General features: G+C 46.5%; 1 protein-coding gene across 1 annotated transcript; it reads right to left on the reverse strand.

The window, feature by feature from the left end:
- Positions 1–11,927: 11,927 nt before the first annotated feature.
- BCR (BCR activator of RhoGEF and GTPase) lies at positions 11,928–96,118 on the reverse strand. The gene is made up of 23 exons (XM_063913047.1): positions 94,648–96,118; positions 69,892–70,058; positions 57,793–57,897; positions 57,513–57,698; positions 55,066–55,173; positions 53,246–53,306; positions 52,992–53,044; positions 52,767–52,907; positions 51,325–51,446; positions 51,074–51,242; positions 36,486–36,605; positions 36,267–36,342; positions 35,938–36,042; positions 35,723–35,797; positions 35,532–35,629; positions 18,738–18,872; positions 18,537–18,596; positions 17,503–17,612; positions 17,184–17,323; positions 16,360–16,494; positions 16,132–16,237; positions 14,378–14,540; positions 11,928–14,189 (listed from the first exon to the last, which is right to left on the reverse strand). Exons 1-23 carry the CDS (start codon positions 95,615–95,617, stop codon positions 14,100–14,102), a joined length of 3,495 nt encoding a protein of 1,164 aa, XP_063769117.1. The 5' UTR covers positions 95,618–96,118; the 3' UTR covers positions 11,928–14,099.
- Positions 96,119–144,179: the final 48,061 nt, after the last annotated feature.

Genomic DNA, 144,179 nt, shown 5'->3' on the forward strand with positions numbered 1-144,179 from the left:
ACGATTTATCTGCTCAATTAAAGAAGTTGAACCAGTCCCTGACTGCTAAAAAGTCTGACCAACGCTCGCCTAAGTCCAAGAGGTCCTCTTAGCGAGCGCTCGTCTCCTCACAATCCACTGCTGTCTCTGACACCTCGTCTGATGAAGACAGCACATACACTGACCCCACAGGTTCTGACTCAGATACGGTTGATGGGGAGGGTAGTTCACATGTGGATGTTCCTGATCTTTTGGAGGCTATTAAGTTAATTCTGCAGATTACGGATGATCCCGAGCCATCCGTTCCTCCTAAGAAACCAGATAGGTTCAAGCGTCAGAAGGTGATTAAACAAGTTTTACCTCACTCTGACCACCTAGTGGATATACGTCAGGAACCCTGGCAAAGCCCGGGTACGAAGTTTGTGCCTCAAAAGAAGATGCTGGCTCGCTATCCCCTCGCGCCAGAGCTGTCTAAGAATTGGGAAACGCCTCCTCCAGTAGACTCACATGTGGCTAGGATGGTGGTTTCCTCAGCTCTACCTGTCACTACCGTCACGTCTCTAAAAGAGCCTACGGATAAACGTGTCGAGGGTTGTCTAAAAGCGATTTACACCCTCACGGGTGCTGCACCAAGGCCCACTATTGCAGCTACATGGGCGGCAGAGGCTATTGAAGCATGGGCCTTGGAGTTAGAAGCTGAAATCTCCTCTGACCATGCTTGTCATATATTGTCACAGCTTCTCGCTATATTAAAGAGGCGGCTTCTGATGCCGGTATCCTAGCTGCCAAGGCCTCTTTTACATCATTCCTGGCTCGCAGGATATTGTGGCTGAGATCCTGGTCTGTGGATCTGGACTCTAGAAAAACCCTGGAGGTACTCCCTGTCAAGGGGGATATTCTGTTTGGGGAGGACTTAAATAAGATAGTGGCTGACTTGGCTACTGCCAAAACTGCCTGTCTGCCTAATACAGATACTTCTGTGTCGAAGGCCAAAGGCCTTTCGCCCCTTTCGTCCTTCAGGTAAAGCAAAAGGTCAGGCGTACCATAAGCAGGCCCGCACTTCCAAACCTGGTAAGCCGAAGCCCAAAAGAGCCTGGGCTGCCCATCAGCCAGCAGCCAAGACCGATAAGCCTGCCGCATGACGGGGCGGGCCTCCCCCTGGGGGATCCCAGGGTGGGGGGCCGGCTTCTAGGGTATACCCAGGAATGGTTGAAGACCACTTCAGATGCCATAGCCTTCAAAAACCGACCCCCTCATCGATTTTGCCAGACAGACGTTCCGTCGGACCAGACAAAGGCAAACACTCTGCATTCGGTGGTACAGACCCTCCTGGATACAGGAGTCGTAGTACAGGTGCCTCTTGCTCAGAGGGGCCGGGGGTACTATTCTCCGCTGTTTCTAGTCCCGAAACCGAATGGGTCCTCCCGGCCCATTCTCAACCTCAAGGCACTGAACAAGTTTGTGAAGGTTTCCAAGTTCCGTATGGAAACCCTTCGCTCTATAGTTCTGGCCTTGGAACCTGGGGACTACATGGTCTCCTTGGACATACAGGATGCTTACCTGCATATTCCTATAGCAGTGTCACATCAACAATACCTGAGGTTCGCTATTGGCAACCTCCATTACCAGTTTCGGGCATTATCTTTTGGTTTAGCAACGGCTCCGCGAGTCTTCACCAAAGTTATGGCGGTGTTGACGGTGGTACTCCGCCGTCAAGGGGTCAGGATACTGCCGTATCTGGACGACTTGTTAATCCTGGCAAATTCCCCAGATCTTCTCCTGCGTCATCTGGATATGACGGTTCGGTTTCTACAAGCCCACGGTTGGCTCATCAACTGAAAGAAATCCTCCCTGGTCCCTGCTCAGAGAATGGTGCATCTGGGAGCGCTGTTGGACACTCACAACCAGAGGTTGTTCTTGTCTCAGGAGAAAGTCCTGAAACTTCAGGACAGGATTCGTTGCTTCCTTTCTCGTCCGCAAGTGTCGATACATTCGGCAATGCAGGTGCTGGGCCTCATGGTATCAGCATTCGACATGGTGGAGTATGCTCAATTCCATTCTCGCCCCCTCCAGAAGCTGATTCTAGCCAAGTGGGACGGCCTGCCTCACCGGATCAGGTCTCAAATGATCTCTTTGACTCTGGAGGTCCGTCTGTCGCTGCTCTGGTGGCTCCAGGACCGACAATTGTGCAGAGGCCGTCCCTTCTGGATATCCAACTGGGTCCTGTTGATGACAGATGCCAGTCTAAGAGGTTGGGGCGCGGTGCTGGAGCAGCACTCCTTGCAGGGTCGGTGGACCAAGGAGGAATCTCTCCTCTCGATCAACATTCTGGAATTGCAGGCGGTCTTCAATGCGTTGAACCTAGCCGAGCATTTGATTCAGAACCGTCCTGTTCAAGTACACTCGGACAACGCCACCACAGTGGCTTACATAAATCATCAAGGCGGCACTCGAAGCCGTTTGGCAATGAAGGAAGCCTCACGGATTCTACGTTGGGCGGAACGCCATCTACCAGCAATATTCATTCTGGGAGTCCTGAATTGGGAAGCGGACTTTCTCAGTCGTCAGGACGTGCATGCCGGCGAGTGGGACCTCCATCCAGAAGTATTTCAACTCCTCGTGGAAAGGTGGGGTTTTCCAGATGTGGATCTGATGGCGTCTCGATACAATCACAAGGTTCCGGTCTTCGGAGCAAGGACAAGGGATCCTCAAGCAGCATTCGTGGATGCGCTGGCAGTGTCGTGGAGGTTTCGGCTGCCGTACGTGTTCCCTCCGGTGTCACTCCTGCCCAGGGTAATTCGGAAGTTCAAGCAAAAAAAAGGAAATCTGTTTCTCATAGCTCCGGCGTGGCCCAGACGGCACTGCTTCTCAGACCTGCAAGGCCTATCGTCAGAGGGTCCACTTCTACTTCCACAACGCCCAGACCTCCTCGTTCAGGGCCCCTGTGTCTACCAGGACCTAGCCCGGCTGTCTTTGACGGCGTGGCTCTTGAAGCTTCCGTCTTAAGAGCTAAGGGTTTTTCTGAAGAGGTCATTAAAACTATGTTGCGGGCCCGGAAACCGGCCTCTGCTCGGATTTACCATCGGGTCTGGCATTCCTACTTTGTTTGGTGCGCATCTAATCATTATGACGCTTCCAAGTTTAGTACAGCCAAACTTTTGGCTTTTCTACAGCAGGGCCTAGATTTAGGCCTGCGTCTGGCCTCCCTCAAGGTTCATATTTCTGCCTTGTCGGTGTGGTTTCAGAGAAAACTTGCGACATTACCTGATGTTCATACTTTTACTCAGTGTGTGTTGCGTATCCAACCTCCCTATGTCCCGCCTGTGGCTCCTTGGGACTTGTCGGTGGTTTTGGAGGCGTTGCAGGAGCCTCCATTTGAACCTCTTGGTTCAGCTGACCTTAAGTGGCTTTCCCTTAAGGTGGTGTTCTTGCTGGCTATTGCCTCTGCTAGAAGAATGTCGGATTTGGGTGCCTTGTCTTGTAGTTCCCCATATCTGATTTTTCACCATGACCGGGCGGTTCTTAGGACTCGTCCCAGATATTTACCTAAGGTGGTTTCTTCGTTCCACCTTAATCAGGAGATTGTGGTTCCAGCTTTTGTCTCCTGATTTGTCTCCCAAAGAGCGGTCTTTGGATGTGGTACGGGCTCTCCGTATCTATGTGAAGAGAACTGCTTCTATTCGAAAGTCTGATTCTCTCTTTGTTTTGTTTGGATTTCACAAACGTGGCTGGCCTGCTCACAAGCAGACCCTGGCCAGATGGATTAGAATGGTGATTGCGCATGCTTATGTGAAGGCTGGTCTGTCAGCTCCTGTTCACATTACGGCCCATTCTACTCGGTCTGTTGGGCCTTCTTGGGCGGCCCAACGTGGTGCGACCCTTGATCAATTGTGCAAGGCGGCTACGTGGTCCTCCGGGAACACGTTCATAAGGTTCTATGCCTTTGATACTGCCGCTTCCCAGGATGCTTCCTTTGGACACCGGGTCCTTGTGCCCACTACAGTGCGTCCCCTCCCATAAGGAACTGCTTTAGGACATCCCCATTGTCCAGACTTGTGGAGCCCAGTATACCCCGCAGCAGAAAACGAGTTTTATGGTAAGAACTTACCCTTGTTAAAACTCTTTCTGCGAGGTACACTGGGCTCCACAAGGCGCCCACCCTGACGCACTTAGCTTCTTTGGGTTGATATGGCATTAGCCGCTGACACTTCTCTTGTCATGAGAGTGTGGTGTATGTGGCTACTAACCGTTGTCGTCTCTTTTCCTGCTACTGCATTGGGCTGGTTAACTAAACTGAGCTCCTGTGCTGGGAGGTGGGGTGATATAGGAGGCGGCAGTGTGCATTCTGGGAACAGTCAAAGCTTTGAACCTGTTGGTGCCTCGGATCAAGATCCTACTCTACACCCCATTGTCCAGACTTGTGGAGCCCAGTGTACCTCGCAGAAAGAGTTTTAACAAGGGTAAGTGCTTACCATAAAACTCGTTTTCTTTTTAATTTTTTTTTTTTTTTGGGAAGGTAGGGGGGGTTTGAGCATGATGTTCCCCCTATGGTATATGGTGGTTTTGCTGATCTAGGCATGCTTGGATATGAGAAGCTATGGCTTTCTCATGGTGCCTGTCATCTGTTTCATAATTGTTTTCCATTCCCTTGGACACTTGCAATCAGTTTGGCGTTCCTTGTACGGCCTTTTATAGATACCTCCAACTCTGCCATGCCATGCATGCACAGTTTGGAAGTGACCCTATCTAGTGTCCCCTTCCCTCCTTAAACTTACACTTCTTAAATTACCACTATAAAAACTATTTCCTATCTCTATAGTGACCTTACTTCCAGACATTTGCCTAATGTCCTCCTCCCTCTTAGGAAAAAATGGGAGGCGGATATGGTATTTTTTCAAGATGACCATTAGACTCAGATTTTAGGACCTATCCGCTATACCTCACCATGTCTGAATTCAACAAATTCATTACTTTATTTTATACAGATCCTACTAAACCTCTTTTGTTCTAGCCCATATTAATGATAATACTACCACTAATTGTACTAAATGTATTGCCCTTGAATGTGTTTTTTGTTTACTCTAATCTCCCAACATTGCCACCTGCAGAGGATAAAATAAGATTTTACGTACCGGTAAATCTATTTCTCGTAGTCCGTAGTGGATGCTGGGGACTCCGTAAGGACCATGGGAATAGACGGGCTCCGCAGGAGACATGGGCACTTTAAGAATTTAGATTCTGGTGTGCTCTGGCTCCTCCCTCTATGTCCCTCCTCCAGACCTCAGTTAGAGAAATTGTGCCCGGAAGAGCTGACAGTACAAGGAAAGGATTTTGGAAATCCAGGGCAAGACTCATACCAGTCACACCAATCACACCGTATAACTTGTGATAAACTTACCCAGTCAACAGTATGAACAACAACAGAGCATCAGTTCAACCCTGATGCAACAATAACATAGCCCTTATTGCAGCAATAACTATATACAAGTATCGCAGAAAAAGTCCGCACTTCGGACGGGCGCCCAGCATCCACTACGTACTACGAGAAATAGATTTACCGGTAAGTAAAATCTTATTTTCTCTAACGTCCTAGTGGATGCTGGGGACTCCGTAAGGACCATGGGGATTATACCAAAGCTCCCAAACGGGCGGGTGAGTGCGGATGACTCTGCAGCACCGAATGAGCAAACACAAGGTCCTCCTCAGCCAGGGTATCAAACTTGTAGAACTTTGCAAAAGTGTTTGAACCTGACCAAGTAGCCGCTCGGCACAGCTGTAATGCCGAGACCCCTCGGGCAGCCGCCCAAGAAGAGCCCACCTTCCTAGTGGAATGGGCCTAAACTGATTTTGGCAGCGGCAATCCAGCTGCAGAATGAGCCTGCTGAATCGTATTACAGATCCAGCGAGCAATAGTTTGCTTTGAAGCAGGAGCACCAAGCTTGTTGGAAGCATACAGGATAAACAAAGATTCTGTTTTCCTGACCCTAGCCGTTCTGGCTACATACTGTAAACCTTCAAAGCCCTGACCACATCAAGTAACTCGGAATCCTCCAAGTCAGTAGTAGCCACAGGCACCACAATAGGTTGGTTTATGAAAGGATAAAACCACTTTTGGCAGAAATTGTGGACGGGTCCGCAATTCTGCTCTATCCGCATGGAAAACCAGATAGGGGCTTTTATGTGACAAAGCCGCTAATTCTGACACACGCCTAGCCGAAGCCAATGCTAGTAGCATGACCACCTTCCACGTGAGATATTTAAATTCCACCATTTTGAGTGGTTCAAACCAGTGGGATTTCAGGAAACTCAACACCACGTTAAGATCCCAAGGTGCCACCGGGGGCACAAAAGGGGGCTGAATACGCAGCACTCCCTTCACAAACGGCTGAACTTCAGGTAGAGAAGCCAGCTCTTTTTGAAAGAAAATGGATAGGGCCGAAATCGGGACCTTAATGGAACCCAATTTTAGGCCCAAAGTCACTCCTGACTGTAGGAAGTGAAGGAAACGGCCCAGCTGGAATTCCTCCGTAGGGGCATTCCTGGCCTCACACCAAGCAACATATTTTTGCCATATACTGTGATAATGTTGAGCCGTCACGTCCTTCCTAGTCTTTATCAGCATAGGAATTACCTCATCCGGAATGCCTTTCTCTGCTAGGTTCCGGCGTTCAACCGCCATGCCGTCAAACGCAGTCGCGGTAAGTCTTGGAACAGACAGGGCCCCTGTTGCCACAAGTCCTGTCTTAGAGGCAGAGGCCACGGGTCCTCTGTGAGCATTTCTTGCAGATCTGGATACCAAGTCCTTCTTGGCCAATCCGGAACAATGAGTATTGTTCTCACTCCTCTTTTTCTTATGATTCTCAGCACCTTGGGTATGAGAGGAAGAGGAGGAAATACATAGACCGACTGGAACACCCACGGTGTCACCAGTGCGTCCACAGCTATCGCCTGAGGGTCTCTTGACCTGGCGCAATACCTCTGTAGCTTTTTGTTGAGGCGGGATGCCATCATGTCCACCTGTGGCAGTTCCCACCAACTTGCAATCTGCGTGAAGACTTCTTGATGAAGTCCCCACTCTCCCGGGTGGAGGTCGTGCCTGCTGAGGAAGTCTGCTTCCCAGTTGTCCACTCCCGGGATGAACACTACTGACAGTGCGCTTACGTGATTCTCCGCCCAGCGAAGAATTCTGGTGGCTTCCACCATCGTCACCCTGCTCCTTGTGCCGCCTTGTCGGTTTACATGAGCCACCGCGGTGATGTTGTCTGACTGAATCAGAACCGGTTGGCCGCGAAGCAGGGTCTCCGCTTGACGTAGGGCGTTGTATATGGCCCTTAGTTCCAGGATGTTGATGTGAAGGCAAGTCTCCTGACTTGACCACAGACCTTGGAAATTTCTTCCCTGTGTGACTGCCCCCCACCCTCGGAGGCTTGCATCCGTGGTCACCAGAACCCAGTCCTGAATGCCGAATCTGCGGCCCTCGAGAAGGTGAGCACTCTGCAGCCACCACAGGAGAGACACCCTGGCCCTGGGGGATAGGGTGATTAACCGATGCATCTGAAGATGTGATCCAGACCACTTGTCCAGTAAGTCCCATTGAAAGGTCCTCGCATGGAACCTGCCGAAGGGAATGGCCTCGTATGATGCCACCATCTTTCCCAGGACTCGAGTGCAGTGATGCACCGACACCTGTTTTGGTTTTAATAGGTTTCTGACCAGTGTCATGAGTTCCTGAGCCTTCTCCATCGGGAGATAAACCCTTTTCTGGTCTGTGTCCAGAATCATGCCCAGGAAAGGCAGACGAGTCATAGGAATCAACTTCAGGTATATGTTCAGGGATTTTAAATTCAATATGGGTCTGACCGAACCGTCTGGTTTCGGGACTACAAACATGGTCGAATAATAACCCCTTCCTTGTTGAAGGAGGGGAACCTTGACCACTACCTGTCGAAGATACAATTTGTGAATTGCAGTTAACACTATTTCCCTCTCGTGGGGGGAAGCTGGCAGGGCCGACTTGAGGTATCGGTGAGGGGGCATCTCTTCGAATTCCAGCTTGTATCCCTGAGACACAATTTCTATTGCCCAGGGATCCAACTGGGAGTGAACCCACTTGGGGCTGAAATTTCGGAGACGCGCCCCCACCGGGCCTAGCTCCGCCTGTGGAGCCCCAGCGTCATGCGGTGGATTTTGTGGAAGCCGGGGAGGACTTCTGTTCCTGGGAACTAGCTGTGTTGTGCAGCTTCTTTCCTCTGCCCCTGCCCCTGGCAAGAAAGGACGCACCTCAGACTTTCTTGCTTTTCTGTGATCGAAAGGACTGCATTTGGTAATATGGTGCTTTCTTAGGCTGTGAGGAAACATATGGCAAAAAATTTGACTTTCCAGCAGTAGCTGTGGAGACCAGGTCCGAGAGACCCTCCCCAAACAATTCCTCACCCTTGTAAGGTAAAACCTCCATGTGCCTTTTTGAGTCGGCATCACCTGTCCATTGCCGAGTCCACAGGACCCTTCTGGCAGAAATCGACATAGCATTTATTCTAAAGCCCAGTAGACTAATGTCTCTTTGAGCATCTCTCATATATAGGACAGCGTCCTTTATATGCCCCAGGGTCATTAATATAGTATCCTTGTCTAAGGTATCAAGTTCCTCAGACAGGGTGTCCGTCCATGCTGCTACAGCACTACACACCCAGGCCGACGCGATCGCTGGCCTCAGTAAGGTACCTGATTGTGTATAAATGGACTTCAGGGTACCCTCTTGCTTTCTATCCGCAGCATCTTTGAGGGTAGCCGTATCCTGTGACGGCAGGGCTACCCTCTTGGATAAGCGTGTTAAAGCTTTGTTCACCCTAGGGGAGGATTCCCAGCGTAACCTGTCTGTTGGCGGGAAAGGATATGCCATAAGAATCCGTTTGGAAATCTGCAGTTTTTTATCTGGAGATTCCCAAGCCTTTTCACATAACTCATTTAGCTCGTGTGAAGGGGGAAAGGTCACCACCTGCCTCTTTTCCCCATACATATGAACCCTCTTGTTAGGGACTGGGGTTTCCTCTGTGATGTGCAACACATCCTTAATTGCTATAATCATATAACGGATGGATTTAGCCAATTTTGGCTGTAACTTTGCATCATCGTAATCGACACTGGAATCAGAATCCATGTCGGTATCTGTGTCAACAATTTGGGATAGTGGGCGCTTCTGAGACCCTGACGGCCCCTGCGACATAGGATCAGGCACGGGCTGAGACCCTGACTGTCCTAAGGCTTCAGCTTTTTCCAACCTTTTATGCAAGGAATTAACATTATCATTTAAAACCTTCCACATATCCATCCAATCAGGTGTCGGCGCCGTCGGCGGAGACACCACATTAATTTGCTCCCGCTCTGTTTCCACATAGCCTTCCTCGTCAAACATGTCGACACAAGCGTACCGACACACCACACACACAGGGAATGCTCTTTTTGAAGACAGTTCCCCCACAAGGCCCTTTGGAGAGACAGAGAGAGAGTATGCCAGCACACACCCCAGCGCTATAAACCCAGGAATAACACAGTAACTTAATGTTAACCCAGTAGCCGCTGTTTACATTGATTTTTGCGCCTAATTATGTGCCCCCCCTCTCTTTTTACCCTCTTCTACCGTGTATCTGCAGGTGAGAGCCTGGGGAGCTTCCTCTCAGCGGAGCTGTGGAGAAAAAATGGCGCTGGTGAGTGCTGAGGAAGAAGCCCCGCCCCCTCAGCGGCGGGCTTCTGTCCCGCTTAAATGTACAATTCTTGGCGGGGGCTCATACATATATACAGTGCCCAACTGTATATATGCTAAACTTTTGCCAAAGAGGTCCCAATTGCTGCCCAGGGCGCCCCCCACTGCGCCCTGCACCCTTACAGTGACCGGAGTATGTGAGGTGTGTGGGAGCAATGGCGCACAGCTGCAGTGCTGTGCGCTACCTCAGTGAAGACTGGAGTCTTCTGCCGCCGATTTCGAAGTCTTCTTGCTTCTCATGCTCACCCGGCTTCTGTCTTCCGGCTCTACGAGGGGGACGGCGGCGCGGCTCTGGGATTGGACGACGAGGGTGAGATCCTGTGTACGATCCCTCTGGAGCTAATGGTGTCCAGTAGCCTAAGAAGCAGGACCTATCTTCAGAGAGTAGGGCTGCTTCTCTCCCCTCTGTCCCACGATGCAGGGAGTCTGTTGCCAGCAGAGCTCCCTGAAAATAAAAAACCTAACAAAATACTTTCTTATAGCAAGCTCAGGAGAGCTCACTGAACAGCACCCAGCTCGTCCGGGCACAGATTCAAACTGAGGTCTGGAGGAGGGACATAGAGGGAGGAGCCAGAGCACACCAGAATCTAAATTCTTTCTTAAAGTGCCCATGTCTCCTGCGGAGCCCGTCTATTCCCATGGTCCTTACGGAGTCCCCAGCATCCACTAGGACGTTAGAGAAATTGTGTTTATTCAGCCTAGATATTTTAGAATTTTTTGAACACTGTTTACCGATATATTCTGGGAATGTCTACGCTCGCCAGTTATTATTACTCGCTCATGGTGTGCTCCCGTCCTCCGGATATTCGTAAGTGGAGGGCATTTGTTATTAATACCATTGATAATGAGCATAGTGCTTACAAGGCCGTTCCTAAATTTCATAAGCTATGGGCCAGATGGTCTCAATCTCCTCTAGGTATCTGATAGTCTACCCAGGAGCTCTCTCTATAACAGTCCATTTTCTCCACCTTTCCTTTCTCCTTCTTTTGTATGTGTTCATGCCTTCACATGCTGTACTTTTTATTATTGTTTTATGTTGTTGTCTTATAAAATGGTCGGACATATATACTCTTCGCCCTCTGCCTGTTTTAATTTACCATTGATTGTATTTACACTACAGTATATCAGTAACAATACCTTTGTATGATTCTATCTGTTGTTTTCATTTGTGTACAATTTTTGTTTTAAAACAAGAAGGTACCGAGTAACCATCTTTACCATATATTGCAGAACTTCTTTCCTGATGGGAAAGTGTCTAACAGGATGAAAATCCCCCCCATCAATAAAACACATGTGGTTACCCAAAGGTTTGCTGAGCATGACACTGGTGTCATAACATTACCTGATCTGCATACAAATGTATCGCTCATGGGTATTCTTTATTAGCACATATTCCACCGTCATCCATCAGGCACCAGCAAAACATAATCCCTGATAAATGCCGGCTTGTCAGGACTAATTGGATAGCCCCCAGGGGATCCATTAGCTGCAGTAGCTTGCCGTGGCTAATTGAATACTCCCCTTATATTAATGTTTCCATTTATTTGTCCATTACATGTCCACTGTATGTGAGAATGCAGCATTATGTGTACTGGAGCCCTGAGGTCACTGTGCCCTTGTTACGAAAATCTGTTATGTAATTGCCATCTAATAGTTTATTATTATTATTATTATTATTATTATCCTTTATTTATATGGCGCCACAAGGGATCCGCAGCGCCCATTACACAGTACATAATCAAATGTGCAAACAAGAAAACAGCACTTACAGTACAAGACAATATAGGACAGGTATAGAAAATCAGGGTTTAGGTTCCATCAAAGGGAGTATGAAGTATAAGAGTGTAAGTAAGAAAAGGAAAGGCACATGAGGGGAGAAGTCCCTGCTCTTGCGAGCTTACAATCTATAAGGTGAAGGGCTAACAGACCGGGGTGACACAGAAGGGGTAGACAGTGAGCATAGACAAATCAACCCAAATGTAAAGCCTGGCAGTCAGGATGTATGCAGTTTCCTTTTTGCAGGATAAATTTACCTTGTGTGAAGGCTGCTAAACTGAATAACAGACATGAGAAAACGATGCATTAGTCAGTGTATGAAAACCACTTCACCTTCATACATTGCTTCTGCTGTGAACTAACTTTTTGGAAAACCACTTATGTGTCTTAATGGACAATTTAGAAATCACTGTTTAATTCTAGATTTACTTTTATTGAATAGCTTGTATACAAACAGACTTAAAAATGCTTTTAAATATTTTAACAAATTCAATAAAATTCCCTTTTTTGAAATATTATTTACGCATTTTAGAAAAAGGACACAGAAAAACATCAATGTATCTGGGGCTCTCCCCTACCCCTAAAACTGGGGTGAAATAAAGCACATCTTCCACTAATCTCCGCTATAATAATATTCCATCCTGCTTAGTAGCCCCCAGAATCCTCCTCTTTCCCTGTAACGAACAGTGATGCAGCATGTGCCTTTCCTGGCAATCGCAGAGTATGCCACAGCGTTATTGCTGGTTTCATTCAAAAATAAAAAGACAATTTATACCGGAGCTCTGGAGAGGCGCAATAACTTAATATCTGAAACTTTGGATGGCAAGAAAGGGTATAAACTACCAATGATAAATAAAAGTAATTTTCCTAAGGCATTTCTTTCAGGAATGTTACTATGAATGATCCAGAAACACATTCTGAAGCATTTTTCTTGCTTGTGACTGAATGCAGAAGAAATATTGTAGACTATTTAGGAGGATTCTGGCCACACATTATAAAAGAGCACACAAAAGCCCCATATGTGCTCAGTAGCTGCCACATAAACCAAAATAACCCCACAGGGCTAGCTTACTTCATAGCACATCACGCACATGTACTACATATCTAACATTAACACTCATCATGTACAGATCATGTCTAAGGTTGGACACCAGGGTTGTGTAGTACGTGGAGGAAACACGTTTCTGGCAGTGAATTCCTGTTGCCCAAAGTATGAAGCACCTGAACATGGAGACCAGCTCGACTTTCAAATTGTGGCATTGTTCAATAAATGTCTCCGCCAGATTCCAAGAGGAGGCAATGCTTGCAATAAAGTCAGTAACTTGCTTTATGGCTTCAGATCCCAGTATGGACATTAAATTCGATGAAGTATCACATCCAGTAGCTTACAGACGCTGCTCTGAATCCAAGAAATATGCCAAGACAGTGAGATCAGTTTGCAACAGTCCCTTTCTCTGAATGCAAAGGAAGCAATGCCTCCTTATACAGAGAGAGTTGCACAGGGGGGATGTAGAATTGCAGTAGAGAATGTGTGAATGTGCACCCGTCCTCTATAATAATACGGGCTGAAGATGTTCCATTTTAAAGTGTACATTTTGCACACAAAAAAGGTATAGGGTAATTTTCAATTTTAACTTTCCTGCATAAAACCCAATTCTGACATTTTTGGCTATATATATTTTAACATAGAGGGTCAGTTATAGGAAAGAACAATGTAAAACATGCTGCAAATACACAGACAATAAACATGTTCTATAAACTATTACACATACACCTGAAATAACGGGCACAAGGAAGTCCCAGTGCATTAACATGTGGACCTCCGATATATCCAGCACTGTAAAAGTTAATCCAGTAGCAGGTCTCGCTTGAACGCCTACTCTGACATCTAGTGGCTAACACAGGTTATGAAGCTCATTATATCGAGCCCTATAGTATGTATAAACAACCAGAGCTAGAATTATATACTGTGTAACAGTGTGCAAAGAGAAGGCTAAACTCTGCCCTATAACAAGCTAATCTATAATGCAATCCAACAGATAAAAAGATAGTATTAGGCTGGGATAAGCTTATCAAAAAATCTGTTGATTCCGCACCATTGTATGCATACTGCACGACTGCACTGTAACTTTCAATTACATTTTTTTAAGAAAAAACAAAATACATGAGTATTTTCATTGTATGGCAGTCTGCAGAACATCCATATTGTATTTGGTTGGTTCCTGAAATGTATGTTTTATGTTTTGGTTAGTTAGTTTTTTGTGGTTTTTTATTTTTTTGGGCGGGAGGGGGGCGGGGGGGGGGGGGGGGGGAGTAGCGGGGGCCATTGGTCCACAGCTGCTCTACGGCTAATCTACCAGGCTAATAAATAAATAAATTAAAAATATAGAACTTTCGGTGCTGATAATTCCTAGTGCAAGCCTCCTATTAATTCTGGAGTGTTTACAAAGGAGAATGGGGGGATATCCGTCCCTTCCTTCCATCACGCTCTCACTGAGCAGGGATTAGGGCCTGATTAGATGAAACATAGAAGCGTCACATCTCCTGCATGTGTGGTACCATGAATCAGGGGTGGAGAGGTATGTCACACTTCAGTTGAGAAGAGAATGCTCTGACGTTTGCTGTCTGGGGTTGGAATGGTGTCTAGTTGTAGAAAATACAATAGAACCTGCACCTGAAAGAGAATAATAGATGGAAGATTCAGATATGGTTCAAACAGAAAAAGCTAGACTTCACTTTGAAAAGGAAGAAAAACAATCAAATACTGCTCAAAAATAAATATTAACTTGAGAATTAATCCAGACGTGCACAAGTCTTAAAGGCAATATTCTACATCTCATTCAAACCACAGTAACAGCATACCTGTGACATCACTTCCAAACTCCAGCTGTCTGCCATGCTGATTGGCTGAGTAGGGTTGGTCGGGATCTTGCTGTCCTTTTCAGATGGCCGCAGCAGTGTTGGACCAAACACTGTAGCCAGGTTATGTAGGGACATCTTATTCTGACTCTCCTTCTCTGCCACCCTGATACGGTATAAGGGGTAAGCATCAAAATGAGGGATGAAGGATATTGTTAAGAGCTGGACTAACAAACTGTGATTGGGTTTGTCATTGTGTTTCTCAGTTGCATTCATTGTTAAGAGCTGGACTAGCGAACTGTGATTGGGTTTGTCATTGTGTTTCTCAGTTGCGTTCATTGTTAAGAGCTGGACTAGCGAACTGTGATTGGGTTTGTCATTGTGTTTCTCAGTTGCTTTCATTGATAAGAACGTGACTAGCGAACTGTGATTGGGTTTGTCATTGTGTTTCTCAGTTGCATTCATTGTTAAGAGCTGGACTAGCAAACTGTGACTGGGTTTGTCATTGTGTCTCAAACCCCTATTAACTAGCTAAAAAATCACGGGTAAATGCACGGGGGCGAGCATTTACCATGTTTTTTGCAAGTGGAAATGGGTCCCCCCACAAAAACCCGGATCAAGTAACCCGTGAATCCTACCCGGGTAAATACTTTGGTAGGACATGGGAATGATCCGGGTAGGGTTGTAGTGTAAGCGGGAGCAGTATCGATGCAACACGGCTCCCGTTTACACTGTATGGAAGGGCGGCGCTGGGAGATCATGTGATCTCCCAGCGCCGCCCCTGCCGTGTCACTAGCAGCGTCACCAACCCGGCAATATGCCGGGTTGGTGACTGCTGATGGGAAAGGGGGCTGAGCACGGGCCGCAGCCGGGTAGCACCAGTGTCAGGCTCCCGGCTGCGACCCGTGCTCATAGGTGGAAAAGGGGTATTAGTTGCATTCATTGTTAAAAATTGCAGTGTTTTTCAGGGGTATATGTAGGAATAAGATTGCTATAGTAGGATGTATGCTAATATCACTTAAGACACTTTAGCATTTCATACTTTATCAGTCACTCTAATGCTTCATAGTAATAGAAGACTACAATTCAGTGTAAACAGATTATTTTTATATTATCTTACTTCAATCAACAAACTGCTCAGAAGAAAGATGGGTGCCACGTAATATGACAAAGGTTTACAATGAGGAAAAAAAATAAACTTATATTGTTATGCATAGATTTTTAGATAAGTATAAAACAGTGCATAGGAAACAGCACTGGCATCTGCCTGATCATGACAGCTGATATTACCCCTTTTCCACTAGCTCCTTAAAACACGGGTAAATGCGCGGGGGCGCGCATTTACCCTTGTTTTTCCCTAGTGGAAAAGGGTACCCCTGCAAATTCCCGGATCAAGTGATCCGGGAATCCTACCCGGGTAGCTTGCCGGGTTGAACACGTGTTCAACCCGGTAAGCTGTCTAGTGTGAACGGGAGCCATGTCGAGGCGACGCGGCTCCCGTTCACAGTGTATGGGAGGGCGGCGCTGGGAGATCATGTCACTAGCGTCACTAGCAGCGTCACCAACCCGGCATATTGCCGGGTTGGTTAGCGCTGTCTGAAAGGGGGCTGTAGCACGGGTCGCAGCCGTGTCAGGCGACACGGCTGCAACACGTGCTTCAGTGGAAAAGGGGTATAAGGACAGGTAATCAAGCACAGTTAATAGATACACTGACAATGGGCAGTCACCACCTTCTACAGAGACTAGTCCCAAGTTACCTCTTGAGGTGATCGAGTAGGAAGAGGAAAGTGAGCAGAGATGGCTCTGGCAGAGACAGCAGCAAATTCAACATACAGCTCTCTTTGGCCACGGGGTCAGACAGGGCTGAAGGAAAATAAAATACTTAGTCAATGCTGATGCATTTAATTTATTTTACAATAATGTTGCTCAGGATTTTCTAGATAGAGAATTACTGCCACTATAACAGGGGACACAGGTAAACTCACCAATCCCTTCTGCAAAGTTGGGATACAGTTCATCGGTGAAGAGTGGTGCTGGTAGTTCTCGGAAATACAATTTGAGGGTACCAGCAATGGCATTAACATCCATGTCACTCATCATGATGGACACGTCCTTGTTATCTTACAAAGAGGAACAATAACAATAGTAAGGAAGCCAGCTACAGTACATTCCTACTAGTTTTTTACTTGTTTAAACTTTTAAGTTGAGTTTACCACCATTATTTACCCCCATGATACTGTATGTACCTCTGCCTCATCATTACTAAGCAAAGCACCAGCAAATTTACAAAGCAGTATACAATTTGTCAGAGGAACAAGGGCATTATATATAAACCAATAAAACGACCAACGACCTCAGAGACATGCTTCTGAGAGCTTACATGCTATATAATATATTTGGTTGAGGTTAATATGTACATTCAAATCCACCCAATTCATTGTTTGAGGAATTGGTTGGTCGCATTGTCCCACCGGATGTGCTGCACGACCACTTGGATGATTCCTTGGGCGAGGCGGTATTGTTACATGAAGCGTCGCATGGTGTGTATGGCTGTGCGATGTATTGTTACACCACACTGTCGCCTTGCATCATCGTTGAGGTGTGTACACAGCTTAAAGCTGGCTCTAGCTTACTATATCCATAAAGTCTTGCAATTTTTATGCTCCTATTCCTTTGCTGTATCTATCATTAAGTTTCTTTATTACTAAAAGTCTTTTTTATTTGTAGGTATATTGTTCAGATCTAATATCTGTTTCCTATTACCATGCCCAGCTTCCCTGTACTTGACAGTATTTCCTTTTCTACTTACTTGCATCAAAAGCATTCTTCAGAGCTTGAATATCAGTGGCTACCCCAGACACTCGGTAGATGCCAACCTCTTCCAAGCCACGCCTCTCAATCTCCTCCACACACTGCCGCACAATATATGGCACTTTAGAGCGCTCCCGCCTGTGATCAAATAAATTGAAGCTACATAGTATCACATTTTCATCAAAGTAACATGTACTAATAATTAGTGAACTCGGATGCTCACTTGTGAACATATGATCATAGTTTTTCCATATGCTCAGCAACTGTATTGTAATGTCAATTTGTAGGTTTAGATATAATGTAGTCATTTTACTTACTTGGTTACAACCCCGATCTTAACTCCGAATACCCCGGTCTGTTTGCGTGATGGGAGGCGTTTCAGACTAAACTCTCGGCTTGTGAACTTCAGCGACAGTTTGACCTCTATCTAAAGAGAAAGTGATCAGGATCCTGGGAATTGATGGAGGGCCCAAATATCAGGGACAGGTAGGGGGTTAGATCCAAAAGAGAGATTAAGGCCTTTACTTACAAAGTGACAACATTTGTAAGCAGCGGATTACCGGCGGGTTGGAAGTGAAAATATTTAAACGCCACTTGCAGTTAGTATAAAGCACACCAGACATTGGCCCTCATTCCGAGTTGTTCGCTCGCAAGCTGCTTTTAGCAGCTTTGCACATGCTAAGCCGCCGCCTACTGGGAGTGAATCTTAGCTTATCAAAATTGCGAACGAAAGATTAGCAAAATTGCGAATAGACACTTCTTAGCAGTTTCTGAGTAGCTCCACACTTTCTCGGCATCTGCGATCAGTTCAGTCAGTTTCGTTCCTGGTTTGACGTCACAAACACTCCCAGCGTTCGGCCAGACACTCTCCAGCCACTCCCACGTTTTTCCCAGAAACGGTAGCGTTTTTTCGCACACACCCATAAAACGGACAGTTTCCGCCCAGAAACACCCACTTCCTGTCAATCACATTACGATCACCAGAACGAAGAAAAAACCTCGTAATGCCATGAGTAAAATACCTAACTGCATAGCAAATTTACTTGGCGCAGTCGCACAGCGGACATTGCGCATGCGCATTAGCGACTAATCGCTCCGTTGCGGAAAAAAAATAACGAGCGATCAACTCGGAATGACCCCCATTACACTGACTGTGAGAGCCGTTTTCACCTCCAACCTGATGGTAATCAGCAGCTCACAAAAGCCGTCACTTTGTAATAAAGCCCTAAGGCTGCAAAGAGGTATGAATAAGATGGGGTGTACAGTGCAAGGTAGGGTCAGTATGACCTGCATAGTAGAAACATGTCCACATCGGCATCTTTCCAAATAATAACCACTATCTAGTATTTACCCCATTCATAGAGACAACTGATCTCTGCCAATCCTTCCCTAGGACCATCTGAGGCTCCAACTAATGTGAGAAACAGAATACAGTGGGTTATAAGACATAACTGTATATATTGCACCTGTATACTCTCCCCACAAACTATATTTGTATCTGCTATTTCAGCCATTTATAATGTAATGTACAAACCGCTCCAACCACACTTACCTGTACTTGTCCCTTCGCCACCATCCGCTCACTACTTTCTCCTCCGTCCTCCCTCATAGGTCGATTCTTATTGTAGAATTTTTCGTAGCACAGGATGCGCAGGGTCTGGGAGCCCTCCAGTTCTATCTCAAATTCCTGTGAAGAAAATGGCAACAGGGGTTACGTGTTTATTAACATTTACTTATATTGTGCTTACAACTGGAAACACAATAATAAAACAATACAGGGTGATAGCAGACAGAGAGGTAAGCAAGCAAGATTACAATCTATAGGAAAATAGGTTAAGTTCTACATATAGAAAGAGCTAAGTAGGCTGTAAGATTCAGCTATACAGCAATGTTGGCAGCAATTAGTGGATTGTATGGAAAGAACACATGGTAAAGCCTGGTAAAAGCAAAGCATAGTGTGCTTTGGTGATGTCCCTGCTCTCTCTGGGTTATTGGTCCAACCAATAAAATATATTTGTCCAATAAAGGTACACTTAAAGAGAAGGATAAAATAGGATTTTGGTTACCTACCGGTAAATTATTTTCTCGTAGTCCGTAGAGGATGCTGGGGTCCGCATTAGTACCATGGGGTATAGACGGGTCCACCAGGAGCTATTGGCACTTTAAAAGTTTGAGAGTGTGGGCTGGCTCCTCCCTCTATGCCCCTCCTACCAGACTCAGTCACAAGACACATCAAGCTAACTAGCTTGAAAAATTCAGCAACTGCTGAAACATTACTTACCAAGTAACAATGCAGTACATAACTAAACAAAGTTGTACTGAACCAGATAACGGTTGCAGGAAAACGAAGCGCTGGGCGGGCGCCCAGCATCCTCTATGGACTACGAGAAAAGGATATACCGGTAGGTAACCAAAATCCTATTTTCTCTTACGTCCTAGAGGATGCTGGGGTCCACATTAGTACGGGTGGTCTTCAGTATGCCGGCTGTCGGGATCCCGGCGCACAGTATACCGGCGCCGGAATCCCGACAGCCGGCATACCGACACTTATTCTCCCTCGTGGGGGTCCACGACCCCCCTGGAGGGAGAATAAAATAGCGTGGCGCGGGCTCATTTGCGCTCGCCACACTGTCTGTAAGCCAGCGGTCGGGCTCCCGGCAACCAGCATACTGGCGCCGGGAGCCCGACCGCCAGCTTACTGACTTTGCAAATGTGTTCGACCCAGACCAAGTTGCCACTCGGTAAAGTTGTAACGCCGAGACACCCTGGGCAGCCGCCCAGGAAGAACCCACCTTACGAGTAGAGTGGGCCTTAACAGATTTTGGAAACGGCAATCCAGCCGTAGAATAAGCATGCTGGATAGTAAACCTGATCGAGCGAGAGATCGTCTGCTTAGAAGCAGGACACCCAATTTTCTCGGGATCATACAGGACAAACAGAGCGTCCGATATTCCGTGACGAGTAGTCCTCATCACATAGATCTTCAGAGCCCTTACAACATCCAAGGACTTTTAAGAATTTGAGGAGTCAGTAGCAACTGGCACCACGATAGGTTGGTTGATATGAAATGCCGACACAACCTTCGGAAGAAACTGCTGAGGCGTCCGAAGCTCAGCTCTATCTTCATGTAAGATCAAGTATGGGCTTTTACATGATGAAGCCCCCATCTCCGACACACGTCTAGCAGAAGCTAAGGCCAACAAAGTGACAGCCGTCCACGTAAGAAACCTGACCTCTACCTCTTGTAGAGGCTCAAACCAGTCAGATTGGAGAAACTGCAACACCACGTTAAGATCCCATGGCGCCGTAGGCGGTACAAAGGGAGGTTGGATGTGCAGGACTCCTTTCAAAAAGGTATGAACTTCAGGGAGGGCAGCCAATTGTTCCTGAAAGAAAATGGATATGGCAGAATCTGGACCTTTACGGATCCCAACCTCAGGCCCATATCCAAACCTGCTTGCAAGAAGAGGAGAAACCGTCCCAGTTGAAACTCCACCGTAGGAAACTTCTTGGACTCACACCAAGACACATATTTTTTCCAAGTACGATGGTAATGTTTAGACGTTACTCCTTTCCTAGCCTGTATCAAGGTAGGAATAACCTTGTTCGGAATGCCCTTCCGAGCTAGTATCAGGCGTTCAACCTCCATGCCGTCAAACGTAGCCGCGGTAAGTCTTGATAGGCGAACGGCCCCTGCCGCAGCAGGTCCGCTCGAAGAGGAAGAGGCTTGGCTCTTCTCGTAGTAGATCCAGAAGGTCCGTGTACCAAGCCCTTCTCGGCCAGTCTAGAGCAATGAGGATCGCTTGAACCCTTGTTCTCCTTATGAGCTTTAGGATTCTTGGGATGAGTGGGAGTGGTGGAAACACGTACACTGACTGGAACACCCACGGAGACACCAGGGCGTCCACTGCCACTGCCTGTGGGTCCCTCGACCTTGAACAATAACGCCGAAGCTTCTTGTTGAAACGAGAGGCCATCTTGTCTATTTGGGGTAATCCCCAAAAGTCTGTTATTTCCTTGAACACCTCCGGATGGAGACCCCACTCCCCTGGATGGAGATCGTGTCTGCTGAGGAAGTCTGCTTCCCAGTTGTCCACTTCCGGAATGAAGATTGCTGACAGCGCCAACGCATGTTTTTCTGCCCAGAGGAGGATTCTTGCCACCTCTAACATTGCAGCTCTGCTCTTCGTTCCGACCTGTCGGTTTATGTAAGCCACTGTTCTTACATTGTCCCACTGCACTTGAATGGCCCGATTTTTAGAAGATGGGCTGCCTGAAGAAGACAGCTGTAAACAGCTGTTAATTCCAGAATGTTGATCGGTAGGCCGACTTCCAGAATTTACCACCGTCCTTGGAAGGTCTCACCTTGAGTGACTGCGCCCCAGCCCCGGAGGCTTGCATCTGTGGTTAGAAGGATCCAGTCCTGAATCCCGAACCTGCTGCCCTCCAGAAGGTGAGTTAATCGGAGCCACCAGAGGAGAGAAATCCTGGCTTTTGGCGACAAACGAATTCTCAGGTGCATGCAGATGAGATCCTGACCACTTGTCCAGGAGATCCAGCAGGAAAAACCTAGAATGAAACCTTCCATACTGGAGGGCCTCGTAAGAGGCCACCATCTTCCCCAGAAGGCAACTGCAGTGACGAACCGACACCCGGGCAGTCTTCAGGACATCCCGGACCGATGTTTGCATCACCAACGCTGTTTCTCGTGGAAGAAACACCCTCAACACTTCCGTGTCGAGGATCAATCCCAGAAAGGACAACCTCCTGGATGGTTCCAAAGTGATTTTGGAATGTTCAGAATCCAAACGTGGACTCTGAGTAGATGGATCGTGAGAGCCATGGACCGCAACAGCTTCTCCTTGGACGATGCCTTTATCAGCAGAACGTCCAGATATGGAATCATGTTCACCCCCTTGTGTGCGGAGGAGAACCATCATCTTTGCCATCACTTTGGTGAATACCCTCGGTGCTGTGGAGAGGCCGAATGGCAGGTCCTGGAACTGGAAATGACAGTTCAACAGAGCGAATCGGAGAATTGCTTGACGCGGCGGCCCAAACGGAATGTGGGGTTATGCATCCTCGATATCCAGGGATACCAGGAAAACCCGTTCTCCCGATATTACTGCCCTTAGAGACACTATTTTGAACTTGCACTCCCTCAGAAAAGGTTTTTTTTAAGTTTAGAATGGGTCTGACCGAACCATTCGTTTTCGGTATATGAAAAAATTCGAATAGAAACCTTTATTTTGCATATGAGGTGGTACTGGCACAAGAACCTGTGCCTCCACCAACGTCTGGACGGCGTCCTGCCGGACAGTCCTGTCTGCTAGCAGAGCTGGCAGGCCTGAATTAAAATAAGATTTTACTCACCGGTAAATCTATTTCTCGTAGTCCGTAGTGGATGCTGGGGACTCCGTAAGGACCATGGGGAATAGACGGCTCCGCAGGAGACTGGGCACACTAAAAGAAAGATTTGGTACTACCTGGTGTGCACTGGCTCCTCTCTCTATGCCCCTCCTCCAGACCTCAGTTAGGATACTGTGCCCGGAAGAGCTGACACAATAAGGAAGGATTTTGAATCCCGGGTAAGACTCATACCAGCCACACCAATCACACCGTATAACTCGTGATATTTAACCCAGTTAACAGTATGAAATACAACTGAGCCTCTCAACAGATGGCTCAACAATAACCCTTTAGTTAGGCAATAACTATATACAAGTATTGCAGACAATCCGCACTTGGGATGGGCGCCCAGCATCCACTACGGACTACGAGAAATAGATTTACCGGTGAGTAAAATCTTATTTTCTCTGACGTCCTAGTGGATGCTGGGGACTCCGTAAGGACCATGGGGATTATACCAAAGCTCCCAAACGGGCGGGAGAGTGCGGATGACTCTGCAGCACCGAATGAGAGAACTCAAGGTCCTCCTCAGCCAGGGTATCAAATTTGTAGAATTTAGCAAACGTGTTTGCCCCTGACCAAGTAGCAGCTCGGCAAAGTTGTAAAGCCGAGACCCCTCGGGCAGCCGCCCAAGATGAGCCCACCTTCCTCGTGGAATGGGCTTTCACTGATTTAGGATGCGGCAATCCAGCCGCAGAATGCGCCAGCTGAATTGTGCTACAAATCCAGCGAGCAATAGTCTGCTTAGAAGCAGGAGCACCTATTTTGTTGGGTGCATACAGGATAAAAAGCGAGTCAGTTTTCCTGACTCCAGCCGTCCTGGAAACATAAATTTTCAAGGCCCTGACTACGTCCAGTAACTTGGAATCCTCCAAGTCCTTAGTAGCCGCAGGCACTACAATAGGTTGGTTCAAGTGAAAAGCTGATACCACCTTAGGGAGAAACTGGGGACGAGTCCTCAATTCTGCCCTATCCATATGGAAAATCAGATAAGGGCTTTTACATGACAAAGCCGCCAATTCTGACACGCGCCTGGCCGAAGCCAAGGCCAATAACATGACCACTTTCCACGTGAGATATTTGAGATCCACGGTTTTAAGTGGTTCAAACCAATGTGATTTTAGGAAACTCAACACCACATTGAGATCCCAAGGTGCCACAGGAGGCACAAAAGGGGGCTGAATATGAAGCACTTCCTTTACAAAAGTCTGAACTTCAGGCAGTGAAGCCAGTTCTTTCTGGAAGAAAATCGACAGAGCCGAAATCTGGACCTTAATGGAACCCAATTTTAGGCCCATAGTCACTCCTGACTGTAGGAAGTGCAGAAAACGACCCAGCTGAAATTCCTCTGTAGGGGCCTTCCTGGCCTCACACCACGCAACATATTTTCGCCAAATGCGGTGATAATGGTTTGCGGTTACTTCTTTCCTGGCTTTTATCAGCGTAGGAATGACTTCCTCCGGAATGCCCTTTTCCTTTAGGATCCGGAATTCAACCGCCATGCCGTCAAACGCAGCCGCGGGAAGTCTTGGAACAGACAGGGCCCCTGCTGTAGCAGATCCTGTCTGAGCGGTAGAGGCCATGGGTCCTCTGATATCATTTCTTGAAGCTCTGGGTACCAAGCTCTTCTTGGCCAATCCGGAACCACGAGTATCGTTCTTACTCCTCGCCTTCTTATTATTCTCAGTACCTTTGGTATGAGAGGCAGAGAAGGGAACACGTAAACCGACTGGTACACCCACGGTGTCACTAGAGCGTCCCCAGCTATCGCCTGAGGGTCCCTTGACCTGGCGCAATATCTCTTTAGCTTTTTGTTGAGGCGGGACGCCATCATGTCCACCTGTGGCCTTTCCCAACGGTTTACCAACAGTTTGAAGACTTCTGGATGAAGTCCCCACTCTCCCGGGTGTAGGTCGTGTCTGCTGAGGAAGTCTGCTTCCCAGTTGTCCACTCCCGGAATGAACACTGCTGACAGTGCTAAGACGTGATTTTCCGCCCATCGGAGAATCCCTGTGGCTTCTGCCACGCCATCCTGCTTCTTGTGCCGCCCTGTCGGTTTACATGGGCGACTGCCGTGATGTTGTCTGATTGGATCAGTACCGGCTGGTTTTGAAGCAGGGGTCTTGCCTGACTTAGGGCATTGTAAATGGCCCTCAGTTCCAGAATATTTATGTGTAGGGACGACTCCTGACTTGACCAAAGTCCTTGGAAATTTCTTCCCTGTGTGACTGCCCCCCAGCCTCGAAGGCTGGCATCCGTGGTCACCAGGACCCAGTCCTGTATGCCGAATCTGCGGCCCTCTAGAAGATGAGCACTCTGCAGCCACCACAGCAGAGACACCCTGGTCCTTGGAGACAGGGTTATCAGCCGATGCATCTGAAGATGCGATCCCGTCCAAGAGGTCCCACTGAAACGTTCTTGCATGGAACCTGCCGAATGGAATTGCTTCGTAGGAAGCTACCAATTTTCCCAGGACTCGCGTGCAGTGATGCACCGACACCTGTTTTGGTTTCAGGAGGCCTCTGACTAGAGATGACAGCTCCTTGGCTTTCTCCTGCGGGAGAAACACTTTTTTCTGTTCTGTGTCCAGAACCATCCCCAGGAACAGTAGATGCGTCGTAGGAACCAGCTGCGACTTTGGAATATTCAGAATCCAGCCGTGCTGTTGTAGCACTTCCCGAGATAGTGCTACTCTGACAACAACTGCTCCCTGGACCTCGCCTTTATAAGGAGATTGTCCAAGTACTGGATAATTCATTCGGCCATTACCTTGGTAAATACCCTCGGTGCCGGGGACAGACCAACGGCAACGTATGGAATTGGTAATGACAAACCTGTACCACAATTTTGAGGTACACCTGGTGACGAGGGTAAATAGGGACATGCAGGTAAGCATCCTTGATGTCCAGTGATACCCTGAAATTCTCCAGGCTTGCAATAATCGCCCTGAGCGATTCCATTTTGAACTTGAACCTTCGTATATAAGTGTTCAAGGATTTCAATTTTAGAATGGGTCTCACCGAACCGTCTGGTTTCGGTACCACAACATTTTTGGAATAGTAACCCCGGCCTTGTTGAAGGAGGGGTACCTTGATTTCACCTGCCGGAAGTACAGCTTGTGAATTGCCGCCAGTACTAACTCCCTATATCCGAGGGCAGCCGGCAAGGCTGATGTGAGGTAACGGCGAGGGGGAGTCGCCTCGAACTCCAGCTTGTATCCCTGTGATACTACTTGCAGAACCCAGTGATTCACCTGTGGGCAAGCCCACTGGTCCCTGAAGTTCCCGAGACGCGCCCCCACCGCACCTGTCTGTGGAGCCCCAGCGTCATGCTGTGGACTCAGAGGAAGCGGGGGAAGATTTTTGATCCTGGGAACTGGCTGTCTGTGCAGCTTTTTCCTTCTTCCCTTGTGCAGAAAGGAAGCGCCTTTGGCCCCCTTGCTTTTTTGAAGCCGAAAGGACTGTACCCGATAATACAGTGCTTCCTTAGGGTGTGAGGAAACCTGAGGTAGAAATTTTTCTTCCCAGCTGTTGCTGTGGATACGAGGTCCCAGAGACCATCCCCAAACAATTCCTCACCCTTATAAGGCAGAATCTCCATGTGCCTTTTAAAGTCAGCATCACCTGTCCACTGCCGGGTCTCTAATACCCTCCTGGCAGAATGGACCTTGCATTTATTCTGGACGCCAGCCGGCAAATATCCCTCTGTGCATCCCTCATATATAAGACTACGTCTTTAATATGCTCTATGTTAGCACCATATTCTCCCTGTCTAGGGTATTAATATTATCTGACAGGGTATCAGACCCTGCTGCAGCAGCACTATTCATGCTGAGGCAATTGCAGGTCTCAGTATAATACCTGAGTGTGTATATACAGACTTCAGGATAGCCTCCTGCTTTTTATCAGCAGGCTCCTTCAAAGTGGCCGTATCCTAAGACGGCAGTGCCACCTTTTATGACAAACGTGTGAGCGCCTTATCCACCCTAGGGGATATCTCCCAACGTGACCTATCCTCTGGCGGGAAAGGGTACGCCAGCAGTAATTTTTTTTTATCGGGGGAACCCACGCTTCTTCACACACTTCATTCACTCATCTGATGGGGGAACAAAACACCGGCTGCTTTTTCTCCCCAAACATAAAACCCCTTTTATGTGGTACTTGGGTTAATGTCAGAATGTGTAACACAATTTTTATTGCCGAGATCATGCAATGGATGTTCCTAGTGGATTGTGTATATGTCTCAACCTCGTCGACACTGGAGTCAGACTCCGTGTCGACATCTGTGTCTGCCATCTGAGGTAACGGGCGTTTTTTGAGCCCCTGATGGCCTTTGAGACGCCTGGGCAGGCGCGGGCTGAGAAGCCGGCTGTCCCACAGCTGTTACGTCATCCAGCCTTTTATGTAAGGAGTTGACACTGTCGGTTAATACCTTCCACCTATCCATCCACTCTGGTGTCGGCCCCACAGGGGGCGACATCACATTTATCGGCATCTGCTCCGCCTCCACATAAGTCTCCTCATCAAACATGTCGACACAGCCTTACCGACACACCGCACACACACAGGGAATGCTCTGACTGAGGACAGGACCCCACACAGCCCTTTGGGGAGACAGAGAGAGTATGCCAGCACACACCAGAGCGCTATATAATGTAGGGATTAACACTATCACTGAGTGAATTTTCCCCAATAGCTGCTTGTATAAACAATATTGCGCCTAAATTTAGTGCCCCCCCTCTCTTTTTAACCCTTTGAGCCTGAAAACTACAGGGGAGAGCCTGGGGAGCTGTCTTCCAGCTGCACTGTGAAGAGAAAATGGCGCCCAGTGTGCTGAGGGAGATAGCTCCGCCCCTTTTTCGCGGACTTTTCTCCCGCTTTTTTATGGATTCTGGCAGGGGTAATTATCACATATATAGCCTCTGGGGCTATATATTGTGATTATTTTGCCAGCCAAGGTGTTTTTATTGCTGCTCAGGGCGCCCCCCCCCCCCAGCGCCCTGCACCCTCAGTGACCGGAGTGTGAAGTGTGTATGAGGAGCAATGGCGCACAGCTGCAGTGCTGTGCGCTACCTTGGTGAAGACTGAAGTCTTCTGCCGCCGATTTTCCGGACCATCTTCATGCTTCTGGCTCTGTAAGGGGGACGGCGGCGCGGCTCCGGGAACGAACACCAAGGACGGGTCCTGCGGTCGATCCCTCTGGAGCTAATGGTGTCCAGTAGCCTAAGAAGCCCAAGCTAGCTGCAAGCAGGTAGGTTCGCTTCTTCTCCCCTTAGTCCCTCGTTGCAGTGAGCCTGTTGCCAGCAGGTCTCACTGTAAAATAAAAAACCTAACATATACTTTCTTTCTAGGAGCTCAGGAGAGCCCCTAGTGTGCATCCAGCTCGGCCGGGCACAGAAATCTAACTGAGGTCTGGAGGAGGGGCATAGAGGGAGGAGCCAGTGCACACCAGGTAGTACCAAATCTTTCTTTTAGTGTGCCCAGTCTCCCGCGGAGCCGTCTATTCCCCATGGTCCTTACGGAGTCCCCAGCATCCACTAGGACGTCAGAGAAAAATCGGTGAGGAGAGAAATGAAATACCAGCCTGTATCCCTGGGACACAGTTTATTGCACCCAGGGATCCAGGCCGGACGACACCCAGACATGACTGAAACGTCTGAGCTGCGTTCCCACCGGCCCCACCACCGGGGCGTGCAGTCCACCGTCATGCGGAGGACTTTAGTGCACCTGAAGTAGGCTTCTGTTCCTGGGAACCTGCAGCAGCAGGTTTTCTGGACTTGGGCCTACCTCCCCGAAAGGAGGCGTTGGATTGCCTGGCTTCTCTGTTTGGCAGCCCCACAGGGCTGTGATGCAGTTGAAGAAAAGGGTTTCTTCGGAGCAGGCATAGCTGAGGGAAGAAAAGGTGACTTACCCGCTGTAGCCGTGGAGATCCACGCATCTAGCGCTTCCCCAAAGAGAGCCTGACCTGTGTAGGGTAGGGTCTCCACACTTCTCCTGGATTCTGCGTCGGCCACAGTCCACGACGAGCTGAGACAGACATGGAAGAAATTCCTGCAGACATGGAACCCAGGTCCTTCATGGATTCAGCCAGAAAACTTGCCGAACCCTGAATGTTACGCAAAAACAATTTAACACCATTTTTGTCCATTTTATCCAAATCCTCAAGTAACGTGCCTCACCACTTTACTAAGGACTTGGCAATGCATGTACTGGCAATAGTGGGACTTGACATTGCCCCTGAAGCCGTGTACACTGATCTGAGCGTATTATCAATCTTACGGTCAGCCGGCTGCAATACTGGTCGGGTTTCCCACTCAGTCTTATCCTCCACAGGGAAAGGAAAAACCACCTGGATCCTCTCAGGGATCTGGAATTTTCCGCAGTATTAACCCATGCTTTTTCAAACATAGCATATAAAGCCTTTGACGCAGGGAAGGTTAGAGAGGTTCCCTTATCAGTGAAGGAAGCATCCTCAACCTGCTCAGGCATTGTATCAGGAATATTAAACATATCTCTAAAGGGCCTCTATCATTAACTGCACTTGTGTAAGATATGCAGTCCCCCTAAACATATCCCCATCACCGTCCGCAGTGTCAGAAACGGTACCCGTGTCAACCTGCCTAATATGTGCATGAACACATGTTTGGGAACATACAGAGGAGGGCCCTGAGGCGACAGAACTGGGCCAGACTGCCATAGAGTCCTGTAAAGCCGGAGGTGCAAATTCAGATTGTGCAGCTCTATTAGAAGTCTGAGAAATCACAGATTCGATAGAGGAAAAACACTCAGGTTCCCTTGCTGGTATCTGTGCTAAACCAGTGTTATCCTGGACATTGCTTAATGGAGACCACAGACACTCCACACACACACAGGGGAGGGCAGACAGAGTTTTCCCCCCAAGAATGACAAGAGAGACACAGAGATTGGAGCCAACCCACACACAGCGCTTTTAACACAAAGGGAGACCCCTTATCAGCGCTGACTGTGCACCTTCATAGGTTACACAGTCGTTTTGGAGCCCCCCCCCCCCCCCTTCCTTCTACAACCCCCTGGTACCGTGAGAGATAGCTGGAGTTGTTGTGGAAGGACTTGCTTCTTCCTGGACAGCGCTGTGCAGGCAGGAAGATGGCGCTGAACGCTGCTGGGTCCGCTCTGAGGAGAAGCTCCGCCCCCATAATGGTGCTGTCTCTCCGCTCTTCATAAGATTATACTGGCCTGAGGTTTGATGCTGGCTGAGATCCTGGGACCCCGACAGGCTGTGTGACCAGTGTAGGGTGTAGGCGCTGGCTCAGGGCGCCCCTCACAGCGCCGCACAGTGTACCGCTGAGCCTCCTGGAGCGCAGTTAATACTGCGCTCCTACCCTGATGCAGCCATCTTCACACCGGCCCTCCGCTTGCTAGGGGGGTCGGTGGCTCACTCGCCACAATCTTTAGCTCTGCAAGGGGGTGGCGGCATGCTGCTGGGGTGAGTGATCCCCTGTGGCGAGGAACGATCTATCCCCTCTGTAGCTCAGTGTCCAGTCAGCGGAGACAGTGGCTCAGACTCCGCAGGGCGGACACTGCTCCCCCCCTAAGTCGCTCGCTGCAGGGAGGCTGTTGCCAGCAGCCTCCCTGTAAAATAATAAACTCTAAAAAATAGCTTTTACTAAGGAAACTCTGGAGAGCTCCGCTAGCTGTGACCGGCTCCTCCGGGCACATTTTCTAAACTGAGTCTGGTTGGAGGGGCATAGAGGGAGGAGCCAGCCCACACTCTCAAACTCTTAAAGTGCCAATGGCTCCTGGTGGACCCGTCTATACCCCATGGTACTAATGTGGACCCCAGCATCCTCTAGGACGTAAGATAAAAGAGGATCACGTGATTAAGCTCTGGAGAAACATTACTTATAACCTTTGTGGCATATAACTGCAAAGCTATACTGTTTGTCACAAAGACATCAAACAATGCTCTACGTCAGTGGAAGCACCAACCAACTCAGCGGTTACACACACAGGGCTGACAGTGGCCATTTTACAAGGGTACCCAGCAGATGCTGCTATGAATCTGGAGCATAGCCATACTAAGGCCCCACGTGGCCCTAGGTAATATGCTGGTTTCAGTCCCCTGCCCTCCTTTGTAAAATAAATAAATGAAAACAAATTATTCTGTGCCCCTAAGTGCTCAAGGGGGCTTAGGCAGGAGCCCAGGTTGCTTAACGGATGATTTGGCTATAAGCCATATTTGGCAAAAACAATCCTGAATCCATAATGCAGGAAATCATAGCAACGACAACTAAATACCATGTATCACTCACTGATATGACCATCTCTCAAGGAATGACTCAAATTCTATTAAATAAGACATGAGCTTCCCACAGGAACCACATGGCTGACCCACTGAATGTACCCCAATGTAGAAAATCACTATCCATCAAAGAACCAGTTGAAGGGCAGCAATAGTTGGGGTATATACATGGGTGTTCGTTACAACCAACTGCAAAGATGTTACATGACAGTTCTACCTCAGTACCATATAGCCAATCTTAGGGTTGTATTATATGAGCTTTGGCCTTCATTAGGTCAGCCTACAATCAATATCATGAATGTACTCTACCTCCTAATGAGCAGTCTGCTATTAGGTTGGTGGTATTTTCTGATCACCGGGACAGTATCATTTCCCTACTGTGCTGCACTAATCACTGGCTTGCTGCCTATCTTTCTGAGCTTGTGGACATTGGTCCTAATGGTAACTTCTATTTACTTTTTTCTGGGTTGTAAATCTGCCTAGTTGGGGGAGGGGGCAGGGAGCTGATATGATGCATAATTATGGCAAAGGCTACAATTTGTATCAGGCAATATGTTCAAACTGTATGTTTCTTTATTTTAGTGTTTACTTTTACTGTATTTGCAAATAGATAAAGGCTTTTACCTATATCCCGAGTGCACAAGAAGAGGCCGAATTCTGATTATTGTACGTGCATACTGTACCTCTGTAGCAATCTCTCAGGCTTAGTATATAGGGCCTAATTCTGAGTTGATCGCAGCAGCAAATTTGTTAGCAGCTGGGCAAAACCATGTGCACTGCAGGGAGGGGGGGGCAGATATAACCAGGGCCGACAACAGAAATTCTGGGGCCCGGTACACACACATTTTTGGGGGCCCCTATCCTCCGATGTAGGTACAGGCTTGTCGGCCATTTGCTCATTATAACCCCTGTCTCGCTCCAGCCTCATCTCCCCCCCCCCCCCACCCCGTATCTCTCAGGCTCCCCCTGTGCCCCTCAGCCTGTCCATTCCCAGTGTCTCTCAGCCTCCCATGTTTCTCAGCTTCCCCATTCCCCTGTCTCTCAGCTTCTTCTTCCTCTTGCAGCTCAGCCTTCTCATGTCTTCCAGAATCCCCCTGTGTCTCCGCCACTAGACCCATGTCTCATCAGCCAACATTTGCCTCGTCTGCATTCACTGCTGAATCTGCTGTTCCATCTTCAGAGGCAGCTCGGCTCATATGCTTACTGTCCAGCAGCATGTCGTCATGCTGCACCGCACTTGGCACAAAACAAATTTTATTGTGCCAGCTACCCGCGGCCGGCCAGACGAGCTCTCATTCTTAGGCAAGATTTTTTGTTGGTGCCCGCTAGCTAATAATCCCACCACCTTCATTGCAGCAGGTCCCGGTGCAATGCATCGGCTGCACCACCGCTAGTTCGGCCTCTGACCGAGTACCCTATCCGTTAGCCCCATACAACAACCCCAACACCCCATATCCCATACATCCCCATAATCTCCCACAGTCCACATATGCCCCTTATCTCCCCATAGCCAAACTCTATCTCCATATCCCTATACACACTCTACTCCCCCTGCCCTCCTACATACACCGCATATCCCTCTATCCCTGCACAACCTACTCCCCATGTCTTACCACATACACTGCATACCCCTCTACTCCCCCTGTCCCCCCACATACAATAAATATCCCTCTGCTCCAATATACCCAGCACTCCATCCCCCCACATACACCTCATATCCCTCTACCACTCACACACCCTAATCCCTTTGTCTCCTCACATAAAACCCATAAACCTCTACCACCACCTCACAAACCCTTGTCTTCCCACATATAACCCTCTACCCCAACACATAAGCTAGTCCCCCTGTTCCCTCACATACACCCAATAATCCTCTACTCCCACCACACACACCTTACTCCCACTGTCCCCCCACATGCACACCCCATACCCCCCCCCCCCCCCCCCTTCCTTGTGCAGCCCGCACCTGGCTAGTGATCTCCTGACCTCATCGCTCATCCATCTGCCAGTCGGCCGGAGCTCCAGCATCAGTGCATGGCCCCTTCAACTCAGTGTCTGCTAGAGTGTAATCACTCTCTAGCTCAGCGTCAGCCCCACCCAGAGTCAGGGTACGACAGGGTAGCCGGGTGGAACGAGTGCGGCGGAGGACCTGAGACAGCCGCGAGCAAGGAGCAGAGCAGTACCCAGCTAGAGGAGTATACGGTGGAGGACCAGGTGCAGGTGTGTACAGGTGCCGGGTGGAAGAGCGGGTGAGGAGGTCGGCTTTGGCACAGGGCCCTCCCCCTGGTTCAGCTACCAGGTTGTGCTCCACCCACGGTTGCAGCAAGGACGCTGCACAGCAACCAAAATAAATCGCTACAGCGCAGGGCAGCAAAGGGGACACAGGAACCGGACTCCCGAGTTTCCTGAGAGTCCGGGGCCCCTTGGAATCTCAGGGCCCGTCACAAGTGTCCCCTTTGTCCCCCCCTGTCGTCGGGCCTGTATATAACATTTGCAGAGAGAGTCAGATTTGGGTGGGGTGTGTTGAAACTGAAATCTAAATTGCAGTGTAAATATAAAGCAGCCAGTATTTACCCTGCACAGAAACAAAATAACCCACCCAAATCCAACTCTCTCTGCACATGTTATATCTGCCCCCCACCCCTTCCCCTGCAGTGCACATGGGCCCTCATTCCGAGTTGATCGCTCGCAAGGCGATTTTAGCAGAGTTACACACGCTAAGCCGCCGCCTACTGGGAGTGAATCTTAGCTTCTTAAAATTGCGACCGATGTATTCGCAATATTGCGATTACAAACTACTTAGCAGTTTCAGAGTAGCTTCAACCTTACTCGGCATCTGCGATCAGTTCAGTGCTTGTCGTTCCTGGTTTGACGTCATAAACACACCCAGCGTTCGCCCAGACACTCCTCCGTTTCTCCGGCCACTCCTGCGTTTTTTCCGGAAACGGTAGCGTTTTTAACCACACGCCCCTGAAACGCCGTGTTTCCGCCCAGTAACACCCATTTCCTGTCAATCACATTACGATCGCCGGAGCGAAGAAAAAGCCGTGAGTAAAAATACTATCTTCATTGTTAAATTACTTGGCGCAGTCGCAGTGCGAATATTGCGCATGCGTACTAAGCGGAATTTTACTGCGATGCGATGAAATATACCGAGCGAACGACTCGGAATGAGGGCCATGGTTTTGCCCAACTGCTAACAAAGTTGCTGCTGCGATCAACTCTGAATGACCCCCATAGACCCAACATTCACTGCTGATACAATGATACTGGAACCTATGCTGTAACAGATGCACATGTTCATATTGTTTGTAGTAGTCTATAGTCTTTTTCGTTAAACCTTTGTGTCCCTGGACACTGAAAAAAAACATAATTTTTCTACATTTAAGAAAAAGAACATGATATAATTGGGATATATCTCCATACCATGACTAAAATAACAGTGTCATCTGACATAAAAGTAGCATCCGGGAGGGGTGGTCTTCAGTATGCCGACTGACGGGATCCCGGCGCACAGTATACCGGCGCCGGAATCCCGACAGCCGGCATACCGACACTTATTCTCCCTCGTGGGGGTCCATGACCCCCCTGGAGGGAGAATAAAATAGCTTGGCGCGCGTAGCGCGCCACCGTGCCCGTAGCGAGCGCAGCGAGTCCGCAAGGGGCTCATTTGCGCTCGCCACACTGTCGGTAAGCCGGCGGTCGGGCTCCCGGCGCCGGTATGCTGGTCGCCGGGAGCCCGACCGCCGGCATACCATACTGAACCCTCCAGTGGGGGATATGATGTGTGACATGTCAGGTACTTTTCTGTGTGTGTTTACATTCCTCATTTTCACATGGCTGTTCACAGCTGCTGGGTGGTTCCACAAATATTTACTGCTGTGACTGTATAGTCACTCTGTGCTGTCAATGCCCAGAACAGGGGACTCTATAGCTAGAGCTATATACAGTAGATGTGCATGGATTTTCCTCCTGCAGTGAGCTTCAGCAGCCAATAAAGTTATTTGCAATAGGAACAACAGGAAGTCTATCATACCCCTTTTCCACTAACGAGCACGGGTCGCAGCCGGGAGCCTGACACGGGAGCTGCCCCCTGCTGCGACCCGTGCTCGGTCCCTTTCCCATTAGCAGTCACAACCCGGCAAATGCCGGGTTGGTGACGCTTCTAGTGACACGGCAGGGGCGGCGCAGGGAGATCACATGATCTCCCAGCGCCGCCTTCCCTATGCACTGTGAACGGGAGCCGTGTCACCTCGACACGGCTCCCGTTCACACTAGACAGCTAGCCGGGTTGAACACGTGTTCAACCCGGCTAGCTACCAGGGTAGGATTCCCGGATCACTTGATCCGGGTTTACCCTTTTCCACTTGCAAAAAACACGGGTAAATGCGCGCCCCCGTGCATTTACCCGTGTTTTTTGAGCTAGTGGAAAAGGGGTATAAGCCCTTCTTTTAGTGACAGATCACTGGCAATAGAGAGGAGCACCAGGGGATAGCTGTCCAGCAGGACTGGTAATATATGGGATGCAGACTGGTATTGTCTGAAAACACATCCCACCAGGAATGGGTGGAGTCTAGTGTCTCCTTTCTGCGGTAGAGAAGATCTACCTTGTACACTACCAGGGGCTTGAGTAAATATAGATGCAAAATATCCTCACCTCATTCCAGCTGGGATCAGTTGTGTTCCGATAAACACGAGTTTTTGCCTTGTTAACAAAATAGCCGAAGGAATCCACTTCCAGCGTGCAGAACAAATCTGGTGTAATTAATAAAGAAAGCACAGTCATGAACAAGCCAGCTACAAAGAAGCCCTGTAACAGTAGGGGGAGTCACTTGCACTCTCACTCACTTGAGCTCTGTTGGAATCCAGTAGCCGAGTGGACAATAACATTTAAGAACCCATAAAGACCAGAAGACTCGTCATCTGGGGAGAGACAAGATACAACATGAACTGTGAATAGCAAACATCACACTGTCCTGTACGGTCATTTCTATCAGAAAAGGTACAATTACAAGTATTCCATCTTGTTCACCCTATTCACCATCTGCTCAAAATCTTCTCACCTTCTTTACTGATGGTCAGAGGAACCCTGTGCACAGTCTGCAACTTCACACAGGAGTTTGTTAACATCTGAATTTCCAGTGAGGTAAGAGAGAAACTTTTCACACCTAGATAAAAGCAGCAAGACGTTAGTAATGCTGATACATTTATAAATAAAAAATGAATGAGGTAGAGAAGGGGAATTCATCATGCGGTTTTCCAGATGCTGTGGAACGACAGATCCCAGCAAACCCCACCACAGTTTTGCTAATAGGGCATGCTGGGTTGTATAGTTCCACAGCTGGAGGGCCGCATGTTGAATACCCCTGCAGTAGAGCTGGTGTACACTCACACTTCTTCTGCTGCTCTCGTATGTGCTCTCCCCATTCAGCTCGCTCATAGTCTGACCACGTCAGGAATGTGTAGCCCTGAGATGGAGGAATTGTCAGAGGTAAGACAAGAGACCAGGCAGGTCAAAATTGTTTTTAGATAGGGAAAAGACATGAGAGAAGACAGAATTTCAAATAGATAGGGGAAAAGGTGACCATAAAGTGTGGCTAGAAGAAATCACCTTGCCATTGCGGTTATGCACCCGGAAGGCCATACTTGGGGACAACAATAGTAATATTGACTCTTGTTCAGAAAGTTTTTTGCGCAGACGCTCCAGACCCTTTCCTCCCTTGTTTGCCTTCTGAAAACAAGAAGATATGTAGAAGATATACTGCCCACTTACAGGGGCATTTGTAAAATGGCCAAAAAATCTACTTTGTTTACAATTGCAGTCACATGTAACTTATTTTCTCTTACCTCCTAGAGGATGCTGGGGACTCCAAAAGGACCATGGGGTATAGACGGGATCCGCAGGAGACATGGGCACACTATAAGACTTTTACTGGGTGTGAACTGGCTCCTCCCTCTATGCCCCTCCTCCAGAACTCAGTTCGATTCTATGCCCAGAGAGACTGGACACACACTAGGGGAGCTCTCCTGAGTTTCTCAGAAAATACTTTAAGTTAGGTTTTTTATTTTCAGGGAGACCTGCTGGCTACAGGCTCCCTGCTTCGTGGGAGTGAGGGGAGAGAAGTCAGACCTACTTCTTCTGAGTTAAAGGCCCTGCTTCTTAGGCTACTGGACACCATTAGCTCCAGAGGGTTCGATCACTTGGTGCGCCTAGCTGCTTGTTCCCGGAGCCGCGCCGTCAACCCCTCACAGAAGCCAGAAGAAAGAAGCCGGGTGAGTATATAGAAGCAAGAAGACTTCAGTGACGGCAGAAGACTTCGGTAACGAGGTACAGAGCAGCGGTCGCTTACAGGGTGCAGGGCGCAGGGGGGGCGCCCTGGGCAGCATGTTACTGAGGCAAAAAACTGGCTAAAGAGACATATTATAAGTGCCTAGGCACTAAATATAGGCCCCCGCCAGTATAAATATTTAAAAATTGAGCGGGACTACAGTGCGCCAAGGTGGGGGCGTGGCTTAGCACTCACAGCTTACCAGCGCCATTTTCTCTCTTCACAGACTTGCAGAGACGCTGGCCCGGACCTCCACTCTCCTGATCAAGTACAGGGAGATATCATAACAGCGCACACATCATATATTATTTTTCAGTAGTATATGGGCGCTGGGGTGTGAGCTGGTATACTCCCTCTGTGTTTCTCTAACAGGCTTTCCTGTGGGTCTGTCCCCTATAGCCAGTGTGAGTAGGTGTGTGTCGGTACGGTGTGTCGACATGTCTGAGGCTGGGTGCTCCTCCCCGGAGGAAGTTCCTGGGGGCGCAGAGAAGGATTTGGGAGTGACTGTCGGCACCGCCGACTGCTGATTGGGTGAATATGTTGAGTACATTGAATGCAAATGTGGCGTTATTGTCTACGAGGCTGGATAAATCTGATTCTCAGACACAAACGTGGAGAAAATCCATGGAGGACGCCTTGTCCCAGGTACAGGTCCCCTCAGGGTCACAAAAGCGTTCATTTACCCAAATAGCTGATACGAATACCGACACAGACTCTGACTCCAGTGTCGACTATAGTGAAGCCAGTTTACATCCAAAATTGGTTAAGAGTATTCAGTACATGATTGTGGCTATTAAAGATGTTTTACATATTTCTGAAGTGCCTGCTGTTCCTGATACAAGGGTTTGTTTGTTTGTTTGTTTGTTTGTTTGTTTGTTTAAGGGAAAGAAGCCTGAGGTGACGTTTCCCCCCTCTCATGATATGAACGCTCTTTGTGAAAAAGCTTGGGAATCGCCTGATAAAAGGTGGCAGATTCCCAAGAGAATTTTTATGGCATATCCTTTCCCCTCTGAGGACAGGGAAAAGTGGGAGTCATCTCCCAATGTGGACAAAGCTCTGTCACGGCTGTCCAAGAAGGTGGCGCTTCTGTCTCCCGACACTGCTGCCCTCAAGGATCCTGCGGATCTTAAGCAGGAAACGACATTAAAATCCATTTATGTCACTACGGGTGCACTCCTCTGACCGGCCGTGGTGTCGGCATGGGTGAGTAGTGCTATTGCTATGTGGGCTGATAATTTGGCATCTGACATGGATACCATGGATAGGGATAACATTCTGCTGACTCTCGGTTATATCAGGGACGCTGCAGCTTACCTAAAAAGGATGCGGCGAGAGATATTGGCCTCTTGGGATCAAGGGCCAATGCCATGGCAGTCTCGGCCAGGAGAGCGCTGTGGATTCATCAATGGAATGCTGTTGCCGACTCCAAGAAAGCTATGGAGGCTCTCCCATATAAAGGTAGTGTCTTGTTTGGTGACGGCCTCGCTGACCTGGTGTCTACCGCTACAGCGGGTAAGTCATCTTTTCTTCCTTATGTTCCAGCGCAACAGAAAAAGGCGCCCCATTATCAGATGCAGTCCTTTCAGCCTAATAAATACAAAAAAGTAAGAGGCTCGTCCTTCCTTGCTTCAAAAGGTAGAGGAAGGGGAAAATGGTTGCCTGCTGTGTCAGGCTCCCAGGTCCTCCCCGGCCTCTGCCAAGTCCACCGCATGACGCTGGGGCTCCCCTACGGGAGTCCGCGCAGGTGGCGGCGCTTCTCAGACTCCTCAGTCAGTTCTGGTTTCACTCGGGCCTAGATCCTTGGATATTAGACATAGTGGGGGTCATTCCGAGTTCGCTCGTTGCCGATTTTCGCAACGGGGCGATTAAGGCGAAAATGCGCATACGCATGGTACGCAGTACGCATGCGCTAAGTATTTTAGCTCAAAACTTAAATTTACTCATGTCTGAACGAAGAATTTCCATCGTTGAAGTGATCGGAGTGTGATTGACAGGAAGTGGGTGTTTCTGGGCAGAAACTGTCCGTTTTCTGGGAGTGTGCGGAAAAACGCAGGCGTGCCAGGATAAAACGTGGGAGTGTCTGGAGAAACGGGGGAGTGGCTGGCCGAACGCCGGGCGTATTTGTGACATCAAACCAGGAACGAAACGGGCTGAGCTGATCGCAGTGTAGGAGTAAGTCTCGAGCTACTCAGAAACTGCTAAGAATTTTCTATGCGCAATTCTGCTAATCTTTCGTTCGCAATTGTGCTATGCTAAGATACACTCCCAGAGGGCGGCGGCCTAGCGTGTGCAATGCTGCTAAAATCTGCTAGCGAGCGAACAACTCGGAATGACCCCCAGTGTCCCAAGAGTACAAACTGGAGTTTCAGGAGGTGCCCCCCCCCACCGATTTTTCAAATCAGCCTTGCCAGTTTCTCTCCCAGAAAGGGAAGTAGCGAGTGCTGCGATACAAAAGCTGTGTCAACAGAGTGTCATTGTCCCGGTACCCCCGTCCCAACGGGGAGAAGGGTTTTATTCGAGCCTCTTTATCGTACCAAAGCCGGATGGCTAGGTCAGACCGATCCTGAACCTAAAATCCCTCAATCTGTATTTGAAAACTTTCAAGTTCAAGATGGAATCTCTTCGAGCAGTGATCTCCAGTCGACATAAAAGATGCCTACTGACACGTCGGTATATCTCCACATCAAGCTTTCCTGAGATTTGCGGTGCAGGATTATCATTACCAATTTCAGACGTTGCCGTTTGGCCTTTCCACGGCCCCGAGGGTCTTCACCAAAGTGATGCGGAAATGATGGTACTCCTATGCAAGCGAGGTGTCACAATTATCCCGTACTTGGACGATCTCCTGATAAAGGCGAGATCGAAGGAGCTAAGAAATGTGGAACTCTCCCTGACGGTTCTGCAACATCATGGTTGGATTCTAAATTTGCAAAAGTCTCAGTTGATTCCGACAACTTAGCTGCCTTTCTTGGGCATGATTCTGGACACGGAACTGCAAAGAGTGTTTCTTCCAGCGGAAAAAGCTCTGGAAATCCAATGCATGGTCAAGGAGATTCTGAAACCGGCAAGAGTGTCAATTCATCAATGCACTCAAGTGATAGGGAAGATGGTTGCGGCTTACGAAGCCATTCCGTTTGGCAGGTTTCATGCCCGGGTGTTTCAGTGGGACCTGCTGGACAAATGGTCCGGGTCTCACCTGCACATGCACCGGAAAATAAGTCTATCTTCCAGGACCAGAATTTCTCTCCTGTGGTGGCTGCAAAGTTCTCACCTTCTAGAGGGACGCAGGTTCGGAATCCAGGAATGGGTCCTGCTGACTACGGATGCAAGTCTCCGAGGCTGGGGAGCAGTCACACGGGGAAGAAGTTTCCAGGGAAAGTGGTCAAGCCAGGAAACTTGTCTCCACATAAACGTTCTGGAGTTAAGAGCCATGTACAACGGCCTTCTGCAAGCGGAATACCTGCTTCGAGGTCTACCTGTCCTGATTCAGTCAGACAACGTAACAGCGGTAGCGTACGTAAACCACCAGGGCGGAACAAAGAGCAGAGCGGCGATGGCGGAGGCCACAAGAGTTCTCCGCTGGGCGGAAAAGCACGTAGCGCTCTGTCAGCAGTCTTCCTTCCGGGTGTGGACAACTGGGAAGCAGACTTCCTCAGCAGACACGATCTCCATCCAGGAGAGTGGGCTCTTCATCAAGAGGTATTTGTAGAAGTGACAAGGCGTTGGGGAATTCCTCAAATAGACATGATGGCGTCTCGCCTCAACAAGAAGCTTCCGAGGTATTGTTCCAGGTCAAGGGACCCCCAAGCCAGTGCTGTGGACGCCCTGGTAACTCCGTGGGTGTTTCAGTCGGTATATGTGTTCCCTCCACTTCCTCTCATTCCAAAAGTGTTGAGGATCATAAGACAAAAACAAGGGTTCCGGCAGTACTCGTCGTTCCAGATTGGCCACGAAGGGCCTGGTATCCGGATCTTCAGGAAATGCTCATAGAAGATCCTTGGCCGCTTTCTCTCAGAGAGGACCTGTTACTGCAGGGGCCATGCGTATTTCAAGACTTACCGCGGCTGCGTTTGACGGCGTGGGGGTTGAACGCCAAATCCTAGCTCGGAAGGGTATTCCTGGGGAAGTCATCCCCACTCTCCTTAAGGCTAGAAAGGAGGTCACGGCGAAGCATTTTCACCGTATTTGGAGAAAATATGTGTCGTGGTGTGAAGCCAAGAAAGCTCCTACGGAGGAGTTTCCTCCATTTTTTGCAGGCAGGCGTGGATGCAGGCCTGAAATTGGGTTCCATAAAAGTGCAGATTTCGGCTTTATCTATTTTCTTTCAAAAAGAATGGGCCGTCCTTCCTGAAGTTCAGACTTTCGTGAAGGGAGTGCTGCATATCCATCCTCCGTTTGTGCCACCCGTGGCACCGTGGGATCTTGACGTGGTGTTACAATTTCTTATGTCTCACTGGTTTGAACCTTTGCGAAAGGTTGAGTTGAAATTTCTCACTTGGAAAGTGGTCATGCTTTTAGCCTTGGCGTCCGCCAGACGGGTGTCGAAATTGGCGGCTTTGTCTCACATATTTGATTTTCCATGTGGATAGAGCGGAATTGAGGACTCGTCAACACTTTCTGCTGAAGGTGGTTTCTTCGTTTCACATAAATTAACCTATTGTGGTGCCTGTGGCTACGGATGCCGTGGCGGTGCCAAAATCTCTCGATGTCGTGAGGGCTTTGAAAATTTATGTAGCCAGAACGGCTCTTGTTAGGAAAACGGAGGCTCTGTTTGTCCTGTATGCTTCCAACAAGATTGGAAATCCTGTTTACAAGCAGACTATTGCACGCTGGATTTGTAATACGATCCAGCAGACTCATTCTACGGCTGGATTGCCGTTGCCGAAGTCAGTGAAGGCCCATTCTACCAGGAAGGTGGGCTCATCTTGGGCGGCTGCCCGAGGGGTCTCGGCACTTCAACTTTGCCGAGCAGCTACGTGGTCGGGTTCAAACACTTTTGCTAAGTTCTACAAGTTTGATACCCTGGCTGATGAGGACCTCATGTTTGCTCAGTCGGTGCTGCAGAGTCGTCCGCACTCTCCCGCCCGGTCTGGAGCTTTGGTATAGACCCCATGGTCCTTTTGGAGTCCCCAGCATCCTCCAGGACGTAAGAGAAAATAGGATTTTAATACCTACCAGTAAATCCTTTTCTCCTAGTCCGTAGAGGATGCTGGGCGCCCATCCCAGTGCGGACTGTTACTTGCAGTTGTATTGTTAGTTGTTGTTTTCGGTTACACGAAGGTTGTGTATCGGTTATGTTTCAGCTTGTTGCTGTTTTTCGTTCATACTGTTCTCTGGTTTTCCTGGTAATCCAGTTGTACGGTGTGTTGTGGTGTGAGCTGGTATGTATCTCACCCTTAGTGTAACAAAAATCCTTTTCCTCGAAATGTCCGTCTCCCTGGGCACGGTTCCTATAACTGAGGTCTGGTGGAGGAGCATAGAGGGAGGAGCCAGTTCACACCCATTCAAAGTCTTATAGTGTGCCCATGTCTCCTGCGGATCCCGTCTATACCCCATGGTCCTTTTGGAGTCCCCAGCATCCTCTACGGACTAAGAGAAAAGGATTTACCGGTAGGTATTAAAATCCTATTTTTAATCCTGCCCATATGCAATGCTCAAGATCTGTTGTGTGGGGAACAGTAGTATATGCATATGGATTACACCCGGCACACGTCTAAGACAATAGTGTCCTACCTATGTCCATGTTGTCATCTATTTATTTTATGAATGAACGCATTTACTATTCGGCATCTATTAAACAACAAAAATCTCTATTACAGTAGAAACTACTCCCTGTTTCACATACACAAAATACACACAAAAAAAACAACTTAAACCAGCTTACAAAAATAGACATAGTCTATGTCCGAGTGATGTAGAAGCTCCAATTAATGTCAGCAGCGGATTATATTATAGCATTTACAGTACAGGACAAAGAACAGCTCACTAACAGCAGACATCGCCTTTCCTTACTACTAGGTCTACCTACAGTAAGTTACAGGCTTAATTACAATATAATACTGCACTGCACACAGCTGTAAACATTAGTACCACAGAGGTCTGCAGCGCCGCACAATAGGGAAAACAAGGTCATTTGGTTAAAAAAAAAAAAAAAAAGCAGGGTTACAGAATGAATTGCAAGTGACCTTCATACAATCTCAATCCCTCATCCAAGTCTTCTCCCGCAATGCTCCCCATTTAGAGAACTCCCTCCCCTGAGTAAACCCACCTCTCCACTACTGCCTCCCCTACTCCCCCCTAGACAACGCTGCATTCTACTTCCCACCCACTTGCATCCCATTTGTTCCTATCTCTATTTCCCCCCTCTGTCACAGCAGGGCCCTCTCACCCCTATGTCTCATGAGCCTACTTTCCTAAGTCATGCGTTCCAGTTTTTTTGTTTTTAACTACTATTTGTGTGCGTGTTTTGATGCCATTTTAACTTGTACAAATTTGTATATGCTACTTGCATTTGTACTTTTATGAGAACTGTCCATTGCTGCAGACTAGTGGCACCATACAAATAAACAATGAAGATGATTTTGGATATGAAAAAGGCACATACTGGTAATAATTGCATGTTCAGGAGAGTTTGGACAGGATATGAAGAATAAAGCAGAAGGCAAACTCCAAGTTTGACGCCAAAAGAAAGGCTTAGAAGACTGTACTGTTATTGACTGTAGATTAAAGTGTTATAAGCGGACAGGTAGGTGCACAGTGTGAAAATCAGGGAGACTCCACCAGGTGATGGGAGTGGAGCGGGTGATTTGCCAAATGTAGACACATCAGAGGGATCCAGGAGGTTGAGTATGGGAAGTGACCTACAGTATACACTTATCTGTAAGCAGATCATTGGCAACTTTTTTGAGCAGTCTCAGTGGAATGATGGCGGCAGAAAGTCTCTTGCACAAAAGGGAGTGAGCGCAAAGAAAGTGAGATAGGTGTTTCTATACAAGTTGCTCAGCTAGTTTGGAGGGGAGAGAGATTGTCAAATGGTGGATAGAGATAAATTATCAAAGCAAATCATTTATTGTAGAAAGTGGCAGCCTGGTAATAGCAGGGAAGGGCAATTAAAAAAAGAAACATTAATATAGTCAAAATGAGAAGTGGATCAGGCAAAGAGTATTGAGGTGTCGCTGTGTGTGTGTGTGTGTGTGTGTGTGTGTGTGTGTGTGTGTGTGCGTGAGTGCGTGAGTGCGTGCGTGTTTGGGAGGGATTAGATTTGAGTGTAGGAAGGGAGAATATGAGGTAAGGTGGCTGAAGGAATGGTGGTTGTTGGACAGTCAGAAGAACAGGTTGGAGAAACTAGAGATAGAGCAGAAGAGAGGACAAGGACAAGGAAGTATCCATCAGAATAGTTAAGTCTAGTGGGAAAGCACAAAAGAGGAAGTGGTGAAATAAGTTTTAGTGTGGCAATAGGAATGTTGAAATTGACAGGAAACAAAGTTATTATGAGGATGTGATTTCAGTGGGTATCTGCCTGCTGTAATTACAAATGGACAGAATAAGGCAAGCTTAAACCATACTTCTTATCTAATAAGAGTTAATATATAAACTCAATGTAACAAGTTTTTCTTCACCTATCACTCTTACTTTACAGTAAACTTTTTGCATCTCTCCACACAGTATTGGGAGTATATAAAAAAAAATTAATTTAGCATAACATATAAGCATACTCTACTATTTAGATTCAAATGACAGTATAAAGACTGTAATGATATTTTCTCATACGTCCTAGAGGATGCTGGGGTCATCATAGAACCATGGGGTATAGACGGGATCCGCAGGAGACATGGGCACTTTAAGACTTTGAAAGGGTGTGAACTGGCTCCTCCCTCTATGCCCCTCCTCCAGACTCCAGTTTTAGAATTGTGCCCAGTGAGACTGGACGCACTGCAGGGAGCTCTACTGAGTTTCTCTGAAAAAATACTTTTTGTTAGGTTTTTTATGTTCAGGGAGGCTGCTGGCAACAGTCTCCCTGCTTCGTAGGACTTAGGGGAGAGGAGTATGACCCACTTCCAGTGAGTTCAAGGGCTCTGCTTCTGGCTACAGGACACCATTAGCTCCTGAGGGTTTGATTGCTGGGTACGCTCAGATGCTCACTCCCGCAGCCTGCCGTCACCCCCTTACAGAGCTAGAAGTCAGAAGACAGGGGAGTAGATGAAGAAAAGAAGACTTCAGTGACGGCATTTATCTGAGGTACCGCAGCGTGCGGACGCTGCGTGCCAAGCTCCCACATACATGCAGCACTACAGGGTGCAGGGTGCGGGGGGGGGGGGGGGCGCGCCCTGGGCAGCTAATAAATCCTCAGTGGACATCTGGCAAGAGGGGACATTAGTGCCGAGGTCCTAAAACCCCCGCCAGTATAATCATACAAGAAGCGGGACGGAAGCGCGCCATTAAGGGGGCGGAGCTTCGTCCTCACAGCTCACTCAGCGCCATTTTCTCTCCATCAGGCTGCAGAGACGCTGGTCCTTCCTTCACACTGACAAGTATCAGGGTGCAAAACGGGGGGGGCACTGGCTAAATTTGGTGCAATATACTTTATAGAAAAAGCGCTATAGGTCTGGGGCGTTTATTGGGCGCTGGGGTGTGAGCTGGCAAATCCCCTCTGTGTCTCTCTGACAGGCTTTACTGTGGGTCTGTCCCATATATGCTCGGTGTGTCTGTGGGTGTTTGGTGCACGTGTGTCGACATGTCTGAGGCTGAAGGCTCTTCCCAGGAGGAGGCTGTATTAGGGACACAAACGGCTGCGGGCGTGACCCTGTCGGCACCGCCGCCGACGGATTGGGTAAATGTGTTGAACGCCTTGAATGCTAATGTGGCTCTTATTAGTAAGAGGCTAGATAAGTCTGAGTCTCAGACCCAGGCATGTAAGAAATCTGTAGAAGATATGTTATTGCAAAGTCAGGTCCCCTCAGGGTCACAGAAACGTACGCTGGCCCAGTTGGCAGACACTGATACTGACACGAATTCTGATTCCAGTGTCGACTATAGCGATTCCAGATTAGATCAAAATTGTCAAAAAGCATTCAGTACATGATTGTGGCGGTTAAAGAGGTACTACATATCACTGAGGACCCGGCTGTCCCTGATAAAAGGGTCTGTATGTATAAGGAAAGGAAACCTGAGGTAACGTTTCCTCCCTCTCATGAACTGAACACGCTATTTGAAAAACTCTGGGAAGCTCCTGACAAAAAGTTTCAGATTCCCAAAAGAATTACGGTAGCTTATCCGTTTCCCTCGGCGGATAGGGAAAAGTGGGAGTCACCCCCCACCGTGGACAAGGCCCTGTCACGTTTGTCTAGGTGGCTCTCCCGTCACCTGACACAGCGGCCCTTAAGGATCCTGCGGATCATAAACAGGAAACTACGTTAAAGTCCATTTATGCGACCACAGGTACGCTACTCAGACCTGTCATTGCGTCTGCGTTGGTAAGTAGTGCTATCGAAAAGTGGGCAGACAACTTGACTTCTGAAATAGATACCCTAGATAGGGATAGCGTCCTTTTGACGCTGGGTTATATCAAGGACGCTGCAGCATACCTTAAGGAAGCTGCGAGAGATATTGGTCTTTTGGGATATAAGTCCAATGCCATGGCAGTCTCAGCTAGACGAGCGTTGTGGATACACCAATGGAATGCTGATGCTGATTCCAAGTATGGAATCTCTACCATACAAAGGTAAGGCCTTATTTGGTGACGGCCTTGATGATTTGGTGTCTACAGCTACCGCGGGTAAGTCATCCTTTTTACCTTATGTTCCTCCACAACAAAAGAAAACGCATCACTATCAGATGCAGTCCTTTCGGCCCAATAAATACAGAAAAGGCCGAGGTTCTTCCTTCCTTTCTACCAGAGGAAGGGGAAGAGGTAAACGATCTCCAGCCTTGTCAGGCTCCCAGGAGCAGAAGTCCTCCCAGGCTTCTGCCAATTCCACCGCATGACGCTGGGGCTCCTATGCGGGAGTCCGCACCGGTGGGGGCTCGTCTCAAACTCTTCAGTCAGTTTTGGGTTCGTTCGAACCTAGACCCTTGGATTTTACAAATAATATCCCAAGGGTACAAGCTGGAGTTTCAAGACGTCCCCCCTCGCCGTTTTTTCAAATCGGCCTTACCAGCTTCTCTTCCCAACAGGGAGGTAGTTTGTGACGCAATACGAAAATTGTGTCAAAATCAAGTTATCGTCAAGGTTCCCCAGTCACAACAGGGAGAAGGTTTTTATTCGAGCCTGTTTGTGGTTCCGAAGCCGGACGGCTCGGTCAGACCAATCCTAAACCTGAAATCCCTGAATTTCTACCTAGGAGATTCAAATTCAAGATGGAGTCTCTCCGAGCAGTGATCTCCAGTCTGGGGGAAGGGGATTTTATGGTGTCGGTGGACATAAAAGATGCCTACTTACATGTTCCCATTTATCCTCCGCATCAGGCTTACCTGAGGTTTGCAATTCAGGATTGTCATTACCAATTTCAAACGTTGCCGTTTGGTCTGTCCACGGCTCCGAGGATTTTCACCAAAGTGATGGCGGAGATGATGGTGCTCCTTCGCAAGCAAGGAGTCATGATTATCCCATGCTTGGACGATCTCCTGATAAAGGCGAGATCCAGGTACCAGTTGGTGCAAAACGTTGCACTCTCCCTGACAGTTCTTCAGCAACATGGTTGGCTCCTAAATTTGCCAAAATCACAGTTGATTCCGATGACGCGGTTGTCATTTTTGGGAATGATATTGGATACAGAACTACAGAGAGTCTTTCTTCCAGTGGACAAGGCTCTGGAACTTCAGAGTCTGGTCAAACAAATTCTGAAACCAGCAAGAGTGTCAATCCATCAATGCATTCGGTTGCTGGGGAAGATGGTTGCGGCCTACGAGGCCATTCAGTTTGGAAGGTTCCATGCCAGAGTGTTCCAGTGGGACCTGTTGGACAAGTGGTCCGGGTCCCACCTACACATGCACCGGAGGATAATCCTATCTTCCAAGACCAGGATATCACTCCTGTGGTGGCTGCACAGCTCTCACCTCCTAGAGGGGCGCAGGTTCGGGATACAGGACTGGATCCTGGTGACCACGGATGCAAGCCTCCGAAGCTGGGGGGCAGTCACAATGGGAGAAAACTTCCAAGGAAGATGGTCAAGTCAGGAAACTTGTCTCCACATAAATGTTCTGGAGTTAAGGGCCATTTACAACGGCTTTCTGCAAGCGGAACATCTTCTTCGAGATCTGCCGGTACTGATCCAGTCGGACAATGTAACAGCAGTAGCGTACATAAACCGTCAGGGCGGAACGAAAAGCAGAGCCGCAATTGCAGAAACCACAAGGATTTTCCGCTGGGCGGAAAAGCATACAAGCGCTCTGTCAGCGATCTTCATTCCAGGAGTGGACAACTGGGAAGCAGACTTCCTCAGCAGACACGATCTCCATCCAGGAGAGTGGGGCCTCCACCAAGAAGTCTTCGCAGAGGTGACAAGTCGTTGGGGAGTTCCTCAAGTAGACATGATGGCATCTCGTCTCAACATGAAGCTTCAGAAATATTGTTCCAGGTCAAGGGACCCTCAAGCAATTGCAGTGGATGCACTGGTGACACCGTGGGTGTTTCAGTCGGTGTATGTATTCCCTCCACTTCCTCTCATTCCAAAGGTTCTAAAGATCATAAGAAGAACAAAGATCCGGGCGATCCTCATTGTCCCAGACTGGCCAAGGAGGGCTTGGTATCCAGGTCTACAGGAATTACTCATAGGAGATCCCTGGCATCTTCCTCTGCGCGAGGACCTGTTACAACAGGGACCGTGCGTGTATCAGGACTTACCGCGGCTACGTTTGACGGCATGGCGGTTGAGCGCAAAATCCTAGCCCGTAAGGGTATTCCCAGTGAAGTCATTCCCACACTTATTCAGGCCAGAAAAGGGGTTACGTCTAAACATTACCACCGTATTTGGAGAAAATATGTTTCTTGGTGTGAATCCAAGGGGGCTCCTACGGAAGAGTTTCGACTAGAACATTTTCTCCATTTTCTACAAGCAGGTGTGGATGCGGGCCTAAAATTGGGCTCAATTAAGGTACAGATTTCGGCCTTATCGGTTTTCTTTCAGAAACAATTGGCTTCCCTTCCAGAAGTTCAGACTTTCGTGAAAGGCGTGTTGCACACCCAACCTCCATTTGTGCCTCCAGTGGCACCATGGGATCTTAATGTGGAGTTGCAGTTCCTTCAATCACTTTGGTTTGAACCTTTACGGAAGGTGGAGTTGAAATTCCTCACTTGGAAAGTGGTCATCCTGTTGGCCTTGGCATCTGCAAGGCGGGTGTCTGAGTTAGCGGCCTTGTCTCACAAGAGCCCTTATTTGATCTTCCATGAAGATAGAGCTGAATTGAGGACAAGTCAACAATTTCTACCGATGGTGGTTTCCTCTTTCCACATGAACCAACCTATTGTGGTGCCTGTGGCTACTGACGCCTTCGCTGAGTCAAAATCTCTGGATGTGGTCAGAGCTTTGAAGATTTATGTCGCCAGAACGGCTCAGATTAGGAAAACAGAGGTTCTGTTTGTCCTGTATGCTCCCAACAAGGTTGGGTGTCCTGCTTCCAAGCAGACCATTGCACGCTGGATCTGTAACACGATTCAGCACGCTCATTCTACGGCTGGATTGCAGTTACCGGAATCGGTGAAAGCCCATTCTACTAGAAAGGTGGGCTCATCCTGGGCGGCTGCCCGAGGGGTCTCGGCATTGCAACTTTGCCGAGCAGCTACTTGGTCGGGGTCAAACACATTTGCAAAGTTCTACAAGTTTGACACCTTGGCCGATGAAGACCTTAAGTTTGGTCAATCGGTACTGCAGAGTCATCCGCACTCTCCCGCCCGTTCTAGATCTTTGGTATAACCCCATGGTTCTATGATGACCCCAGCATCCTCTAGGACGTATGAGAAAATAGGATTTTAATACCTACCGGTAAATCCTTTTCTCTTAGTCCGTAGAGGATGCTGGGCGCCCATCCCAGTGCGTACTGTATCTGCAGTTGTTAGTTGTGGTTGCACACATGTTGTGTTACGTTATTGTCAGCATGTTGCTGCAAGGGTTCATGCCGTTGGCTTGTGTTCTGTTGAATGCCACGTTGAGCGGCATGCTTGAGGTGTGAGCTGGTATGAATCTCACCTTAGTTTAACAATAAATCCTTCCTCGAAATGTCCGTCTCCCTGGGCACAGTTCCTATAACTGGAGTCTGGAGGAGGGGCCAGTTCACACCCTTTCAAAGTCTTAAAGTGCCTATGTCTCCTGCGGATCCCGTCTATACCCCATGGTTCTATGATGACCCCAGCATCCTCTACGGACTAAGAGAAAAGGATTTACCGGTAGGTATTAAAATCCTATTATAAATATACAAGCACACCTTGCATGGGTTCAGTATAATTGACCGGAAGACGGGATGCCGGTGGTCACAAAACAGACACCGGCATCCCGATGTTTCAAATCCCAACAGGGGCGAGGTAAGTATGTTTCCCCATCTCCCCTAACCCTCCGTTCCCACAGGGTAACCCTAACCTTCCTCCTTAGTGCCTAACCCTAACCTCCCCCTGGTGGTGCCTAACACTAACCCCCCTCCCCACAGCCTAACCCTAACACCTAACAGTCCTCCCCCCTCCCCCTGCAGCTTAACCCTAAAATCCCAGGTTGGTACCTAAACCCAACACCCATAACCCGCCCACTGTACTTACAGACGGGATGCCGGCGTCAGTTTCCTGACCCTGTCGGGATTCCAGCATCAGCATTCTGACGGTTTTCCCGACAGCCGACGTCTTATCCACATCCCACACATTATCCCTTATTTTATAGACACATACCTTTTCCCTTTGGATATCATTCTTCAGTTGTGATATTTTTACTTTGATAGCTTCCAGCTCATCATCTTGTATCAGTGGCATGTTAGCAGCAGCTTCCGACTCATCAACAGGCTGAAAGGACAGGTCCACTAGTGGTATATACCACTTACAGTCATATTGCTGACTTTTCCTGAATATTAAGAAGCATCAAAGTCAAAAAGTAATTCTAACAGTTATTAAAAAACATTTTCTACCAAATGTTAAGCGCTTACCCTCCTATCTGCTTTTTCAGCTTTGCGCAAAGTAGAAGATCGGTAAAAAGGAAGACATGGCGTAGCTTTCGGGCTCCTTCCACCAACTCCACCATGAAACTATCCTTCAAGAGCTGTCGGTGCTGGCAAGGCATGCAGGAAGAAGTCAGGGTTATATATTTATAATTACTTTTATAATATATTATATGGCCCTGAGTTCAAGAATAACCTATGCCGCGGAGTATGTTTCTTTGGTTTGTAAATTTGTGTAATTATTGCTGGAAACATTATTAGTGACCAGACTATGCTGTGCATACAACAAATCATAAATATATACCGATTATCCGGTACCTGATGGTCCGGCACCTCTTTTAGGGGGACATTCACTAAGCAGTGATAAAAGTGGAGATGTGAGCCAGTAGAGAAGTTGCCCATGGCAACCAATCAGAATTGACGTAACATTTATAATTTGCATACTATAAAAGTATACAGAGCAGCTGATTGGTGGCCATGGACAACTTCTCCACTGGCTCACTTGTCCATTTTTATCACTGCTTCATAAATGTGTCCCTTAGTCTGGACACATCAGGTGCCGGGGAAAGTTACGCTGTGGGTGAGAGTTAGGATGCGAGAGGTGCTTAGATAGGCTGTGGGAGGTCTTAGATTAGTAGCAGGAGATTTAGATAGGCTGAGGGAGGTCTTAGATTAGCAGCGGGAGTCTTAGTTAGGTGCGGGTGGGGGAGTCTGGCTGTGGGCGGGTAGTCAGGCTGCGGTGTGGATACGGGCTGCAGGTGGGAAATCAGGCTGCGTAGCCGAAATTAGGCTTTAGGGACACACTGGATACAATTAGGTTGCAGAGGGGGGGGGGGGGGTCAGAATGCTGCAGACACCACCGTTAATCCGGCAACACCGATAATCCGGCACAGTGCTGGAACCAAGGGTGCCAGATTATCGGTGGTGTACCTGTATATGAATATTAATTATAGTTATAAATCTGTATATGAGGAACAAAAAGTATGTGCATATCAAACGTCATTGCATGGCTTCAGTAAAGCTTAAATGAGATTTATTTATAATACTAAAGTATTTTTGCACATAAAGAAGACATGGGCGAAAACAAGGTGGACATCAAGCAGAAGGTAGCAGTGTGTGCTTTTATATCACTAAGATTTACACATACTTTATAAATATAAACTTATAGTTTATTACATTTCAGCACACCAGGTGCTATAATAGAAATGTTTGTTAATATTGGCTAATAACATACTTACAACTACTATGAACCATTGTGGCAGCTCTACTGTTACCTTTGCCTATTTACTTATTCATCTGTAGTTGTAGTCTACAGAACTAAGGCAATACTTCACAATTTTATTCTAGATATTTAAAACTGCATAACAATCAATCTGTTCCTACTCATTCCCTTCAGAAGGTTTCTGCCTGTCCCTTAATCTTTCACTCACCTCTCCTTTCCGTACAGTCATTGACTGACGTCGGGGAGTGATCTCCTCATTGATGCTGGACAGAAAGTTTTGGGAAATACGGAGTGCATCTTGCAGTAATGGATAGTCAGGGTGACCAGAAGGAGTGTGCTTCAGTAGATCCTGGAAATGTTAGAGTGTGAGACTTGCATGAGAAAGAAACGTGTTGAAAACGGTCATATTACAGTGGATAGAACAGTCACTCACATGTAGAACAAGGGTGCTTCGTGTCACTCGATCCACTGGCTTGTACAGTAGAGCTGGAGGCAAAGAGCAGACAGGGTGACACATTTTACCATTACAGTATAGACAGGGAGACACACCCGAAACTATCCAGCATCCCAGCTTTCTATCCCAATTTGGCCTTCAAGTGAATTGTTCTATAGAGCCAAAACATTACTAATGTCGCCAACTAATGCCAATCAACCCTTCCTTCTCCCTTTACTAGCATGTTCACTTACCCTCTAGGGAGGTTTTTGCTGCGTGTTCCTTGGACTCCCGCGTGTTTCTGGCCCTTAGATTCTAAAAACAACAAAACTTCCAATGAAGGAACTGAGGTAAAAGTAGCCTGAAATGTTATCCAGAACTACCTCAAATGTAGCTGGTGGATGAACATAATCTGAGGCCTGAGATAAAGAGAACATGTAGCCCTTTACTATCAAAAAGCTACTTCTTTAATATGTCATTACCGGTCATCACTTTAGAAATAAAACTGTCGAAAAGAGGTGTGATTGCATATGTGAACCCATGCTTTGCTGACCATACATGCTACAATAGTGCAGCTGATATTACACCGGGATCCGGTCAGAAATCCTGGCGCCGGCATCCCAATACCCGGGCCGCCATAAAGGTAAGCTTCGGGGGGTGGAGGGTTAGGGTTAGGCTGCGAGCAGGGAGGGTTCGGTTTAGGTTGCGGGAAAGGAGGGTTAGGGGGCATTGGGGGAAGGTAAGTATACTTACCTTCCCCCGTTGGGATTCTCACTGCTAGGATACCGGCATTTCGAACCCAACCCATTACACCTATGGTCTGACATCACAGTGTCAGTGGTTCCAAACTAACCACAATGACTTGGAATAACACAATCCAAAGAGACAGGCTGAATATAAATTGGAAGATGGCCAGAGAGGTCTGTCTATGTTACTGTCACTTTACTAATGAACTAACAGGGCCTCAATCCGTGGGACCAAACAAATGTTTCTCACTCCATTTGGCGACCAAGGTATGAGCAGCAGGCTCTGTCTGCCTGCAGTCAGCTATGTATAGTGGCTGGATACAATCTGCAAATAACACAGAACCTGTTTTCTCACATGCATTAAGCGGAGAGAATATATTTTTAGCCTATATATGGAATAACTGCAGATGGTTTGAAGACCTTAGAGAAGATAAAGACTATTGAGTAAGGTAACAAATTGAGGATGGTTTATATAAGAAGTTTCATCACTGCAATCATTGAGGCAGATGTATTAAGCCTGTAGAAGTGATAAAGTTGTGATAAATGGAAGGTGATAACGCACCAGTCAATCAGCTCCTAACTGTCATTTTTCAAACCAGTAATGATTGGCTGGTGCGTTATCACCTGCCACTTATCACTTCTCCAGGCTTAATACATCTGCCCCATTGTGTGTTGATTTCCAGTTCCGAATTGGAACATTGCAGGAAGCAGACACAAGCAAATACAATATTACAATATTAATTATACTTTAATAAAATTCAAATGCTGTCTAACAAAGAAGTGCACAGAACTTTAGACCAGTATTCAATTACTTGCGGTAAATTACTGTGGGTGAAAAATAGAGGTAGCCTTGGGCTTTAACGCCTGGGGCTATTCAATTGGACTCCTTATTTTCCCAATAGCCTTGTTAACACCCATTAAAGTAGAGGTTAACTGGCAGTAACACCGAAGCTGTGGAAAATTCACGGATTCGCGCGTTAACAGGGTTGCGGCACCTATTAACATGCTGGTTATCAGGGATCTTTTTCGACCCACTGAGGCTGGTGAAAAAAAGATCCCTAATATCTCCTGGCTTTGGGGCAAATTGGATAGCCCTGGGGGACCCATTAGCCTGTGGCAATCTACCTCAGCTAATTGAGTTCCATCCCTAGGGTGTAAACTTAGAAGTTGAATATGAACAGACTTTAAATAAAATTCATACTGCCAGGCCTTCACCCAAAAAGTAAGATCACAGAACAGTATACAGCAGTTGCACTATGCAAGGTATTTATTTGCTAAATCTATTTTATCGCGATTCCTTAGCATAAAGGAATAAAAGTTGTTCTCACCTCTGAAATTTCAGCAAACTGAGCGTTGGCCTGGCAGCATTTCTCTGCCGTTTCCATGGCAACCTCATAGTTGTCAACAAAGGCGCGATACACACCAAGCTGACTGGCCTGAGACATGGAAGATGAAACAAATTAAAAAATGCGCGGTGAGGGGAGGTGAAAGGAAACAGCGGATAAACTGATGTGAGCGAGAATGAGAAATGAGCACAAGGCAAGGAGAAGCGAGAGTTATACACAGTGAGAACAAAGCCTAACGCACGTAATTACAGATAGAAGGAAGAATAATGATAAAGACAAGAGGAAGGAGTGTAACACAGGAACAGATTGCATTTTCTGCTTTATATGGTAGATTATGGCCCTATGACAGAAGTCGTAAAGTGATGGGAACAATACATCAGTATAGAACACAATTAAATGTAGATGATGGAAGTAACACAAGCTAGATTAGGGGTGGGCAAAATACGGCCCGCGGGCCAGATGCGGCCCGCAAACCGATCCTGCCCGGCCCACTGCTTCCCACCAGTGTGCAATGACAAGCGGCCCGACCGACTGAGCTGCTTGTCATTGCTCTGCAGTACCTCCAAGCTGCCGGCGCCTGTCTCCCCTGCTGCTGCATGGCGCCTGACACACTCATCCTCCTCCTTCCGCCTCCACAGTCCCCAGTGACAAAGGCAGAGATCAGACGAAAAGGGGGCGGAGCTAGGTGGAGACGAAGGGGCGTGGCTACGTGGGACCTAAGGGGGCGGAGCTACACTGGACATAAGCCACTGCTACAGATCCATCCTTCCTGCCACTGCCAGCCAAACACAGATCAGTAAGTTAATGGAAAAAGTGAGGGAAAGAAAGTGTATTTGTGTGTGTGTGTGTGTGTGTGTGTGTGTGTGTGTGTGTGTGTGTGTGTGTGTATATATATATATATATATATATGAGTGTGTGTGTGTGTGTGTGTGTGTGTGTGTGTGTGTGTGTGTATATATGTTTGTGTGTGCGGGCAGTGGCGTCAGACTGTTTTTAGTTTAGGGGGGAGATCTTTAACGCTCGCTGTACCATCCCCAACCCTCCCCCCCCCCCTGGATTCTTTAACCGTGTCACCCCCCCGTGTTCTGTCACTAAGTCACCCCCCCGTGTTGTTACCGTGTCACCTCCCATGTTCTGTTACCCCCACGTTCTGTCAGTATGTCACCCCCGTGTTCTGCCACTGAGTCAGCCCCCCCGCGTTCTGTCACCATGTCACCCCCCCCGCGTTCTGTCACCGTGTTACCCCCCCACGTTCTGTCACTGTGTCACCCCCCCCGTGTTCTGTCACCGTGTCACCCCCGTGTTCTGTCACTAAGTCACCCCGCCGTGTTGTTACCGTGTCACCTCCCGTGTTCTATCACTGTGTCACCCCCCGTGTTCTGTCACCGTGTCACCCCCCCGTGTTCTGTCACTATGTCACCCACCCGTGTTCTGTCACCCCCCCCGTGTTCTGTCACCGTGTCATCCGCCCATATTCTGTCACCGTGTCACCCCCTGTGTTCCATCACCGTGTTCCACCCCCGTGTTCTGTCACTGTGTCACACCTTTCATCAGGGGCCATAAGACACTGGATAATTTGCTTGCTGTGCAATGATTATCCCAAATAAAATGTTAATGTGTAAAAGGGGACTCTACCTGCCATAATGTGTAAAAGGGGGCTCTACCTTCCGTAATGTGTAAAAGGGGGCTCTACCTGCTGTAATGTGTAAAAGAGGGGCTCTACCTGGAGTAATGTGTGTAAGTGGCGCTACTGTGTGGCGCAATTTGAATAATGGAGACTATTGTACAGCCTAATATGAATCTGTATTATTTTTTGGCCACACCCCTTCCCCATGAAGCCACGTCCCTATATTTTTGGCACGTGGGGGAGCTGCTATTTTGTGTGCGGCCCTCGAATACTGACAGGAAAGTGTCAAGTGGCCCCTCAGCTGAAATAATTGCCCACCCCTGAGCTAGATGCTAGGTGCCATCCTGTTTCATGAGACTTAATTGGGGTGTCCACTAATTTGGAAAAATAAAGTACACTCATGTGACGTAAAGCTTGATGCAGACATAAGGGACAGGATGTAATGAAGTCCGAGTTTGGCGGCTGTGTTGGACGTTTTTTTAAGGGGCAATCATGTACAAGGCTAAGACATTACTTGTACATGATTGTCCCTTTAAAAAAATGTCAGAGTTCGGCCGGCATCCCGCACGGCTGCTGAACTCACTTCATTACACAAATCCTCTTGGGTGGCAAATAAAAGTATCTATTTTAAATATTCTGTTAAACAAACAACTTAACTGATTTCTGTGATACAACTCAATAAAAGATAAAGGTTTTATAATGAAAAAAGCCAGGACTATTGTGGAAAAAACTGGAACAAGCAACGCTGTTATATTATTGAACAAAATTACAATTCAACATCAACACGAAGGGTTTCACTCACCAGTTTTTGGAAAAGGTCCCCTACTCTCTGCTGGTGGCTCCATTTCTGTACCCGCGGAAACAAAGCATCATAAAATTCTTTGTGGATCTCATACAACTCAGGAACCTTGAAGAAAATAGTTTCAATCTGCTGGATTGTCAAAACGGGCTGAGAAGTGGTTGCAGCGGCTTTAAGGGGCTTCATTGGCTGCAGAAGTAGAAAGGGTCAGTGTACTTTTGTACAGTGTAATTTTAGAACATAGATATGTAAAAATCACATAACCACATCCCTACTCTCTTACCAGAAGTAGAGCCTCCAGATGGCTCAAGTAAGTTTCCTCACTAGCCAAAATTGCAGACAGCACCCACTTCCTCATCTCCAGGCCCTTCTCCAGATCCAGCTCCGTCTGCAAGAAGGGAAAGATCATGTAAGCTAGCTGTGGGTAACAGGTGACCTGGCAAAACTTGCAGGTCTCCTGATCTAAAGTACCTTTCTATGGGGTCTGTTTAGTAAGCATTGGAGAGTGATAAAGTGGGGAGAGGTGAAGTACCAGCCAATTAGCTCCTAACTGCCATGTTACAGCACAGGGCTAGTCCGCCCCGCATGTCAGGCCGCCCCCCCGCACAAGTACAAAAGCATCGCACATTGGCGATACTTTTGTACTTGAAGAGTAACTCCCAGCCAGCGCAGCTCCTGCGGCTGGCCGGGAGTTACTCATCTCTGCCCGTGTCGCAGCGGCTGCGTGTGAGACACGGTCCGGCCACGCCTGCGTTGGCTGGACTGCGCCCACAAAATGGCGGCCAAACGCCATCGTGCCGCCCCCTCCCGCCCCGCAACCGCCTCTGCCTGTCAATCAGGCAGAGGCAATCGCTAGACAACGACAGCCGTCGGGTGTCAGCCATGTGCCGGCTCATGCGCAGTTCTGACCTGATCGCTGCACTGCGATGAACTGCAGCGAGCGATCAGGTCAGGATGACTCCCATTGTTCCTTAGCAATCACCTTTGTCAATATAAGGAACACTGACAGTTATATACAATATACCTACTGCTCAGTATAAAAAATAGGATTTTACTCACCGGTAAATCTATTTCTCATAGTCCGTAGTGGATGCTGGGAACTCCGTAAGGACCATGGGGAATAACGGGCTCCGCAGGAGACTGGGCACTCTAAAGAAAGATTTAGTACTATCTGGTGTGCACTGGCTCCTCCCTCTATGCCCCTCCTCCAGACCTCAGTTAAGGAAACTGTGCCCGGAAGAGCAGACATTATAAGGAAAGGATTTTGGAATCCCGGGTAAGACTCATACCAGCTACACCAATCACACCGTATAACTTGTGATACCATATCCAGTTAACAGTATGAACAACAACAGGGCATCAACAATGGATGCCAACATAACATAACCCATTATTAAGCAATAACTATGTACACGTATTGCAGAAAGTCCGCACTAGGGACGGGCTCCCAGCATCCACTACGGACTATGAGAAATAGATTTACCGGTGAGTAAAATTTTATTTTCTCTAACATCCTAGTGGATGCTGGGAACTCCGTAAGGACCATGGGGATTATACCAAAGCTCCCAAACGGGCGGGAGAGTGCGGATGACTTTGCAGCACCGAATGGGCAAACTCAAGGTCCTCCTCAGCCAGGGTATCAAACTTGTAGAATTTTGCAAATGTGTTTGAACCCGACCAAGTAGCAGCTCGGCAAAGCTGTAAAGCCGAGACCCCTCAGGCAGCCGCCCAAGAAGAGCCCACCTTCCTTGTGGAATGGGCTTTCACTGATTTTGGATGCGGCAATCCAGCCGCAGAATGAGCCTGCTGAATCATGTTACAGATCCAGCGGGCAACGGTTTGCTTTGAAGCAGGAGCCCCCAACTTGTTGGGGGCATATAGGATAAACAGCGAGTCAGTTTTCCTGACTCCAGCCGTTCTGGCTACATAAATCAAAGCCCTGACTACATCTAGTAACCTGGAATCCTCCAAGTCACGAGTAGCCGCAGGCACCACAATAGGTTGGTTCAAATGAAAAGATGACACCACCTTTGGCAGAAATTGGGGACGAGTCCGCAATTCTGCCCTGTCCATATGAAAAACTAGATAGGGGCTTTTACATGACAAAGCCGCCAATTCTGACACACGCCTAGCCGAAGCTAAGGCCAATAGCATGACCACCTTCCACGTGAGATACTTTAGCTCCACGGTCTTAAGTGGTTCAAACCAGTGGGATTTTAGGAAACCCAACACCACGTTGAGATCCCAAGATGCCACTGGTGGCACAAAAGGGGGCTGAATATGCAGCACTCCCTTAACAAACATCTGAACTTCAGGAAGAGACACCAGTTCCTTTTGAAAGAAAATGGATAGGGCCGAAATCTGGACCTTTATGGATCCCAACCTCAAGCCCATAGTCACTCTATACTGTAGAAAGTGCAGAAATCTGCCCAGTTGGAATTCCTCTGTAGGGACCTTCCTGGCCTCACACCAAGCAACATATTTTCGCCATATGCGGTGATAATGCTTTGCTGTCACGTCCTTCCTAGCCTTTATCAGCGTAGGAATAACTTCCTCCGGAATGCCTTTTTCCGCTAGGATCCGGCGTTCAACCGCCATGCCGTCAAACGCAGCCGCGGTAATTCTTGGAACAGGCAGGGCCCCTGTTGCAACAGGTCCTGTCTGAGAGGCAGAGGCCATGGGTCCTCTGTGAGCATTTCTTGCAGTTCCGGGTACCAAGGCCTTCTTGGCCAATCCGGAACAATGAGTATTGTTCTCACTCCTCTTCTTCTTACGATTCTCAGCACCTTGGGTATGAGAGGAAGAGGAGGAAACACATAGACCGACGGTGTTACCAGGGCGTCCACAGCTATCGCCTGAGGGTCTCTTGGCCTGGCGCAATACCGTTGTAGCTTTTTGTTGAGACGGGACGCCATCATGTCTACCTGTGGCAGTTCCCATCGATTTGTAATCTGAATGAAGACTTCTTGATGAAGTCCCCACTCTCCCGGGTGAAGGTCGTGCCTGCTGAGGAAGTCTGCTTCCCAGTTGTCCACCCCCGGAATGAACACTGCTGACAGTGCTTGCACGTGATTCTCCGCCCACCGAAGAATCCTGGTGGCTTCCGCCATCGCGACTCTGCTTCTTGTGCCGCCCTGGCGGTTTACATGAGCCACCGCGGTGATGTTGTCTGACTGAATCCGCACCGGTCGGTTGCGAAGCAGGGGCTCCGCTTGACTCAGGGCGTTGAATATGGCCCTTAGTTCCAGGATATTTATGTGTAGACAAGCCTCCTGACTTGACCACAACCCTTGGAAGTTTCTTCCCTGAGTGACTGCCCCCCACCCTCGGAGGCTCGCATCCGTGGTCACCAGGACCCAGTCCTGTATGCCGAACCTGCGGCCCTCGAGAAGGTGAGCACTCTGTAGCCACCACAGAAGAGACACCCTGGCCCTGGGGGACAGGGTGATCAGCCGCTGCATCTGAAGATGCGATCCGGACCATTTGTCCAACAGATCCCATTGAAAGATCCTCGCATGGAACCTGCCGAAGGGAATGGCTTCGTACGATGCCACCATCTTTCCCAGGACTCGCGTGCAGTGATGCACCGACACCTGTTTCGGTTTTAAGAGGTCTCTGACTAGAGTCACAAGCTCTTGAGCCTTTTCCATCGGGAGAAACACCTTCTTCTGGTCTGTGTCCAGAATCATGCCCAGAAAGGGCAGACGCGTCGTAGGAAACAGCTGCGACTTTGGGATATTCAGAATCCAGCCATGCTGTTGCAACAATTACTGAGAGTGCGCTACGCTGATCCGCAACTGCTCCCTTGACCTCGCCTTTATGAGGAGATCGTCCAAGTATGGGATAACTGTGACTCCTTGCTTTCTCAGGATCACCATCATTTCTGCCATTACCTTGGTAAATATTCTCGGTGCCGTGGAGAGCCCAAACGGCAACGTCTGGAATTGGTAATGACAGTCCTGTACCACAAATCTGAGGTACTCCTGATGAGGCGGATAAATGGGGACATGCAAGTAAGCATCCTTGATGTCCAGAGACACCATAAAATCCCCCTCTTCCAGGCTTGCAATGACCGCTCTGAGCGATTCCATTTTGAACTTGAATATTTTCAGATAAATGTTCAGGGACTTTAAATTTAATATAGGTCTGACCGAACCGTCCGGTTTCGGTACCACAAACATTGTGGAATAGTATCCCTTTCCCTGCTTAAGAAGGGGAACCTTTACCACCACCTGCTGGAGAAATAGCTTGTGAATTGCCGCTACCACTACTTCCCTTTCTATGGGGGAAGCTGGCAGGGCCGATTTTAGGTAACGTTAAGGGAGCATCACCTCGAATTCCAGCTTGTATCCCTGAGACACAATCTGTATAGCCCAGGGATCCACCTGTGAGCGAACCCACTGGTGGCTGAAATGTCGGAGACGCGCCCCCACCGCTCCTGGCTCCACCCGTGGAGCCCCAGCGTCATGCGGTGGATTTAGTGGAAGCCGGGGAGGACTTCAGTTCCTGGGAACTAGCTGTAAGGTGCAGCTTTTTTCCTCTACCCCTGCCTCTAGCAAGAAAGGAAGCACCTCTGACCTTCTTGCTTCTTTGTGCGCGAAAGGACTGCATTTGGTAATACGGTGCTTTCTTAGGTTGTGAGGGAATATATGGCAAAAAGTTTGACTTCCCAGCAGTAGCTGTGGAAACCAGGTCCGAGAGACCGTCCCCAAACAATTCCTCACCCTTGTAAGGTAACACCTCCATGTGTTTTTTGGAGTCGGCATCACCTGTCCACTGCCGAGTCCACAGGACCCTCCTGGCAGAAATTGACATTGCATTAATTCTAGAGCCCAGTAGGCAAATGTCCCTCTGGGCATCCCTCATATATAGGACAGTGTCTTTTATATGCCCCAGGGTCAGCATAATGGTATCCCTGTCCAAGGTATCCATTTCCTCAGACAGATTATCTGTCCACGCTGCTACAGCACTACACATCCACGCCGACGCAATTGCCGGCCTCAGTAGAGTCCCTGAATGTGTATAAACAGATTTCAGGATACTTTCCTGCTTTCTATCTGCAGGATCCTTTAGGGTGGCCGTATCCTGCGATGGCAGGGCCACCTTCTTAGATAAGCGTGTGAGAGCTTTATCTACCCTAGGGGAGGATTCCCAGCGCACCCTGTCCTCTGGCGGGAAAGGGTACGCCATAAGTAACCTTTTGGAAATCAGGACTTTCTTATCTGGGGAATCCCACGCTCTTTCACATAACTCATTTAACTCATGTGAAGGGGGAAAAGTCACCTCTTGCTTTTTCTCCCCATACATATAAACCCTCTTGTCAGGGACAGGGTTTACCTCTGATATGTGTAAAACATCCTTCATCGCTATAATCATGTAGCGTATAGCTTTTGTCATTTTCGGTTGCAATTTTGCATCATCGTCGTCGACACTGGAGTCAGAATCCGTGTCGACATCTGTGTCAACCATTTTGGATAGTGGGCGCTTCTGAGACCCTGCCGGCCTCTGAGCTGTAGGATCAGGCATGGGTTGAGACCCTGACTGGCCCGAGGTATCAGCTTTATCCAACCTTTTATGTAAGGAGTTTACATTATCATTTAACACCTTCCACATATCCATCCAATCAGGTGTCGGCACCGTCGGCGGCGACACGTCAGTCAACTGCACTTGCTCTGCCTCCACATAGCCCTCTTCGTCAAACATGTCGACACACGCGTACCGACACACCACACACACAGGGGAAGCTCTAAATGAGGACAGGACCCCCACAAGGCCTTTTGGAGAGACAGAGAGAGAGAGTATGCCAGCACACACCCCAGCGCTATATAACCCAGGGATTACACAGTACTTTAGTGTTTACCCAGTAGCTGCTGTATTATGATTAATGCGCCTAAATTTATGTGCCCCCCTCTCTTTTTCACCCTTCTACCGTGATTCTGCAGGGGAGAGCCTGGGGAGCTTCCTCTCAGCGGAGCTGTGGCAGGAAAATGGCGCTGGTGAGTGCTGAGGACGAAGGCCCCGCCCCCTCAGCGGCGGGCTTCTGTCCCGCGATTTTCTGTAAAATAAATGGCGGGGGCTCATACATATAACAGTGTCCCACTGTCTATATGCAGTTTTCGCCAGGAGGTATCAATTGCTGCCCAGGGCGCCCCCCCCTGTGCCCTGCACCCTACAGTGACCGGAGTGTGTGGGTTAGTGTGGGCGCAATGGCGCACAGCTGCAGTGCTGTGCGCTACCTCATGTGAAGACAGGAGTCTTCTGCCGCCGATTTCGATGTCTTCTCCGCTTCTGCCGGCTTCTGTCTTCTGGCTCTGCGAGGGGGGGCGGCGGCGCGGCTCCGGGAACGGACGACAAGGTCAGGTCCTGTGTTCGATCCCTCTGGAGCTAATGGTGTCCAGTAGCCTAAGAAGAGCAACCTAGCCGCAGTTAGTAGGTTTGCTTCTCTCCCCTCAGTCCCACGTAGCAGAGAGTCTGTTGCCAGCAAAAGCTCTCTGAAAATAAAAAAAAAACCTAACTAAAATACTTTCTTATTAGCAAGCTCAGGTGAGCTCACTAAAAGCACCCAGCTCTGTCCGGGCACAGATTCTAACTGGAGGAGGGGCATAGAGGGAGGAGCCAGTGCACACCAGATAGTACTAAATCTTTCTTTAGAGTGCCCAGTCTCCTGCGGAGCCCGTTATTCCCCATGGTCCTTACGGAGTTCCCAGCATCCACTAAGACGTTAGAGAAATAGGATTTTAATTACCTACCGGTAAATTCTTTTCTCGTAGTCCATAAGGGATATTGGGGAGACTTAGTATGATGGGATATAGACGGGGTCCAAAGGAGCCGGTGCACTTTAAATTTCTTCACTGGGTGTGCTGGCTCCTCCCCTCTATGCCCCCTCAGGCAGTTATAGGTAAAACAGTGCCCGAAGGAGAAAGGACATACATGAGAGAAGGAATATAACAACAATGAGTGGTGAGATTTATACACCAGCACACCACGAACATTAAACAACCAGCAACGGCTGGTAACCAAACAGCAACAGCTGAACAGGTAACTACAGAAAAGACAACCTGCAGAAAAGTCAACACACTGAGGCGGGCGCCCAATATCCCTTATGGACTATGAGAAAAGGATTTACCGGTAGGTAATTAAAATCCTATTTTCTCTAGCATCCATAAGGGATATTGGGGAGACTTAGGGGGTCATTCCGACCTGATCGCACGCTGCCGTTTTTCGCAGCGCAATGATCAGGTCACTACTGCGCATGCACCGCAATCGCAGGCGCTTCATACGGGTACAGAGCGGATCGTTGCTGGGCGATGGATTTAACGAAGAATCCATTCGCACAGCCGATCCCAAGAAGATAGACATGAAGAAGGCGTTTGTGGGTGTCAACTGACCGTTTTCAGGGAGTAGATGGAAAAGCGCAGGCGTGTCCAAGCGTTTGCAGGGAGGGTGTCTGACATCAATTCCGGGACCGAAAAGGCTGAAGTGATCGCAGCGGCTGAGTAAGTTCAGACCTATGCGACTATGCGTTTGCATGGCTGCAAAAAGTAGCTAGCGAGCGATCAACTCGGAATGACCCCCTTAGTACAATGGGGATGTCCCAAAGCTTCCAGAATGGGCTGGAAAGTGCGGAGACTGCTGCAGCACCGCCTGCCCAAACTGGGTATCCTCTTTGGCCAGGGTATCAAACTTGTAGAACTTAACAAACGTGTTCTTCCCCGACCAGGTAGCAGCTCGGCATAACAGCAAGGCCGAGACTCCACGGGCAGCCACCGAGGAAGACCCCACCGATCTTGTAGAGTGGGCCCTTAGAGACTTAGGAACAGGCAAGGCTGCCCACACATAGGGCTGTTGGATAGTCAGTCTAAGCTAACGAGCAATGGACTGCTTAGAAGCAGGGTAACCCTTTTTCTGCGCTTCATAGAGCACGAACAAGGAATCCGTCTTTCTGATAGAAGCCGTTCTCTTGACATAGATCTTCAAGGCTCGCACAGCATCCAATGCCTTCCGGAGGAGCAGAAGTGCCAGAACTTGCAAGAACCACAATAGGTTGATTCAGGTGGAACGCCGAGACAACCTTCGGCAGAAACTGCTGCCTAGTCCTGAGCTCCGCTCTGTCCTCATAGAAGACCAAGTAAGGGCTTTTACACGATAAGGCCCCCAATTCCAAGACACGCCTAGCAGAAGCCAGGGCTAGTAACATCACCGTCTTCCACGTGAGGTACTTGTCTTCTATCGTCATCAGAGGTTCAAACCAGGAGGACTGTAGAAATTCCAACACCACATTCAAATCCCAGGGTGCCGTGGGCAGCACAAAAGGAGGTTGAATGTGAAGTGCTCCTTGCAAGAAGGTCTGAACTTCCGGCAATACTGCCAATTTCTTCTGGAAGAAAATTAAGAGGGCTGAAATCTGGACCTTAATGGAACCCAGACATAAACCCTTATTCACACCAGTCTACAGGAAACGGAGGAAACTTCCCAAGTGGAACTCCGCAGGCAGTTCCTCGCGCCAAGACACATCTCCTCCAGATATGATGATAGTGTTTTGATGTCACAGGTTTCCTGGCCTGAACCATGGTAGCAATAACCTTTTTGAAAAGGCCCTGGTGAGTTTTGATGTTCCGCTCAACTTCCATGCCGTCAAACTAAGCCGCCGTAAGTCCAGGTAAACGAACGGTCCTTGTTGAAAAAGATCTCCTCTTAGTGGTAGTGGCCAAGGGTCTTCGACGGACATGTCCAGAAGATCCGCGTAACACGCCCTCCGAGGCCAATCCGGGGCAATTAGAATTGCCTGGACTCTTTGATTCCTGATTCGCTTGAGCACCCTTGGGAGCAATGGAATCGGAGGAAACAGATAGGCCAGCCGGTAAGGCCAAGGCGACGTCAGTGCATCCACTGCCCTCGCCTGAAGGTCCCTGGTTTGGGAGCAATACCAAAGAAGCTTCTTCTTGAGTCGAGAAGCCATCATGTCTATTTGTGGGCAGCCCCACCGGTCGATGATCTGCTGAAACACCTGATGGTGGAGCCTCCACTCTTTCGGGTGGACATCGCGACGACTCATGAATTCCGCTTCCCAGTTGTCTACTCCTGGAATGAAGATTGCTGACATTGCTCTTGCATTTCTTTCTGCCCAGAGGAGTATTTTTGACAACTCTTGCATGCAGGCCCTACTTTTTGTCCCTCCTTGCTGATTGATGTACACCACTGCTGTGGCGTTGTCCGACTGTACCTGGATCGCGTGATCCCTGAGTATTGGAGAGGCCTGAAGCAGAGCATTGTAGATCGCCCGAAGTTCCAGAATGTTGATCGGAAGGAGGGCTTCGTGGGCTGACCACCTGCCCTGGAACTGAGCCCCTTGGATGACAGCTCCCCATCCTCTCAGACTCGCATCCGTCGTGAGGAGGATCCAATCCTGAATCCCGAAACTCCGGCCTTCCAGAAGATTGGAAGACTGCAGCCATCACAGGAGGGAAATCCTGGCCTGAAGTGACAACCGTCTCATCCAGTGCATCTGAAGATGTGATCTGGATCACTTGCTCAGGAGATCCAATTGAAATGTTCTGGACTGGAACCTCCCATATTGGATCTCCTCGTCTGAGGCAACCATCTTCCCCAACAATCTTATACAAAGTTGGATGGATATTCAAGCAGGTCAGAGAACCATGTGAACCATCTCCTGAAGCCATGGCAGAAGTCCTAGCATTAATATTGCCCATCTCCTTGAGCGAGTCACACAGGACGCGTGCAGTGTCCTGAATATGCTTCAGGAGAGTCACCGTAGTGACCAGAGGCATATCCCTGGAGAGGCCCTCCTGAATTTGAGTAGCCCACGTATGAATGGCATGGGTCATCCTGCAACCCGCTACACCTACTGCTGTGTAGATAGACTTTAGTGTAGTCTCTATTTTTCTGTCCCCAGGGTCCTTATGGTAAAGGAGCCCAGGGCCTGCAGCACCGCCTTTTTAGATAGTCGAGAGACTGACACGTCAACCCCCGGGGGTTCTTCCCAGAATTTCCTACCTTCAGGAGCAAATAGGAAAGTGTGCAGAAATCTTTTTGACACTTGGTATTTTTTGTCTGGATTTTTCCAGGGTAACTTAAACAGGTCCTCTAACTCTGCAGAATCAGGGAAAGTGACATTAGGCTTGGTCTGTGGGGGAAAAAAACGACTGCTGTGACGCAGCATCTTCTAGAGGGAGTTTTAACATGTCCCGTATAGCCAGAATGAGGGGTTCAATACCCTGAGCAGAAGTGGAATACCCACTAACGGGATCCATGTCCTCCCTGTCCTCCTGTATCTCATCATCTGAATCAGAGAGTAAGGCAGGTAAACAACGCTTTTGTGGTCCTAAGTTAGAGAGGGGGGCTGTGTAACATCTGCCCTGGCAGCCAGGTCTGCAACAGCCTGTTACTGTAGCTGAGTTTTTTGAGCATTAGCAGTGAGTTGTGATGACATATCAGACATCATAGTTTTAATGGCACCTAGACAGGAAGTCTCTTGACCCTCTCCTCCAGCCCCCTCATTGAGTTGTGAAGACTGGCTGTATTGTTCACATGATACAGAATCAGATGATAAGGGAGAGAATCTGGTGTGGCATACACTGCATAGTTTGTGTTTACCCATGCTCACGGTAAAGCACAATCACATACACATACACACAGTCAGTAATAACTTAGGAAGCCTGCCCTTACTGTATGCGAGAGGGAGATAGAAAGAGGAGATCAGCACACCCCAGCTACACAGCCCCAGTGAGGCTGTAAGCTGTTATATCACAGTGAAACACCTATGATTACTATCCTTTATAGGACACAGATTATGTACAATGGCCCTCATTCCGAGTTGTTCGCTCGCAAGCTGCTTTTAGCAGCTTTGCACACGCTAAGCTGCCGCCTACTGGGAGTGAATCTTAGCTTATCAAAATTGCGAACGAAAGATTAGAAAAATTGCGAATAGACACTTCTTAGCAGTTTCTGAGTAGCTCCACACTTACTCGGCAACTGCGATCAGTTCAGTCAGTTTCGTTCCTGGTTTGACGTCACAAACACTCCCAGCGTTCGGCCAGACACTCCTCCGTTTCTCCAGCCACTCCCGCGTTTTTCCCAGAAACGGTAGCGTTTTTTCGCACATACCCATAAAACGGCCAGTTTCCGCTCAGAAACACCCACTTCCTGTCAATCACATTACGATCACCAGAACGAAGAAAAAACTTTGTAATGCCGTGAGTAAAATACCTAACTGCATAGCAAATTTACTTGGCGCAGTCGCACTGCGGACATTGCGCATGCGCATTAGCGACTAATCGCTCCGTTGCGAGAAAAATATAAAGAGCGAACAACTCGGAATGAGGGCCAATAGCGGCTCTCCCTCTTTGCTACACCCTGTACCAGTTTTCCAGCGTTTTCTGAGTGTCAGGAGGAACTGTGTGTGCCTGCTGCTGCTGTAAACAGAGGAAGGTGCCAAAATACCGCTGGTCGCGTTCTGAGGTAGCTCCACCCCCACCCCCCCAATGGCGCCGGAGCTACAGTGTTTTTTATACTGGCAATGTCTCCCAAAAAGCTTAAAAACATCACACAAGTGCTAGTTTAAGCCACCGCTAGCCAGTGTACACAGGGGGCAATAGCGGGCCCCCCCAGGAGGGTCCCGTATGCCTCCCCTGCGTGTCAGTCGCACTTTGAACCGGAGGACTCCCCTAGCGGGGCCCTTGGTTTGTACTCACCACTGTCGTCACCTTCAGGCTATTGTTATGCGTGCTGCGATTGCGACAGCTAAGGCGCAGTGCCCCGCTGAACAAACAACCTCTTAGGACGGTGGTCCTGCAGCGGGGAAGCGGCTCTGACAACTCGCAAGGCCGGTGATCACCCGCCCCCTAACTCCCACGGTGCAGGTATGCTGTTGCCCAAACAGCATACCAAAATAAACAAAAGTTTCAAATAAAATGAAGAAAAACTCTGGAGCTAGAGATGTGCATCCTCTCCTGAGGGCACTTTTTTTCTAAACTGCCTGTGGGAGGCGGCATAGAGGGGAGGAGCCAGCACACCCAGTGAAGAAATTTAAAGTGCACCGGCTCCTATACCCCATCATACTAAGTCTCCCCAATATCCCTTATGGATGCAAGAGAAATATATAATGTATAAATTATATGATGCTCATCACTGCATTAAACATAGTGACCACCACAGACATCAGCCTGTATCAATGAACATGATTTCAATCACAGGAACATATGATTTAAAGGAAAACACCAAATTTGACGTATAAGTAATTTTCGAGGCTGTGTATTGTATGTAGATCTCTGTATAAAGGCTATGTGTCTGCACAGATCATTCAGCCTGTCCCATAATGTCTTCTCCCCACTTATTATAGCATGCCTTTATTATGCCTACTCACGGATTTGCTGGATTCCAGAGACGCAGAGGATAGGGTGTCTCTGCTGCTACGGCTCTTAGCACTGAGCTGAGGGGAGGAGCTTGGCGAGTCATCAATATAGGGCATAAGGTCATGTTGTGTCCTTTGCTCTTCAGTACTTCCTGGAGGTGTCCTGCAAAGCGGTGCATCTGAAGGAGAGAAATCAGAAAAGGCACATGAATAACAACATTTTGGGATGTAAAAATAATCTGCACATCTGATGAATACCCAATAGAAGGCTTGGCCAACCGGTGGCTCACCAACTGTTCCAGCATGCCCTGCCACAGTTTTGCTATTAGGGAATGATTAAACAGTGGCAGGGCATGCAGGGATGTGTAGTTTCACATCAGCTGGAGAGCTACAAGTTGGCCAGGCCTGCCCAACAGCATAAGAATTTACTAACTTTGTTAGGGGAGAATAACAGACAGAAGCACTTGGTGTGCTGGTTGGCACAAATTGCTTTAAGGTGCATACACACAGTGCAATTTTCCGTGCGATATGGACTATATAGTCCATATCGCACGGAAACATAGTGCATATCGCACCGTGTATATAAGCTTGCGATGCCGATGCGCGGTCCCGTGGGATCGGCATTGCAAGAAAATATAGTGGGTGCAGGCAGGGCCGATACTGACTACATGCCTACGGGCACAATATAGTCAGTATCGGCCGCGACACCCCGTCGCACCGTGTGTACGCACCTTTAGATAGAAGTTTTTTTCTTCAGAACTCTGTGACTCATATATTACTTTATCTTTGCTCCCCTTTGCATTTATTGAAGTGGTTAGTATATTATCAATTACAGTTGTTTTTTGGCAAATGCAAAAGGTAAAGTAAATAACTATGCCTAAAAAAATGCCATTTAAAACAAAAACAAAAAAAAAATTCAAACACAAATATAGCCAGAAATATCAAGCAATAGAATGTAGAAACACAAATTGAAAAGCAGGTAAAAACCAATACATTAAAGCCATCTGGAAAGCTACTTTAAATGGAAACAAAAGAAGGAAAACAAAGGAAAGTCTACGCGTGAAGTTTTCAGCATCAATGAGGTAAGAAAGTGCCTTCAGCGAAAAGATTCTGGTACTGATGCAGAGACTGAATGTAACTGCATCAATTATTGCAGGTATAAAATGTGCTAAAAGAAAAAAATAAGAATTTACTCACCGGTAATTCTATTTCTCGTAGTCCGTAGTGGATGCTGGGGACTCCGTCAGGACCATGGGGAATAGCGGCTCCGCAGGAGACAGGGCACAAAATTAAAAGTTTGACCACTAGGTGGTGTGTACTGGCTCCTCCCCCTATGACCCTCCTCCAAGCCTCAGTTAGGATACTGTGCCCGGACGAGCGTACACAATAAGGAAGGATTTTGAATCCCGGGTAAGACTCATACCAGCCACACCAATCACACCGTACAACTTGTGATCTGAACCCAGTTAACAGTATGATAACCGAAAAGAGCCTCTGAAACGATGGCTCCCAACAATAATAACCCGATTTTTGTAACAATAACTATGTACAATTATTGCAGACAATCCGCACTTGGGATGGGCGCCCAGCATCCACTACGGACTACGAGAAATAGAATTACCGGTGAGTAAATTCTTATTTTCTCTGACGTCCTAAGTGGATGCTGGGGACTCCGTCAGGACCATGGGGATTATACCAAAGCTCCCAAACGGGCGGGAGAGTGCGGATGACTCTGCAGCACCGAATGAGAGAACTCCAGGTCCTCCTTAGCCAGGGTATCAAATTTGTAGAATTTTACAAACGTGTTCTCCCCTGACCACGTAGCTGCTCGGCAGAGTTGTAATGCCGAGACCCCTCGGGCAGCCGCCCAAGAGGAGCCCACCTTCCTTGTAGAGTGGGCATTGACAGATTTAGGCTGTGGCAGGCCTGCCACAGAATGCGCAAGTTGAATTGTGCTACAAATCCAACGAGCAATCGTCTGCTTAGACGCAGGAGCACCCAGCTTGTTGGGTGCATACAGTATAAACAGCGAGTCAGACTTCCTGACTCCAGCCGTCCTTGAAATATATATTTTTAATGCTCTGACAACATCCAGCAACTTGGAGTCCTCCAAATCGCTAGTAGCCGCAGGCACCACAATAGGCTGGTTCAGGTGAAACGCTGACACCACCTTAGGGAGAAACTGAGGACGCGTCCGCAGTTCTGCCCTGTCCGAATGGAAAATCAGATATGGGCTTTTGTACGATAAAGCCGCCAATTCTGACACTCTCCTGGCCGAAGCCAGGGCCAGTAGCATGGTTACTTTCCATGTAAGATATTTCAAATCCACCGATTTGAGTGGCTCAAACCAATGGGATTTGAGAAAATCCAAAACTACCTTGAGATCCCACGGTGCCACTGGAGGCACAACCGGGGGCTGTATATGTAGTACTCCTTTGACAAAAGTTTGGACTTCCGGAACTGAAGCCAATTCTTTCTGGAAGAAAATCGACAGGGCCGAAATTTGAACCTTAATGGACCCCAATTTGAGGCCCATAGACAATCCTGTTTGCAGGAAATGTAGGAATCGACCCAGTTGAAATTCCTCCGTGGGGGCCTTCCTGGTCTCACACCACGCAACATATTTTCTCCAAATGCGGTGATAATGTTGTGCAGTCACTTCCTTCCTGGCTTTAATCAGGGTAGGGATGACTTCCTCTGGAATGCCTTTTTCCTTTAGAATCCGGCGTTCAACCGCCATGCCGTCAAACGCAGCCGCGGTAAGTCTTGGAATAGACAAGGTCCCTGCTGAAGCAGGTCCCTTCTTAGAGGTAGAGGCCACGGATCTTCCGTGAGCATCTCCTGAAGTTCCGGGTACCAAGTCCTTCTTGGCCAATCCGGAGCCACGAGTATCGTTCTTACTCCCCTTTGCCGTATAATTCTCAGTACCTTGGGTATGAGAGGCAGAGGAGGGAACACATACACTGACTGGTACACCCATGGTGTTACCAGAGCGTCCACAGCTATTGCCTGAGGGTCTCTTGACCTGGCGCAATACCTGTCCAGTTTTTTGTTGAGGCGGGACGCCATCATGTCCACCATTGGTCTTTCCCAACGGACCACAATCATGTGGAAGACTTCTGGATGAAGTCCCCACTCTCCCGGGTGAAGATCGTGTCTGCTGAGGAAATCTGCTTCCCAGTTGTCCACTCCCGGGATGAACACTGCTGACAGTGCTATCACATGATTTTCCGCCCAGCGAAGAATCCTTGCAGCTTCTGCCATTGCCCTCCTGCTTCTTGTGCCGCCCTGTCTGTTTACGTGGGCGACTGCCGTGATGTTGTCCGACTGGATCAACACCGGCTGACCCTGAAGCAGAGGTTTTGCCAGGCTTAGAGCATTGTAGATTGCTCTTAGTTCCAGTATATTTATGTGAAGAGACGTCTCCAGGCTTGACCACACGCCCTGGAAGTTTCTTCCCTGTGTGACCGCTCCCCAGCCTCTCAGGCTGGCATCCGTGGTCACTAGGACCCAGTTCTGTATGCCGAATCTGCGGCCCTCTAACAGATGAGCACTCTGCAACCACCATAGCAGAGACACCCTTGTCCTTGGCGACAGGTTTATCCGCTGATGCATCTGCAGATGCGATCCGGACCACTTGTCCAGCAGATCCCACTGAAAAATTCGTGCATGGAATCTGCTGAATGGAATCGCTTCGTAAGAAGCCATGTCGTCGGGATCAGTTGGGATTTTGGAAAATTCAGAATCCACCCGTGCTGTTGGAGCACTACTTGAGTTAGTGCTACTCCGACCTCCAGCTGTTCTCTGGACCTTGCCCTTATCAGGAGATCGTCCAAGTAAGGGATAGTTAATACGCCTTTTCTTCGAAGAAGGATCATCATTTCGGCCATTACCTTGGTAAAGACCCGGGGTGCCGTGGACAATCCAAACGGCAGCGTCTGAAACTGATAATGACAGTTTTGTACCACGAACCTGAGGTACCCTTGGTGTGAAGGGCAAATTGGGACATGGAGGTAAGCATCCTTGATGTCCAAGGACACCATAAAGTCCCCTTCTTCCAGATTCGCTATCACTGCTCTGAGTGACTCCATCTTGAACTTGAATTTTTGTATGTACAGGTTCAGAGATTTCAGATTTAGAATAGGTCTTACCGAGCCGTCCGGCTTCGGTACCACAAATAGCGTGGAGTAATACCCCTTTCCCTGTTGTAAAAGGGGTACCTTGACTATCACCTGCTGAGAATACAGCTTGTGAATGGCTTCCAATACCGTCGCCCTGTCGGAGGGAGACGTTGGCAAAGCAGACTTTAGGAACCGGCGAGGGGGAGACGTCTCGAATTCCAACCTGTAACCCTGCGATACTACCTGCAGGATCCAGGGGTCCACCTGCGAGTGAGCCCACTGTGCGCTGAAATTCTTGAGGCGACCCCCCACCGCCCCTGAGTCCGCTTGTAAGGTCCCAGCGTCATGCTGAGGCCTTTGCAGAAGCCGGGGAGGGCTTCTGCTCCTGGGAGGGAGCTGCTTGCTGCAGTCTCTTACCCTTTCCTTTGCCTCGGGGCAGATATGAATGTCCTTTTGCCCGCTTGTTCTTATAGGAACGAAAGGACTGCGGCTGAAAAGACTGCGTCTTTTTCTGCTGGGAGGTGACCTGAGGTAAAAAGGTGGATTTCCCGGCTGTTGCCGTGGCCACCAAATCCGATAAACCGACCCCAAATAATTCCTCCCCTTTATACGGCAATACTTCCATATGCCGTTTGGAATCCGCATCACCTGACCACTGTCGCGTCCATAAACTTCTTCTGGCAGATATGGACATCGCACTTACTCTTGATGCCAGAGTGCAAATATCCCTCTGTGCATCACGCATATAAAGAAATGCATCCTTTAAATGCTCTATAGTCAATAAAATATTGTCCCTATCCAGGGTATCAATATTTTCAGTCAGTGATTCCGACCAAGCCACCCCAGCACTGCACATCCAGGCTGAGGCGATTGCTGGTCGCAGTATAACACCAGTATGTGTGTATATACTTTTTAGTGTATTCTCCAGCCTCCTATCAGCTGGGTCCTTGAGGGCGGCCGTTTCTGGAGACGGTAACGCCACTTGTTTTGATAAGCGTGTGAGCGCCTTATCTACCCTAGGGGGTGTTTCCCAGCGCGCCCTAACCTCTGGCGGGATAGGGTATAACGCCAATAACTTCTTTGAAATTAGCAGTTTTCTATCGGGGGTAACCCACGCTTCATCACACACTTCATTCAATTCCTCTGATTCAGGAAAAACTACAGGTAGTTTTTTCACACCCCACATAATACCCCTTTTTGTGGTACTTGCAGTATCAGAGATATGCAAAGCCTCCTTCATTGCCGTGATCATATAACGTGTGGCCCTACTGGAAAATACGTTTGTTTCTTCACCGTCGACACTAGATTCGGTGTCCGTGTCGGTGTCTGTGTCGACCGACTGAGGTAAAGGGCGTTTTACAGCCCCTGACGGTGTTTGAGACGCCTGGACAGGTACTAACTGGTTTGCCGGCTGTCTCATGTCGTCAACCGACTTTTGCAGCGTGCTGACACTATCACGTAATTCCATAAACAAAGCCATCCATTCCGGTGTCGACTCCCTAGGGGGTGACATCACCATTACAGGCAATTGCTCCGCCTCCACGCCAACATCGTCCTCATACATGTCGACACACACGTACCGACACACAGCAGACACACAAGGAATGCTCTGATAGAAGACAGGACCCCACTAGCCCTTTGGGGAGACAGAGGGAGAGTTTGCCAGCACACACCCAAGCGCTATAAATATATATAGGGACAACCTTAAATAAGTGTGTTCCCCTTATAGCAGCTTAAATATTATTAATATCGCCAAATAAGTGCCCCCCCTCTCTGTTTTTACCCTGTTTCTGTAGTGCAGTGCAGGGGAGAGCCTGGGAGCCTTCCTAGCAGCGGAGCTGTGTAGGAAAATGGCGCTGTGTGCTGAGGAGAATAGGCCCCGCCCCCTTTTCGGCGGGCTTCTTCTCCCGTTTTTCTGACAACCTGGCAGGGGTTAAATACATCCATATAGCCCCAGGGGCTATATGTGATGTATTTTTAGCCAGAATAGGTACTTTCATTGCTGCCCAGGGCGCCCCACCCCAGCGCCCTGCACCCTCAGTGACCGTTGGTGTGAAGTGTGCCGAGAGCAATGGCGCACAGCTGCAGTGCTGTGCGCTACCTCATGAAGACTGAGAAGTCTTCAGCCGCCGGTTTCTGGACCTCTTCTCTCTTCGGCATCTGCAAGGGGGTCGGCGGCGCGGCTCCGGTGACCCATCCAGGCTGTACCTGTGATCGTCCCTCTGGAGCTAGTGTCCAGTAGCCTAAGAAGCCAATCCATCCTGCACGCAGGTGAGTTCACTTCTTCTCCCCTAAGTCCCTCGTTGCAGTGAGCCTGTTGCCAGCAGGACTCACTGAAAATAAAAAACCTAACAAACTTTTTCTAAGCAGCTCTTTAGGAGAGCCACCTAGATTGCACCCTGCTCGGACCGGCACAAAAACCTAACTGAGGCTTGGAGGAGGGTCATAGGGGGAGGAGCCAGTACACACCACCTAGTGGTCAAACTTTTAATTTTGTGCCCTGTCTCCTGCGGAGCCGCTATTCCCCATGGTCCTGACGGAGTCCCCAGCATCCACTTAGGACGTCAGAGAAAGTACCGTTGCGTGTTTTAGCAACGTTGCTATAGGTATAGGAAGCGTGCAGGTGTGCACCCATAGCATATGCAACCAGTTTATGACAGGCATAATAAACAGTCACAGCTCCTTCTGCAGTCAGCCAAATAAAAGTAATTAGCGAGCGATGTCAATCGGTATCCAGATTAGAGTCGAACAGTGTATTGGTCGTCAATAGGTCAAAACCACATGCATAATGTCAACAGGTACAAAAGGTCGACACATAAATGGTCGACAAATTGGGGGAGGGGGTTCACGTTTTCTCAACATTTGCTTGATTTACTATCCACATGGACATCTATTGGGAATAGTAACCTGTGAAGAGTGGAGCGAGCCGCCTTGCCCATAGCGTGGCAAGCCCGCGAGGGTACAAGTTTGTACTGATGGTCATATAACATGAAATATACAAGATTTGGCCTAGATAACCCAAAAACCATGTGTCGACCATTTGTGTATCAACCTTCTGACCCTGCCAACCTTTTGTACCTGTCGATTTTAAGTACTGTCAACCTTTTACATGTGTCAACCTTTTGTATTTGTTGACAATTTGGTGTCAACCTAGTGACTATCGACCATAACACTGTCAATCCACTGATCCACACCCCTGTCAATCATCATCATAACTAGCGTGTATTTTCACCTGTTCCCACAAACATTCTAAGCGTATATGTGTCTCTCTGCTGGTCTGCATCTGTTCACACACCATTGCTTCACTCGCTTTAGTTAGAACATCCCTTCCCCATCCCTCCTTTCCAGTCACAACCGATGCACGCACACCCGCATGGATAAGCGTGCAGCCTGTTTCTGGGCCAACACTGAGCCAATTTGCATAGTTTAAGCTACACAAACTGGCATGAGTCCAACTGATCGTCAGCCCCACTGTGAGTCAGAATGCAGGTTACATTTTAATTAATGTATCTAATAGCAGTATTCCGTTTGCATGTGATATATTGTTACTTACTTAGAATTCATTACTTTATAAATAATTACCCACCACTAGCCAACGTATGGCTTGTGCACAAACACTGTCTCTGAGCCTAATGTACACACAGACTGCCATGGCACTAGGAGGTTGGTGATTTGGGTCAGGATCCTTGGGCTAGCTGTATGTGATGGAGTGTGAGTGAAGCTGGATGGCCTAATAAAGCTACTCTTCATGCAGGCCAATGGTAGTGGTAGCGGGAGACTGATGCTGCAGAGAATGTCAGAAGGACAGATACTAAGAGATGCAGACTAGCAGGATAGCCCATGCTGTAGCAGGTTACAGGATGTGCCAATAGCTGTAGTCACATACTGGAGTAGTATACAGAGATCTCTGGAATTATACTGGAACTGAGTGCCGTCACCCCAACTAAGCAGGCTGCAGTAATATGCTGGAACTGGGTGCTGGAGCACAACTCAGCTGAAGCAGGATGCCAATATACTGGAATGCTGTGGAGCAATACGACTGCAGCAGGTATGGGCTGCAACAGATGTGTCCTCTTACATCCTTGCTGCAGTCACGCTAAACAGCCCTTCGTGCAAGCCACCTGCAGCAGCTGCTACCAAGAGGTCAGGAAATCTCCATCCTCTGATGGAGACCCTGACCTCATCCCTCCACTGCAGCGGCGGCAACATGCCTCTGTTTCTAGAAACGGAGGTCACTGGCTCCCAATCCCCATCCCCAGATGGCATCAAGCTGTCAATCACTGAGTCTGATGCCGATCTGTGCCCATCATCGCAGGACCCATTTGCGCCTGCACAGAATGGGTCCTGCATGTGCGCAATGTCCAATAATCTTTGCAACAGACGCAGCACCTCCAACCACTGTTTACTGCAGTATTTTCTGCTAGCATAGTAGTGGGAAGAGGGTATTGGGGGTGGGGTTCAATCATTCAGCACACGTCTGTACCAGTATTTATTGATTAGTGTATGGTGTGCAGCTGGTATACAGTAGAGTTCTACAGTAGTTATTACTATCTCTTTCTACAGCTGGCATTGAGGGACGGTGATGTGACTGATCTATTCTTCTCAGGTACAGGTAAAATACCATTACACCAGGCCCATGTTATTGAGCAGTGGTTTCTTGAATATTATTTTGGGTAAACTGGCATCAATGACAAGTTGGGTACGGGTTGCCGGCAGCCGATCAGCATCCCGACGCCGGGATCCTGGCCACGGAATGCCGGCGCAGGGGGGGGGGGGGCTCGCTGCACTCACTGCGGTGCGGGCTCGGTTCCCCACAGGTTCTATTTTTACTCTATGAGTAGGAATAGTCACTGCCAGTCAGCATGCCGACTGCCGGGATTAGGGGGGGGGGGGGGGGGGGGATGACGGTGCCGGTAATGTGACCGCCGGTAACATAACTATATCCCTTAATGACAATCTGCAAACTCTAGTCTGATTTAAGGCATGGCTTTTAGGTAATGTCTAGGTAAATGGGATGCTACCCAGCAATGTTTGCTGTGGAAGTTGTTGCTGGCCTTGTAGTGGGAAGATTGTATTGGGGGCAGGGAGCAATCATTCAACGCACGTCTGTACCACTATTTATTGATAAGTGTATAGGCTGCTATGTTTTTTCTTATTCAAAGCTAGGGTTGGCTGGACCAAATGTTTTTTATTTTTTTATAAAAACAACTCTGGGTTTTTTATTATGCTGTGACTACTGGCACAGCACCATCGCTTCTTACAAAAAAGCCTATTATATTAAAAAAACTTGTTTTTATTTAAAATGTTTAATGCCAATGTCATGCCCAGTGCTAATGCCTAACTCCTCCTTTTTCATTTTCCATTTTGTATTACTATTCAGATTTATTTCATTATAAAGGGTTAATTTAATTCTGCACGGACTGAATAGCTCTGGGAATTAGCACCCGCTGCTATTCAATTCAGCACAATGTGATGCACGACAAGAGGATTAATACCCTAACCCAAACCACTACACAAAGTCTAATTCCCTATCCCAAATACCCGAACTCGAGTCCTAACCCAAACCCCTAAAGTAACCCTTTACCTTAACTCCTTACCCTAATACCCTAACTCTAGAGAGCAGATTGGATGGATCTTACCTACTGTCATATTCTACATTCTCATGTTAATACTGACGGGGTGTGGATCATTGGGCCAACCACTAAAAATAGACATGCACTAGGTCGACTCAGGAAAAGGGTAAAATGGAAATATTAACTGTGCTTAATGATATATAAATTAGCAGCTCTTATAACAGAAATAGTTTAGAAGATAATAAAAATCATATAGAGCGCTTATATGTTAAATATAATTTGTATGCGCAAACCTGTGGGGAAAAAAAGGAACGGTAATTCAATGTTTACAGCTCTTTTTTTAAAAACATGTATTTTGTATCCAATGTTATTGAAGGGTTCCAAATATTTATGCCGTGCAGTGATGCAGGCGGGTGCAGTATTAAGACATTCACCTGAATCGCTGACACAGAAGTCAAGCAGCGCTAGCCAGCGCCCACAGGTACTGCTAGATAGGGAAAGTTAGTCCAGCAGCACCTTTTATTTTCAGTATTCACCGCACGGCATAAATATTTGGAACCCTTCAATAACATTGGATACAAAATACATGTTTTTAAAAAAGAGCTGTAAAGATTGAATTACCGTTCCTTTTTTTCCCACAGGTTTGCACATACACATTATATTTTACATATAAGCGCTCTATAGAACTCAGGAAAAGGTCGACATGGAAAATAAGTCGACATGAAAAAGGTTGGCACATGAAAAGGCCGACATCGTTTTTTAAAAACTTTTTTTGTGTTGTTTACTTTGTAAAATGACCGGAAACACCAATTAGTGCACCGTGTCACCTCGCATGGCTCGAGAGCTTCGGACAAGGTACTCTGCTCGCCGCAGGTTACTATTCACAGTCGTAGTCCATGTGGATGGTAAAGTATGAAAAAGTAAAAATTTAATTTTAATTTAAAAAAACAAACAAACCTCATGTTGATCTTTTTCTGTGTCGACCATTGACATGTCAACCTTTTGTCAATGTTGACCTTTAAACCATGTTGACCAATAGTGGTCGACCTATTGGCTGTCGACCTTAGTGTGCTTAACCTAACAACTGCATACATACTGAAGCAGGTTCCCAGAAAATACTGGAACAAAGTGCTGGAAGCAATACAGAAACAGGAGCGAGGGTACAAGATCTTCTATGAGAGAAGTTGTACTGGCAATGTACTTTCTGATTTAAATAGGGTGCCCTAGGCGCTGCCAGACTGAGCAGAACATGTGAGCAGAGTTGCTGAGAGCTGGTTGACAGAGCGGAACATGTGACACTGTCCAAGATGGTGGCGCCCACAGTTCAGAATGATGGGAACTTCCTGGGAAGGAGGATGCCAGCCATACTTCAGATAAATTACTTAAAAAATTGGAGATGCCACAGGTGGCCTCCTGGGCACAAACTGACACTTAGTGGGCGATTCAAATGTTTATAGGTGTCCATTTTTCCCGTCCAGACGCAATGTTTAGACGCCCAAACATTCACAATTCAATTGTGTTTGAGCACCCATGCATATTGCACCCAAACAGACAGGGTTTGGCCATGTATACGGCTAAATCAGTCTAAAGTCCTGAGTTGGGTGTACAAACACTGCAAGGCTGCAAGAAGAAATGTCACCCCCGAGGCTAACGGGTGTCTAAACGGAGCAACACTTGAACTGCTACATTTTGTAACCCCTAGTGGCCACCACGGGGGTAAAACAATTGAATTGCTCCCTAGGTGACACCACTGGACCCAGTAACGGGAACCCGGGCTCTGGCATGTGACACTGTCTGAGCAGTATTCACCATGTTGATTTCAAAATCATTCCATCAAATAAGCAGGAAATGTAAACTTCTGAGGGACCGTGAATGTAGCACATGTTCTATTGTCTTGTGACCATGGTTAATCCAGTGTGTGTTTTGAACACTTATGTGTACTATTGAGCATTCATAACAGAATACATATGATATCCTGGCGGATGGGATGTCAGCATTCATATGTCCGACACCGGCATCCCGAAACAGAGAATCCCGACAGGGGTTGGGTAAAGGGATATGTCTGAGGCTGAAGTCGGAGGTGATTTCCCTTCCCGGGCAGCAGGATCGCATACGGTACATCGTATGCGGTCCTTGTGCATAGGATGTATCATATGCGATCCCACCCATGCCTGCGGAGTCGGACGTGATCATTAGTGCAGTACATTCAATCTAGGGGATCCGATACAAACACCTCCAAAATGTCCGATTTCACCCGATAAATCGTCCCGACTGCCCGAAATCTGATGAAAGCGGGCATTATCATTCAATTGTATGGGGCCCATAAGTATGTTTACTCTCCCCCTATCCACCCTAATCCTAAATTCTTGTGTCAATATTCCGACTGCCGGGATCCCAAACAGATCCCTTCAGAACATGCTTCGATAAACCTTCAAAGTGAATGTAAGTTTTCATGAGCGGGTCCTCTTCCTCATGTGCTTTTACGTCTCTTACTTAACCTTCTTTTCAATACTCCCTTTGAAGGCACCAAACCCCTCGGTTTTCTGCCACCCTGATACTTATTTCAGTGCTGTTTACTGATGCAGCTATGTTTATATACACTGTACTTGTCCTATATTGTATTGAATTGTAAGTCATTGTCTTCATGTTTTGCTTATTTGTTTACTCTGTAGTTGGGTGCTGCGGATCCAATGTGGCGCAATATAAATAAAGAATAATAATAATAATAATAATAGTAAATCTGAGATCATCAATTGGACAAAACTGCGCAGCAGAACACACATCAGATGCAGTAAAAAATGTCCATGTGACGTGAATGAGGACATATTCCATGTACTGACTTTTCAAGTAGCTGGCTGGCTATGATCATCCTGTTCTTCCGTAATCGCAGTGAAAATAACGGAGTACTACATACATGATACCAGTCCTGAGAAAACCGTGAAAGCACTATTCGTCCAAATTATTCACTACAATTAATGCAGAAAACCAAGCAGTAAAAAATATTACAGATTTAGAAAAAAAGCCACAAAATAATCTTTCATCATAAAGCATTCACCCTGTGTGCATTCCTCTGTGGTTTCTTTAATGTTTATACCTGTGTTCCGACTACCCGTTTCTCTACATTTTTTCCCATCTACTGCTCTGTCCTTTTTTCGCTCTCTTCCTCTTTCACTGAACACACAGGAATAGGATAAAGCTGTTTTTCCAGTTTGATTGGTGAGTTAGGAAACCATCACAGTTTCACACAGATTTAAACTCAGTGAGAGAAAACACAAGGTAGGGAGTGGAATGACCTAGTGACGATTACAGGAAGATAGGTGAATAGTTTGCACAAGTGGGAAAGGGCACAGTGTCACACGTATGTGCTACATACTTCTACTTAGACATCATAATACAGCAATATTCAACGGGATAAGTGAACATAAGCCATGTATATTTAATCAAAGTTTGTGTGTGTGAGATCACAGATCCCATGGTGGCAGGCAGGAAACATTGAGTAGAACAGAAAACAGAGCATCTCATGGAAACAAAGTCAAGAGCCAAAATTCAGAACCATTGGTGGCACAAACCCATTTTCCTGCATTAATCACAGACAGTTGCCAAAACTGCGTCTCTGGAGTGAGTGCATCCATGCACCAACAAGTAGTAAGCGCAGCCACTATAGCAAAGAGTAGGCACCTCTACAACTGTCCAGGGACGACATTCACTTCCTTATTTCCTTATCATTTGGTCTGTGGACTTGGTTTATCCTTTGTTACCTGTGAAGAGCTTTTCTGCATGTGCATACTGGATCAATGGAGCATAGCTAAAGCCATGACTCCATACTGAACATGGCAGCTAGCCGTTCCAGGGATGAGAGTAGCCTAGCCCATACCACATCCCCGCAAGGCATACAGCCGAGAGCTATATGTAATACTAATGATCAGCACAGCTATGCACATCATTAAGACACAGTGATGAGTGCACCAAGTTCCATTGTGACAGTAACAACTATATCCTAATATGGAGCATACACATTTTTATACTTTAATATTCCATGTGTTTTAGGTTATTGCTTTATAGTAACACACCTACTGAATACTAGCACCTAGTGACTACTATAACACGCCAAAATATCTGATATCTAAGATACCGTGTATACAGTGATTAAGGATAATCTTTAACCAACACTGAAACCAATGTCAGATTCCTGACACATAAGGAGAAAAAGAAGTGTCTCCTTCTGCAATGCCTACCTGGCACAGAGTGCCAATGACTGCTGTGAGAAAACACAGGAACTGATCCTGACTAATATTGCAGCTATGTCGGGCAACACCCATCTTCAGCCTTCAAAGCCACAAAAGCCAACATAAACGTGAATATTTCACACTGGTGTTGTTCATTTGTATCTACATGTCAAAACCCTGGCTGTGTGTACACACTGCAAAGGTCACCTGTGACTTATCGTTAGCCGGCCTCCACAGCCCATTTTCCGCAGCAGCTGGACAATAATTTTATCATGTTGCAACATTCTGGGTGCACCCTAGGGATCACATTGTGTCAGTAACCAAGTGGAATGCAGCATACAGGCAGCAATAACAGGTGTAACACACATGTGGTTTAATAACCCTCTGTTTTGGATACAGTACACCTGTTACCTCATTAACAAGTGGAGCAGATCCACTCATCCAGAACGGTGTGCCTACAGTCAGCGAAACACTTTTGACCATGTTTAGCAGCATTCGGGTAGAATACACAGGCAGCATATACGCAAATCCTGGAAACTACTGTTTCTCTGCAACTTCAGAAGGTTAAGTGTGTTGTTTTTAATAGGGTTATGCATCAAAGTAACTCAAAGACATAGGGGTTAATTCAGATCTGATTGCTGTGCTGCTAATTTTGCTGTCCTGCGATCAGTTAGTCGCCGCCTACAAGGGGAGTGTAAATTCGCCGTGCTAGTGTATGATCGCATGTGTAGCTAAACTGCAAAAATCCACTTTGTGCAGTCCGTGGGCAACCCAGGACTTACTCCTCCAGTGCGATGAGAACAGTCTTATCGGGGCCGGAGCTGACGTCGGACACACTCCCTGAAAACGCTTGGACATGCCTGTGTTTTCCCGAACACTCCCAGTAAACGCTCAGTTGCCATCCACAAACGGCCTTTTCCTGTCAATCACCTTGCAAATGCCCGTGCGATCGGATTTTTTGCACCATCCTGTCACTGACCGGCGATGCCCTTTGTTGCTGTCCGACGCGCGTGCGTATTGTGGTGTATACGCATGCGCAGTTTGGATCTGATCTCCTGCTGTGCGAAAAAACGCACAGCAGCGATCAAATCTGAATTACCCCCATAGTTATTATGTCACACATACCAACAGCAAAAGCTGAAACCACTTTTAGTTCTAAATATGTTCAATTCACACCACAAGAACTGAAATGCAGTGCTATTTTCTATAGCTTTATTTCCTACACCTTACTGAAATATGCCTGTTGGATTTTCAATTTAGAATTATTCATTTGTAGCCTACAGAATCCTGTGGTAAAGCTATTCACATCCAAAGCGACATCAGTGCAGATCACTCACTTCACCCAGAGACAGACGCTCTAATAAGGTCATCAGCAGTTAAGTGAACCGCACATAAAATATTTACACCACCTCTCATATAATTTCTAGGACCCACAGGATATCTTTAAAATGAAGGCAGGGGGAATATTTTGATGGTTCTTAAAAAAAAAAATAGGAGTGGGAGGGTGATGTGATGTGGGTAAAAGCTACACAAACACAAAGAAGCTTTAACTAGCTTGGCCATTAGCAGAGCTAGAGGTGCTCAAAGCCTGATAAGGTTGAGTGGACACAATGGGATTAGGCTGTAAATATCCTGCACTGGAATATCACATGACCTCCTTCTATCTGAGCTCTGCTTTCTCAATGTCACATGACCTCCCTTCTTTTTCTCTTTCCTCTTTTATGTCATACAACTCCTTCTATCCCCCACCATCTCCACTGCCTTTCACTGTGCTATTAAAAGCATGAGCCTTTCATACATGCCCCAATTAATGGTACCCAAGGCACGGCTGAAAGCATCATGATTTGGGAAGTGATGCAATGTCAGTATTTCAAGAGAAAAATGCACAAGACAAGCTTGCATATAGGAAATAAAAGAGCACACAGGGTTAGGTCTGGTGGGCGCAGATTGCTTTGGGATTAGCAGGTGCCCCAGACTACAATGCTATTGTTCTTTGCTAAGAGTACTGGCCGGCCGTTCTGTAGAGACAGATGGTCAGCACAAGATGTGCCTGATTAACATCTGTCCATCTTCTCTCCCCCGACACCATCTTCTCAATGTGTTTGCTGCTGACCATAGAAATGCAAAATAAAAAAAAGACAGAAGCAGCAACAGAGAATGACAGGGAATGATGCGGTATGATTTACATGGGGCACAAATGGCACCTTTAATCCAAAACACTGGAGTATTACATGTTATTGAGTATTTATGGCCTCCCAAACCAAGCTGTTTCATTTGTGTGCTCAGCACTGAGAATTACAATTACATATTGGAATAAACGCCCATTGTAATGTATACAGCAGCAAACAGAAGCACACTTCTCAGTCATTGCACTTAAGCTAACAAGTGGTTACATCCTTTATACCCTAATTTAACTTTAATGAAACATGTAACATTCATTTTCTTAACATGTTAGTGGATGATTGGCTAAATATTGGTTTCATCCTTTATGTGTACGTAACAGGTAATCAAGAACATAGGGACAAGTTCACACAGGGCTGCAAAATTTCTGTCTTCACAGACCAGTATTGGGCTCAGTTCATGGCATAGCCACAGTGTGTAAATAATCTGGCAATCAAAGCAATACCAAGCCAGATATATGAAAACTCCAGAGAAGCTTGAGCTTATATGATCAGTTAAATGCATGTAATAGGTTCTTGCTATGGGGGTCATTCCGAGTTGTTCGCTCGTTATATTTTTCTCGCAACGGAGCGATTAGTCGCTAATGCGCATACGCAATGTCCGCAGTACGACTGCGCCAAGTAAATTTGCTATGCAGTTAGGTATTTTACTCACGGCATTACAAGGTTTTTTCTTCGTTCTGGTGATCGTAATGTGATTGACAGGAAGTGGGTGTTTCTGGGCGGAAACTGGCCGTTTTATGGGTGTGTGCGAAAAAACGCTACCGTTTCTGGGAAAAACGCGGGAGTAGCTGGAGAAACGGAGGAGTGTCTGGGCGAACGCTGGGTGTGTTTGTGACGTCAAACCAGGAACGAAACTGACTGAACTGATCGCAGTTGCCGAGTAAGTGTGGAGCTACTCAGAAACTGCTAAGAAGTGTCTATTCGCAATTTTGCTAATCTTTCGTTCGCAATTTTGATAAGCTAAGATTCACTCCCAGTAGGCGGCGGCTTAGCGTGTGCAAAGCTGCTCAAAGCAGCTTGCGAGCGAACAACTCGGAATGAGGGCCTATGTTCATTTCCTGCTTGGTGTGCACAAATAAATTAATATAAGCACCAGGTTCTTAGGACTAAAATATTCATGTGTATACAGTAATCACATGTCACTAGCCTAAAGGCAGCAATACGAAAATAGAAATATGTAAGTAACGTTTATTTGCATGTCACTAGATTTCAATGAAGTGATTTTTTTTTTCAAGGTACAGTTTAAATATACAGTACCCATATTTGTACAGTGAGGCTTCCAACCTTTGCACCCACTTTTTCATTGGAGGTGCCAAAGAACACATTGGTTGTCCTTAAAGCAGAAACCATTATTCATCATTATACACAGCTGGTCACAACGGGATGCAGTCATGTGACCGGCACTCGGGATCTCCCAAAATGTGGTGAGGTAAGTCTAACAAGTAAAACTACTAACCTGCATTCCCTGATGGATGAATAAAAAGTTCACTGGGGAGGAGCTTTGACAGCCACAATAAAGCCCGCCTTGCAGAGAGGATTTTTGCTCAGCACGGTTAATGAAAGTAACTAAGATTTTCTTGTTTAATATATCCTAAGTCCATACATAACTACATTTTTAGCTTGTGTGATCTTTAAATAGATTTGTGATCTAATTAGTGGCATGATATACCGCACTATGCAGTGGTGGACAGACCCTGCACATTGTGCAATAGGAGGATAATTACTTCTGGGGTCCCAGAGCACAGAAGAAGGGGGTCCCACAATAGGAAAACCTTCAAAAGGGGAGGCAATCATGAGACCGCCTGTCGGGATCCGGCAGTCACAATGCAGCCACCAGAATCCCAACAGGCAGTGAAATGGCGCCGCAGGAATACCGGTGCCACGGGCTTTTCCCACTCTATGGGTGTCCACGACACCCATAGAGGGAGAATATAACCTGTGGTGAGTGCAGCGAGCCACTGTGCCCGCAGTGCGGCGAGTGCAGTAAGCCCGCAAGGGGCTTTCTTGCGCTCGCCCCGCTGCCGGCATACTGGTGGCCAGGGTCCCGCTGTCAGGATCATGAGAGCTGGAATCCCGGCCGCCGGTAAAACATACTTATTCCATTAAAAGGGGTTGGGTACTTCAGTCAGACAGCTAAAATGTCGGCAATGAGAATGTGGACACTGTGAGGTTGGACCCTGCATGCCGAAGTGTAAATAATGCAACTGAAAGCATATTAACTGTGTCGGCTTTACAACTTCAAACATGATGATAGAGCAGACACTGTTAAAATGCTTACAATCATATTATTAACATGTCGGCATGCCAGGTCTGTCCTCAGTGTCCCTGTTCTCATGTCAACATTCTGTCAAACTATGGCTACATCCCTACAAAAAGATAGTCAAAGTCAGAACACAAAAGAAATGAAAAGCAGAAGAGGAATTTACTGTAAGGGTAAGTGTGAACATTTGTTCTATATATTTGTATCTTCCACTCAATTTCTAAAAGTTGAACAGTGCTCACATAGAGATCATTGATTACTGTGGAAAGACACAGATGCATATGGTTATCCCACCAAAGCGGATGACTGAACAGATCTGCAGGAAATAGCACGCTCTACTTCCCCAAGTGTGGTAAGGTGGCCGAGTGTACTGCACCGTCGTCTCCACACAGATGAATGATCTCTATGAAAGCTTCCATCTCTCTACTCACCTACTGAAACAAATTAGGGACAGATATAAAGAATGCTCCTTTGCGTACACCCCAAGGGACATCTATCCCCCAACCCACACAATATCTGCAACCTTTTCACCCTAAGAACTGAATAGTGAATTACCCTGGCCATTTAGAGTCAGGAATTGTAATCAGAATTAATTAGAGTCAGTGGTGGGCAGAGCTGGTCGCAGCATACCTGATACTTGTCACTATATCACCCTCCATCAGCAATAGGCACTATAATTACATCTGCCACTTGTTGGCTATTGTCATTCACTGCTGAATATTCAGAGGAAGATGTTTTAAGTGTAAAACTATGAGACAGGGAAGGTTCTAGGTGAAATTTCTATAGGTCTTGCTCCCCAGCTCTATCCCTGCATTACCCAGAGTCAAGTGTAGAAGAGGGTTTAGTATGAAATACCTACAATCAATCCCAACGGTCAAAATACCAACAGCAATTGACCAACGATCAAAATACAGACAAGGTCAAAATACCGACATTTAAAATGACAATAGGTCAAAAAGTCGACCCGTTTTTCATTGTTTTTGGTGTGTATGTTGACATAGGTCGACATGGACACCATATGAGTGTACCGCGTCCTCTCGTATGGCACGCTGCGCTCACCATGCTTCGGGTACGGTGTCTCGCTGCGCTCGGCAAACTATTATATGCCCCCTCCAGGTCCACTGCGATGGTAAAGTATGAACAGGTAGGTTTCACTGAAAAAATCATGAAAAACTCATGTCGACATTTTAAATGTTGGAATTTTAAATGTCAGTATTTTGACCATGTCTGGATTTTGACCATCGGTCAATTGCTGTTGGTATTTTGACTGTCGGGATTTTGATTGTAGGTAAATTGACCGCATCCCGTAGAACAGGGACGGGGAACCTTTCGGCCCCCCAGCTGATGTTGAACAACACATACCAGCATGCCCTGCAACATTTTTACCATGGTCAAATAGCAAAACTGTAGCAAGGCGTGCTGGTATGTGTAGTTCCACAACAGCTGGAGGGCCGAAGGTTCCCCATCCCTGCCGTAGAAGATACTGTAACTCTGTATGTGACAAAGTTAGGGCAGCGCTACAGTGGTGACTTTTCCATAGCAATTAAGTCAGTAAAAATCATTGTAAATATAGTCCCGTAGACATCCATTACATGTTTCTAGAAAAGGTTACACCAATGGCTGATGAGGTAGACAGCAATTTAGTACAGAGGATAGGGTGGTCTTCTGTTTGCCGGCGGTCGGGCTCCCGGCGCTCAGTATACCGGCGCCGGGAGCCCGACCGCCGGCTTACCGACACTTATTTTCCCTCGTGGGGGTCCACGACCCCCATAGAGGGAGAATAAAATAGTGTGGCGCGCGTAGCGCGCCACCGTGCCCGTAGCGTGGCGAGCGCAGCGAGCCCGCAAGGGGCTCATTTGCGCTCGCCAAGCTGTCGGTAAGCCGGCGGTCGGGCTCCTGGCGCCGGGATGCTGGTCGCCGGGAGCCCGACCGCCGGCCACCCGTAGTGAACCCCAGAGGATACAATGCTACTGATGCTGCAGCACTATGTATCCATAGTATCTAGCAAATAGAACATATGATTTGTAGATGCTTTTTTTTTCTATGCCTTTGAAATCCCACACAAAAAAAAAAAAAAAAGAATGACACTGGAGAAGATATTTTTGGAAAATAAAAAAGTGGTGTGACTCCCCTACAGCTGGAAGAATTGCTAATTCTGAATAGATTTTTTCCCATGAGTTTGAGGTTTCACATGGAGAAAAAAACAGAAGCATCTACAAATAGCTGCTTAGGGGCAGTGAATATGCTGCATGTGCCAGGTAACTGTCAAGGGATGGTATCAGGATCAAGGCGCTTGGGATACCAGCAGTCAGAATACCGATACCGGCATCTTGACCCTTAGGATCTATACTACTACCCCTAATCCCTAACCCAACTTTCCAGCAGCCTGACCCTAACCCTCCCCATCCCCGCAGCCTAACCCTAACTGCCCGCAGCTTAAACCTAACCCTCCCTCCCCAGCAGCCTAACCATAACCCACGTCTGGGTGCCTAACTGTAACCCTCCCCGCAGCCTAACCCTTACTCCACCCCCACCCGCGCTGCTTACAAGTGTGGAATCCCGGCAGTTCTTCGTTCAGGATTCACCATTCGGGGTCCCAGAGCCAGCGTTTCAATCCATGTTGGGATCCTGGCGTCAGTATTCTGAGCACTGTAGGAATTCCAGCGTCTGTATACTGACTGACAGGATCCCAAACAGATCCCGTTGTCGTTTTATCATTAATTTTAAAAAAGCTGCATTTTCCATCAGTGTTTTATCCGCTGGGCTACATAGCTGTCAGCATCATCTGCCAGTGGATTGCTGGAGGAAAATCACTGGTGGCACAGCCTTCAGTTCCATTTAGTGGATATCCATGGGAATGAAAAGGGCCCTACACACTGGCTGAAATGACTGCACGATATGAACGATCTCGTTCATTAATGAACGAGATAACGTTCATATCGTGCAGTGTGGAGGCTCCAGCAATGAACGATGCGCGGCCCCGCGCTCGTTCATCGCTGGTCCCCCGTCGGCTGTACATGCAGGCCAATATGGACGATCTCGTCCATATTTGCCTGCACTTCAATGCAGCCGGGTGACGGGGGGAGTGAAGAAACTTCACTCCCGCCGTCACTGACCCCCCCCCCCCCCCCCCCCCCGCCGCCGGGCCGCCCGTTGGCCATATCCGCCGTTAGGCAGCTCGGCGGCGGATCGCCCAGTGTGTAGAGCCTATAAGTGCGATGAATTCAGCTATGAATTTTACTGATGTTTGCTATGGAAAATCTTGCTCCTAAATTGCGGAAAACGAGCATACAGACAAGTTGGTTAAATCTCTTTTCGGTGTTTGGGAGCAAATGGTCGACTGTCATATGCTCCCATACTGTACATTACCAGATTTTCATTACAACCAACCAACTAGTTGGATGAAAGTTGGTCTAGTGTATGGCCAGCTTTAGCAAAGGCGTGGAACAGACAGATCACGTCCAAATAATACTAGACACAGATCCTGTCATTCAGACCATGATAATTAAAAGGGTTGTGGACTTTTAGAAGAACCACTAACTTTCATTCTCATCACACTGAAAGAGTACTGATTTCATTCAGTCCACTTTAGAACTTTGACCAGGCAGACACCAGCTAGAATTCTTGATGGTCAATGGGCTACAGGTAATTGTGTATAGTGGCTGGGGGTCAGGATGAATGATGAATATAAAGAAATAACTGAAAAAAGTGCTGGGAGAGGAGGCTGTAACACTCTAGGTCAGACCTGGCCTACATGTGGCTCTCCAGCTGTTGTGAAACTACCAGTCCCAGCATGGCTTGCTGGCATAAGACTGGCAGTGCACGTTGAGATGTGTAGTTTCACAACAGCTGGAGGGCCACAAGCCTGCTTTAGGTCATCTGTTTTCCATGTAGAAATGTCATAACTTCCAAAATGACATATTTGCAAAGTACAAAACTCTTTGATCTCAGTTGTCCTCTCCATATAATTATACCATCTGCATTAATCTGTACGTAATCTGTAATTATATATACATACTCAATATACACACTCCCCCCTACCTGTACATAAGCTAAGACCCCTTTAACACTGAACTTCTGACCCAGGTTATTGTTGGGTTACGGCTCAGTGTGAAAGGGTCCCAAAAAATAACCCAGGTCCAGTGATCCAGGAATCCAACCTGGGTACCATGCAGGGCTGGTCCTGGGAAGGACCCGGGTTTACTGGGCAGTGTGAACGGGTAACCGGCTCACCAGGCCCGGGTACCGTTCACAGCATAGGGCAGTGATGGCTAACCTTGACACTCCAGCTGTTGTTGAACTACACATCCCAGCATGCCCTACATCAGTTTTAGCATGGCCAAATAACAAAACTGTAGCAGGGCATGCTGGGATATGTAGTTCAACAACAGCTGGAGTGTCAAGGTTAGCCATCACTGGCATAGGGGGAGCCGCATTCCCGGCACTTGAAGATTATGTAATTTCCAAGCACCGGCACCTGTGTGCAGTGTAAACGGCGCTAACCCGAGGATAACCTGCGTCGGAGCAGCAGTATGAAAAGGAGTCTGTCCAGGGTCTGACCCATATTGGAACCAAGTTCCAAATCCCAGATCAGACCCAGGATTTTGATGCGACAGGAGTATTACTCGTCCTTCACCCCCCAATTCATACAGGTCAGCTTCCCTGGACAATAAATTGGAAGCAGATAACAATATGGTGACAAAATAGATTGTGTTGGGACCTCTTTAGTTGTAAATGCTAAGATACTGTGATGTCAGCCGTGCTATCCACTGTCAGGATAATGAAACAGACACATTTGCCTGCTCAGGCTTTCATCCATATAAATAGTCATAATAACTCTGCATTCACATAGTGGCTTTATTGCTGGGGAAATTTTATGCATTAGGACACTGAGAACAGTTTAACTGTTTCTTGCCATCACATTAAAGTGATCATTTAGTAAAACACACAATTTTTGGGCAACGCAAACCCCTTATTTTGCCATACTAAATTGCATAATGATCTGACAACTTTGCACATGGGAAGGCTTTAATATTTCCTAAATGATGCAATCTATGCACCACATTTACTTATTATTATTATTATTATTATTATTATTATTGTTGTATTATTATAGTGGTAGTAACAGTAGTAGTAGTAGTAGTAGTAGTAGTAGTAGTAGTAGTAGTAGTAGTATGCATGCATTTCCAGGAAATATCACATGGCTATGACTACGCAGACCAATGGTAAAAAGGAACATGAAAATTAAGTAAAAATCAGTCTTTAGGCTCTTTCATGTTCCGTTGCAGCAAAACCTTTAAAAAAAAAAAAAAAGACATTCTTGTGGACACATACTGGCACATTGCTAGACAAGGAATGTTTAATTATACAATTACTTGAGAAGTTGGTGTACAGTACATGATGTTTAAAATGGAACTAAAGCTGTAAAAAGCGTGTATGTGAAAACTGGTAATTTATACAAACTTCGGTCACATATACAAATTCAATTTTTGCTGTTTGAAAGTTGCCACGATGACCTGTTTCAAAGTAGGTAAGGTTCATTTGCTTCTACACAATGTGCTGCTACAGTAACTGGGCATTTTTTTTACAGATAGTTTTGCCTTCCTTCCACACTAAAATGAATGGAAACCCCCATCCACTTTAGGATATATTAGCGTGATTGGCTAGGAGACTTAACTGTAGTATGGAGTGCCCAGCCAATGAGGAAATGATAAGAGCCAATCATTTTATGTTCAGTTTTGCACAGGTATGCCCTACTGCTACTGAGCTTGTTATAAATATTGCAACATTCCAGGGGTTTCCTGCTCCTGGCTTTATTTAGGGGTTACTGTATTTGGTGTGCTATTTTGACCAAAATAAACTTATGCATAAGAATACTACTTTGAAGTATTAAAAGTGCTTAATATATTATTAAATGTGTTATCTGAAATTTCCATATCACGTACCTTTGTCATATTTAAACGTGCCAAGTAAGCCTAAGCTTAATGTGGTTATTGGGCCATAAAATGGCTCCTTGCATACAGTATGTGAAAAGTGTAAAGTAGAATGAAAATTTAGAAATATAATATAAAAGATACAATAAAGAAATGAAAGCTGGAAGCGTTGGTCAAGACAAAAATTAGTTTAGCTGGACATACATTATACAATTATCTGGCCTGGCTGGTTGGAATGAAAATCTGGTAATGGACACTGGAAAGTAGACAAAAAATGTTGTTCATACAAATTGGTTAACTCTGTCATTTACCAATTTGTATGAACTACAGGTTTTGTCCACTTTTCAGTGTTTGGGAGCAAATGGTCGATTGTCATTTGCTCTCATCCATTACCAGATTTTTATTCCGATCTGCCAGATAATTGTATAGTGTATGCCCAGCTTTAGAGGTATTAAACTCATAATATTCTCACCTCCATCTCCTTGGTATCCTCCATCTCTGCCAGCGGGTTCTACACAGCTTGGCCATATTTGTCCACTACGTCTCACACCAACAATTGCAGCCTCAGACACTCTCAACTGGCAGTGGCGGGCAGGTGCCTGAGGGGTGGGAGGGCTGGCACTGCCAGGAGAAGGAGAAGAACGACCCCAGAGACCCCGGGGTGAGACCCTCCCAGAGGGTCCTGAAGAGAGCTCCTCTTCACTAGACGTCAGGTTCTCATTGGAGCTGCAGTCCGGCGTATACCCACCGCCAAGGTCCTCAAAGCTCTGCGGTGAGACAGACCGGCGAGGCCAAGCACCTCCCCAGTGACTTCCAGGGCATGGCAATACATTATCCCGTAGGAAACGGGAATTTAATTCAGCTTCCTCATACTCTCCATCCCAGCCACAACTGCTGTCCGAGGAGCGGCCCCGACGTGGTTCTCCAGGATGGAGGGGTTTTGGACTCTCTTCAGGATGGGATGCTGTCCTGCGGAGCCGTTCAGAGCGGGGTTCTGGTCCATCCCTCTCTGTGAAACTCAACAGGCGACGGGGGCATCGAGACACATCCCCTGGAGATAGGTCAGGGGCTCCGACAGGTGGCTCCCGGCGACCTGGTCCTCTGGTTCTGTCCTCTGGGCTCCTCTCCTCTCTTCCTGGACCCAAAGCTCTCTCTTCCCGAACAGGATCAATTGGTCTCTCTTCACCACCTCCTGGTGGATCCCTCTCTTCAAAACCCCAACGTTGTCGGTCATAGCCTCTCCTTTCCTTGGCTAAAAGGGTCTGCAAGTAGATCATACGGAACCGCTCCCTATTCAGTTCTCGCTCCAGTCTACGTACTGACACCCGGCATCTCTCCAGCTCCTGCTCCATGTCCCGCACTGTGTGCAGTTCCATGTGTGGCGGCTCTGCATCCGGAAACTGTGCCCGCCATGCCTCTACGAAACCTGCTGGCTCCAGCATCCTGTCCTTGGCCCCAATGGGACACTTCGCCTAGGAGACTCAGCATGAGGCTTGTAGCATCACCAGTTAGACTCCAGTAAAGCCAGTTTGTACCATACAGTGGATGGGGCACCCAAAGATTGCTATCTAAGCTCTCTTATTAGACTGGGGACCAGGGATGAAACACAAACCAGGTTGCATTACAATACTGTGCACATTCTGATGACATAGGTGCTTTGTCTATGGCCAGATGTGCCTGTAGCACGGGATGTCACTGTATTCCTGGCTCATTTATCAGTGGAAGCGTATCCATGTTACCAGTGTCCCGGCTAGCAAACGTTCCCTCTTACCAGGATTCCTCAGTTTGTCTCTTCTTGTGCTTGACTCGCTGCTGTCGCCCCGGTTCTATTGGTCCAGTTTCTTTGGTGCCACAGTATATTGCTGTCTCCCGAGTGTCTGATCCTGAGGTTTCTCTTGTTTTACCCTCGGCCTCTCTATTGTGTGTCAGTCCGTGTCTCTGTGTGCTGGGGGCGGGCACAGCGCCGCTCCTCCTCCTCCCGTGTCACACAGCAGCAGCAGCAGCAGCAGCAGCAGAGGCGCCGTGTGTACTGTGTAATGTTACATGCAGTGAGGGAAGTTCTCTGTGTGCTGCTCATTACATTGATTTCTCCCAGGAATCTCAGCTCTGCTACTCCATAGAATTCAGCATGACGCAAACACAGATTTTTTTATTTTGTCATTTTCATTAAAATAGTGTTTCTATAACAAAAATGACTGCCGAACATTTTCCATGGGGCATTTATATAGTTGCAGTTTTCCAGATTTGTCTAACTGTATTACCCGCTGGCATGGTCGGATCAGATGCGACCGTGCCGCCCCACCATGTCCCCCAGTTTTTGAACAGGAGAGTCGTTCTGCAGATGTGCATAATATAATATTTAAATGTTTTTAAAAGATACTTTTTAAACTATATTAAAAAAACCAACAACAACTATATGAACGGTTTTGAAGGGAAAAATCATCAGTTGGTTAAGAATTTTATTTAAAATGCGGATATACATTCCCTGCTTTATTATGAGACCACCAGGTTAGTTGTTTTTGGACTTGACAGTAATAACTACTGTACTAAGGGGGACATGTACTAAGCGGTGATAAAAGTGGAGAAGTGAGTCAGTGGAGAAATTGCCCATGGCAACCAATCAGCATTAACTTAACATTTAAAATTTGCATACTATAAATGTGTAGAGAGCAGCTGATTGGCTGCCATGGGCCACTTCTTCACTGGCTCCCTTCTCCACTTTTATCACCACTTAGTACATGTCCCCCTAAGTCTTGGAGAGTGATAAAGGGCAGAGAGCTAAATTACCAGCCAATCAGCTCTTAACTGCCATGTTACAGGCTGTGTTTGATTAATGACATGAGCTGATTGGCTGGTACTTAGCTCTCTCCACTTTATCACTATGTATAAGTAAACATACGCTGCAGTTTAAACCACTTCAGAAACATGCTGTATGTCTGGACTCTTGTGGCAACATCATACAGTACATCTGAAATGATTCAACATTTAGGACCGGATTCAGAGGCGTATACAAACCACACTCAATGCCGATATTCTATTCATGTAGTTGACTGATTATTTGCAACTGCACACGCATTACCCGGAGTATGCACAAAGGTGCTGTAGTGTCCTATTCAGACGATATCAGAAAGACGGCGGAAAAGTGATGGGAGGTGGCCTGAAGTGAAGTGATAACACTCATGGGTGTGTTATGGAAGTGCCGCAGGCATGTCAGTAAAAGAAGCTGCATTCTCAGACGCAGTAGCTTCCACAGAATCCATATTCAGATGTTGACAGTGAAACTGCACCTGCCATAGGGCTTCTATGTAGGCTAAGGCTGCCTAATTGGGTGACATTGGGTGTAATGGTAAGGAGTGTAGAAGGTATCTGTGATGTCATTACTATCATACAAAAATTGAACTAGGACACTACGATGGGGCATACAATGAACATTCACATACAACGCCAGAATCCCGACCACTGACAATGCCGATAACCAGAATCCCAGCTAAGACATACCCTCCAACATGACCCGCCCCACTAGGTACAAAATGCTCTGCTTCAGGACTTTCCTCTTAATTTATTATTGCCATCACCTGTGAAGAAACAGCTTTCTTATCATTTAACTAGTTCAACACAGGTGATGGAAATCATAAAGTAAGAGGGAAGTCCAGAAACAGAGCATTTTGTACCTAGTGGGGCGGGTCATGTTGGAGGGTCTGCTAAGAGGGGCTATTCCCACTCGTGGGCGTCCACGACACCCAAGGGCGTAGCTTCCATAGGTGCAGGGAGTGCAGCTGCTATGGGGCCAGAGCTGAGAGGGGCCCACCTTCCCTGTCAAACAGACATGTGTTATATACATTATTCTCCATTGGGTGATGCATAGAGGCACTTGGGTTTCTATAATATATCTAGTTATGTAATGTGGCATAATACGAACTGAAGATACTGTATGTCATAATATGAATTGGGGACACTGTGTTGCATAATATGTACTGGTAGCCATAAAATGTGACATAATGTATACCAAGGCACTACTATGGTTAATAAAACAAACTACGAAACTACTATGGTGCATAAAATAAACTTGGACACTTCTACATAGCTCCCAACTGTCCCAATTTTCGTGGGGTAGTCCCGTTTTTTTGGGACTGTCCCGCTGTCCCACCCGCGTGCCGCAGTGTCCCGTGGTGGTGGGGCAGTTGGGAGGCTCCTGTAGTCCAGGGACGTGCAGTCAGGGGAGGCAGTGCCTCCCCTGTCATTCCTGATCAAAATAATACAAAGAAGATACTTATGACATTTTTTATATTATGTTAATTTTTTTAGATTGTAAATGGCTGTTTAAATACATTTGTGCGGCACAGAGAACAGTGCCTCCCTCTGTGCATTGTAATCGTCCGGAAGCTGGGGGCGGGGCCAAACAAAGGGCTGTAAAAGCCTGTTGAATCAAGTAATGGAAGCGGCACCTGCCCAAGTGCCGCAGAACAGCAGGGATGTGCTTTCAGCCTATCTAAAAGCACGTCCCTTTCACTGTGATTGGTCACTGGTCAGCAGCTGCAGCACTGACAGTGACTACATCTGGCTGTCACTGACAGTGCTGTACGGGGCAAAGGACGTACATAGCAGTGGCAGCGTCTGAGTGCGGCTCTCCCCTCTCCTTCGTCTTCCGCCAACTCCATTCTCTCAGGCAGCAGCGTAACCAGGTCAGGGACACTCTCTCTCTCTGCGGCTCTCCCCTCTCATTCGTGTACCGCCAGCTCCTTCCTCCCAGGCAGCAGCATAACTCTCTGCGGCTCTCCCCTCTCCTTCATATTATGCCGGCTCCTTCCTCCCAGGCAGCAGCATAACCAGGTCGGGGACTCATAACCAGGTCTCTCTCTCTCCTTCCCCCCCCCCCCCCCCCCCCCTGTGGATTAGAACGAAATTTGTAAATATCATTTTCATTTTTACAGGTACCCCTATTGGATTCTACACGGACAAGTGGACGTGATCAGCGTGGGATGTAGGTAAGTAATCTCTCTCTCATTTCTCTAACGTCCTAGTGGATGCTGGGGACTCCGAAAGGACCATGGGGAATAGCGGCTCAGCAGGAGACTGGGCACAAAGTAAAAGCTTTAGGACTAGCTGGTGTGCACTGGCTCCTCCCCCTATGACCCTCCTCCAAGCCTCAGTTAGATTTTGTGCCCGAACGAGAAGGGTGCAATCTAGGTGGCTCTCCTGAGCTGCTTAGAGTAAAAGTTTAAATAGGTTTTTTATTTTCAGTGAGACCTGCTGGCAACAGGCTCACTGCATCGAGGGACTTAGGGGAGAGAAACGAACTCACCTGCGTGCAGAGTGGATTGGGTTTCTTAGGCTACTGGACATTAGCTCCAGAGGGACGATCACAGGCCCAGCCATGGATGGGTCCCGGAGCCGCGCCGCCGGCCCCCTTACAGATGCTGAAGCAAGAAGAGGTCCATAAATCGGCGGCAGAAGACTTTCCTGTCTTCATAAGGTAGCGCACAGCACTGCAGCTGTGCGCCATTGCTCTCAGCACACTTCACACTCCGGTCACTGAGGGTGCAGGACGCTGGGGGGGGGGGCGTCCTGGGAAGCAATGAATTTACCTTAGTTGGCGAAAAATACATCACATATAGCTCCTGGGCTATATGGATGTATTTAACCCCTGCCAGTTTTCCAGTAAAAAGCGGGAGAAGAGCCCGCCGTGAAGGGGGCGGGGCCTATCTCCTCAGCACACAGCGCCATTTTTCCCACACAGCTCCGCTGGTAGGAAGGCTCCCAGAATCTCCCCTGCATCCTGCAACTACAGAAACAGGGTAAAAAAGAGAGGGGGGCACTTATTTGGCAAAATAACAGATATAAGCAGCTATAAGGGATAGACACTTATTGTAAGGTTGTCCCTATACATATATAGCGCTCTGGTGTGTGCTGGCAAACTCTCCCTCTGTCTCCCCAAAGGGCTAAGTGGGTCCTGTCCTCTATCAGAGCATTCCCTGTGTGTGTGCTGGGTGTCGGTACGTGTGTGTCGACATGTATGAGGAGGAAAATGATGTGGAGGCGGAGCAGAGTGTCTGTAACAGTGATGTCACCCCCTAGGGGGTCGACACCTGAGTGGATGTACTGTTGAAAATTACGTGACAGTGTCAGCTCTATATAAAAAAACAGTGGTTGACATGAGACAGCCGGCTACTCAGCTTGTGCCTGTCCAGACGTCTCATAGGCCGTCAGGCAGATGGCAGATACAGACGCCGACACGGATACTGACTCCTGTGTCGACGGTGAAGAGACAACCGTGATTTCCAGTAGGGCCACACGTTACATGATTGAGACAATGGAAAATGTTTTATACATTTCTGATAATACGAGTACCACCAAAAAAGGGGTATTATGTTCGGTGAGGGAAAAACTACCTGTAGTTTTCCGGAATCTGAGAAATAAAATGTGTGATGATGCGTGGGTTTCCCCCCGATAACAATTAATAATTTCTTAAAAAGTATTGGCTGCATACCCTTTCCCGCCAGAGGTTAGGATGCATTGGGAAACACCCCCTAGGGGGGATAAGGCGCTCACACGCTTGTAAGAACAAGGGCTCTACCCTCTCATGAGATGGCCGCCCTTAAGGATCCTGCTGATAGAAAGCAGGAGGGTATCCAAAAAAAGGTATTTACACACAACTGGTGTTATACTGCGACCAGCTATCGCCTCAGCCTGGAGGTGCAGTGCTGGGTTGGCATGGTCGGATTCCCTGACTGGAAATATTGATATCCTAGATAAGGATAGTATATTATTGCCTATAGAGCATTTAAAAGATGCATTTCTATATATGCATGATGCACAGCGGAATAATTGCCGACTGGCATCAAGTATAAGTGCGTTGTCCAATTCTACCAGTAAAATGGTCAGGTGATGCGGATTCCAAACGTCATTTGGAAGTATTGCCTTTGAAAGGGGACATTTGGGGTCGGTCTTTTAGACCTGGTGGCCACGGCAACAACTGGGAAATCCACGTTTGTACCCCAGGTCGCCTCTCAAAATAAGACGCCGTATTATCAGGCGCAGTCCTTTGTTGGCAAGCGGACAAAAGGTTCCTCTTTTCTGCTCGTGACAGAGGGAGAGGAAAAAGGCTGCAGAGATCAGCCAGTTCCCAGGAACAGAAACCCTTTCCAGCCTCTGCCAAGCCCTCAGTATGACGCTAGGGCTTTACAAGCTCAGGCACGGTGGGGGCCCGTTCTCAATGAATTTCAGTGCGCAGTGGGCTCACTCGCAAGTAGACCCCTGGATCCTTCAGGTAATATCTCAGGGGTACATATTGGAATTCGAGACGTCTCCCCCTCGCCGTTTCCAAAAGTCGACTTTACCGACGTCTCCCTCTGACAGGGAGGCAGTTTTGGAAGCCATTCACAAGCTGTATTCCCAGCAGGTGATAATCAAGGTACCCCTCCTGCAACAGGGAACGGGGTATTATTCCACACTATTGTGGTACCGAAGCCAGACGGCTCGGTGAGACCGATTCTAAAATCTAAAATCTTTGAACACTTACATACAGAGGTTCAAATTCAAGATTGAGTCACTCAGAGCAGTGATTGCGAACCTGGAAGAAGGGGACTACATGATGTCTCGGGACATCAAGGATGCTTACCTTCATGTCAAAATTTACCCTTCTCACCAAGGGTACCTCAGGTTTATGGTACAGAACTGTCACTATCAGTTCAGACGCTGCCGTAGGGATGGTCCACGGCACCCCGGGTTTTTACCAAGGTAATGGCCGAAATGATGATGTTCCTTCGAAGGAAGGGAATTTTAGTTATCCCTTACTTGGACGATTCCCTGATAAGGGTAAGATCCAGGGAACAGTTGGAGGTCGGTGTAGCACTATCTCAGATAGTGTTGCGGCAGCACGATTGGATTCTCAATATTCCAAAATCGCAGCTGGTTCCGTCGACGTGTCTTCTGTTCCTAGGGATGATCCTGGACACAGTCCAGAAAAAGGTGTTTCTCCCGGAGGAGAAAGCCAGGGAGTTATCCGAGCTAGTCAGGAACCTCCTCAAACCGAGCCAAGTCTCAGTGCATCAATGCACAAGGGTTCTGGGTAAAATGGGGGCTTCCTACGAAGCAATCCCATTCGGCAGATTCCACGCAAGAACTTTCCAGTGGGACCTGCTGGACAAATGGTCCGGGTCGCATCTTCAGATGCATCAGCGGATAACCCTGTCACCAAGGACAAGGGTGTCCCTCCTGTGGTGGTTGCAGAGTGCTCATCTTCTAGAGGGCCGCAGATTCGGCATTCAGGACTGGGTCCTGGTAACCACGGATGCCAGCCTGCGAGGCTGGGGAGCAGTCACACAGGGAAGGAATATCCAGGACTTATGGTCAAGCCTGGAGACATCACTTCACATAAATATCCTGAAGCTAAGGGACATTTACAATGCTCTAAGCTTAGCAAGACCTTTGCTTCAAGGACAGCCGGTGTTGATCCAGTCGGACAACATCACGGCAGTCACCCACGTAAACAGACAGGGTGGCACAAGAAGCAGAAGGGCAATGACAGAAGCTGCAAGGATTCTTCGCTGGGCGGAAAATCATGGGATAGCACTGTCAGCAGTATTCATTCCGGGAGTGGACAACTGGGAAGCAGACTTCCTCAGCACGACCTCCACCCGGGGAGAGTGGGGACTTCACCCAGAAGTCTTCCACAGGATTATAAACCGTTGGGAAAAACCTCACAGGTATTGCGCCAGGTCCAGGGACCCTCAGGCAATAGCTGTAGACGCTCTGGTAACACCGTGGGTGTACCAGTCAGGGTATGTGTTTCCTCCTCTGCCTCTCATACCCAAGGTACTGAGATTGATAAGATGGTGAGGAGTAAGCACTATATTCGTGGCTCCGGATTGGCCAAGAAGGACTTGTTAACCGGAACTTCAAGAGATGCTCACGGAGGATCCGTGGCCTCTACCTCTAAGAAGGGACCTGCTCCAGCAAGGACCCTGTCTGTTCCAAGACTTACCGGGGCTGCGTTTGACGGCATGGCGGTTGAACGCCGGATCCTGAAGGAAAAAGGGCATTCCGGATGAAGTCATCCCTATCCTGATCAAAGCCAGGAAGGATGTAACCGCAAAAACATTATCACCGCAATTGGCGAAAATATGTTGCGTGGTGCGAGGCCAGTAAGGCCCGACGGTGGAAATTCGACTGGGTCGATTCCTACATTTCCTGCAAACAGGAGTGTCTATGGGCCTGAAATTGGGGTCCATTAAGGTTCAAATTTCGGCCCTGTCAATTTTCTTCCAAAAAGAACTAGCTTCAGTCCCTGAAGTTCAGACGTTTGTAAAAGATGTACTGCATATACAGCCTCCTTTTGTGCCTCCAGTGGCACTTGGGATCTCAATGTAGTTTTTTTTTGGATTCCAAAAGTCACATTGGTTTGAACCACTTAAATCTGTGGAGTTAAAATATCTCACATGGAAAGTGGTCATGCTGTTGGCCCTGGCCTGGGCCAGGCGCGTGTCAGAATTGGCGGCTTTATCCTGTAAAAGCCCTTATCTGATTTTCCATTCGGACAGGGCGGAATTGAGGACTCGTCCTCAATTTCTCCCTAAGGTGTTTTCAGCATTTCACTTAAACCAACCTATTGTGGTGCCTGCGGCTACTAGGGACTTGGAGGATTCCAAGTTGCTGGACGTAGTCAGGGCCCTGAAAATATATGTTTCCAGGACGGCTGGAGTCAGAAAATCTGACTCGCTGTTTATCCTGTATGCACCCAACAAGCTGGGTGCTCCTGCTTCTAAGCAGACGATTGCTCGTTGGATTTGTAGTACAATTCAGCTTGCACATTCTGTGGCAGGCCTGCCACAGCCAAAATCTGTAAAAGCCCATTCCACACGGAAAGTGGGCTCATCTTGGGCGGCTGCCCGAGGGGTCTCGGCTTTACAACTTTGCCGAGCAGCTACTTGGTCAGGGGCAAACACGTTTGCTAAATTCTACAAATTTGATACCCTGGCTGAGGAGGACCTGGAGTTCTCTCATTCGGTGCTGCAGAGTCATCCGCACTCTCCCGCCCGTTTGGGAGCTTTGGTATAATCCCCATGGTCCTTTCGGAGTCCCCAGCATCCACTAGGACGTTAGAGAAAATAAGAATTTACTTACCGATAATTCTATTTCTCATAGTCCGTAGTGGATGCTGGGCGCCCATCCCAAGTGCGGATTGTCTGCATTACTTGTACATAGTTATTGTTACAAAAATCGGGTTATTGTTGTTGTGAGCCATCTTTTCAGAGGCTCCTTCTGTTATCATGCTGTTAACTGGGTTCAGATCACAAGTTGTACGGTGTGATTGGTGTGGCTGGTAATGAGTCTTACCCGGGATTCAAAATCCTTCCTTATTGTGTACGCTCGTCCGGGCACAGTATCCTAACTGAGGCTTGGAGGAGGGTCATAGGGGGAGGAGCCAGTGCACACCAGCTAGTCCTAAAGCTTTTACTTTGTGCCCAGTCTCCTGCGGAGCCGCTATTCCCCATGGTCCTTTCGGAGTCCCCAGCATCCACTACGGACTATGAGAAATAGAATTATCGGTAAGTAAATTCTTATTTTTTACAGGTACCCCTATTGGATTCTACATGGACAAGTGGACGTGACCGGCGTGGGATGTAGATAAGTATGTGTGAATGTGTAAGTGTGTTTTAATAAATTTTTACTTTCACGGTGTGTGTGTTGTGTTTTTATTTGGGTATTTTTGTTGTTGTAGAACTACAGGTACCAGCGAGCCCGTTATTTCCCCGCATGCTGGTACTTGAGGTTCTCCAAGTACCAGCAAGTGGGGGAGGCTTGCTGGGCTTTGTAGTTCCACAACAAAAAACAATATTCATTTGTTTGACACACTTATGGCTATCAGCCCGGCACCCACCGCCCAGGGGTGCTGGGGACAGCCTTGGGCTTCAACCCTGGCCCTTGGGTGCCTCGAGGGTGACCCCTTGATCTAAGGGGTCCCCACTCCTCCTGGGAACCCCAGCCAGGGTTGACTAGTTGGGGGGGGGGGGTAATGCCATGGCCGCAGGGACCTACATAAATGTGTCTCCCGGCTGTGGCATTATCTCCCTGGCTAGTGAAGCCCGGTGCTGGTTACAGGGGACCCTTACATGTTTTGTCCCCCATATTTTTAAAACCAGGATCAGACTAAGAGCCTGGTGCTGGTTGTATAAATATGGGGAACCCCTGTCCAATATTTTTCACAGTATTTAAACAACCAGGACCGGCTCAAAGAGCCAGAGGCTGGTTATACTTAGGAAGGGGGACCTCACGCATTTTTTTTTACATTTTTTAACCCATTCAGACCCTTTTCCATTAAGTTAATGGAAGATCTGGACAGCAAAATTACATTCATGTCCTCCTCCCATCCCTTCCCAGTCCCAAACACTCATTTTTATTTTTTTCTATAAAAATGTACAATATATCACAAGTATGATGAGCAGGCAGGCAGCGGGCATTGGCAGCATCGGACTGAGATGCAAATTAGTGGCGGAGGGCTGGGTCAGTTGATGGTGGCCGAGTTTGTAAGTCATTGGCAATGGTAGCGAGCATCGGCTCAGGGGCTGTAGCGGGCATTGGCTCGGCGGCAGTAGGGGTCATCGGCAGGATTCGGCGGACATTATGGCTGTAGTGCCTCACCAGCTACTGACCTCACCACACGCCACTGCTGTAGTCACTGGTCTACTTAACAGAGCAGCGGAGAATAGACACTGTGCGCATCCGCACAGCGTCTATTCCAGGGGTGGCCAACCAGTCAGAGACAAAGAGCCAAAAAAAATGTGTTAGGTACGTCAAAGAGCCGACATTGAGCCGAAGGCGCACATGCAAAAATGGGGTGTGGCCTTGTGCCTTCTAGGCCACGCCCCTGGTATAAAATACATTGAAAAAGCCAGATCCAACATAAAATACATTGAAAAAGCCACTTCCACATAAAATAATTGTAAAAGCCAGATCCACATAAAATATATTAAAAAATCCAGATTCACATAATACACTTCAGCTCCCCCATGTGTCACTCCAACCAGCACCCTCCTGTCACTTCAGCCAGCACCCTCCTGTCACTTCAGCCAGCACCCTCCTGTCACTTCAGCCAGCACCCTCATGTGTCACTTCAGCATCCCCCAATTCATGCCATTGCAGCAGCCCCTTATATGTCCTCTGTTTGCTGGTGGGTGTCTTATTTCTAGTATCTGACTCCCTCAGTTCTAAGTCCCTGTAGTGCTGCTGCGTGTTTCTCTAGAGAGTAGTGGTTACCAGATCTGTTGTGGTCATGTGACTTTGTGTGTTAGGAGCCACATTTGAAGAATGAAAGAGCCGCATGTGACTCAAGAGCCACAGGTTGGCCACCGCTGGTCTATTCAGTCAAGACGGGGAGAGAGGGCATGCCAGCAACTCACAAAGCGCTGGGCATGCCCCCTCAGTGACGAAAACGGGGGCATGGCTCATGATCGTGGGCCCTCCCGTGAAGCCACATTCCCTTTCCCATAGGCCATGCCCCCTTTTCAGATGGGCCCACACCTAGCGCGCACAGGTGTCCCTCTCCTTAGATTGAAAATGTTGGGAGGTATGCTACTATGGGACATAAAATTTGCAACTGCAGTGTAGAGGTGTCTCTGTAGAAGTATTGGGTCAGGGCTCTTCCAAAATGTTGCTATGGGGCCCACAAAGTACTGGTTATGCCCCTGACAACACCCATGGTGGGGGAATATAACGTGCACTTACACCCCGCCGGCATTCTGGCGGCTGGGATCCCGGCGTCAGTATGCTGATCGCTAGGATCCCGGCCGCCATCATACCATACCCAACACCTCTTTAGAAGCATTTGAGCAGGGAGCCCATTCAAAGTGGTGCTATGGAGCCCACAGAGTTCTGGCTATGCCCCTAATTCAATTTATTTAATGTTTTAGAAACTATTCCTGAGCCTGAGAAAAGCAATGTATTACAAGCTGTACCTCAACTTGAGGGACGTGATGTAATTATTGAGATAAAACTGCCATATGTAAATAAATGGTTTCCACATAAACCTCCATCATGATACAAGGGCGTTAGGGATCAGGGGTGGTATGTACTAAAGCTGAAAATGCAGCCAAAACTCAGAAAACTGTCATTTTGGCCACATTCCCATATGTACCAAACTCCAGAATGCAATATATCTGGAGCTTGTACCTGACAGATAATCAAAGAGAATGGTGTTGATTCCGCATTGATCTGCTCTCAGGGTCACACAGGTATATTGTGACGTATATGTACCAACATGTATCAGAATTTTTCCAGGTATGAATGCTATGAGATAATTTCTCAGTTGGCGGTTCTCCGACGAGTCAGAATATTACAGTGGTAATAGAGGACTGGGATTCCATTTTCTCTAATTATTGTTAAATTTTTGTATTGTCTGTGAACTCAAAACGGGACACCTAAATCCCCTTTTTTAATGCATATCAATAAAATGTAATATTTTTAATAAATTATAAATAAAGAGTGTCCGTTTTTTTTATTTTGCCAAGTACGTGGATTACAAACTAAGAAGAGGACCGATCTACCCCGGATTGTTGTAGGTATAATTTTATTTACAGGTACCCCGTGGATTCTATGTGGAGAAGGGGACCGACACTTTGTGTCAACATAGGTAAGTATGTGTGTATGTCGGTCTGCATGTATGTAATAAAGTTATACTGTCACGGTGTGTGTGTGTACTGTTTTTATTTGGGTATTTTTTTTTGTAGTAGAACTATAGGTACCAGCGGGCCCATTTCCCCCTGCATGCTGGTATTTGTGGTTCTCCAAGTACCAGCTTGCGGGGGAGGCTTGATGGGACTTGTAGTTCTGCTACAAAAAACAATATTCTTTTTTTTGACACAAGGCTATCAGCATACACACAGACCGACACACAGGGAGCCCATTCAAAGTGGTGCTATGGAGCCCACAGAGTTCTGGCTATGCCCCTAATTCAATTTATTTAATGTTTTAGAAACTATTCCTGAGCCTGAGAAAAGCAATGTGTTACAAGCAATGTGTTACAAGCTGTACCTCAACTTGAGGGACGTGATGTAATTATTGAGATAAAACTGCCATATGTAAATAAATGGTTTCCACATAAACCTCCATCATGATACTTGTAGTTCTGCTACAAAAAACAATATTCTTTTTTTTGACACAAGGCTATCAGCCTCCCATCCGCAGCCCTTGGATGGGGGGGACAGCCTCGGGCTTCACCCCTGGCCCTTGGGTGGCTGGAGGGGGGGACCCCTTGATTTAAGGGGTCCCCACTCCTCCAGGGTACCCCGGCCAGGGGTGACTAGTTAGTGATTTAATGCCAGGGCCGCAGGGACCGATATAAAAGTGTCCCCCGGCTGTGGCATTATCTCTCTGACTAGTGGAGCCCAGTGCTGGTGTTAAAAATACGGGGGACCCCTACGTGTTTTGTCCCCCATATTTTTGGCACCAGGACAGGACGCAGAGCCTGGTGCTGGTTGTTAAAATACGGGGTATCCCATGTCATTTTTCCCCCCGTATTTTTAAACCAGGACCGGCTCAAAGAGCCCGAGGCTGGTTATGCTTAGGAGGGGGGACCTCCCGCATTTGTTTCTGAAATTTTAACCCATTCCCACCCCTTCCCACTGAAAAACATGCTCTGATCTCTCCATATTATTTTAGTCAGTAAAAAAAATATATATATTCTTTGAAAAAATATATTAAATAATACTTGTGGCTCCTAAATAGACAAACCAAGTAGATAGTCCCTTCTAATATAAATAGATATGCTATTAGCAATCAAAAAAAAACACATAAAATTTTTTTAAATTTTTTTTATTAGATCACGACAGCAAAATGAGGCGGAATGAAATTGACAAAATGACTGTCGAAAAGCACTGTTGTCGAATCGACATTCTTCAATTGAATATACTTTTGTCAAAAAGCCGCATTTTTACCATTGCAGACATGTCGAATTTGAGTAAATGTCGAATTGCAAAAAGTCGAATCTGAAACAGCAGGTTTTTTGTCGAAAAGTACTGTATTGCATTGTTGAATCCAATTCGACAGGTATTTTTTTGTCGAAAATGCCCCGTTTTTCGACATTTGCGGCAATTCGACCGCAATTGCATATACCCCTAGTTCTTCTTCGGTGCACATATCATATGATGCATGCACAGGAATCCCAAGTCGTAAACGTGGAAGCCATTGTATTGTAAATGAATGCTCTTATCGGGAGAGCTGTCCTTTGCGATTTTCTACGTACTGAGAAGTTCTAAAGACTTCTTGGAAAGCAGCCACTAACCCCTATTGCACACTGTAACTGAAGCCGCTGCGGCCGCTGTAATAAATCCTTTACCTTCGTACTCTATCCCCAGTTAGCGTACACAGTCCCGTACTGTGCACGCACTTTGCGTGCACACGCCGGAATAGCTGTGCAGCTTACACTCAGTGCATACACACAGACCGACACGCTGAGAGCACGAGGCAGCTCTAGGTGTGGCAATTACACTACACAAACGCTCAACAGAAACTGAATGCGACACCAGTATTTGATTGTATGTTGTGGTCCAAAACAGCAACAAGTAATAATATATTTGTAAAAGGGGATTACAATAAGTTACAATATAAATGGTACAACACAATACAATTCAATCACAGAGAGAGAGAGTCACGCCCAATGATACGTACGCTTTGTCGCTTGCGCCACCTGGATCCGGTCCCCAGTCGTCTGGCGAGACGACCTGAGTCTTTAAAAAGCCGAGAGAGAGAGTGACCGGCCCAGGTGCAAGGTTTATATACCCTTGCCCAAAATAAAATACAATGGGGTTGTATGCTCTCCACTGATTGGTTGGAGGGATGGTCGTTTACAGTACAGGAGAGGTCATTGGTCGGTTTGAAGAGATGGGCGATGCCTTGATCCAGGGGTGTGTACAGCTGGTCAGCTCTGGATTCCCACCGCATACCAAGTACATAATAAACACAAATATACCTTTAATCTGCCTTTGCGAATAACTATTCGCAACGACATGCGATCTTCTCCAAACCAACACCGGATTAATACTCATATTTATCCGAACACGTAGATACCATGCATGATGCTCTGATCAGTTACTGTCCCCACGCATACTGTAAAGGTGTATATTTCCCTTGTTGTGCCTTGTAAATAAGTAAAAGTTGCATGAGGGGAAAGGGGAGACTATGTGTAATGTGTGTACTAAGTTTGGGAAATATATAATGTGTGACAGATATTTCCATGTTCATTAGGTTACTTTGTTATTTTATCTCCAGGCAACATGATCCTACACATGAAATGACCAACCATTCTCAAGATACACACACATATATATATATATATATACGGAGAAGAAAGGCGGCACTCGGAGACTGGCAAATTTGGTGAAACAAACCGTCAAGTGTTTAATCACATCTACGTTTCAGGGGACGTACCCCCTTCCTCAGGACAAACCTGTGTTTGGTTTGTCCTGAGGAAGGGGGTACGTCCCCCGAAACGTAGATGTGATTAAACACTTGACGGTTTGTTTCACCAAATTTGCCAGTCTCCGAGTGCCGCCTTTCTTCTCCGTATATATTGAGGTAGCAACAACCTCTAAGGAGGGCACCGGAGCCAGTAACCTGTCGGGAGCGGTGAGTGCCGGACCACACAGAGGATTGTATATATATATATATATATATATTTGTAAAAAAGGGGGTGAGGTATTTGGAGCGACCAATGGTGCTTAAAAGAATTTGTAGTGGGACAGGGTTGTTTATATAAATTCCACCAATTTATTAGATTACAGCACTAGACAGAAAGGAGTATATGCAATTAAAACATTAAAAAGTTATTATTACTAGAAAAATGCACACATATAGGGAAAAAAATATTTTTCAAAAGGATACAGAACATAAAATATGCCCAAGTAAAAAGATAGAAAATAGAAATAAAAATAAAAGCAGAGGAAAAACAAAAAAGAAATATATATAAAAAGTACTTGCATATAAAAAATGTTGTTGTTTTTTTTTAAAATTTAAATTTTTTTTCTCTAAAAAATATTTTCAGAGGATCAATTGTAAAAGAGGAGTATAAATATCTTAACTTGTGGTAAGTGAGGTAGGATCAAGGCAGCACCCAACGCGTTTCCTCCTATCTGGACTTCATCACCCCTTGATGAAGTCCAGATAGGACGAAACGCGTTGGATGCTGCCTTGATCCTACCTCACTTACCACAAGTTAAGATATTTATACTCCTCTTTTACAATTGATCCTCTGAAAATATTTTTTAGAGAAATTTTTTTTTTACATTTAAAAAAAAACAAAAAACATTTTTTATATGCATGTACTTTTTATATATATTTCTTTTTTGTTTTTCCTTTGCTTTTATTTTTATTTCTATTTTCTATCTTTTTACTTGGGCATATTTTATGTTCTGTATCCTTTTGAAAAATATTTTTTCCCTATATGTGTGCATTTTTCTAGTAATAATAACTTTTTAATGTTTTAATTGCATATACTCCTTTCTGTCTAGTGCTGTAATCTAATAAATTGGTGGAATTTATATAAACAACCCTGTCCCACTACAAATTCTTTTAAGCACCATTGGTCGCTCCAAATACCTCACCCCCTTTTTTACAAACCTTATCTATAGGTGCCTATACCAGCACCTTAATTTACCTGAGGTAAACAGCTGACGCCCTGCAAACCCACAGGGAGTGCTTTTTCAGACAGGTTTTTAGTAATTATTTATAAAAACACCATCTTTTTACGACTGTCCTTGCACTATTGTTTTTCATTTTGGATACTGCATCTGTGGCGCTGCTAGCTCTCCCGGTACATATATATATATATATATATATATATATATAATATGCTCCGAGGTCTGGCACTCCCTTTAGGTCAATATAATTGTCGCTGGTGCCCTCGCAATGATGGATGCATGTAGAAACTCGGCGGCGCGGCACTCAGCTATGTCAGAAAGAAAGGCACGGAAAGCTTCTTGCTTATCAACGTTTCAATGTATTTTTCACATTTTCGTCAGGATAAATATACACCATAAAAACCACATACCTTTATACCCGTACAACACCATGTGCAAACTGGCGTGGGGGCCGGGACTACACACCCGCCCACAAGTCGCCCAATGCTGACGTCATCCAAAGAAGACTAATCAGCTGTGCTCAAACTATCACCATGGAAACTAAAAACAAAGCACGGGACAAGTCTGTGAATGCTTTTGCATAAACCCCGCACAAGCTTACATAATTATTGCTATTAACCTACAAGCACACTATCTACTAAGCAGAGGCAATTAAACGAAAGAACTTCCAATTATATTTACACATAATAAGTGAAAAGTCATAAACAAATTTGTACTTTAAACCACACTACCTTAAAAAGGCATAAGATATATTTTCATTAAGGCCTCTGGGACTCACTACATCTAACCGATGGATCCACTGCGCTTCGCGGCGCAGCAATTGAAGGCCCCTATTACCACCTCGAATATCCTCCAAAACAGTGTCTATCATCCTATAACGTAAGGTGTTTAATTGATGTTTCCTCTCTAAAAAATGTCTAGCGACCGGTTGGTCGCTTTTACCGGTAGACAGGGCTGCCCTTATAGCTGCCCTATGTTGTCCCATGCGCACCTTAAATTTACAGGTAGTCTTGCCAATATAGCAAAGGCCGCAGGGGCATAAAATTTGATAAATCACATAGGTCGAGTTGCAATTAAAGTAATGCCTAATTTTATAAACTTTTCCCGAATGTGGGTGGAGAAATGAATCACCTGTCAACATAAATTGACAGGTGACACATGAGCATCGAAAACATCCAACCCTATTATTATCCAGAAAAGAGGCTACAGTATCGTTCTTTTTAGAATTACTGTTGGTCTTGACTAATATGTCCTTTAAATTGCGTCCACGTTTGTAACAAGGCATAAGGGAACGTTGATTAATATTGAGGGAATCATCGCTTTGTACCAATGGCCAATATTTTTTGGCGGTTTTGGTAATAATGGAAGAAGATGAATGATACTGATTTACCCACGGGAATCTAGTGGAAGGGGAATTTACTTTTACCAAAGAATTAGACAACAACTGGTTACGGTCCAAGGACATCACAGTCTTTTTGGACTCCATTAAGATTTCTTTTTTATATCCTCTTGCCAAAATTTTTTCAATAAGTATATCTATTTCCCTTTCAGCTGTGGTTCTATCGCTATTGATCCGGTAAATCCGGATCATCTGCGAATAAGGTAAACCATTAATTAATGGTTTCGGGTGACAACTCTGGGCCTGTAACAAATTATTTCTATCTGTAGCCTTAGTAAATAGATTAGTAACCACTTTGCCATTAACAATGGACAAATTCACATCCAAGAAGCTTATAGTCTGCTGGCTATATGTATGAGTAAATTTGATAGGACTCTCATGAGCATTGTGTATACTTAGTACATCATTTAGAAGTGAAATGTCATCCTGCCATAAAATAAAGATATCGTCTATAAACCTTGTATATAATAACATTTTAGACGAAACTAATATATCTGTAAAGAAAATAGCATGTTCAATAGAAAACATAAAAATATTGGCATACGCCGGGGCCATGGAACTGCCCATTGCGCACCCCTTTACCTGTAAATAAAAATCGTTATTATACAAAAAGAAATTATTATATAATAATAATTAAAAAAGCATGACTATCACTTCAATGGTTTTTTGATCAAATGTGCTCTTAGCCAACAGAAAAGCTTTAACAGCGGCTATATCCATATCATGTGGGATTGACGTGTAGAGATTCACTACATCCACACATACCAACCAACTGCCCAATGGAATAACTGGTAGATTCCTTAATTTGTTCAAAAAGGAGGTAGTATCCAAAAGGAAGGTACTCTCCTTTTTAATGAGCGGCTGTAACAAAGAATCTAATAATACCGCCACTGGCTGAAATAACGAACCACGGGCCGACGCTATAGGCCTGCCTTGGGGGGGGGGGGGGGGCGATAACCCCTTATGAATCTTTGGTATTGTATAAAATACCGGGGTCAGGGGGTATGGTGGAAGTAGTATCTCCTTTATTTCTTCATTAAGAAAACCTGAATCCATCGCTTGTAAAAGAATAGAACATAACTGTTCCCGACAAGTCTTAGTAGGGTCACCAGATAATTTGCAATAAACCTGTGAGTCTGACAACTGTCTCATAATTTCTGTATGATAGTCCACAATGTCCTGGAGAACAATTGCACCTCCCTTATCAGCAGGTCTTATTATTAACTGCTTGTTAAGTGACAGAGACCTGAGTGCTTGGCGTTCTATTACAGATAAATTTAGATGACTATTATGAGAAGATTTCATCTGTTGATGTATATCTGTGTCCAAAGTTCGAATAAAAGTTTTAATGGACGGGTTATTTGACATAGGGTCAAAAGTAGATGGAGCCTGGAATTGTTTCAACCGCTGGGGGATCGTACTAGTTTCTGATGTTTTCACATCTTTAAAATGTTCACTAAGTCTAAGTTTCCTGGCTAATTCATACTTTTCTATGTTCCATTCAAGTGGACAAAAATCAGTGGTAGGAATAAACGAAAGTCCTTTACTGAGGAGACTGTACTCACCCTCTGATAATTCGTATGACGAAAGGTTAAATACTAGGTCTTTCTGTACAGAGGTGGTCGTCCTACCCTTCCTCTGCCTCTCGGTTTGTCGGCCCCGTCTCGTGTATTTACGCCTGCGGCGGTAACGGCTTTCTTGGGCTTCGTGCCGCTGCGAGTACCTAAAGGGTCGGCATTCCTTACGATTTGTTCTGAATCACTCGTAGAACTTCCCATTTCTTGTGAGGAATCAGTCTCAAATCTAGAGGGGTGGGCTTTAGAGTATTGTCGCTTATTCCGACGAAAAAACGGGCGTTTGTTGTCCTGCATTGGATTGCCACTTAGCCACCGATAAACAGCATGTCTCTCATAGTCATTTTCAACTTTTACTAGCTTTTCCCTTTTAAAGGTTAATAACTCTTTTTTATATATCGCCACTTGCTGCTGAAGACGTTCAATCCAGTCGACACTTGTATCAGTCGTCAAAGTCGGCAGATGTATCGTCTCAAAAGTGTTGATTTTTTCTTTAATGACTTGCAATTCTTTATTGGATTGTTCAATCACTAAGATCATCAGATCAAAGGAGCAATGATTTAATATGGCTATCCAACGTTTGCAGAAAGCGGGATCCTGTCTCCCTATTGTCGGGCAATTCCGCACACGGAACCCCCGTGGGATCTTCTTGATTTTATAATAGTCACTTAATGACACACAGTGGAGATGGAAATCCACTTCCCTTCTTTTAAGGCGCAACAGGTCCCGATATAAAAAGGCTGGTGTACTAGCCTCAGTCTCATCGTTGATGCCGGTGGTAGAGAGAATATTTTCAATCTCTGAATCAGTATAGGTGAATCTATCACCAATAGGATACTGAAATTGATCACAGATGTCCTCCATGTTAGTAGCTGTTTGTGCCATGCTATCGTGCTGTGAATAACTCACGTGCCTGCTCCTTACACACTCATCCGAGTAGCAATAAATAAAGTGTCCTGTGCCACAATTGTCTGTGCAAATTCAGCAATGGCATTCACCAATAAAGTGTCCAGTGCTTTGATTAAAAACAAACTGCTGCCAGCTGCTGCAGACAAAAAATCCTAAAGTGACATAGTGCTGTATCAATTAATAGTTTAGGGTGCCCAGACTTGAGTACTCACTTCCGTTGGTGTCTACTCAAATGTAATATGCTCCGAGGTCTGGCACTCCCTTTAGGTCAATATAATTGTCGCTGGTGCCCTCGCAATGATGGATGCATGTAGAAACTCGGCGGCGCGGCACTCAGCTATGTCAGAAAGAAAGGCACGGAAAGCTTCTTGCTTATCAACGTTTCAATGTATTTTTCACATTTTCGTCAGGATAAATATACACCATAAAAACCACATACCTTTATACCCGTACAACACCATGTGCAAACTGGCGTGGGGGCCGGGACTACACACCCGCCCACAAGTCGCCCAATGCTGACGTCATCCAAAGAAGACTACATCAGAAACTAGTACGATCCCCCAGCGGTTGAAACAATTCCAGGCTCCTTCTACTTTTGACCCTATGTCAAATAACCCGTCCATTAAAACTTTTATTCGAACTTTGGACACAGATATACATCAACAGATGAAATCTTCTCATAATAGTCATCTAAATTTATCTGTAATAGAACGCCAAGCACTCAGGTCTCTGTCACGTAACAAGCAGTTAATAATAAGACCTGCTGATAAGGGAGGTGCAATTGTTCTCCAGGACATTGTGGACTATCATACAGAAATTATGAGACAGTTGTCAGACTCACAGGTTTATTGCAAATTATCTGGTGACCCTACTAAGACTTGTCGGGAACAGTTATGTTCTATTCTTTTACAAGCGATGGATTCAGGTTTTCTTAATGAAGAAATAAAGGAGATACTACTTCCACCATACCCCCTGCCCCGGTATTTTATACAATACCAAAGATTCATAAGGGGTTATCGCCCGCCCCCCCCCCCCCCCCCCCCGGGCAGGCCTATAGTGTCGGCCCGTGGTTCGTTATTTCAGCCAGTGGCGGTATTATTAGATTCTTTGTTACAGCCGCTCATTAAAAAGGAGAGTACCTTCCTTTTGGATACTACCTCCTTTTTGAACAAATTAAAGAATCTACCAGTTATTCCATTGGGCAGTTGGTTGGTATGTGTGGATGTAGTGAATCTCTACACGTCAATCCCACATGATATGGGTATAGCCGCTGTTAAAGCTTTTCTGTTGGCTAAGAGCACATTTGATCAAAAAACCATTGAAGTGATAGTCATGCTTTTTGAATTATTATTATATAATAATGGAAGAAACCAGTCCCTATTTCTCTCATCTGTTCCATACAAGTTTCATGCTGGATAATATGTGCACAATATTCTTGCGGTACTTTCCCAGCCCACATGGTCTTGCTGCCACGTGTGTACCTGTATCGAAAATACCTCCCACTAGTGGCTATCTTGCGCACAAGTTCAGAATCTATAGCGATTTTATCGGCTCTGTGTGAGAAGGTCATTGTCTGATTATTCCATGTTACTTCCCAATTTCCTGGTTGTCTGAAATTGGACACGTTGAAACAGACTAGTGACTTATCTACATGGAACTGGTGGAGCCTCAAGCTAGGGGGTCTAGATATATTGAATTTCCTGTCCACCGGTCTTCCCCCCCGTAATTCAAGTAACTCATCTATCGTTAAAGGAAGTGGCACTAATCCCGATTTACTCTGTCCTTGAGGTACATGTGAGCACACCCAGCATTCTGTTTGGTTTAAGACCTTACCCACTAATGAGTGGTAATCACTCAGGGGATGTCTGTCCGTGGGGATATTATAAATGGACTGACATTTCTGGATGCACGCGTCTCTGACTATGTTGTCGCATTTCTTGCATATACAGTACTCTACAGACAATAACCCTTCACAGTGACCCCGAGCTCCGTGACTACCAGACCTTTTTCTGATGCTAGCCTTGGCGAAAGTGATACGCTGATCCTGGGGTCCTACCAACCCGTACTCTCCATCAGAACTCACTCCAGATCCTTGCTCAACGTCTCGGGGGCCCTCACAAAAACAAATTGTCCTGCACAAAAACAAAACCACCAGAAAAAGCCAGAATACAGTCTCTTGGGATGGATCCATTTAGTTAGGGACACAAATAGGAAGATGAGGGGGAAAAACAAAGAGAAAGTAGTGGGGAGGTGAAAAATGAAAAACTGGTGCGACAACCTTCCTTGATCTTTGTTAACCATCTCTGGCTGCACCAACCGTCTTTGCTCTTTCCGCTCCCTACGCTCGGGTGCCGCTCAACAGTCTTGCCTTTTTAGTTCTCCCGGAATAGTTGCTCCAGCGATACAAGGTTCTCTTCACCTTTCTCCTTATCACGAGCTGTCTCCGGGGCTGCAACTTTCTTGCAATGGGACGAGTGGACCCAAGTCTCTCTTTCGCCGACCTTTAGTGCTGTTGTACTGGTCAATAAAACTTGGTACGGTCCTTCCCACCTTTCAATGAAGCAACCTGAGCGTAGAAAATTTTGAATCATCACAAAGTCCCCAGGTTCAATGTCATGACAATTACTGTTTGGTAGGTCAGGAATCACCAGCTTTAGATTTATTTGTTGATTTCTGAGCTGCTGGCTCATCCTAACCAAATATTGCACAGTCACTTCATTATTACATTTCAAATCATCCTGGGGGTCAATCATTACGTGAGGTTGTCGCCCAAAAAGAACTTCAAAGGGTGATAGGTTAAGTGGTGACCTGGGAGTGGTTCTGATGCTGTACAACACTAGTGGCAATGCCTCTGTGTTAGGGTCTCCTGCCCTGTGCTGCCACGTCGTCATGGCAACCGGGAGACAAGTGCTAGTGGAGTAACCTGAGCGCAGCTGATACTCCGGTTCGGGTCTTTTGCTGTGCAGTGGTTATAGGCTCTGTGCACGGCAGGGGATCCGGTGCTGGTTTTTGTGCTCACAGTCTGTGAGGTCTGAGTGGGGCGTGGACAGCACCTGCTTTATAAGGCCTCTTTTCAGGGTAAGCAGATGCTGCTGAATCTTTGTTGGTTAGTCAGTTCATGAAAGTTAGCCAGTACTGTGTAGCTTTGTATTTGTTTGTTGCTTACTGCAAATAGGCCTGGGGATTTGGTATTACACTCTGCCAATCCAGACCTAGCAGTAAGACTGGAGTCAGTCGTTTAGCTTGCTGGGGTTCTGTTACTACTCTGTGAACTTAGCAAGTTTGCGGCTGTATTCTAAGACTTGCCTGTCTAATCCTGTCTCACTGTGCTAGGTGTCAGGGGTCAGTTTAGTGGCAGTAAGCTAAAACCTGTGCACCGCAAGTGAGAAATAGGATTGTGGAGACTCTCCTTGTGTCTATCATTCCATCTCTGACCAAGGAGTTTACTGCCACACCCGTTGGTAACCCTTTAGGGTTTTGCTGTTGCCCTTAGCAACAGCATTTCGGGTTCTCTATGTATTAAAACACAACATCTTGCTTTTTCCATCTTAGCAGTTCTAATACAAGGGAGATACCCAGTTCCTTAGCCTCTGGGCTTCTCTGTTCACTTTGTGTGTATTTTGTTACCCTATTACCTTCTGTGTACGTTATGTCATATTCCCCAGTTTGTCTGTGAGTCCATTTGTTTTGCATAACAGTTCAAACACCAGTACATTCCTGCAGACACTGGAGTGCATAACAGTTCTGACACCAGTACTTTCCTGCAGGCACTGGTGTGCATAACATATTCAGCAGCCTAATACTCCTGTTGAAATTTTGTGGGAATATGGAGCATACCCCTCAAAATACGTTGCAACAGGTGGTCGATCAGGTGCAGGTCCTGACTCGACAATTTAATGATTTGTCCATTAAAATGCACACCTCCCAGGCTGCTGGTGGAGCTCCCGCAGCAGCAGCACCTGCAGGGGTTAAGGAGCCGAAAGTAAATCTCCCGGATCGTTTTTCTGGAGATCGCTCGCAGTTCTTTTGTTTCAAGGCCTCAGTCTTCTGGGTCGGAGATTCAGCGGGTGGGCATAGTGATTTCCTTGCTACAAGGAGACCCACAGGTCTGGGCATATGGGTTGCAGCCTGACTGTCCGTCGCTTAAAAGTGTTGATGCTTTTTTTACGGCACTGGGCATGTTGTATGATGACCCTGACAAGACGGCCTCAGCCGAGGCTCAGATTTCGATCCTTAAGCAAGGGCGAAGGCCAGTTGAGGTTTACTGTACGGAGTTTCGGAGGTTGGCCCATGATACCCAGTGGAATGACCCAGCCCTGAGACACCAGTACCGAAGAGGTCTTTCTAACCAGATAAAAGACCAACTGGTACAATATCCCTTGCCTGATAGCTTGGATCAGCTCATGCAGTTATCCATCCGGGTGGATAGACGGCTGAGAGAGCGTAGGCTTGAAAGGGAGACTGAGATTTCCTTCCTTCCCAAGGGAACCTCAGACTCTGAGGAATTTTCTGAGGAGCCTATGCAGATTGGGGCTACCCGCCTCTCCTCGCGTGAGAAGACGCGGAGGAGACAGCAGGGGTTGTGTTTGTACTGTGGGAATAAAGGTCATGTGGTAGTATCATGCCCAGAAAAGCCGGAAAACTTCAGGGCCTGAGGGTGATGGGAAATATCCTGTCAGGCCAGAAGTCAGAATTTCCCAAGAAGACTTTTATCATTCCGGTGACCTTGAAGATCCTCGGTCAAACTGTCAAGACTGAGGCCTTTGTGGACAGTGGGGCCGACGGGGTTTTTATGGACCGCCAATTCGCCCTGAAACACTCTGTTCCCTTAGTACCCTTGGCATCGGAAATTGAGATTTGTGGGTTAAACGGGGAACCATTATCCCAAGGTAAAATTACCTCTTGCACTAGCCAGATTTCTTTGTTTATTGGAGCCACACACTCTGAAAAATTGTCCTTTTATGTGATTGTCTGTACTTTTGCCCCATTGGTGTTGGGGTTACCCTGGTTAAGGGCCCACAATCCTCAATTTGACTGGGTCTCTGGGGAGATTCTTAGTTGGGGTACTGATTGTTTCAGGAGTTGCTTGAGCCTTCCAGTCAGGCTCTCGCAGCTAAGTTTGCCAGGATTGCCAGGGTGTTATGCAGATTTTGCGGACGTGTTCTCCAAAAAAGTTGCAGAGGTACTTCCTCCCCATCGCCCCTATGACTGTGCCATTGATTTGTTGCCAAATGCTAAGCTTCCCAAGAGCAGGTTGTACTCCCTGTCACGTCCTGAGACTCAGGCTATGGCAGAGTACATTCAGGAGAACTTGGCTAAGGGATTTATCAGACCTTCACAGTCTCCAGTTGGGTCGGGGTTCTTCTTCGTGGGTAAAAAGGACGGTTCGTTGCGACCCTGCATCGACTTCAGGGAATTGAACCGTATCACGATTAAAAACTCATACCCACTGCCTCTCATTTCGGTCTTGTTTGACCAGCTTCGTACTGCCACCATTTTTTCTAAGATTGACCTACGCGGTGCGTACAATCTAATCCGAATAAGAGAGGGGGATGAATGGAAGACTGCCTTTAATACCCACTCAGGGCATTATGAATATTTGGTGATGCCTTTTGGGCTCTGTAATGCCCCGGCAGTCTTCCAGGATTTCATGAATGATGTGCTCAGGGAATATTTGGATAGATTCTTAGTTGTATACTTAGATGACATCCTAATCTTCTCCCATTCCCTGGAGGAACATCGGAAGCATGTACGCTTAGTCCTCCAGAAACTCAGAGACCACCGGCTTGGGGCGAAGCTGGAGAAGTGCGAATTTGAAGTTCAGCAAATCGCATTTCTAGGATATATTATCTCCCCAGAAGGTTTCCAAATGGAGGGTTCCAAGGTACAGGCAGTCCTGGATTGGGTGCAGCCCACTAGTTTGAAGGCGCTTCAGCGTTTCCTGGGCTTTGCGAATTTTTATAGACGATTTATCGCTGGATTTTCGTCTATAGTGGCGCCCTTGGTGGCACTCACTAAGAAAGGGGCGGATGTTGCTCACTGGTCTTGTGAGGCTAAAGCGGCTTTTGCCCGTCTCAAAAGGGCATTTGTTTCGGCCAAGGTGCTGCGACACCCAGATCCAGAGCGTCCTTTTGTGGTGGAGGTGGATGCCTCTGAGATGGGTATTGGGGCAGTGCTTTCTCAGATGGGAGTGTCTGATAATCGCCTTCATCCCTGTGCTTACTTTTCCCGTAAATTTTCGCCTGCCGAGATGAATTATGACGTGGGTAACCGGGAATTGTTGGCTATTAAGGATGCACTCGAGGAGTGGAGACACTGGCTTGAGGGGGCTAAGTTTGTGGTCTCAATTCTCACTGACCATAAGAATCTGGCATATTTAGAGTCAGCGAAGCGTCTCAATGCCAGGCAGGCACGATGGGCTTTGTTTTTTGCTCGCTTTAATTTTTTGATAACATATCGCCCTGGGTCAAAAAACATCAAGGCTGATGCGCTCTCGCGGAGTTTTGCTCCAATCCAGGAGACCACCGAGGAGCCGTTGCCCATTGTTTCCCCATCATGTATTAAAGTGGGCATTACCCAGGACCTCTTATCATTAGTCCTTAGAGCACAGGAGCAGGCTCCTCCAGACCTTCCGGTAGGTCTTTTGTTTGTGCCTCCTAGGTTAAGACAGCGAGTGTTCCTGGAATTCCATGCCAAGAAGTCGGCAGGTCACCCGGGTATTGCCAGAACTCGGGAGTTGCTATCTAGGGCGGTGTGGTGGCCCTCGGTGGCTAAGGATGTGGATCAGTGGGTTCGGGCATGTGACATCTGTGCCCGAAATAAGACTCCTAGAGGGGTTCCTGTTGGCCCATTACATCCACTCTCTATCCCATCTAAGCCATGGACCCACATTTCAATGGATTTTGTGGTGGACTTGCCCAAATCCTCGGGGATGACAGCCATCTGGGTTGTCGTTGACAGGTTTTCGAAGATGGCGCACTTCGTTCCACTGGTTGGGCTGCCATCAGCCAGACGCCTGTCTGAATTATTTATGCTGCATGTTGTGCGTCTCCACAGGTTGCCACTTGATGTGGTCTCTGACCGCGGATCCCAGTTTGTGGCCAAATTCTGGAGGGCATTTTGTTCCGATCTCCAGATTTCTGTCAGCTTGTCGTCAGGCTACCATCCGCAGTCTAATGGGCAGACTGAAAGGGTGAACCAGTCCTTGGAGCAGTTCCTCAGGTGTTATGTCTCCAAGTGTCAGACTGACTGGGTTGCTCATCTGTCCATGGCGGAGTTTGCCTATAACAACGCGGCTCACTCTGCTACAGGGATCTCTCCCTTCCTTTGTGTGTATGGGCATCATCCTAAGGCCAATTCTTTTGACCCCCTGGACTCCACGCCTGGTGGTTCCTCTGTGGTTTCGGTCCTTAGAGGTATTTGGCGGAAAGTGAAGAAAGCCCTTGTGTCTGTGTCATTAGTGACCAAAAGGGTTTTTGATAAGCGGAAAAGACCCTGCAGCTTCAAATTAGGAGACTTCGTCTGGTTGTCTACCAAGAATTTGAAGTTGAGACAGCCATCTCATAAGTTAGGGCCCCGGTTCATCGGCCCTTATAAGATCACCAGGGTTATCAATCCGGTGGCATTTCAGTTAGATCTGCCCCGTTCTTTGGGTATCAATAAAACATTTCATTGTTCCCTTTTAAAACGGGCGATTAGTAATCCTTCTTCCAGTGGAAGACCATCCCCTCTTCTGATACGTGGCCAGAGGGAGTTTGTTGTTGAAAGGATTCTTGACTCCAAGGTGGTTCGGGGTCGGCTGTCATTTTTGGTGCACTGGAAGGGGTATGGCCCGGAGGAGCGGTCGTGGGTGCGCAGTTGTGATCTTCATGCCCCCAGACTGATACGCTCTTTCTTCTCGCAGTTCCCCGATAAACCCGGTGGTAGGGGTTCTTTGACCCCTCGTCAGAGGGGGGGTACTGTTAGGGTCTCCTGCCCTGTGCTGCCACGTCGTCATGGCAACCGGGAGACAAGTGCTAGTGGAGTAACCTGAGCGCAGCTGATACTCCGGTTCGGGTCTTTTGCTGTGCAGTGGTTATAGGCTCTGTGCACGGCAGGGGATCCGGTGCTGGTTTTTGTGCTCACAGTCTGTGAGGTCTGAGTGGGGCGTGGACAGCACCTGCTTTATAAGGCCTCTTTTCAGGGTAAGCAGATGCTGCTGAATCTTTGTTGGTTAGTCAGTTCATGAAAGTTAGCCAGTACTGTGTAGCTTTGTATTTGTTTGTTGCTTACTGCAAATAGGCCTGGGGATTTGGTATTACACTCTGCCAATCCAGACCTAGCAGTAAGACTGGAGTCAGTCGTTTAGCTTGCTGGGGTTCTGTTACTACTCTGTGAACTTAGCAAGTTTGCGGCTGTATTCTAAGACTTGCCTGTCTAATCCTGTCTCACTGTGCTAGGTGTCAGGGGTCAGTTTAGTGGCAGTAAGCTAAAACCTGTGCACTGCAAGTGAGAAATAGGATTGTGGAGACTCTCCTTGTGTCTATCATTCCATCTCTGACCAAGGAGTTTACTGCCACACCCGTTGGTAACCCTTTAGGGTTTTGCTGTTGCCCTTAGCAACAGCATTTCGGGTTCTCTATGTATTAAAACACAACATCTTGCTTTTTCCATCTGTGCAGTTCTAATACAAGGGAGATACCCAGTTCCTTAGCCTCTGGGCTTCTCTGTTCACTTTGTGTGTATTTTGTTACCCTATTACCTTCTGTGTACGTTATGTCATATTCCCCAGTTTGTCTGTGAGTCCATTTGTTTTGCATAACAGTTCAAACACCAGTACATTCCTGCAGACACTGGAGTGCATAACAGTTCTGACACCAGTACTTTCCTGCAGGCACTGGTGTGCATAACACTCTGGCCACAACAATCCAGTTTCAACCATCACTTTGCTAAGCTTGTTCTTAATAGTGCTATTCATTCTCTCTACCTTTGCGCTCGCCTGTGGCCGGTACGGAGTATGTAGCTTGCTATTAATACCCATCAGTTTGCACATGACCTGAAAGACTTCACCTGTAAAATGGGTACCCCTATCACTTTCAATTATTCTAGGGATACCATATCTACACACAAATTCCTGCACAATTTTCTTTGCAGTGAACGTAGCAGTATTTGTGGCAGCGGGGAATGCTTCTACCCAATTTGAAAAGACATCTGTACACACTAGGACATATTTCAGATTCCTACAGGGTGGTAACTGTATGAAGTCTATTTGTATTACCTGGAAGGGTCCGTCCGTAGGAGGGATATGCGATGGCTCCGTCGGTATTGTCTTCCCAACATTCTTTCTCATGCAGGTAATACAAGCCATTGCCCTCCTACCTGCATGAGATGAGAACCCTGGTGCACTCCAGTATGCCCTGACCAGTTTGCACATACCTTCCTTGCCCAAGTGGGTCAGGCCGTGAGCTGCTTCCGCTAGGGCTGGAAGATATGCCTTGGGGGCCACTGGCTTACCGTGCCCATCTGTCCAGAGGCCCGATGACTCTCTTCCATATCCCTTCGCCTTCCAGACGGACTTCTCCTGCAGGGAACACAAATCTTGCATTTCAATGAGTTGTTGTGTGCTTATTGTGTTAAATGTCATCAGTGGTGTGATGTTGGTTAGTGTGGCTGAACTTGCTGCTGCCTTGGCAGCTTCGTCTGCCCGGCTGTTACCAAGTGACACTGGGTCTTGACTGTAAGTGTGGGCTTTGCACTTGATAACAGCCACTCTGTCGGGGTCTTGTATTGCTGATAGCAATCTTTTGATGTGGGTCGCATGCGCCACGGGTGTGCCAGCTAATGTCATTACATTTCTGAGGCGTCATAGGGCCCCGAAATCATGCACCACTCCAAAGGCATACCTAGAATCTGTGTATATATTAGCTGACTAACCCTTGGCCAATTCACACGCTCTGGTTAGGGCGACCAGCTCAGCAACTTGTGCTGGGTGCGGTGGGCCAAGGGTTCAGCTTCTATGATATCACTGTCGTCTACAACTGTGTATCCAGTGCACAGGTCTCCTGATTCTGTCTGTCTGTGGCAACTACTGTCAGTGTAAAAAGTGAAATCTACGTCATCTAAGGGGTTGTCACTGATGTCAGGTCTTGCAGTGAAAGTTTGGTTGAGGTATTCCATACAGTCATGCGTGTCAGTGTCAACACTAAATCCCCCTATGTCATCATTGTTCTCACCTCCCACCCTTTGTGCATGACAAGGCACACCAGGCAAGTAAGTTGCTGGATTTAGCGTGCTGCACCTTTTGATGGTGATGTTTACAGGGGCCATCAAGGATAGTTCCCACCTTGTAAACCGTGCTGATGAGACATGTCTGGTTTGGGCGGAGTTCAGTAAGGCTGATACTGCATGAGGTGTATGGATTGTCAAGTTGTGTCCTAACACTACGTCTTCGCTTTTACTTACTAGCAAAGCTATCGCTGCAACACTTCGCGAGCATGTGGGGAGAGACCGCGCTACGGTGTCCAACTGTGCACTGTAGTAAGCTACCGGCCTGCTGGCATCACCATGTTTCTGTGTTAAAACACCTGCCGCACACCCAGCACTTTCCGTACCGTACAATTCAAAGGGTTTCCCATAATCTGGCATGCCTAATGCAGGTGCCTGTGATAGGCTGTTATGCACACCAGTGCCTGCAGGAATGTACTGGTGTTTGAACTGTTATGCAAAACAAATGGACTCACAGACAAACTGGGGAATATGACATAACGTACACAGAAGGTGATAGGGTAACAAAATACACACACAGTGAACAGAGAAGCCCAGAGGCTAAGGAACTGGGTATCTCCCTTGTATTAGAACTGCTCAGATGTAAAAAGCAAGATGTTGTGTTTTAATACGTAGAGAACCCGAAATGCTGTTGCTAAGGGCAACAGCAAAACCCTAAAGGGTTACCAACGGGTGTGGCAGTAAACTCCTTGGTCAGAGATGGAATGATAGACACAAGGAGAGCCTCCACAATCCTGATTCTCACTTGCAGTGCACAGGTTTAAGCTTACTGCCACTAAACTGACCCCTGACACCTAGCACAGTGAGACAGGATTAGACAGGCAAGTGTTAGAATACAGCCGCAAACTTGCTAAGTTCACAGAGTAATAACAGAACCCCAGCAAGCTAAACGACTGACTCCAGTCTTACTGCTAGGTCTGGATTGGCAGAGTGTAATACCAAATCCCCAGGCCTATTTGCAGTAAGCAACAAACAAATACAAAGCTACACAGTACTGGCTAACTTTCATGAACTGACTAACCAACAGAGATTCAGCAGCATCTGCTTACCCTGAAAAGAGGCCTTATAAAGCAGGTGCTGTCCACGCCCCACTCAGACCTCACAGACTGTGAGCACAAAAACCAGCACCGGATCCCCTGCCGTGCACAGAGCCTATAACCACTGCACAGCAAAAGACCCGAACCGGAGTATCAGCTGCGCTCAGGTTACTCCACTAGCACTTGTCTCCCGGTTGCCATGACGACGTGGCAGCACAGGGCAGGAGACCCTAACATAGGCACTGTTTGAGTCTCTCAAATGCCAGTTCGGACTCATCTGTGTGCGAGATCCGATCTGGTTTGTTCGAAGAGACCATCTCTTGCAAAGGTAAAGCCAGTATGGAGAACCCTGGGATCCAGTTTCGGCAGTACCCACACATTCCAAGAAAGTTGCGGATCTGTTGTTGGGTTTGCGGCAGAGTCATGTTGCGAATCGCTTCTATCCTATCAGCAGTGAGGTATCGTTGTCCTTGTGTCAAGCAATGCCCCAAATACCTCACCCTTTTACTGCACAACTGTAATTTATCCTTTGAAACCTTGTGTCCTGTCTGGGAGAGGTGAAGCAGCAGCTGCTTCGTATCTGCCAAGGACGTTTCAAATGAGTCAGAGCACAACAATAAGTCATCAACATACTGTATTAGCACTGAGCCATTTTCAGGTTGAAAGGATTGCAAACAGTCATGCAGTGCTTGGGAGAAGATACTTGGGCTGTCAATGAAGCCTTGGGGAAGACGAGTCCAGGTGTACTGTACTCCCCTGTAAGAGAAGGCAAAAAGGTACTGACTGTCGGGGTGGAGAGGGACAGAAAAGAAGGCAGAACAGAGATCAATGACAGTGAAGTATGAAGAGGTTGCGGGGATCTGCATCAAGATGACAGCTGGATTGGGCACTACGGGGAATTGACTCTCAACTATTTTGTTCACCCCTCTTAAATCCTGCACTAGCCGGTAACCCCTCCCTCCGCTCTTTTTCACAGGGAAGATGGGACTATTGGCAGTGCTGGACGTCCTGACTAGGATGCCCTGTTGTAGCAAGCGCTCTATGACAGGGAAAATTCCTAATTCTACCTCTGGCTTCAGAGGATGCTGAGGGATTTTTGGAGCTATCCTACCATCTTTTACTTGTACTACTACTGGAGCTACATTCGCCATCAATCCAGTGTCTTGTCCATCTTTGGTCCAAAGGGAACCCGGTATTCATGAGATCATTTCCTCTACCTTTGATGGACACTTGTCTATAACAGCAGATTGCGACATTAGCCTTTGAGGGGTGTCTAATATATCTTGTACTTCTTGAACGTGATTCTCAGGTATATCTAAGAAGACACCCTGAGGAGTACAATATATGACACACCGCATTTTACACAATAAATCTCTTCCAAGCAGGTTAGTCAGAGCCGATGCAGCTAGCAAAAAGGAATGCTTGGTCTGCAAGGGCCCTATCGTAATCTCTGCTGGTCTACTCAAAGGGTATTGTTGCACTGTTCCTGTTACTCCCATTGCCGTAATTGTTTTTCCCATGGTTTTTATACCTACCGTCGAATTTAACACTGACCTGGCCGCCCCTGTATCTACAAGAAAAAGTAATGATCTACCAGCTACATCAATTGTGACCTCAGGTTCACTACCAAGGCTAGCAATCAACTTCACTGGCTGCAGACTACAGGTGTGGTCCAACCCCTATTGTGTGGTGAGACCCTCCGCAGCACATTGGCAGCTACAATATGTGAGGGGGGTAACTGAGAATTTTCAGAGGTCTGCCAGTCCCTCCTCGGCGGGTACCTCCTTGTTTCCCCTCTATGCGGCTCGTACTCTCTCCTGTATGATCCCTGATCTCCTCTATGTGTATAATTACTTTGCTCATGTTCTTGTCTAGGGGGTCTGAATTTTTGTGTGCTGTTACAATTGTTGGCATAATGCCCTTCCCTTTTACACAGATAACAAACTCTTGACTTTTTCCATGTGTCAGGGGCCTGGGGTTTTGGTCGAGTTGGTGCTCCTTCCAGTGCTTGGATGCTCATCACCATCAACCGCTCCCCTTGTGCCTCCCTGGTTTTCTGGATATTACGGTCGTGCTCCAGTGCTGATTCCCTAAGTGCAGTCACCGTAATACCCCTCCAGTTTGGCAGAGAAGTTTGCACCCTGGTTTTCAGTGCCTCCTTCAATCCCTCCATTAATACAGAGACAGCTACTTCCCTGTGGTTGACATTGTCTCTAATATCCTCAACCCCAGTGAATTTAGCCATTTCCATCAAAGCTCTGTGGAAATATTCGGATGCCAGTTCATTCTCTTTCTGTCTTATGGAAAAAATCTTATTCCATCTAACTACGGCTGTAAAATACAAACCTAGTTGTATATTGATTTGCCTGACATTCTCCTGATTGTAAGCATCAGAGAGTGGCACTTCTGCATCTAGGTTGCAGTCTGTAATACATTTTGGGATGTCAATGTTAGAGGGGAGACTCGCTCGCAACACCGTCTGCCAATCTTTGTTTGTGGGTTCTTGGGAAAGTCCTAAATCTTTTATATATTTCTGGCATCCGACTAAATCCTTTCTGGGGTCAGGGAATTCTGCCATAATTGACCTCAGCTCCATACGGGACCAGGGACAGTACATTGCAATGTTCCTGATTGGGGTCACCCCCTGAGTGTCAGTTCTCCCGTTAGGGACTGCAATCACCCTAACTGGATGCAACTCAACCACATCTTTCTTGTTTGTCTCTACAATATGGGGAGTCACTGTTTCTGCATAATGGACGGTACCGTACTTACCAGTCGCCACAATCTCATCTGCCCCCTCACTGGCTGATGCGGCCACTGCCCTTGGTGGTTGGGCAATGCCCACCCTTGTGTCGTGTATGGTGGCAGCCAGGGCAAGGGCTGAGATCATGCTAGGCTCATCCTCTATGTTGCTGTAATCTTGGGGAAAAGGTAAAACAGGGTACAAGGTACAAGCGATAGTTTTAATGCATTCGCTGCGCATTTCCCTGACCTCTACCTTTGTATCATTGGTGGTGACACTCTTCTCTCCATCAACATATATATGGTGGTGGTGGTGCTGTCGCATTCACGCTTCTGCCTGGTTTGGAACTTGCTGTGCGAGCAAGCTCCCTTTGCACATCCCCCTCTTGTTGCCACAAGTTTAAACAATCTGTATGCCTTACCCTTTGCTTTCTGGATTTGAGCAGGCATATTCTAATCCTTACATTTTGTAGTACCTCTAGATCAAAACTACCTATCCCACGAAATGATGCTTTATCCCCCACAGTCATTCGTGTCCATTCTTTACAAAAGGTCTCAGTGTGGGGACCATACTTCCCCCACATTACCAACCGAGCTGACCCCCTGGGTCTCAATTCTGCTGTCTGAACCCTGACTGAGGAACGTCTCTGTGTTGTGCACTTGGCTCCCATTGTGGACCCTTTTAACACGGGAAAACTTCCTAAAATGCTCCAAACACAGTAGTCTAACGGTGGAAGTCCTCAAAGTTCTTCCACTAACTTCTTCTGCTCCGAGTACCACGGATCCGCCCTATTTAGCAGACACGCGTAGCCAGTGCAGGCCCTACTTCGGCCTATATCCTCTGGGCCTTTAGGAGTAACTTGCCGTATCCAGTGAATATCTGCCTAAAAGACAATTTTTACACAAATCACGCTTGCATGTGCTTTACACAACGCGTATGATGACGAGATTAACGCACAAATATGCAAAACTTCGTATCACGTATCGCTCACACAACCGTGCGGTCCAATCGTACCGCTTATAGACACTTGCTATCTATAAGTTGTAGGATCACTGGAGTCTTCACACTGTGCTCTAAAACAGCCGGAGTGTAATACCAAGAAAAAAAACCTTTAAAACAACAACTTCACAAAGCTTTATCACACTCCGTTGCACGTGTTCACCTAGACCGTGCTCACCAAGTTCACCGAGTTTCACCGAGTTCACCAAGTTCACCAAGCGGGGTTCAATACATTCACACCTTTTTCAGCCCACACTAACACTCTATAGTTTTCTGATCAGTAAAATATCCTTTCCTGTTAACTGATAGCTTTCCCCAGAGGTAACACACTTTATCAATGTTATTCTAATCTGCGTTTGAAACCGGATAGTTATGTGCTATTTGTAGATAAACATCTACTACTCCGCTTTAAATTGAACTATTGTGTGGTTTGTCCTTGGCGTTAGCGATCTTACACAACTTGCGTAATTACGCAACCGCACGTGCCTTTTCACGCTTGTGCGCGCTCACGTACAAAAGTGCGCTCGCACTAAAACAAATCACACAGTATAAATGTGAGCGATATAAACTATTGTCGCTCACGAACACACCCCACAATTGCTCTGTTTAAACTAAAAGACTAGGCCGGAGCTGCGTTTTGTGTTCTTACAACTATATCATTAACACAGTTACTTCAAATGTATATAGCAACACAGATGTATCCGGTTTCACACAAACCTATAAATGACCGTTATAACCTATGGCAACAATATGTGGGATGGATGCAAAGTATGGGTACGCTGTGTGCGCCTTTACGCAAGGTTACATGTGCAAAAGAAAAAAATAATAATAAACTTTTAAATGGCTTTTTTTTTCCCTTTGTCCTTGCAGTTCACGCCAGCATCCCTAACCAATGCAGTACAGGCGCGGTTCAGCAGCACAAGATAGCTCAACACAATATAATAATGCTAATCCACCCTTTGCTGCTGGCAAGCACCTGCAATGTTGTGCAAAAGCCGGGTATGAGGCGAGCCGGACGATGCCCTCAACTGAAAAGTTCGATAGACTTCTTGGAAAGCAGCCACTAACCCCTATTGCACACTGTAACTGAAGCCGCTGCGGCCGCTGTAATAAATCCTTTACCTTCGTACTCTATCCCCAGTTAGCGTACACAGTCCCGTACTGTGCACGCACTTTGCGTGCACACGCCGGAATAGCTGTGCAGCTTACACTCAGTGCATACACACAGACCGACACGCTGAGAGCACGAGGCAGCTCTAGGTGTTGCAATTACACTATACAAACGCTCAACAGAAACTGAATGCGACACCAGTATTTGATTGTATGTTGTGGTCCAAAGCAGCAACAAGTAATAATATACTTGTAAAAGGAGATTACAATAAGTTACAATATAAATGGTACAACACAATACAATTCAATCACAGAGAGAGAGAGTCACACCCAATGATACGTACGCTTTGTCGCTTGCGCCACCCGGATCCGGTCCCCAGTCGTCTGGCGAGACGACCTGAGTCTTTAAAAAGCAGAGAGAGAGAGTGACCGGCCCAGGTGCAAGGTTTATATACCCTTGCCCAAAATACAATACAATGGGGTTGTATGCTCTCCACTGATTGGTTGGAGGAATGGTCGTTTACAGTACAGGAGAGGTCATTGGTCGGTTTGAAGAGATGGGCGATGCCTTGATCCAGGGGTGTGTACAGCTGGTCAGCTCTGGATTCCCACCGCATACCAAGTACATAATAAACACAAATATACCTTTAATCTGCCTTTGTGAATAACTATTCGCAACGACATGCGATCTTCTCCAAACCAACACCGGATTATTACTCATAATTATCCTAACACGTAGATACCATGCATGATGCTCTGATCAGTTACTGTCCCCTTGCATACTATAAAGGTGTATAATTCCCTTGTTGTGCCTTGTAAATAAGTAAAAGTTGCATGAGGGGAAAGGGGAGACTATGTGTAATGTGTGTACTAAGTTTGGGAAATATGTAATGCGTGACAGATATTTCCATGTTCATTAGGTATCTTTGTTATGTTATCTCCAGGCAACATGATCCTACACATGAAATGACCAACCATTCTCAAGAAACACACATATATATTAGTGATGAGCGGATTCGGTTTTACTCGGTTTTACTCGGTTTTACTCGGTTTTACTCGGTTCTCAAAACGGCATCTTATTGGCTCACGGATGTCACGTGTTTTGGATAGCCAATAAGATGCCGTTTTGAGAACCGAGTAAAACCGAGTAAAACCGAGTAAAACCGAACCTCGCTCATCACTAATATATATATATATATATATATATATATATATATATTTATAAGTGTTTCCCTGCTATTATATCAAAGGTTTTCTAGACTGCAGGCTGCCTGTAGTTAATAATTTGAAAACGCAGGCTTATGTGTATCTATTGGGATATTTGTCTCCCATTGTTCTGGCTCCCACCAAACGATGACTTGTTCGGTTTGTGTTTGTCTTTCTTCACAGACCAGGGGGTCTGTTCAAACATTGGAGTGAACAAGACATTGTGTTGGAAGGATGTGCATGTTTGGTTAGATTAGTGTGTGTGTGAACAGTGACTCGACACAGGCTGGGCACTGTGGCATGTGTCTGTAGATCATTTCCATTGCAAGTAAGAATCTTTCTGTAATTGCTCATACCACGCCCATACGTGCACTCCCATGGGAGGCGATTGTATGCAATTTGCGAGTATGCGCACGCACGGCAAACTGAGTACATGCATGGATGCCATCTGTGTGGTGTTTGCATGTGGTGTGTGTATTGCAATATTTTTCGACTTCGACAGTACCTATTGGTATTATTATTATTTGGCGCTCTTTGAGATGACACATTCCATCAATATCAACATACAGTACCCAGTACCAACACAGATTATATATATCTGTTTTTGTTTGAATGGCCGACCCTGTAAGTGCCCACAAACACTCCATAAATGTCAACCACTTTGAAAATATATTTTTACTGCGACCAACCAAGACCGCCATGGCATATGTTCAGTGCGACTTATATTCATGCACAGTAACAAAACATTTAACATTGCATCTATCTCTAAATCAGACCTAGAGGAGAGAACTTGTTGAGGCAGCTATAGGGCAAACCAGTCATGTGCTGCGTCTCTCCTCTATGTCATCATCTAGCTGCCTGATGTGCAGGAGACAGAACGTCAGCACTGTCAGTGTGTATGTCTGTCCTGTCAGTCTGATTGCATGTATGTCTTGTTTCCCAATCCTACCTTGTCGAAGTACCTACACTCAACACGTGCAAACACCACACAGAGTGGCCTCTGTACGGGTGTGTACTCGCCGTACGTGCGCACACCCGCATGCTGCGTACATTGGCTCACGAAACCCTGCATATTGGAGCGAGTGGTATGAGTAAATATGCTAACATACGCATTCGCATAATAAAGCCACAAAGCCATATTCAATATTTTATCTATATAGTGCATAATTTACACATAGTCTATACACACTTTCACCAGCAAGTTACTGTGTGCATTACGGTAAAAGATGCATGTGTTAATAAATAATCATATTGTCACAAAATAGTAAATCTCTTACACACAACTTCAAAGGTGATGCTTCCAGGAATACAATACAATACAGTGTTTTTCAGAAACATTTCAGACTGTCTTGTTTAAGCAGACAATGTGATCATGGAAAATGGACCTTGGGCTGAGGGAATGTGTAAATACCGTTGTTTGCCCCAATTGTTTTAGAGTTGTATATTGAGTCAACAGATACTGGACTATCATTGTTGCACTGGAAGTCAGAACAAACAAGATAACAATATATCCTACACAAACACAAGCAAGACCCTTAATAACCTGCAAAACCACAAAAAAAGCTGACATTTACAGACCAGTCATTTGATGTATGATATATCAAATGTATAACATTTATATTCTCATACACATAGTTTAAACACATCTAACCCATGGTAATATATATATATATATATATATATATATATATATATATATAGATACAGTTTTCAGAGGGCGCTCTACAATATTAAATTCCAGATATTGGAAACCAGCATGAACTGAATAGCAATGTTTTTTAATCAAGCATTAAAACATTCAATTAAATTCATACAGATGTACAATATTTCATAAACACATTGTCCATTTGTACAAATACTTCCATAAAACCCAACGCGTTTCGTCCTATAAGGACTTCATCAGGGGTACAGTTCACAGCTGGTCGTGGAGGAAAAAAAGAAGAGGAAGAGCAAGAGAACAAAAGAAGGAGAGTATCAATTGATATCGCATAATACATTTCAATTACAAATGTTCATTCAGTTACAAATGTTCATTCAATTACAAATGTTCATTCAATTATTGATCAAGGGTGAATAACTAATACATTCATAAAATTAGACATTGAGAGAAGAGAGAATCATTCTCAACGATCGCAATACTAATTGGTAATGATAGTGACTACTTACTATGAATATGGTTTCGGATAGATTCCCTATAGCCATATAGTAGTATCACTGTTGGTTAGGGTATTTCCACTGTTAGTTATGGTATCGTGTGAAATGTGGTTCTAAAAAGGGGGATAAACTCTATCAGATTTATCCTAATTGAATTTCAACCTGATGACTACAAGGTGACATGGCTCACTCACATTAAATTAGAGGAATCTCGCACATCAATGGGTCTTCCGTATAGGATGTAGTAGAGGTATCTAGGGGAGAGAAATGTCTCAACTAGAGATCCAGTAACTATTAACACTAGCCATCTCTAGTTTTTATACTCACATCTAGACTCTGAGAGTGCCAATAGCAGATTATAAACTGTCCTCAAGAATTAGGGGAAGGCCAAATAAAATCTAAATAAATTAAATAAAATTAGATAAGTGTATATTCTGTAAGTGTAAATTAAGGTTCTGTCAGGGAATAAGTCGGTAACTAACTTTTTTAAAACCAATCATACCGGACAAGAATCCAGAAGAATCAAAAATATCCAACTATAAGTTAAATTAGATAGGTTTCATCAATTAGAAGAATGATAAATCAAACAAGAAAAATGGAATAATACCACACAATTACTTACAGAGCAGAGTTCTGGACCTTGTGGCTACCTTCTCTCCTGAATGTCAAGTGAACTGGTGTGTGAGGACCTGATCTATTTATACCTCTAGAGGTGTAACCTCACTTCCTTTAGTTCCCTAATTGGTCAAAATGAAATACAGAATAGAATGCTATTACCACCCAATAAATGGATAATCTACTAATGGAAATGCAAGAAAAAAAATCATGAATATAATGAGTCCTACAAGGAATATAACATATAATTGATAAAGCCAAAATTAATCTACTTCTGCCATGCGTTCCACCTACCGCATGGTGGAACGCATGAACTTCCGCCCACCGTTAAATAAATACATTAAGCCCAGAGGGGACATATGAAATATGTGCTAAAACTATTAAGCCCAGAGAGGATATATGCCTCCGATACGGGATCACTAAAGATTCCGGTTGGGGCAAGAAGCTAGAAGCCCGTAATACGGGCCAGTGCGTTCCATCTATACTTAGGATGGAATGCAACGCGTCACTTCCGTGACACGTGCCTATGCGTTCCACCCATCCGGATGGTGGAGCGCATCGTGTTGATCCTGATTCGGCTGTGCGTTTCACCCAGACTACTGGTGGAATGCAATCAGTGTACTAAACGGACCGCTCACATTTTAGTGAACATCATGAGCCGCAAAGTATTTAACTCCTAATGGTTGGTCACACGTTATGACAGGAAAAAACAAACGGATCGATGAGATTTATAACACTATTTTCTCAATGTCTTCACAAACATTATATCATTCGCGATGGTATAATAAAACATACAAAAGGTTCTATAATTCCCTTGTGGCATAGTTTTTTAGTCATCTGCAGATATACATTCAAAAATATACATATATCCTATTCATATGAAATATTAGCAAATATAATACATGAACAATAATTCACAATAAACGGTCATGGAGTGATACATAGAGGGAATAATCCTCACTCTTATATCGTTAATAACTATTAAGTGTAACACATTTGAATTGAATGTATCTAGGTTTAAACAAAACATATAATCAGGAATCCCCATGTCGACAGCAGTTATTTTACATTTTAAAGATACATATGTATCACATTTTCACAAAATAATAGCCAGAATGATCCATATGGGGAAACCAAATCAACAGCCTAAGAAGGAGACTATATCGATATTCTCATTGAGGCCAATCGGATATAGAGTATTTAATGTATAGATCCAGAATGACTCTCGTTTAGATAATACTAAATCTCTGTCTCCTCCTCTTGTGTCAAGTTTGATATGTTCTAATACTGTAAAGGTCAGCCCAGTCACATCTGCTTGATGCACTTCCGCAAAGTGTCTGGGCAAACTATGTGACATCATTTTGTTTTTAATATTCCTTAGGTGTTCTTGGATTCTAATTTTCAATCTGCGCTTTGTTTTGCCTACATAAGACAAACCACAAGGGCAATTTATTTTATAAATCACATATTCAGTCATACAGGTCACCCGATCTTTCAGAATATGAAATCTATCGTCATCCAGTTTTATTTTAACATTGGCCTTTTGCATATATTTGCAACAAATACAATGTGTACAAGGGAAACATCCCCATTTGTTACCCAAAAGGAGATCCTTTGGTGTATTCGTGAACTTCTCTACTTTGAGGGTACTAGGTGCTATTAAGCTTTTTAAATTCGGTGCACGTTTGTAAACTAACCTAGGTCTATCAGGCAAAGTAGGGCCTAAAATGCGATATTTTTGTAATATATTCCAATGTTTTATCATGATTTTATTTATTTTGTTAGCATCCTTACTGTACTGAGTGACAAAAGGTCTGGATTGGCTCATACTTTGAGAGGTAGTGGGTTTTTCACTTATCAGTTCAGCTCTTGATCTTTTAGAAGCTTTCCATCTGGCTTCATTCAGAAGGTTAACATTATATCCCCTTTCAATAAATCTATTGTACAGAATTGTAGACTGTTCCCAATAGCTGTCGGTATCACTACAGTTTTTTCGGATCCTAACAAATTGAGAGTAGGGTACTCCATTTTTCCAAACTGAATGATGGCAACTATCATTAGGTATATAACTGTTCGCATCAACAGATTTAAAGTGAGTCTTAGTAATAACTCCTTCTGAACTGTGCCCATTCAGTTCTAGATCCAAGTACTCTATGGTAACGGGGTCTGTTTTAGAGGTGAATTTCAAATTGTAGTCACTCATATTCAAATGATCCATAAACTTTGTAATACTTTCCAAATCCCCCTGCCAAATAAATAGCAGATCATCAATGTATCTCTTATATAGTTTTATATTCACTTTTTTGAATTCGGTATTATAAACAAATTTATTTTCCCACTCACCCATCAGCAAATTAGCATACGATGGGGCAAACTTGGTCCCCATTGCGGTGCCCTGTTTCTGTAGAAAATGGGTACCATTGAATTCGAAGAAGTCATGTTCTAAAATGAACTTAATACAATCAATGATAAAGGTGACCTCTAGGGGTGAGTTTTTGGGGTCATTTTCAAGGACGTGTCTAACTGCTTCTATTCCTCTATCGTGCGGGATGGAGGAATAGAGAGCTTGCACGTCCACTGTTAACCACCTGTTATTAGCGGACCAGTCACAATTTTCAACCAGTCTCAACAGGCTGGTGGAATCTTTGAGATGTGATTTATTGAGCTGAACATAAGGCTGTAATTTTAAATCGATATAATGTGAAAGATTGGATGTTAGGGAATTTACTCCTGTAATAATGGGGCGACCCGGTGGGTGATCTTTATTTTTGTGTACTTTGGGTAGAATATAGGCATGACAGGGAACTTTTTATACAAATAATCTAATTCTTCTTTGCAGATTAAGCTATTATTTTTAGCATTAATCAAAAGTTGATATAATGAATCCTGAAAATCTGCAGTAGGGTCTTTAGCAAGTTTAATATAAGTTGATTCATCATTTAATATGTTATATGATTCCTTCAGATATAGCGATCTGTCTTGGAGGACTACCGCGCCCCCCTTATCGGCAGATTTGATTATTATATTAGAGTCTTTAGCTAACTTCTTAATGGCATTCTTTTCTAGCGGGGTAACATTGTTGTTATATTTACTGTTATAGATTTTGATTTTCCTGAAGTCATCTCTCACAGACTCATAAAATATATCGACATGACTCCCACGAGACTCTACGGAATAGAACTTTGAGGGAAGGGAGACAAGGGGATTTTCTTTGGGCCCATATGATAATTTTGGAACCGGGTTTTTGAGGAAATGCCTCTGTACTGTCAAATTTCTCACATATCTATTTAAATCTATAAAGAGGTTGAATTTGTCTGTACCCTTATTGGGTGCAAATTTCAATCCTTTAGTTAGAACCGACTTCTCGGCTGTGGAAAGTTCTTTCGCTGAAAGGTTGATGATTCCTGTTTCTGAGGTGGCAAATGGGCTTCTATTTTCTTGGGGGTGTTTTCTGCTACGTCTATTACCTCTTCCTCCTCTCCCTCCTCTCGATAACTTCTTTTTATACCCTGTGCTATATCGCTCTTTGTTGCTTCTGTTTGTTTCATTCGAGAATAAATGTTTGTTCGCTCCCCCCAAAAATGCTGTTTTAATTTGGACTCACGAGGTACATATCTTTGTTCCGTCCTATATGGGGAGGGGGGTCTCAGGGTATCAAATTTATTGTAATGGGTAGGTATATTTTCATAATATCTATCTGTGTAAGATTGATATCTATTTTGTTGTTTACGGGAGTAAGAAGGTTTTCTCTCCCTATAGGTTTGACGTGAATTGAAAGAATTCCTCTTCCCATATGGGGATCGGTACGTTTGTCTCTCCCGTTTATAATTAACTTCCTGCCAGTCGCCCCTACTGCGTTCTGGCGGCCAATTTCTTGTTGACTGTACATCCATCTTAGACCAATTAAAGGTATTTCCATTTTCATAGTCGTTCTTATCCCTAATATATTTTCTTTGTTTTCTCATCGCAATCTCATTCTCTAATTTGTCTAATTTGGATAATAAGTCCCCAACGTCTTTCTTATATTCCTCACTAATTTCAAACTTTTCCATTAGAGATTCAACCCTTGTTATTTCCTCATCTAACTTAATTAGTTCTTTTTTCCGTTCCTAAACAATTAGACTCATCAATTTCATAGAACAGTCGGTGAGTACCGAGTTCCATTCTGACATAAAACTATAATTTTCTGTCCCAAGGGTAGGTGTTTTCATTACCCTTAAACCCCTTGGAATCCTCTCCACTTCAATATATTTCTCTAGGGTAATAACATCATACCACCCTTTTATCTCCTTAGTGGAGAGTTTTTCCATAAGATTAAGATGCTCATAATAGTCTTCCTCATTTTCCTCCATAAGGACTAACTCTTCGTCCTCCATAAACATTTGTTTAATTCTCTGTGATCTTTTAAGTCTATCCATAAATACAGGCATGATATTGCAGCGAGTTTTAAGGGTAACTAGCAAAATGAATATTACCAATCAACAATAACCTAATCTCGCGCTATATTCAATTAGGCAGCACCTCGTGAGAAAATCTCCCTGCTAGTGGGAGATGTACAAGGGTATAGATACAGTTTTCAGAGGGCGCTCTACAATATTAAATTCCAGATATTGGAAACCAGCATGAACTGAATAGCAATGTTTTTTAATCAAGCATTAAAACATTCAAATAAAATCATACAGATGTACAATATTTCATAAACACATTGTCCATTTGTACAAATACTTCCATAAAACCCAACGCGTTTCGTCCTATAAGGACTTCATCAGGGGTACAGTTCACAGCTGGTCGTGGAGGAAAAAAATAAGAGGAAGAGCAAGAGAACAAAAGAAGGAGAGTATCAATTGATATCGCATAATACATTTCAATTACAAATGTTCATTCAGTTACAAATGTTCATTCAATTACAAATGTTCATTCAATTATTGATCAAGGGTGAATAACTAATACATTCATAAAATTAGACATTACTAATTAATAACATAACTAATAACCTCATTTAATTTCTCAGATTCAGGAAAACTACAGGTAGTTTTTCCTCACCGAACATATTACCCCTTTTTGGTGGTACTCGTATTATCAGAAATGTGTAAAAACATTTTTCATTGCCTCAATCATGTAACGTGTGGCCCTACTGGAAGTCACATTTGTCTCTTCACCGTCGACACTGGAGTCAGTATCCGTGTCGGCGTCTATATCTGCCATCTGAGGTAACGGGCGCTTTAGAGCCCCTGACGGCCTATGAGACGTCTGGACAGGCACAAGCTGAGTAGCCGGCTGTCTCATGTCAACCACTGTCTTTTATACAGAGCTGACACTGTCACGTAATTCCTTCCAACAGTTAATCCACTCAGGTGTCGACCCCCTAGGGGGTGACATCACTATTACAGGCAATCTGCTCCGTCTCCACATCATTTTTCTCCTCATACATGTCGACACAAAAGTACCGACATACAGCACACACACAGGGAATGCTCTGATAGAGGACAGGACCCCACTAGCCCTTTGGGGAGACAGAGGGAGAGTTTGCCAGCACACACCAGAGCGCTATATATATACAGGGATAACCTTATATAAGTGTTTTTCCCCTTATAGCTGCTGTATAGTTAATACTGCGCCTAATTAGTGCCCCCCCCTCTTTTTTTTAACCCTTTCTGTAGTGTAGTGACTGCAGGGGAGAGCCAGGGAGCTTCCCTCCAACGGAGCTGTGAGGGAAAATGGCGCCAGTGTGCTGAGGAGATAGGCTCCGCCCCTTTTTCGCGGACTTTTCTCCTGCTTTTTTATGGATTCTGGCAGGGGTTAAATGCATCCATATAGCCCAGGAGCTATATGTGATGCATTTTTTGCCATCCAAGGTGTTTTTATTGCGTCTCAGGGCGCCCCCCCCCCCAGCGCCCTGCACCCTCAGTGACCGAAGTGTGAAGTGTGCTGAGAGCAATGGCGCACAGCTGCAGTGCTGTGCGCTACCTTGTTGAAGACAGGATGTCTTCTGCCGCCGATTTTCCGGACCTGTTCTTGCTTCTGGTTCTGTAAGGGGGCCGGCGGCGCGGCTCTGGGACCCATCCAAGCTGGACCTGTGATCGTCCCTCTGGAGCTAATGTCCAGTAGCCTAAGAAGCCCAATCCACTCTGCACGCAGGTGAGTTCGCTTCTTCTCCCCTTAGTCCCTCGATGCAGTGAGCCTGTTGCCAGCAGGTCTCACTGAAAATAAAAAACCTAATCTAAAACTTTCACTAAGAAGCTCAGGAGAGCCCCTAGTGTGCACCCTTCTCGTTCGGGCACAGAGATCTAACTGAGGCTTGGAGGAGGGTCATGGGGGGAGGAGCCAGTGCACACCAGATAGTCCTAAAGCTTTCTTTAGATGTGCCCAGTCTCCTGCGGAGCCGCTATTCCCCATGGTCCTTACGGAGTCCCCAGCATCCACTTAGGACGTTAGAGAAATACCCCATTTTAGGCCCTACTTTGCCTGATAGACCTAGGTTAGTTTACAAATGTGCACCGAATTTAAAAAGCTTAATAGCACCTAGTACCCTCAAAGTAGAGAAGTTCACGAATACACCAAAGGATCTCCTTTTGGGTAACAAATGGGGATGTTTCCCTTGCACACATTGTATTTGTTGCAAATATATGCAAAAGGCCAATGTTAAAATAAAGAAAACTACCAAGGTAGGATGGCGCTGACAATTGTTGTGGATCCTCAAGCTGCTGAATAAAAGGGCTAGTTAGACCCTTATTAGAAACAGAAAAGAACAAAAACAATTCAGCGCTAATAACTGGTTAGATATGTAAAATAAGAAATTTATTTAGAACATAGACCATCAATTTCGTGCACATTAGCATATAATTACTCTTGCAACAGATAAAAATTAATAAAAAATACCAAGATTTAAAAAATAGGGCAAAAATCAACACTGCTGAATTTAGTGAAATATCTTGAAATGCTGGGTATATTGCAAGAAGCCTTATCCTAGGGAAATTTTGTACGGTGTTACCAGTTCACTGTATTGAGTCCTCCAATAGGTAGCACTCCTTGGAAATGGAGATCCTCTCACTGGTTTGCTTGTCCCGTGCTGGTGCTGGTGAAGGGAATGAACCGTAGCAGGGTCCAGATGTTGTTACCTTCCCAGAAATTGCCCCAAAGGGGTCACCGTTCCCAATAGGTGGATTGCAGGCAGATCTCGCAGTTTGAAAGTCCCAGTCTTAGCACTAATGCGTTTCGCTGCTAGCGCAGCTTTGTCAAGGGGTAAATGCAGTGTACAGCAAGCCCTTAAATAGCAGTGTTGATCATAATGCCCCACAGGTGTGCAATAACCAATCAATTAATAAAATTATCAAATTCAAACACTAACCTAGTTATAATATTGTGTCAGATGCCAGAAAACAGTCCTATTAAACGTTAGCAAAAATGAAGTGTAGAAAGTGCTTAAAAAACATTATTTTATTCTACTCATTATGGTCACATGATCGCTATTCCCGGAAGTAGGAAGAGACTTAATAATACATTGGGCGTGAGTGTCAAGCCTCTCTTTCGATCTGAGGAAAGAGAGAGTAGTTCGAATGGCCAATCAGGACTAGTCACGTGATCAATGTCCGGTCACGTGACCTCGTACACCAACTCGTTGCTAAGCAACATTGGAAATCTTTATTATAAATCTTTATTTAAAACCCACGAACATTTTTGTAAATAGGGAACAGGAAGAGAATTGAACTTATCCTTATTTTGGTCACATGACCCAATTGTAGTCATGTGATGGTGCTACGTCTGGTAGCTGAGCAACGCTACAAGCCGTTATCAGGGTTATTGCTTAATAACACCCTGGATCTCTTTGGCTATGTATGTGTGGTGTCGCTGCCGGAGAGGTAGCACCATCTGGCGCACCACACGGCCGCACTGGCGGTCACATCGTGTGGTATCGCTGCCGGAGAGGTAGCGCCGGTCACCCTCCCTTCCCCCCCCCCTTCCCAGGCCGCCGCCGTACTCACGGCATCATCCCATCCAAAACGTTGATCTAATTTTAATAGATAGGTACCATTCTCTGGTCTCACAAGTGATATAATCATACATGGTTTTAATTTAAGGCATACAATATAGTACTAATAGTAATAGTTTATAATGGATCTCATAATCCATACATGAACCATAACAAGTTGCCTAGCAACACTAAGGTAGTTGAAAAGAATTCTATCCCAAGATACACACTGAAATATAGAGTTCGCAGCACATCATTTCAGACAAATGGGTGACCCGAAACAGCTCATTCATATAAATACTTAGATCTCTTAAAATAAGTCCATATCACATAGAATAAGTTTGTAATTATTATTCATTCATTATTATGGCAGATTCAATGCACAGACTGTGATGT

Source organism: Pseudophryne corroboree, chromosome 1 (genome assembly GCF_028390025.1).
Source record: "Pseudophryne corroboree isolate aPseCor3 chromosome 1, aPseCor3.hap2, whole genome shotgun sequence".
NCBI lineage: Eukaryota > Metazoa > Chordata > Amphibia > Anura > Myobatrachidae > Pseudophryne > Pseudophryne corroboree.

What these genes read in the sequence shown, in the direction of transcription:
- BCR (XM_063913047.1), bottom strand. Translation starts at nt 95,617, where the DNA reads ATGCTGGAGCCAGCAGGTTTCGTAGAGGCATGGCGGGCACAGTTTCCG. An exon ending in AGTTTGCTGAAATTTCAGAG is followed by an intron (nt 53,307 to 55,065) that starts GTGAGAACAACT and finishes TGTTGTTTTTAG; the next exon opens with AATCTAAGGGCCAGAAACAC. An exon ending in GAAGAATGCTTTTGATGCAA is followed by an intron (nt 16,495 to 17,183) that starts GTAAGTAGAAAA and finishes CCTCTTTGTAAG; the next exon opens with ATAACAAGGACGTGTCCATC.